The sequence below is a fragment of the Rhipicephalus sanguineus genome, chromosome 8, assembly GCF_013339695.2.
Source record: "Rhipicephalus sanguineus isolate Rsan-2018 chromosome 8, BIME_Rsan_1.4, whole genome shotgun sequence".
NCBI classification, from domain to species: Eukaryota; Metazoa; Arthropoda; class Arachnida; order Ixodida; family Ixodidae; genus Rhipicephalus; species Rhipicephalus sanguineus.
Genome location: NC_051183.1, coordinates 78,443,932 through 78,588,110, shown reverse-complemented (window position 1 = coordinate 78,588,110; position 144,179 = coordinate 78,443,932). Strand labels below are relative to the sequence as shown.

General features: G+C 47.4%; 1 protein-coding gene across 1 annotated transcript; it reads left to right on the top strand.

Annotated features, from left to right (window-relative positions):
* Positions 1–60,734: 60,734 nt before the first annotated feature.
* On the top strand, positions 60,735–105,664 carry LOC119402139 (uncharacterized). The gene is made up of 2 exons (XM_037669261.2): positions 60,735–61,275; positions 102,057–105,664. The coding sequence occupies exons 1-2, from the start codon at positions 60,970–60,972 to the stop codon at positions 102,255–102,257; spliced, it is 507 nt and encodes a 168-aa protein (XP_037525189.1). The 5' UTR covers positions 60,735–60,969; the 3' UTR covers positions 102,258–105,664.
* The last annotated feature ends 38,515 nt before the right edge of the window (positions 105,665–144,179 follow it).

Genomic DNA, 144,179 nt, shown 5'->3' with positions numbered 1-144,179 from the left:
GATGTCAATTTTTGTTCCGGGAAAAAAGGAGCCCTAAATAGACCATTTATTTTTGGAGTGTTGCGTACCGCGCGATAACTCGAATGGTTGCTAGTAAATTAAGGTATCCCAACTAATAATAGCAGTCACAGCGCCAGGGCCGCTTAACCTAAAGCACGAGAAGCGGCCTTACCCATGCATCGAGTAACAAACATAGGGAGTGCGTAGTACACACAGCAAACCAAATAAAACAGGTATATAATTATGAACGTACAGAACATTGTGCTAACTCCACATCGTAAACAGCGTCGTCCTTCACTTCAGAATCATTTTTATTTCAACATCAGATTTTGACAAATACAGATGTTGAGGGCCGTGAGCTAAAAGCCACAAAACGGCTTGACGAGGCCCACTTGCGAAATGCACTTCGCTCTGATGAGGACGGCGTCGTCTGCTATCACTTGCTCCACATCTGCTACATGGCTGAGCAGACGCTGACCTTTTACCAAAGTGCTGCCACGCGGACAGAAGCGTGTACATCCTAACCGCGCGCGACGCGAAATTCTCAAAAACACGTGCAGAACGCGTGCGAGCAAAGCAACGCGTTTTCAAGGCAGCTTGAAGGGGACAGCGGCGGGTCAACACTCGAGTAACCAGTTCTCTCCCCACATTGCCTGACAGCGCCCGGCGCCGCAGCGCCTCCCACGGCGTGGGTCTCCCCAATAGTCCCTAACTCCGCCTCCGGCGCTGATTGCGCTCGCGCCGCAATGCTTACACTACTGCAATGCTGTACACTACTCACCGAGTCGTGCCGACTCACTAAGTCACAAAGTCACCATTTAACAAGTCATGCCTAATCATTATAAGTCGAGCGGTGCGAAACCTATATCCACACGACTCACTAAGACACAAAGACAGCAGTCACTAAGTCGAGCCACTACTCACTAAGGGCCACCGAGGTACGCCGCATGCCGCTTGGGAATCCATCCGCAGCGCTGTCATGGATACGACACAGGCGTACAAGCGCACGTCTTCCTGTACAAACGATTTACGGAGCAATAAGTAGAATGAAATGAAATGCTTTTAGAACACATGGTGCATGCCGCTCATTCACGCGATGTTTACGTCCGGTTCAATTTGTGCTGAACACAAATGCAAATCATTTTTTGGCATGTATAGTTCATTGCAGGGATTGCTGCAAGTGCAGAGATAGTTCCACGCAGTATTATATGTTTGGAGCTGTGGCACGGCAATAGTACCCATAACAAACGCAAAGTCATGCAATAGACCCAACCTCATCCGGCCTCCTATTATGTTAAGAAAGGATCTGTCACGTGGGCATGTGACCTGGTGTGCCTTCACCAGAAGGTAATTGATCATGCAAGTTATCGGCTTCATATTTACCGCACAATGTTGTTTGTGACTGCATGAAAGCTGTATTTAAAGCAGCTCATAACACGGCTCGTTCTACGAGGACAAACTTACATTCCGTGTCAAAGACAAGGCGTCGCCTGACTCAATGTCAGTGGGCAGACGTGTGCCGAGACACCGATGTGGTCTTCAGCGAGAACTTGCACGTAAGATGTACGGTATGACAAATGAACTTTCAACCACCCGAGGTTATTTTCAAATAAGTCCCGCCTGCGGTTTGTACCTCGGGACCTCCTCCTTCATTATGCTGCATACATAAATTGATTGAATTAATGATTGCGCGATGAATTCCATTTATTTATTGATGCATTTTTTTTTCATTCGTTGAATAAATGTCTCAATGATGGGAAATGAATGAATGAAGCTGTTTAGTAACACAATGCAGACTGAGGTCACCACTACACTGACAACTGCTTGGAGACTAGGTATATGGAAGTTATCACCCTGCCATGCTAGCGCCGCCAACTATAGGAACATTACTGACATCGTGCCAGGTACGTGAAAGCTCTGCCTACACTGTACGAAGAACATTACATTTACATGGGCAGTGTGAAAAGACTGAGGACACAGCACACCACTGCACATTGTCCCCCTCGTGTTTTCGCGCTGTCCATTTTGACACGTATAATCACTTCCCAATTGTAGATTCTTCTACAGTACGAAGCACATAACTCTTGCAAGGACAGACGAGCAGACGGGTGCTAAGGGATACGTAACAGTTCAGTCGAGAAATTTCAGGAGATTTATTTTCTGTGTTGATGTGTCGCGACGATGTGCCGCACCGTCGCCTAGTATGGCGCAGTGGGATTTAAGTAATGTGTGGACAGTATGCGTACCATCGTACTTTTTTTTTGTTGGCATATTCCTCAAATACGACGAACGTCACGAAGCCGACCTAGCCGTTCTGCCAGACAGTGCCAGTCACCGAAGAGTCACCACGAAGATAACCATAAACGGCATCCCAGGAAAGACCTGAGCAGCCAGATACGAGCACAAAATGTACATTTGTGCTGTAAGCTGACAGAAAGGTGAGAATACCTCCCGACGAGGTGTCATACCACTTTCTATACACACACAACTCGGAGGCGATTGCAAAAGCTCGATACGGAAAAATACATGCAGAATACAAAACGGCTACACTAACATCGGAATACACTGCGCAGAGTGTACAAGCTAGTACAGATATAGAAGGGCCACCGAAAACGTAGGTTTTCGCAGAAATGGAAAGTGGAACACGGAAAATCGACGCAATGTGGCATATTACAGAAACTGCTCATTGGCATGGCCCTCACTGTTACAGACGCTGCAAGCTCTCGAAAATATAAGCGCCTGAAACCTGTTTAGAAACGAAGAGACACTGGCGTTCTCCGAGTCGCCACCCCTGACGCTTCTGCACGTTTCTTAGCGGTTTAACAAAGCTCCCGCAGAAGGCTTAACACGCAGGATAAGTTACCTGAACGTTCACCAAACAGAATATCTCTCGAAATATCGAAGCTGTATTCACCGTTAGCACCGCGAAGCACATTCAAAAGGGATTTACGTGAAGTGAGCATGCTCGGCTCCGTGACAAGGGGATACGCCGCTGGCGGACTTTATTAGCCGCGGTAATCATCCAGCTGAGCTAAAGGAAGACGTCGCATGTTCTCTTGCAAACGTACCAAACATACCGAACGCCGATCATGTAGATATCAGAAAAAAGGTGCTGACTGCGTCGACACGTCCACTGGATGACTAGGCCAACCACGTTCCGATTCGTACAAAAGCTATGTTGAAGCCGCAATTGTCACTTGACAACCACCTTCGCAATGCTGCCAGGACGCTAGAAATGCGATTTCGTACGGGAGTTGGTTTTCACCACACTCCCCCCCCCCCCCCCCCCCCCCCCCCCCCAATCGGCTGAGGTTTCTCTCTTACAAATATAGTAGTTATCACGAGCGATGGATGGATGGATGGATGGATGCTGTGAGCGTCCCCTTTATAACGGGGCGGTGACAAGTGTGCCACCAGGCTCGACAAAAAAAAAGCTATTTTTTCTTAGCGTTGGCCTAGTGTCTTTACTTCAATTAAAGTTTTCGGTTACGTTCTCTGCCCTTTACGGCAGAATGTCCTTTTTTTCCAATATTTATTTTTGTCCTTTCTCTCTAGCTTTCTGCCAGCAATACTCTAACCGTCTCTTATTTCAATCGCGGGTGTGTTCAGCTTTCCATTGTCTCTAAATCCCAAGGCGTCATGTAGGCTCGTGCCCAAACGTACACCTGGGTGGATGTCTCCACATTCAATCAGAACATGCTCCGCCGTTTCCTAACCTTCGTTTAAGACGACTCAAAGGCGAAGGTCACCACCTTTCTCTCCTCAGTCGATATACTGATCCTCCCGCGCCACCCTCCGAGAATCCTCCGAAAGCTTTGCAACGCATCCTCCCTAACATCACCTAGCTGTTGGCCAAGCACCATGTACAATCCTGAACATGAAAACAAACAACACTTCGCAAGCTAAGCATCAGCTAGAAGAGGCAGGGCAGAGGGCCAGTGGGCTGTAAATAGTGAATTGCGTGCCAAAGCACAAGAGCATTGCGATTTTCTAATATGAACTATCACTGAATGGTATGACATAACAAGCTCGCCCGCGAAGTGCCGTCATCGAAAAGTTCTGCAAAACTTCTAGCAACCTCGACAATACCACCACTTGTAAGCTTTTCAGCCGTCAACTGCCTCCCAAGTACGACAAATGCAAATAGTAATTTCTAGTGCCATCAGCAGATACAGTTCATATCGGGAATTGCGGCTAGTGTAGCTACTGTTGTAACGCCTATCTAGGAAACTCATCCGTTTGTAACTGTGGCATGGGAGACCCCGCCACGGTGGTCTAGTGGTTATGGCGCTCGACTGCTGACCCGAAGGTCGCGGGATCGAATCCCGGCCGCGGCGGCTGCAATTTCGATGGAGGCGAAATTGTTTGAGGTCTGTGTACCTAGATTTAGGTGCACGTTAAAGAACCCCAGGTGGTCGAAATTTCCGGAGCCCTCCACTACGGCGTCTCTCATAATCATATCGTGGTTTTGGGACGTTAAACCCCAGATATTATTATGTGGCATGGGAGTGGTACACGGCACACACTGTCATGAAATAAACAAACCTCATCCGGCCAGCATATAAGTTAAGGAAATGTCATGTGGGCATGTGATGTGTGCCTTCACCGGATGGCATGCGATATTGAGATACCCGCGCTTCATATTTACCGCAGTTTGTTGTGCGTGACTGATCTCACGGCTTGTTTTATGAGGACAGGCTTACACTGCGTGTCAAAGACAAGGCGTCGCCTAACAACGTCAGTGGGCAAACTTGTGCCGAGACTCCGATGTGGCCGTCTGGCTCAACGTCACCACCCAGACTTGTGCCAAGACGACGATGTGGTCCTCAGCGAGAGCCTGCACATAACATGTACGGCGAGACGAGTGAACTTTCAACCACCTGAGGTTATTTGCAAATACGGGTCGATTAGAAATCGCAACGCAACATCGGGGGTTCTCGGCAGTCTTGACCGAGTTGTACGTATGGCGTTGACTTAGATGATTTACTTAAAAGTCAAACCGTATGTATTCAGGTCTTCGAAATTTAACTGTATAGATCATCCATGCATTGTCCGAACATGTCAGCGAAATGTCAAGGCGAAAGATTTACATGTCTCACGAGTCTGACTGGATATTTGGCGACACCCAGCAATACTTTCGCGAGACTTCACAAATGGTAAAAGAAAATCGCAGGCTCCCTTATGTATTCGTCGTAGACGACTCAGGCGAGGTCACATTTTTCTCACTCTGTACAATCGATCCTTCCCCGCCACCCTCAGAGAATCCTTCGAAAGCCTTATGCACCGAGAGAGGCTTTGCACTTCCTCCAAGATCAGAAGCATCACAAGCTTTCAGCGCCTCCCCTGGTTTTGCACTGGCTCCGTGATCGGTCAAACTTTATTAAGCGAATATGTGATGCGATGACGTCATCATGTGACGGCACAGTGGCGTCACGATTGCGTTAGTGACGTCACAGATTTTCGCAATCTGTGATGTCATCCCGTGTTTTTTTTATTACTCATTTTGACGACGCCGCGGCGGGACGCTGACTCAGTTTTCAAGCTTGATGAGACATCTTAAAGTTTTCACCTCGATTTCTTAGAACGCTGATTTCTACAACCACCTATATGTGGCAGTGCCCAATCCTGCACATCTTTAGGCAGCCCAATAAGGATATGTGAAAAAATGATACCCTCGCCAACCCAACATCTTATATAGATTGTATTCTAAGCCGCGCGTTTATTTAATTTTGCACTTACTGCTCTACTTAATTTCAACTTTTTTTACAGGGCCAGTCGCAGCAAGTCCTCTTTCGCTTCTCAGTCTTCGCAGCTCTAGCAAGGCCTTGCAGACGCCTGAACGTCAATAAGCGGGCTCATGCCGGGAACGAACCTGGAATAGTGCAAGAAAAAAAATGGCTTTCACAAGACTTGTCAGTAGAAACTTAAAGGACGAATATGGCACGCACCATACACCGTAAACCACAGGCAACGGCACAATATCAAGCCAGATCTAAACGGACACCACCAGGCTCGAACCTCTACAGGCGCAGCATATTGATTCACGCCAATAAGTTGCGCATTTATTCCACTAAGAAAATTCTTTTACTCAACATGTCACGGTTCTTTTGCTTTCGAGCGAAGTTTGAAAGCACACATTTTCAAGAAAAGCTTGTACTGATTGACCTGTGAAGCCAGGCTCGAAGTTATGTTGGTGATTGACTTGCGCCAATAGGTTGCGCACCATTCACAGTTCTATGGTTTCAAGAAAAGCTTGCAGCGACTGACCTGCGAAGCCAAGTTCGCAGTTATGTTGACGCAGCACAGTGCCACGCCCACTTCCCGTTTTATTTTGAGGTATTCGGGTTTGACCCGCAAGGACTGTTATCAACGCTCGACGCTGACCACGCCGCAGTGTTCGAGAAGCTTCGCGATTGTAGCAGATCATCTTGTAGTAGATCATTCTGGTAGAGGTTCTGTTCGTTCATGTTCCGGACGCCCCCGTCAAGCCGTGAACCCAGCCCAAGTCGCAAAGAAGACATCGACGCCAACACCGAACAGCGAGCAAGCCGCAGGCAACAACGTCTACCGCCAGAGTACGGGCCTCTACCTGAAAAGACCCGGCAAACCAAGACCCTGACCTCGACCACAGCGACGATGACAGCCACTGTGCCGCCTGCACCGATCCTTCTCCGGCAGCCCAAAGAGCCGCCGACCTGCCGCGGATCATCATTCGAAAACCCGGAAAGCTGGCTCGAAGCCTACGACCGAGTCGCCGTTTTCAGTGCCTGGACCCTTTCCTCCAGACACGTGTGGCACATACCCGTTTACCACGGGCCGCGGTGTACGGGTATGCGCCACATGTGATTGACAGTTTACATCTTCCCAGGAACGGCGAGAACAGGCATTGGTAACTTAAATGCGAGAGCGTTAAGAAAAACCGACATCGGCAGCGTTGACCCCACTAATGCAAAAGAAAAATGAAAATCTGGATCCCAGCACGAATCGAACCCAAGCATTCTGCGCGGCAGTCGGGTATTCTACCACAGAGCCACGCTATGTCCAGAAACCCCTTCGGAAAAACACCCTATGCAGGCGTAATATGGGTGCAACGAGAATTGTGGTTGTTGTGCTGGCTATCTAATTTAATAACAAAGCAATAAACAATACATATGTACTCCTACGACACAGGTGTCATGTCGGCTTAACGTCTGTGGTTCCGGTGTTGGCTCCGCTTTTATAGCAGTTTAAGAAACATTACATTTAGCAATATTCAAGCGTTGCGCGACCCCGGAGGAATACGCTAACGAAAGTCACGTATGATATTCACATCGTGGCACCGTAAAGTGCACTTCATTTTGATGAATAATTCGTAAAATGCGCCTCAATTCGATAATACTGACGTGCTCTAACGCGAGGGCTGGTGTTACGTCAGACCATTAGTTACCCTTTAAGCGTCAGTGTTGTCGACGTGCCTGGTGCACAGATCAGCAGAAAAGTTCGAGCTCACTCAGACTCACTCAAAGAATATATTCTGCTCTGAGGGATCACTCGGACTCAGACTCAAAATCTTCCTCAACTGGACTCACTCGGACTAAGACTCACTAAACTTTTTCTCAACCGGACTCACTCGGGCTCAAAATCGCCAACATATTACTCAGCCGGACTCACTCAGACTCACACTCACGGCTTGACATGAGTCTGAGTGAGCCTGAGTGAGTCGACTCACGAGTCCGTGAGCGTAAAACTACATGTTTTCGATCTTGGTGTCCATGATCTTTAATGCCAATGTCTCACATAATCGGTACTCTACGATACGCCTTTTGATCTTATACCTTCAAGCACGAGTTATCAGCAATCCAGCAAGGACATTTTTATTAAATACCCGACTCACACGAGATCTTTATCGAGAACTATCTCTGAGAGTGCGGGAGACGTCATGGCACGCTTCCCAATTCACGTCTCTGACCAAAAAATATTGAGGTCACGCATGAACGTGAGTGCGTTGAGCTACGTGTGAATAGACGACTATAAACGTAAGCCGATAAAAGACTGCCAGTAATGCTGAAGATGAGTAGATAGGACACTAGGTCGGCAATAAAAGATAGAGCTCACTCAGACTCGCTCAAGAAATATATTTCGCGCTTAGGGCTCACTTGGACTCAAACTCACCAATATTTTCTTCAACCGGACCCACAAGGCGTGATATCTGCCGATTTTTTTTTTTCAAAACAAGCTGCTTTCATTAAAATCCTGGAAACAGATTACGAGTCAGTCATTGGTTGTCGCCTTGTTGAATGCGTGACGTGCGTGGCTTTCCTTGGTGTAAATAACTTCTTTCAATAGACTAGGCTTCTTTGTGCTAAGATCGTATCTAGCACGAACGTATACCAACTTGTCCAACTTTCCGCTCTGCACAGCAGGCAATCCTGCGACGAGCAAGGGACCAATGCATTGCGAGCTAAATTCGAAGAATAAAATTTAAGCTGGCACATACTGTAAACGCAAACATGCGCTGAAAATGAATGCCCGCCAAATAATGAAGTGCAGCAACGCCACCTTTCGGTTAGGTCCTGACGAAGCAGAGCGCCACTTCTGGCCCAGGCGCTGTCATGGATACGGCCCAGGTGTAGCCGTCCAGCCGTTTCTGTAAACGACACCTGCGATTAAGTAGCACGCAATGAATAACTGAACAAACAAAGCGCTACGAGTGCCGCAACCAATGGAAATATGTGCAGAGCTGCAGTTACCTTCAAAATCACAACAACTGGGGTACTGAGGCTTACGGGTAACGCCGGCCTGAATCGCATGCAGCAGCTATGAAGGATCGTCAAGAATGCACACTACTACAACCAGTTTTAGGAAGAACGTCAACAAATCTCCAAGTTACATTCACACGCAAACCTAATTGCATGCAACCACACTTATCACCTGCACACCGGAAACAATGTGTGAGGTTATCAGTGTCACCGATTGCTGTGCATTACATTCCGAGACACACCCAGCCAGTACGAAAGGCCTTGGTGATGTTAGAGCACGTATGATTTCGTAGCTTTTTCAGGGGGGAAGACTTGGATGCCTCATCAAACGCGAACCTTCGGCGTATCACCATCATGACGCTACAGGTTATCAGAATTTGTCATAATGAAGTCACTATGACGTCAGTAGTCAAAAGTGGGCCGATCCCGGAGGCACTGCCCAAAAACACGTGAAGTGCAGGAAGTTTCTAGTGCTCCCAATCCAGGAGGCAGTGCAAAACCACTTTAGGCGCGGAAAGCTTTCGGGAGGGGGGATTCAATACAATCGACTTACAACCGACTAAAAAAAGATGGCTTCCGCCTTGGAGTCGTCTTAGGTGAATGCATAAGGGACCGTGAGATTTTCTTTGTTTCTCAAATGATGAGAACAGCATACACATTATGAGACAACCAGAGAAAGCAGCATTTCCTCCACTACTAACCATAAGAATTTTGTTCTAACACACACAAATTAGCAACAGCGTTGCATGCACTAAAGCCTGCAATTGTCTAATTTCATTACCGTCACATAGCATGGAGCTGTGTGCTTGCCTAAGAATAATCGTGCGAAAACTGAACGCATGACAACACCAATGGAACTCGGTTAACGTCCACAGTAAGTGTAGCGAGTCTTCATGCACTGTGCGTATACGGGCTTAAATATGTCTCGGCCGTAGCGTTTGCTATAACATAGAATGACCACCAGAACAACCGCCATGTTATCGTCAACACATGCATCCGCCTTCCCTACGTACATGGGGCAATTGAGCACATTTGACGAATATTCGTATTTCAGCAGCCGCAAGAAATGCTGGAAAGCTAATGCGTCACATTATATGAGAACATCAAAGTGAATAGCTTGTCACTGTGTACTCGTCGTACACTACAGTTCGAATTAAAATGCGGCAGAATACATTAGCGAATGCCATAATGCAATAGCGTCTATAGTTTTCGCAAAGGCAAACCCAACGCATCAAGAAAGTATTGCACACCTTTTGTTTTTTTTAAATAGATGTTGAAGTATGATGGGCATGTGATCGCCTCAGCAACGTCACGGAGCCGGCTAATGCCAAATGGTTTCCAGGGTTCCCCACAGCAACTCGAACGTCGTTGGGCAGAATGAGCCTCAAAGGCTGCTTTGTCGGCTGCCCGCACAGGAACTACAACGTCATCGGACGGACTATTGAAGTCGTTAGCTCTTCCCTCTTTCAATCCTCAACCGTGATACCTGTCGCACATTATGGAGTGGCCAGTCTCAGACCTTGTAAAGAGAAACAAATCACACATTACCATGAGCTCGGCTTTAACGGCCGAGCTGTGAGCTATTCGTTCCGCCGGTTCGCGTTACCAGCAGAGAGCGGGTATGCGCCACAGAAAGCGGGTATGTGCCAAGCAGGCAGCTCCTAGCATAGCATAGTCATGCATAGTATAGTGTAGCGAGGGAATGCGAGAAGGAAATGAGGGTGAGGAGGAAGGAAAGGAGGCTGGGAAAGGGCATGGCACTAAACGAACACGAGACAAGATGCAAGTCTGCATCTTGTCTCGTGTTCTGACGTCAGGGTGAGGAGGAGGTAAAGGAGCAGGCGAGAGGGTAAATCATGGCATAACCATTCAGTATAGCATAGCAAGGGCTGGTAAAGAAAAGTGAGGATGAGGGGGAGGGAATGAGGAGAAGAGTGTAATAGGGAAGAAGACAACGAAAAATGAAAGCAAGTCGAAGATAGAGAAAGAAAGAAATATGGAAGATAGAAGAGAGATGATTAATGAAACAACTTGATCTGCGTTCGCAAAGTGGTGGCACTGGCTTGCCAAGCGCTGCGGTCCAGAGGGTACGTGGATATAATCAAAGCCGCCCTTATTGTAATATTGGGACCGGTGTTTCATGAAGCTTTAATTCCGCTAGCTGCTCTTAAGCGCATTTTTAAAATCCGCTTTCTCGATAACTTGACCCAATTTCAGTATGTGCCTTCAGGCTCGAACATAAAGTACCTTGAACGCCTCCGCCGCAAGCACATTGTCTTCCCGTTTCACAGGCCACCTGGTTTTCGGCTAAAAAAGCTGCATCAGGCTGCAAGGATAGCAACCCGCCGGTGCGCAGTGCGAGCTGAAGTCATGATCGGGACCTCGACCACCAGGTCTGCATGGCAGCAGGACGTGGAGTCTACACGACAGTGACCCCACCTGACGGTCAGCGAGCTGCCGTTCCCATCTTCCACACACGCTCTCGTGCCCCCAAATATGCATGACAATCAGTTTGACACTTGCCAGAGTGATTAAGTAGCAACATCAGGGGCGTCGTCAGTACACTAGATTTAGTTGACAAGCGGCCTAACTGCGAAATCCTCACAGCCACAAACCTGCCATTCCACGATGCCCAGCCCGCCAATCACGTGTCTGTACTGTCGCCAACGCATCTTGCAATCTTTTCCAGGGAACAGATTACAGGTACGCCACCACCGCTAGCAGCAGCTCTTCGCAAGCTGTAGAGCGGTTTAACTATAGCATTTGCACAGCCATGTATCTCCTATTGCCTTTTGTTCATTAAAGGTACGTCGGTGGCTACAAGTTCGGCGTCCTACCGACCACGTGGTCGGTACGATGCCGAAGGTCTACGCGCGTCGAGAAAATACTGACGCAGCATTAATGCATTCAAGGGACGCACGCAGGAAACGTGTCCGTACGAGGCGAACGCCTAGGCGCAATCAGGATATACAGACAGATGGCTAACGCTAACGCCTTTTGTGTGGACGCTGGTAAGACAAGACGTGCTTGGTGCGACGCTAAACGCATAAGCACACACAACATAAGACCGAACCCTTTCTTTGCAAACTCCGGCAAGAGAAATTGTGGCTGGTAAGATGTTGAACTTATACGCGGTAAGCACCGACACAGGTCTAAACGTTTTCTGGAGAGACGCTTATTTGGCAGAACGCGGTAGGTAATAGGGACAGAAAGGATAAAATAAAACTTAAAAACAAGATAGAAGGTTACGCTTTGCCCGCTGCATTCAAGGATCACAGGCTGCCGAATTAAAAATGGATAAGACATCGTTAACGTCAAATTAATTTATATTAAAAGAAGAAAGAAAACAGAGGGACGGGGAGATCTATCGGCCAAGCCACAGCTGAGAGAACGATGACAAATCAGCCAAAATTTATTGAAATATTAAGTCAAATGTGTAATAAACAATATTCTTAGGTAATAGACAAAACTAAGTAAGTCAGTGCCTCACATGGCATCGTAATTTCTTGAGCTACATGCCAGAACGACCGTATGATTGTGAGGCACGCCGTAGTCGAGGGCTCCGAAAATTTCTACCCCATGAGTTTTTTTAGGGGCGAAGCTCCTTAAGGCGGCACCCGTTCGTCTCTCGTAGTTGTAGTAGTAGTAGTCCGTAACAAGTCTTACGCTTTGACCTCCAAGGTGGTGCCGGTGGGAGATTTTTCCTGTGCGTTGTTGAACAATAAAAAATTCGCAGCGTGCGCGTTAACTAAAAGCCGAATTCTTCTGTCTCTCATTCCCCATTAGCAGCCATTGGCATGTTCCAGTAGGAAACGTTAGTAGAAGTAGAAGTGTAAGTGTTAGCTGAAAGCCGACTTCTTCTGTCTCTCATTCCCATTAGCAGCCATTGTTTACCTCCAAGGTAGTGCCTGGTGAGATTTCTCCTGTGCGTGATTAAACAATAAAAATTTTGTTCAAAACGCCGTTGATTGATGAAATAAACCAAGGAAAGACGCCAGATGTTTTGTAAAAGCAAAACGAAAGAACGCCAGATGTTTCTAAAGCAAAACGAAAAGACGCCAGCTGCTTAACGAAAGACGCCAGATTTTTCTAAAGCAATGGTTTTCTAAACAATGAAAATTCACAGCGTACATGTAAAATTAAAGTGAGCTGCAAGTCGTCATAACTCATCGAACCTTTAGTATAAACGCGCCCGATCTCACGTCGGTTGGGCAGAATTCACGGAAGATTCACGGTTTACCGATGAACCTCCGCAGCTTCGCCCACTCATCATCATTCACTCCGTGGATATGCTGTGATTTTTTAATGTGCGTATAGAAACTCGCCGAAGACAAGGAGAAGAAGAAGAAGACAGCGGGCACGGAAGAGCGCGCGCATTAATGAGCAAATAAAGAAAAGGAAGAATCTTGTTTATCGTTCGCATCGAACGCAGTTTGTCTCGATCGTCTCGTCTCGTTTCTGCGACATGGTGCCGTGACCAGGATAGTGGCTGCTCCTCTTCTGACTGGCCACGGGATACCAGGACGAAGGATGGCCACAGAAGACGGAAGAAGAGGAGGCCGCAGTGCGAACCGACGGCTGCGAGGCGGGACATCGACAGCTGAGAGCGGCACATACAAGGAGGACGACACAGACACGGATGAAGACTCGCCGCTGAAATCTGTAAGCGACCAGCAGTTCCTAATTTATCCAGAATGAACCGAGACGTGATTTCAAAGAAAAGAAAAACGCTGAGGACGCAAATAACAAACCTAGCAAGCGAAGCAGAAAAGAAGATTCAGGAGAATCAAGATCCCACAGCGATATCGCTACTAGCCAGCCAGATCAAAGGCATCGCAGAAATATTAAAGAAGGTGGACGAGCAGATGGAAGAGTTTGTAACGCCGGAAACAGCCGAAGCCGAGTTTGCGAAAACAACCGAGTACGAGCTGAAGATAATTAGCGTTCTGCACAACATCAATGCGTACCTTTGCCGACAAGAAACAGCGCGAGACAGGGAGGGCGCAAGGCACCTCTAATGACAGTGCTAGGCAAGTGCCGCAAGCAACGGCCGTAAAGCTACCAAAGGTAGAATTAATGAAGTTTGATGGCGACAAGAGGAAGTGGCAGAGGTTTTGGCATCAGTTTGAGTCAGCTGTTCACGGGAGAACTGATTTAAACGAGAACCAGAAGTTCACCTACCTTCTGTCATCACTAACGGGAGAGCGGCAGCTACCGTGGAGGGATTTCAATTTTCAGACAGCAACTACATGAAAGCTATCGATCTGCTCAAGCAGCGTTACGGAAAGACGAAGCGCTTGTAGAAATGCACATGAAAGAGCTAACTAACCTGAGTACAGTAGCAAGCTGCAGTGACTATGAAGGCTTAAGAAGACTGTCAGATAAGGTACAAGTGCACACACGTGGGCTGGAATCCTTAGGCGTGAAAATCGAGTCATATGCGTCAATGCTCCTGCCGGTATTGAAAAGATCTTTACCTGTGGAGATGCACATGGCGTTCCAGCTGAGACAAAGAGAATTGGCGGCAGATCTTCAATGCAAGACCAGAATGCAGCTAAGCATCATGAAGACACTCTGAGGTGTTTGATGAGATATATCGAAGATCAAGTAGAGTGCAGAGAGGAATTGGGCGAACGGAAGGAAAGCTACGGCAACAAATCTGATGGTAGACAACAGAAAAGAACAGTTAATTTTCAGAGTACAGCCGCAAAGTTTTGCATATTTTGTGAGACCAACACCCACTATACGGATGACTGTAGGAAAACTATGACGCATGAAGAGAAGAAAATGAAGCTAAAAGCGTCAAATAGATGTTTCCGTTGCACGAGACCTCGACATACCGCCAAAATATGCAAGGCAAACATAAGGTGTAAAATATGTGGGAAATGGCATGCAACGTCCATGTGTCGGAGAAAAGAACTTACAGCTCAATGTACAGCGGCCGTGCAAGGCACAGATGAAAATAAGGAAGAGCGAGAGTCTACATGCCAATATATGAACATATCATCAAGCATTTTTCTACAGACTGCAGTGGCACTAGCAGAAGGTAGAAACAAGTCATGCTATTGTCGGGTTCTGTTAGACACCGGAAGCCAAAGAACGTTCATTCTTAAGAGCTTATCGGAGAAACTTGGTTGTCCGGTCAAAGGAAAGAAGGCTGACGATAGGCTCTTCGGAGGCGGACAAGATGAAAAGACTATGAATTCGGTTGAAGTTAAACTTAGAAGTGCATACAATGGCGAAGAAGTTTTGTTGGAAGCACTAGAAGTTGATGTAATATCAAGAGAAAGAATACCATTCCTGCCAGTCTCACTGAAGAAGAAGTACGAGGACGATGGATTAAAGCTGGCTGACGGCCTTTATACAAGCACCGACTGCAGAGAAATCGGAATCCTTGTTGGATCAGACCAGTATTGGCAAATAATGACCGGAGGCATTCGAAAACTGGAAGAGAAGTTGACAGCAGCAGAGACCATATTCGGCTGGACGGTGCAGGGCAAGCCAAGTTAGCTGCAACATTAATGAAAAGGTCAACCGTTATGGTACTTCACGTTGAAGTAGACAAATCTGACATACAGACAGAACTAAGGCATTTCTGGGATATTGAAACAATCGGCATAAAGGGCACCGAGCAAGATGAAAAGACAGAAGAAGATGTGATGGAGTACTTCAACAGGAACTTGAAGTATGAAGAGAAGAGATACTCGGTACGACTTCCATGGAAAGACAACGTGGAGCTCGATGAAAACAAGAGTGTAGCAATGACCAGACTGAAACAGCTCACTCGAAGTTTACGGAAGGACGAAAGTATAATGCGGCGTTACGACAGTGCCATCAGAGAATATTTGAATAGTGGAGTGGCAGAAGTGGCCGAGGACCAAAGTGCAACACTGACACACTGCTACTATATGCCGCACCAAGCCGTAATCAGGGAAGATCGTCAAACTACAAAAATAAGAATAGTATTTGATGCATCCTCATCGTCCAAAAAAGGGTTATCTTTAAACGACAACCTCGAAACTGGACCGAATCTTAATTGCGATCTTGTGCACATGCTGATGAACTTCCGACACCATCGCATTGCAATGACAGCTGATATTGAAAAGGCATTCTTACAAATTTTGGTGCATGAGGAAGACAGAGACGCACTGCGTTTTCTTTGGTGGGACAGACTTCCGAGTGGAAGCGATGCAAGAGTTGTAACTTGGCGAATGTCAAGAGTAACGTTTGGCACTGCGCCGAGTACGTTCCTGCTGGCAGCAACAGTGCAACACCACCTCAGCAAGTTGGAGGATAAGTTTCCGGAGACCATTAAGCAGCTGAGGAGCAACATCTACGTCGACGACGTGATAATGGGAGCCGAATCACCCGAAGAAGCCGAAAAACTTTACCGGGAGTCAAAAGAGATCTTCCAAGAGGCGTCAATGACCCTGAGAAAGTTCAATACGAATGAGCCTCTATTGCAACAAACTATAAAGAAGGAAGAGGAAAATGCAAGCGTCGGAGCTTCCACCCAAATAAAGGTTCTTGGCATCAGATGGGATTTCAAGGAAGACAGACTGTACCTACCATCGTTTGAAATAAAAGACATAGATACAAGCGGTACATTAACGAAGAGGCAAATGTTACAGCTCACAGCAAGGATATACGATCCGCTGGGAGTCTTCACTCCATTCACGGTAACAGCCAAGCGAGAATTGCAAAACATGTGGAGGAAAGGAACGTCTTGGGATGACGTACTACCAGATGACGAAACGGAGTTGTGGAGGACATGGACTCAAGAGCTGGAATCCATTCAAGAGTTCAGGTACCAAGATGGATTGATGTGAAACAGAGGAGGAAACCTATTCACACGGAACTTCATTTGTTTTCCGATGCAAGCCCATATGCATACGGAACAGCAGGCCTACTTAGTAATGACTAACGAGAGTGAAAAAGAGGCTGATATACTCATTGCAAAAGGACGAATAGCGCCAATGAAAGAAATGTCGTTGCCGCGACTCGAGCTGATGGCTGCATTGCTTGTCGGCCACGTCCTCGGAATACATCAGAAGTGGCTTTGTAAGGAAGATTGACGAACAAGATATTGGACGGACTCGACCATTGTTCTCAGTTGGTTTCATGGACAGAAAAAGAGGGACATCTTTGTAGAAAATAGGGTGAAGGAGATAAAGGAGAAAACAAAGCTGTCAGAGTGGAAATACATTGCAAGTGAAGAGAACCCCCGCTGATCTCATGACCAGAGGTGTGAGCGCAAAGAGTTTGATACAGTCGGAACTATGGTGGCATGGTCCGAAGTGGCTTGTTACGGAAAACAGGACTACAGTGAAGACGGAGACGGGAGAAAAACGTCGAAAGTAGCGAATGCTATGCGACTAACTCATGCGTGCCAATCCGGCAGTGATCGACGCGGAGAAGTATGGAACGTACATCCGATTGCTCAGGGTAACAGCTTGGGTTCTGAGATACATACAGATTATAAGAAAGAAGAAACGGATAATTGGAGATCTGAGCTATGAGGAACTGAAGAATGCAGAGTCGACGATAATAAAAATAGAGCAACGACAAATACGGGAACATATCACACTGAACAAGAGCAACAATACTAAGACAACAAGGATGTTTCTTTATGGCAGGGAAGTCTTCGAAGATGATCAAGGGCTGATAAGACACAAGGGTCGCCTGTCTCAGAGCGGATTAACCTACAACGAAAAACATCCAATTGTGCTACCAAAGTGGACGGCCGGTACGAAGCTGCTAGTACGACATGTTCATCAACTCGCGTTGCACGGAGGAGTAAGCGCAACGCTTGTCGCAGCTTAGAAACCAAGTATTGGATAATCCAAGGAAGGCAGCTGGTGAAGATGTAATTCACGGATGTTTAAAGTGCCAACGATTTGACGCCAGACCGATTCAGCAAGAAACAGCACCCCTTCCTGCCGACAGAGTCAACGAGCGACAACCATTGAAGTGACTGGTGTGGGATTTTGCAGGCCCGATGCTTATAAAGGACGCAGTGAAAGGCACGAGAAAACTGTACATCACAGTGTTCGTGTGCGCAACAACGAGAGCTGTACATCTCGAACTTGTGGACAATTGTAAGACAGACGCATTTCTACATGCATTCAGAAGATTTACCGCGAGAAGAGGCCTATGTCGCACAATATACAGTGACAACGCAAGGACGTTCAAGAAGGCCAACAGAGAAATCAATCGCATGCTCAAAGAATTACAAGAAGAAGTCTCTGCAAGAGTTAGGCAAGGAGATCAAATAAAATGGAAGTATATCGCCGAACAAGCACCATGGTGGGGAGGCTTCTATGAAAGGATAATACGAAGCATGAAATCATCAATGAGGAAAGTCATCGGAAAGAGACTGCTAACCAGAGAAGAGATGGAAACAATCACCACTGAAGTTGAAGCTGTGCTTAATAACAGACCGTTGACTTATGTATACAGCGAACCGGATGAGCCGCTACCTATTGTGCCGGCTGACATAATAGGTGGAAAATACAGGCTTCCAGGCAATAACGAAGATCAACACGAAGCCAACATTGAAGAAATCTGGAGAAATCGACAAAAGGTCACGAAAGACTGGTGGAAAAGATGAACAAAGAATATCTGAAAGAACTGAGAGAGCAAGCTAACGCAAGTAAACAAGCAACGAGAGTGAACCGAGGAGATATCGTACTGCTCGGTTCACGCACTCCTAAATCACTCTGGAACCTGGCTAAAGTCATGGAAGTTTATTCGGGAGTCGACGGGAAGACGCGCTCCTGTCTTTTGAAAACCAACGGAAAACTCATTCGGAGACCTATACAACATATCTACCAACTTGAAGGTTGTTTCGAATGACGAGAAGAAAACTTCATGCGGGCCGGAACCTATAGAAACTCGCCGAAGACAAGGAGAAGAAGAAGAAGACAGCGGGCACGGAAGAGCGCGCGCATTAATGAGCAAATAAAGAAAAGGAAGAATCTTGTTTATCGTTCGCATCGAACGCAGTTTGTCTCGATCGTCTCGTCTCGTTTCTGCGACAGTGCGCCTAAATCAAGGCACATGGGGCTCTAGCACTTCGCCTCCAATACGCGGCCCCCGCGACAGGGATATAACCCGCGACTTTTGTCAGTAGCCGAGCACCGCAACCATTGCCCCACCATGGCGGCTTTAAGCGTTATCTCGAAAACACCGAGAAGGCAGTGCTAACTCGAACGCGTTCTGGACAGACGCAGGGAAGGCGAAATGAAAAATCAATGCCTCACATGACATAGGCGTTTAACATAAAACATGATACTGATAGAAGGCAGTGCTAACTCGAAAACGTTCTGGAAACACGCTGGTAAGACAAAACGAAGTACGTGATAGGTTAGTGCCTCCGATGACGTAGGCGTATCACAAAAATACTGCTACAAGGCATGGCTAACTTCAACGCGTTCTGGAAAGCCGGTAGGAAGACAAGAAGCGGTAGGCCAGTGCCTCGATAACACACGTGCAACAATGAAATAGAGACAAAAAGGTAAAATTGAATTCAAATGAAAATGTGGCCGATGTGGTGCCGAACACTTACGCGCATCAGGAAAATACACTAACAATGTTGGGCCCATCTCGAGCGCATTCTGTGAAGACGCCGGTTAAGACCATTTGGTCGGTAGAAGTCGACTATGACTATCGAAATCGAAAGAAAAAGTTTGTGGCACAAGATGGGGCTTAATGGAAGAATCCTAGACAGGCCAGTAAGAAAGAATGGGGCCGGTTTGACGCCAAACGCATGTGCTCGTAGAACTACTGCGGCATGTTCGGGCTAACGAACATGGCCTATTCCTTTTTACCTCTACCGATCCGTCCCTTCGTGTCCCAATTGCCCATGTACGCACGCAAACGTAGAACACGTCCACTGGTGGGTGTGGTTGCCGTCGGCGGGCTTCGCCGACCAGCTGGCCATGATCCTCCTCGCAGAGGAATATCTACAGGTCTTAGTCTGACCTCCATTAAAGTCCTTTCTCTCTCGGTCTAAAGAGATAGACGTGGTCCGTCAGCAAGAAACGGCGAACTCGAACGCCTTCACGACAGACGCTCGAAAGATAATATCTGGGGTTTGACGTCCCAAAACCACGATATGATTATGAGAGTCCGTAGTGGAGGGCTTGGGAAATTTTGACCACCTCGGGTTCTTTAACGAGACGCTCGAAAGAGAAAACGAAGTGAGTCAGCACTTATATCACGAATAAAAAGATACTGTCAGAAAGGAGGGCCAACTCGAACGCCTTCTGGAAAGACGCAGATTAATCCAAACGTGGGAGGTACGATTAGAGTGCGTGCACTTAAAGAAGGCACCCTGCAATGACGAGACGGCGCGGCGTAGCTTTTAACTTGACGGCTCCGCACTGGCGACATGGACTTGCCGGGCCATCCCCGGCCTGCCCCCCATTGACCAAGCGAGTGTAGAGCGAGCGGTGGGAGGAGCTGCTGGCCAGCGATAACCTTGATGATCAGATAAGTTTGATCGACAGGGAACGCAGGGCGGCAACTTCCTGTGGCGTCCTGGACTAAGGGCAGCCAGCACTGCTAGATGGTACCACTGATCTCCACTAGGAGGAGCTGGATGGCGCATCGAGCACGCGGGCGTGAAGCCACCGGAAGCCGCCGTTTTTGTCCCGGAAGAGAGCTTTTCTCTTCTTTTTAAAAAGAAATAACTGCTTGTAGCGCAGTAAACTGTACGAATCGACCGGAAAAGTCGTCAAGGAAGATATTTCACGCGTAAGTACCTCAAAGCTGCATTATTTTTTACACATTTTGTACGTTGCAGCGCTCCGCCGTATTCGGACGGTGTCGGCACGACGTCTGTCATCTTTCGTGTAGCGTTCGTCGGCGTCTAAAGTGAGGCGTAATCGCAGAGTTTGAAAAAATAAAAACTAAAAACGATCATAACAACAGGTGCTACCCGAGAATATTTGAACTGCGTGACTGAGACGCACAGAAGACGCCGGCTTCCGGGACAAACAGGGCACCTTCCGGTGGCTTCACAAGCGCCCGCCTCGCAGAGCGGGGATGCGCCGTCCAGCCTTTTAGGGTCTAAGCTCCTTAAGGCGGCACCCGTTCGTCCCTCGTAGTCGTCGTGGTCGTAGTAGTGAGTAACAAGTCTTACGCTTTGACCTCCAAGGTGGTGCCGGTGGGAGATTTCTCCTGTGCGTTGTTGAACAATAAAAAATTCGCAGCGTGCGCGTTAACTAAAAGCCGAATTCTTCTGTCTCTCATTCCCCATTAGCAGCCATTGGCATGTTCCAGTAGGAAACGTTAGTAGAAGTAGAAGTGTAAGTGTTAGCTAAAAGCAGACTTCTTCTGTCTCTCATTGCCATTAGCAGCCATTGTTTACCTCCAAGGTAGTGCCTGGTGAGATTTCTCCTGTGCGTGATTAAACAATAAAAATTTTGTTCAAAACGCCGTTGATTGATGAAATAAACCAACGAAAGACGCCAGATGTTTTGTAAAAGCAGAACGAAAGAACGCCAGATGTTTTTCTTAAAGTGTAGTAGTAGTAGTTGCATGTAGCCACCTCGCCCGATCGTCAACGGGCGAGGTGGACCGGCAACGGCGCGAGGACCCTGCCGTACGAGAGTTAAATCACACTAAAAGACATACTTTGCGGGCGATACACTCTAGTGAGCTTTCAACTTTTCGTCTTAATGTACATGATAAAGAAATTATTTCTACGAAAAACGCAAGGCACACCTTGAGCAATATGTTTGGTTTTGGGACGCTAAATGGAACCATGAGGCGATGCGAAGCCGGAGCACTTGCACGATCGCGTTCCGTTGGCTTTCGTTGGGCATGCTACCGACCTCGCGTCGTGGAACGCGCGTCCTGTCTTCCCTCTAGCCTTGCCTTTAATTCGCACAGGGCGAGCGGGGAATGCGGTCGCTCTTGGCGCTCTTTCGCTCGGGAGCGGACTTCTTCCTTGCATTTCACCGATCACAAGTGATAATGAAGGGACCACGTAAACCAACAGTACAATAAAAGTTTTATGTTTAATATATACACGATGTTTCACACTCTTTATATTATGTACTGGGCGCATTTCACGGAAGAGTTTCACGGTTTACAGATGATTCCCTCCGTAGCTTCGCCCCACTCATCATCATTCACCCCGTGGATATGCTGTGATTTTTTAATGGAGGTCAGTGGATGGTACTTGCGGGCCAAGCATCACAAACCCCCTTTCTGTTAATAAAGGTTTTTTTTTTCCCTTCCTTCCTTCCTTCGCCCGCTGGGAATACGAAGAAAAAGACGCTCACACGCGTCTCTGTTCTGGTCCGAAGCTGGCCGCTCCGATGCGCGCATCTCCCGTTACCAAACACAGGAAAAACGGTGAGACGCGTGCTCCGTTTTCCCCTGTGACTGCAGCGCCAGAACTCACAGCCGAGTGGAGAAAGAAAAGAAACAATATTGGGACGGGGCCAGACAAAATGGAACGCGATGCGCGCTTCTTTCCTCCTGTATGAATGGGTAGACCGTGGCCCGGCTAGGGGGGGGGGGGGGGTGGGACGCGTGTGCGCGTCTATTTTCTGCGTGCCCCTAGCGGCCAATTTCAGCGAACTTCGGACGGGCCACTGCGAGCAACGCAGCTCCCTCTGGTCAGTGGACGGTGCCTATTATCTACCACTCATGCATGATCTAGACTCGCAGTGGTTCTCAAGTGGGGGTCCGCGGACCCCCGGGGGTTCGCGAAGCCATTTCTGGCGGTCCGCGAAACCCATCCTCGAGCAAAAAAAAAAAAAAACAAGACACAAACGCCTTTTGCGAATGAAGGCACGCTATGTCCAGTGACAGCGGCTCCTGATTTTTGGTATGCTTCACTGCATCACTGTTTTGCATTGCGGCGGAGCTGACATTTTCTGTTCGTGATAGCTGTAAAGCTTTTGTTGCAACTTTCTACGACATATGCTTCTTAGAGGCTTGCGATTTGAAGAGCAAGCATATCTAGAAACAGGTGGAATGTGGCTGCAGACCGCACAACTTATTGACAGGCTGTTAAGATGTAATTGGCGTCAAACTTTTCCATGGCTGAGAACCACCGGTCTAGTGGGATCAGACGCACGGATCGCGTCCGTTTCTAGTCGAGGTCCAGACAATTTTGCAGCTTCTCTTCGCTATGCTGCGATTTCTGGCATTGCTATCGCATTTCCAAAACTGTATTGCATATTGCCTTCAGTAACAAAGCTAAATCGAATTCATGTAGTGATGAGTGATGCCGAGAGCTTAGGCGGGTCGAGAAGATGCTAACACAAAGGTCGGCCTGATTCGAGCACGTTCTGTAATGGCACTAGTGTGATGGTCGGTCCGAGTCTCGCACGACGTGTCGAACAAATTAGCGACACAAGATAATGCTTATTCTAAAGACCTTTCGACAGACGCTGGTAGGTTGACAGCGTCTGTTGGCGCGACACCGACCGCATGAGCACACATTACGGACGCTAGCTAGGCTTAACACCGTCTGGACAGACGCTCATAAGAAACTGGTCGTTCAAATTTAGGTCCAACTCGAACACGTTCCAGACAGAGCTGGTATGAGAAAAAGGTGGGCGAGCTCTTCATGGTAACACACGTATAAAAATACTGACACAGACGCTAGGTCAAAAGCATCTACAAAACAGCAACAAAAGGGGTCATGTCAAACGCTTACGCGCATCACGAAAATAGTAACACCACGTCACGCCTGACCCGAGGGCCATCAGTACAGATGCATGTAAGAAAACTTTAGGAGACTTCTAGACAGACGCTGGTAAGCGGAACGCGGTCGGGATGTCGCCAGACTCATGTGCACATATTACCGACGTAAGTTGGAGGCTTAACTCGTTTTTGACAGGCGCTAAAGAGAATAAGCGCGGTTGGTCAGCAAGAGAAAGCTACTGCGAACACCTTCTGAACACACGCTGATAAAGCAAAACGAAGCGCGTCAGCGTCTCATGACATGCGCGTATCAAAGGTACTGACCGAATGTAGGGCTAACTCGAACGCGTCCTGAAGGCGCTAATAAGAAAATGTGGTTAGCGGCTCGATGCATGCGTGCACTCGGCAACTAGTGATAACAGCAAAAGGCTAAATAGAATTCCAGTCGTAGGGTGACAGGTGTGATGCCGAACGCTTATGCGCATCAAGAAAATACACCAAGTTAGGCCTAACTAGCGCATTGTGCACAGGCGCTGCAAGAACAAAACTTCTTGAGTGTCGAAAAACTAGTGACACAAGACCGCTTTATTGAACTACATTCTAGACAGACACCGGTCAGCTGAAACGGGGTCGGTATGACCCTGTACGCCTACGCACATATTGAAAATAAAAGGTCTTCGGTAACCATGCTCTAATGTAATACCTGGACTGGACACACGTTAAGGGTACGTTACATCGCGACTGCCCAAGACCAGTATAACGAACGTGACCCCATTTCTGTTCTTCTCGCGATAATTTCAAGAAAATCCAAGTTTGGGCTAACTCGAACGCGTCCGAGAGAGAATTCAAAACGTGCTCGAATGATCACCGACACTCAAACGTACGGTATAGAGCAAGCGATGTCCCCGATAGACGCCGCTACCTTAAAACGTTCGAAACAACCCATGAAGTGCATCAATAAGTTAACCTATAGAACGAGCAGTTAGTCCTAGTTCTCGTCGGAGCAGTCCGCGAACAAATGAGAACCAGCGCCGACTCACCCACTGCCGAGCTGTCCAGCCGTCGACTCTCCCAAACGCACGGCCACGAACTTTGAGCGGTGCCAATGGTTGGAACAAGAAGCGGGTGGAGGTCGATGCCGAAGCGCGGATCATCATCGATGCCGACGCCTTCAACCCGATCGTAGAAGGTGCGCCGGTCCCAGTACACCACCACCGCCTTCGAAGCCTGCCCAGCTGGAACTGACCGGACCGGGGTATGCAGAGTTCCACGTAGTTACGCGCGCTGCCTCATGGGAGCTGCGGTCGTGGAAGACGCTGATTCGCCCTTGTTTTGCTTTTGAGTTGTTGATATCGCATCGCCTCAACTTGATTGGCTCACGAAGAACGAGTGGAAAATTTTCCACTGTCCTCGTCGTCGTCTTTCACTAAATACAGTCGCGAGCAGCAACGCTACCTGCGTTTGGATGTTGCATAGGGTTATGCACGTTGAAAGACGCACTTGCTGGGACGCTACTTGTAGCGTTTCAGCCCTACTATCACGGCTATGGTTACAAACAAAATACCACGACCCTGCCTTTGCGCGCAAAACCATGAAAAAAAGAAAATAAAACGCTGAAAACGCTTCCCGGCGCCATATTCTAATGAACGGCCGTGCTGAAGTGGAAAAGTGGCGTTCTAGCATGGCAGTGGTTAATTTTAGTGAATTTCTCTGCATTAACATGCCAGAGGCCGACTTTGAGTTTAGGATCGCCCAGAGGCCGACTTTGCCTTTAGGACGGCCCAAGAACAAAAGCAAACGTGATGCGCGCTTCTCCGCCTCTGCATTCGTGTGCAGACTGTGGCCGGGCCAGAAGTGGGGACGCGTGCGAGCGTCTGTTTTCTGCTTGCCCTTAGTGGCCAATGTCAGCCAACTTGAGACGGCCCACAGCGTAAAGTCCCTGAAAAGGGACTTTACCACAGCGAGCAGAGCAGCTCCCTCTGGTCCGTGGACGGTACTGGGAGTGCTGCCTGCTGTCCGTAACGTAAAGGCAATAAGGTCAATCCTGGAGGTCGTGCAATACTAAAATGACAAAGAAATAGCAACAGAGGCACCACAAAGAAAATTTCATTTATGGACAGGGCAGTTGCTTAACACGTGAATGTATCATTTCAAGACGAGTTGCGAAACCTTGCGAGGTAGCTTTCCTGCAATAATTCATGAACAACGGCGGAGCGTTCCGACATTACTATAATTGTTTAGTGCAGTGCAGCATTTCGAGTGTTTGTCGGCCATGGCTGGACTACAGGGAGAGGCGACGCGCGTTCTCATACGCGCACGTCACCATGATCAAATACGTGAAAGGCTACACCGCACATAACAATTGTAGCTAGGACGGGACGCGCCGTCAAAACGGGTATCTGCCAAGCAGCTCCTAGCATAGCACAACCAAGCGTAATGTAGTGTAGCAAGGGGGTGGGAAAGGGTAGTGAGAGTGAGGATGAGTTATGTGAAAGTGGGGGGGGGGAGGAAAGATGGAGGGGAAAGGGCAAAGCATGGAATACAGACAGCGGGTATCTGCGAAGCAGCTTCTAGCATAGCGTAGCCATGCATAGCATAGTATAGCAAGGGTATGGGAACGGAAAATCCTGCAACCATGGAATAGAGTCTCTATGACCATAGGTCGGCGAACCCTTTCATGAGTCGACTCACACAGACTCAATCGGACCCAGATGAAGGCGTGAGTCTAAGTTTGAGTGAGTTCGGGTGAGTAATATTTGGATGATTCTGAGTCCGAGTGAGTCCGGTTGAGAAATATTTTAGTAAGTCTGAGTGCGTATGAGTCCGGTTGAGGAAAACATTGGTGAGTCTGTGTCCGAGTGAGCGCTAAGCGCGAGATATATTTGTGTAGCGAATCTGAGTGAGCTCCACTTGTTTTGCCGACCTATGTGCAAAGTGGCGGTGCCTCGCGTCCTTGCTACAACTGTTACGTGCAGTGTAGCGTTTTAAGTGTAATGACCAGGCCAGCGCGCCAGCTCGCGTTTTCATTCGCGTGCGTCTACGTGGACGCGCGCATGTGAAACGATGCACTGCACGTAACAACTGCGGCAAGGACGGGACACACTGTCATTTGCCATAGAGTTTCCTACAATATTAACTAGGGGGAACTGTGACGCTGCGATCGTTCAGACACCATGGGAAGAATAGGTAGTACACGGATTTGCCTAAACTTCGTGCTTGCGGCTTCGAACGTACCTGGCTTTGTTTATTGTTGTGTTTTGGCGTTTGTTTCGAATAAAAGAATAAATCATTGTGAAATTTCTGAGCCGGTTTGAATCGGTGAGCCTGAAAAGGTTAAGGCGGTAAAGTGGAACTGCTGAATATTTGCTGAACTTCGTCTCACGACAAAGGAAATGCAGGCCACACGGAGTTAAACGTAGCCGAAAGAACGAAGTTTAGACAAATTCGTGTACTACCCATAATTCCCATGCTGGCTGAAGCGCCATGCGTTGCAGCTCCCATGGACACTAGCGCCATAGTTCCCTCTAGTGTATTATTAGGAAACTTTAGGCACTGTGCATGAGTTATTGAAGTGCAGGAAAGCTGCCTTTCGGTTCTTACAACTCGCCCACAGTTGGTAGAAAGCGAAAACGGCACAGTACACTTCCCAGAACGAGTAGCTAATGTAGAATTTGTTCTTCGTCGAGTCGGTACTTAAGTTTGCTAAACATGTTATTCCAGGCGCGATGCTTGAAACATGAAGAAATGACATAGGAAGAGACAGATGAGCGCCATCTGTCTCTTCTCTGTCCTGCCTTCATGTTTCAAGCATCTCTCCAGAAATAACATGTTTAGCGAACGAGTAACTAATGCTTGTGCGAGAGTACAGCGTCCACTACCCCCCCCCCCCTCCTCCACAGTGACATCCTTGCCTTAGTTATGAGCAGAGAGGTACTGTGACGCATGTCTAGTCTTACGATTTACTTCCATTCTATCAGCACCGGTACTACCGCATTTTCCCGCATATTCCGTGGTTTTGTCTTCTTAGGAGTACCAGAAATCAGTTTTCTATTAGTTAGAAAAATCCATTAACAGTAAGCCAATCGAACAGGCCAAGGTGCAAGAGTGAGTGAGTGAGAACATTATTGTGGTCCAAAACTGGCAGAAACTGAACGCGACTGGAGGTCCCGCTAGCTCAGCCAGCTGGCTCCACCCAGGAAGGTGCCGAAAGCTGGAGCCTCTCGGCGATAAACACTTTCATTTTAAAAGCGTGTGAGCTTGAGCTTGTTGGTACGAAATCATAGTAGAAAAGAGCGCAATACCACAACGGAGACAAGAAAGACCAAACAAGACCAGCGCTGACTACCAACAGGTACCAACAAGACCAGCGCTGACTACCAACGCATTCTGGAAAGGGGGAAAGAGGGATGAGGAGGAGAAGAATGCGTATATATTTGTACAGCAAAAAAGAAACGCACCTGTTGGTAGTCAGCGCTGGTCTTGTTTTGTCTTTCTTGCCTCCGTTGTGGTGTTGCGCTGTTTTCCACTATCACTTTCACTCGCCCGTCTCCAGTCTTTGAGGGCGGTCATCCGCCTGCAACGGCAACCTCGCATTTCCCGACGAACAACGTGTTCGCTCCCTTTCTATAACAGCCTCAAAACCAACTTCGCAGCCCCCATCTCTTGCCTTGCAAATGGACCTTAGGAGCCAGAATTTGGCTTTCTCTCCACCCGTAACGCGCAGGCGCAGATGTTCGCTGACAGTGAACGATTGGCGTGGTAGCTGAGCCCTCGCAGCCGAAAACGCTTTTCGCCGGTTTCTAGAGCCAACGTCCTTCAGCGATGGCTTCAGCGACTACAGCGGTAAGTTCTCCAATCTACGCTACAAGTTCTCTCTGCATTGCCGCAAACTATTTCTTACGTGGGTTAAAAAATTGAATTATGGTATTTGACTTGCAAAAACCACGATATCCTTATGACGCAACCAATGAAACCGACAGACAATTAATCCAAGGAAAGCATAGTCAACAATATTGGTTGATTTTTAACTGTAGTGTAATGATTACGACATAAATTGAAACGAAGTGGTTGAAAAAGTGCCCTTTCCGTCCGTGGGATTCGAACCCCACAACCTTCAAATTACGGGTCCGATGTTCTACCAATTCAGCTATGGTAGAGGGCGCTCCCTCGTCCACTTTGGTAGGCATTTATGTGCGTTTAATCCCTGGGTGTGTTAGCCGGCGCCACTCGTAGCCAAGGCGGTGAGTGTGGAACACTTTGTGCCAGAGGGCGCCAGGGATATCACTGTCAGGGGGTTCGGATTCTACCGATGCTTTTTGGTGCACTTATCTGGTTATTTATTCTGGTTATTTAGCTCTGGTTAGTTAGTGTGGATGTGTGTGAAAGAGAATTTCGCTGGCTGTGCTAGTTGAAAAAGTTTTTTTTTTATTGATTCTTCTCACTTTACGCCACCGGTCAGCACAGACAATGAAGGAAAACAAGCTTCATTTCTTCGTTCCTGGAAATCCTGAAACAATGGTTGGGATTCAGATCGCGACTTTCGCCATACCTTAATTGGAAAACGTTCTATCACAGAGGCACTAGCGCGTCACGCGGTAAAAAACGTGACGCTGACTGGCCATTGTGTCGTAACCAAGCCACACCAAAACCCACCTACCGTCCAGGTATCGCTAAAACTCTCGATAACCAGACAGGCGCTGCCAAGCGACAAGCATATTGGGGCCGAACGATCTCGTTTGAGTCGATAAGGCGACAACTGTCGATACAGCGTCGGATCGAGTTCCCGTTCACATCCTCGTTTGTCGTATCGCTGTCGTAGAACAATGCGGCATTATCTACGCGGGAAAAACTTGTGCGGAAAAAAATATCGATCGCGATAGAAATTTACGCCCTTCCTCTGACGCCCAGCGTCGTGGCAAACAACGCAGCCCTCACATCACATGTGATATAGCTGGGAAACGCCGGCAGCCACGACTGCTCTCAGGTCTTGAGACCGTGACCTTATAGAGGTCATCGTACGGATTGGACGACCGTGACGTCGCATTGACCTCGGTATTCCGCCGGGCCATGACCACTGCCACGGTGAAACGACACTGTGAAACCATAACCACAGTAGTAATGACCAATATGAAGGTGGCGACGACTACACGATGTCGCTTGGCAATGAGGAAGATTAACCAGAATACCAGCAGGATCGTGTCTGACCACCCTCCATGAGACCACCAAGGGCACAAATGTGAATAGAGACGTGTAAACAACAACAACAACAACACATACATACACGAAAATTAGAGTAATTCTGTGGCTTAGAAGATGATTCTCTGAGCAACCCATTGTAGACAATGTGGTATAAATTAACGAATATATCTTCGAGGTGGTCACTTTGTAAACTTATTTGCATTTTGCAGAAGCATCGTCAATTCTGCGCGTAATGGGTTGTAACGTAGTTGCAGAGCAGCGGATTAACAGGTCCTGGAGATTATTTTGTTAAAGCAATACTAATAGGCAGATTGCGTTAGCATAGTTTCGAAGCTATATGAGAAGTAGCATAGGACCTTGAGCACGTAGTGGAAAGCACGAAAAAGATATCACGTTTAACCCTTTATGGGGCATAATGTTATGTATGAACAATGCACGCCACCTATTGCGGACGGCATTGTCATTTCTATCAGCTTCTTATAATATGTACAAAGTTAGGGCTCTCTATTGTTAAGGGTTTTTGAGAAAAAAGTGGGACATACGTGTCCCACTGACCAGTGAGAGAAAATCATTTCAGAAAAAAAAGATACTTTCATTTTTTTTATGCGAACTTGCGGCTGCCTTACAAACCACAAAGGACAGAGCCTACAAATGCATACTCTCTAACACACAAAAAAAAATCACAGCATATCCACGTGGTGAATGATGATGAGTGGGGCGAAGCGAACTCGCGCTGCAGCACGGCGATGGCATTGGCGTGAGCGTGGTCCTTCTTGATGGAAGATATTGTGACTAGATTGTTTGAGAACCACAATCTGTTGCACACACCGCAACTATAGCCGAAACTGTTATCAAGGAAGTCCCGCTGGAAGCGCGCGTCGGCGCCTTCGGGCAGAGCCCGCCTGATGCGTTTTGCAGCCACTTCACGTGCTCGCACAGCCTCGGGCTCTGCCTGCCGGTACGCGCGCTTTCTCGCCGCTTCACGGTCCTTCACATTTTGAAGATCCTATTCGCGCCGCCGCCGTGAAGCTTCGGCCTCGCGGGCTCGAACGGCGGGGTCTTCTCGCCGCAGCCCTGCAGCTTGTCGAGCAGCTTCGGCCTCGCGGGCTCGAACGGCGGGGTCTTCTCGCCGCAGCCCTGCAGCTTGTCGAGCAGCTTCGGCCTTGCGGGCTCAAACGGCGGCGTCTTCTCGCCGCAGCCCTGCAGCTTGTCGAGCAGCTTCGGCCTCGAACGGCGGGGTCTTCTCGCCGCAGCCGTGCAGCTTGTCGAGCAGCTTCGGCTTCGCGGGCTCGAACGGCGGAATCTGCTTCGCGGCGTCGACGTGCAGCTTCGGCCTCGCGGGCTCTCACCTCAGGATTCTGTCTGCGAGCGCGCGCTGCCGCCACCTTCCGTGCCCTCCGTTCCGCATGCTTGTCTTCCATCTGGCGACTCCGAGCTAAAGAGAAAGTGTGTCAAGAGGGAGCCTCATGGCGCGTTACTTCTGAAATGTTGTCTTCGGGTGTTGTTGAAAACACGAGACGTAGTAAAGAAGAAAGAAGGCCACACAGGCGGACACGCACGAGAGTGTCACTCGTCAACGTCGTCTTTTTCTTCTGCTGCATACCAGAACGCGCGCAGTAAAGAAGAAAGAATGCCACACAGGCGAACACGCACGAGAGTCTCACTCGTCAATGTCGTCTTGTTCTTCTACTGCATACCAGAACGCGCGCTTCTCACGAGCTAGAGGTGGCTACTACAACGCTACAAACAAACGGAGGATAGACAGACCCACGGCATAAGGAGCTTCGCCGCTAAAAAAAAAGCTCAGCTAAATACCCCTTGTACTTCCACTTGCTAACGGCACTCGAGCAGCAGATGTGGGTACTGGGTACGCCTGCAACTGTCTAATTTTTGTCCGCGGAGGAAGCTCAACTGCTTCCTCCAGGGGAATAGATTTTCCTGCGTAAAAAGAATGAAAATTGGATACTGCAATCAGTATCCTAAAATTTTTTCTCCTTGAGAGTGCGGTTGTCCAGCTGGCCTAGTGCGGCTGAGAGGGTCGCTCTTTGAAGCGGGTGCACTTACAGAGAAGGAGCGCGACTGTTTCGCTGCACCCACAGACTTCACATGACGGCTCTGAGTCATTCCAATAATAAACGAATAGGCATTTGAGAAGGCCACTCCAAGCCATAGACGGACCAACAGGGTAGAGTCACGTCGCGATAGGTTCGATGGAATGCGTAGTTCAAGATCAGGGTCCAAGGTACGCAGCCGTGCAGTTGTAAATGTCACCGACTTCCACAAGTCCAACGTTAGACGACGGGCTAGCACACGAAGTTATTTTGCGGCGTCCGATCTTGAAAGGGGAATGGCGATACTACTGACACCATCGTGAGCGGATCGGGCAGCTGCGTCCGCTTGGTCATTTCCCCGAATGCCACAGTGACTAGGCAGCCACTGGAATATTACTCGATGCCCTTTTTCTATTGCTTCATGGTGTATTTCCCTGATTTCCGCGACGAGCTGCTCATGTGAGCCATAACGTAAAGCTGAGGGTAGACCTTGGAGGGCTGCTTCGCTGTCGCAGAAGATTGACCATGCATTACTTGTCTGCTTCATGACAAACTGAAGAGCAGCACCGAGGCCTACTAGTTCAGCAGCTGTAGTTGGGGTTGCGTGAAACATTTTGAGCTGTATTGTGATAGACCTTGCTGGAATTATTAGGGCGGCGTTTGAGCTTGTAGTCATAACTGAACCATTAGTGTAAACATGGGTGTGAGCACTGTATACCTCATGTAAATAGAGTAGTGCAGCCTGTTTGAGGGCAGCCGATTACATTTTTATTTTCTTCGTAACTCTAGGTATGTTAAGGCGCACTAGGGCTCGATGTGCATACAGGCACCATAAAGGCGAGGACGGTCTTGCTGCAGGCGTATAGTTCGAACTGACAGGCGTGCGCTAGACGCGAGTTTGCGGAAAACCCAAGTAAATAAGTAAACGGAATTTCCTGCGCGCCGCTGATTGGTCATGCTTATGGGACACGGTTTTGTGCATTGTTTTCATACCTGTACAATCTTGCATACCTGTACACTGTTCGCGTTGCTATGCGACGCTGTCATTTCCGACTATTCTAGGAAAGGCTGTTGGATCTGGCACAGGCACGTTAATTGTGTTTTGAGAGCGCCATTAGGGCACGTACTCGCGTAGCGTTCCGCCTCGTTATTTGCGTTGTTCTTATCAATCGGCATGCCGAGTTCGCCATCTGTAAGTGATAGCGAGTTATGTCGGGCCCAATTATGCCAAGGCATAAATGCGCTCTGTGAAACGCGCTCGCTTTTTCTTTACTTATTTTCTTTCTGCAGGTGGAATACGCTGGGTTGTAATCTTCGTACAAACTAGTTGGTCGAAATCATTGTTGTAAATTTGTGTACCAAAACCAGAATATGTCTACGAGAGACGTCGTAGTTGGGGGCTCGGGAAATTTCGACCACCCGGGCTTCTTTAACGGGCACTCCCATCTAAGCACACGTGCCTCTAGCATTTCGCCTTCATCGAAATACGGCCGCCGCGGGCGGGATGAACCTATAGTTGGTCTTCCAGATGTGATTTTCAAATTGTATGTTTGCATATTGAAGTTTCTTTTTTCCGACATTAATCAGAGCTATGAAGGCCGTTCCCACCAGCCGCAACGTTAGTAAACCAATTGTTTCGCTTTGTTTGTTAAGCGTGTGTATGTTCGTTTCACGCCCACACACGTTTGTACGGTGTGTGTGTGTGTGTGTGTGTGTGTGTGTGTGTGTGTGTGTGTGTGTGTGTGTGTGTGTGTGTGTGTGTGTGTGTGTGTGTGTGTGTGTGTGTGTGTGTGTGTGTGTGTGTGTGTGTGTGTGTGTGTGTGTGTGTGCGCGCGCGCGCCCGGAGAATGGTGGTTTGTTTTTGGCACTTCATGTCATCAGTTGCCATTAAAGGGATACTAAAGGCAAATGACAATTTACGTTCAAGTGAAACGTCAGTGTGTGAGAACGTCTAAAACGTCCATATTATCAACAGCAGCGCTCTACTAATCGAGAAATTAGGTAAATGTAGGACACGATGTGCGCCACGAGTGGGACATTTCGGAAATGATCCCGATGACGTCAAGAGTCCCGAGTACAATTAACCACTACTAATCAAACTAGTTGCGATAAAGAAAAGGACATTCCGTGCATAACAAGACGTTATAAAATGCTGCTTGTTCGTTTCTGTTTGATTCACGGAAAAAAGAACCTTTTGGCGTTACCATGGGGAAGGGCGCGAGTGGCTCAAAAGTTCCGTTTTCGCCGTGCTGCGCGTCTCAGTAGTAGTTTCGGTATGACGTACTGCTGTGTATGCTTGGCTCTCGCTATTTTCGCACTGTTGATGCTCTACTGCTGCTGCTCGCCAAGCTGCAGTATGGCTGCTGTTGCGCAAGAAACCGTAGCGTCGGCGGCCGGGCAGTAAAGGCGGGCAACGTTGGGCACGGCAACTTCTACTTCAGAAGGCCCGTTCAGGCGGGTGACCTTGAAGTGCGCTAACGCCGTGCGGACCACTGAAACATGATTTTCTTTCAAAATAAGCATTTCCTTGGCACAAAACAAGCACTACAAGGTTTCTGGAACGCTATTTCAACAATCAACGTCAACTTAATATATAGGTGTACAGTGCTCACACCCATATTTACACTAATGGTTCAGTTATGACTACAAGCTCGAACGCCGCCCTAATAATTCCAGCAAGGTCTATCACAATACAGCTCAAAATGTTTCACGCAACCCCAACTACAGCTGCTGAACTAGTAGCCCTCGGTGCTGCTCTTCAGTTTGTCATGAAGCAGACAAGTAATGCATGGTCAATCTTCTGCGACAGCGAAGCAGCCCTCCAAGGTCTACCCTCAGCTTTACGTCATGGCTCACATGAGCAGCTCGTCGCGGAAATCAGGGAAATCCACCACGAAGCAATAGAAAAAGGGCACCGAGTAATATTCCAGTGGCTGCCTAGTCACTGTGGCATTCAGGGAAATGACCAAGCGGACGCAGCTTCCCGATCCGCTCACGGCGGTGTCAGCAGTATCGCCATTGCCCTTTCAAGATCGGACGCCGCAAGAGAACTTCGTGTGCTAGCCCGTCGTCAAACGTTGGACTTGTGGAAGTCGGCGACATTTACAAGTGCACGGCTGCATACCTTGGACCCTGCTCGGGAACTAAGCATCCCGTCCAGCTCATTACGACGTGATTGTACCCTGCTTGTCCATGTATGGCTTGGAGTGGCCTTCTCAAATGCATGTTCCTTTATTATTGGAATGGCTGGGAGCCCGTCATGTGAAGTCTGCGGGTGCAGCGAAACAGTAGCGCACCTTCTCTGTGAGTGCACCCGCTTCAACTCCGAAAGAGCGGCCCTCTCAGCCGCACTAGGCCAGCTGGACAATCGCCCTCTCAAGGAGAACAAAATCCTAGCGCCCTGGCCTACCCGGTCTTCAACACGAGCCGCTCTGAAGGCGTTGTTGGGGTTTCTTGAAGAAACCGGATTGAATGACAAACTGTGACTGTGACTGGAGAAAATGTTGCTGTGTAGTACTTGGACTACCGTCATGACCTTTTCTTTCTTCTTTTTTTTTGTCGCGTGCTATCATCACATCTCTTCTTCGTTTTCATTCTTTCACATTCCCTTTCCCCTCCCCACGTACAGGGCAGCAAACCGGAGGCTTCCTCTGGTTAACCTCCCTGTCTTTCCTTTATCTTTCCCTCTCTCTTCAGAAGTAAGTAATACGTCGCCGTGCTAAAAATTTGTTGCACTTTTCGAACGACATCAACGAATCTTGTGCATAACACAGCTGGAATGCGTCGGAATCGGTTTATGGGAAAGTCCCGAAGCGACTAAACACGCCGTAGGGGAGGGCTCCGGATAATCTCGACCAGCTGGGGTTCCGACATCGCACAGTACGCAGGCATTTCGCCTCCATCGAAATGCGACCGCCGAAACTGGGATCGAACCCGCGTCTTTCGGGTAAGCCGCCGTAACGACTGCGTCACACGAGTGGACGAAATCGAGATCTTCGTAGTGTTTATGTCGGCGAGCTTGTTGCGTGGCGTCAGTGTCTCGTACGCGCACTGGGGATAGCGTCAAGGCTAGAGATGCTTGCTGTAGTAGGACGTATAGTAGAAAACCGGTTACTACTACCAGGTGAACCTCCCTGCCTCTTCCTTTTCATCTATTTCTCTCTCTCTTGTGTCTTGCTCTTCAGATGTTGTGAGCTCGATTTCCTTGACTTGTGGGCCCGCATACGTGGTATAACGTGACCGATGTCTCACCGTAGGGCTCAGGGAGCTGTGAAATGACCAATTTACAGCTACCTATAATGGTACACTGCTGTAGCAGCAGGTAAGCAGAAGAATTTGCGGGTACTACAATTCCGCTCACGTATGCGGATCAGCCGACACACACACGCACACACAGACAAATCAGTAAGGCTCTACGCATTGCTCTCTGCATTTTCCTGCCATCATATGTTTTTAAAAGTTAGGGTTCATTGTTTGCCTCCGCCTCCTCTTGTAGCCGCGCCGAATATGCAACACCTTGATATTTCGCTCAGCGTGCAAGGACGCGACGAAGTAATCGGGAGGCTAGGTCGCTGCAAAATTCGTGTCGCCGCGATGCTATGGGTAATCAGCATTTGATAAACGAGGCCCACTGGCAACTGCAAACTGTACTAGCCCGCCTATCTACAAAACACTGTCGAAAAGCTTGTCTTCTTGCTGATTGACACGTTGGATTGACACGGCCTGTGACAGCGCAGCAGCACTTACCTAGCAGTGGTTGTGGACGGCTGGCACGTGTTTGGACTTCGCTAAAGAGCCAACACGGGAGCATGGGTCATCGGAGATCACAGCCTCAGTAAAACCGCTTCGCAGCCTTACTGGGATTCGTTGTGCGTCCGAATCCACGCAGACGCTTACACAGACAGTGCAACTACATCAATTTAATCGTCGACCTTGTCCATCGCGTCACAAAATGATGCACTCAGCAGCAAGGACACTCTCACCTTTCGACAAAACACCGGGTTTTACCACACTGCAATCTAGAAAACGCAGCATTTCCAACAGCAGCAATCCGTACATGGACCTTCTTGTAACCGCCATCTTTGCCAGTGTTGTCTAACTTCTCAGCTCCCACTAAATTTCGTTCTAGGTACGAATACACGGCGACAGACGGCCTTGCTGGGACGGTACTTGTAGCGTTCCAGCCCTTCTAGCACTGCTATGGTTGGAAACAAAAGACCACGACCCTGCCTTTGTGCACAAAACCACGGAGAAAAGAAAATAAAACGCAGAAAACGCTTTCCGGCGCCATATGCAGGGCCGAGCTGTAGTGAAAAACTGGCGTTCCAACAAGGCAGTGGATAATTTTAGTCAATTTCCCTGTATTAGCATGCCAGAGGCCGAGTTCGCCTCTAGGATCACATGTCCATATTGATTTGAATGCGTCCGCATTCTACGACTCCCTTGCAGTGGAAGACCGTGCGTGCCTCCTCTGTCACTATCATCTAGAACTAGGAGTGCTGCCTGCTCTCCGTAACGTAACGCCAATGGGGTCAGTCCTGGAGGTCGTGCAGTGCTAAAATTACAAAGAAATAGCAACAAAAGTACTACAAAGGCCATTTCATTTATGTACAGTGCAGTTGCCTAACACGTAAATGTATCATTTCAAGACGAGTTGCGAAACCTTCCAAGGTGGCTTTCCTGCAATAATTCATGCGCAACGGCGGAGCGTCCCGTCCTGACTACAATTGTAACGTGCAGTGGTGCTATCGCATATCCCCGCATATTCCATGGTTTTGCCTTCCTTAAAGGAACAGAAAGCAGTATTATCTGAGCTAGAGAAAAAAGAAATTGATTATAAGCGCTCCACCATCAGTAGACCAATCGAACTAGCCAAGGTGCAGGAAACACTCGCTAGCGCTTCTACCCTGTTCGAGGGAGGCGTGCCGCCTTCGACGGCAACCTCGCCTTTTCTGACGAACAACGCGTTCGCTCCTTTTCTGTGCAAACCACCGAACCAACTCTGCGGGCCCCATCTTTCTGCCTCGCAAACAGACCTTCGGAGTCCGAATGCGGTTCTTTCTGCACCCTCACCGCGCAGGCGCAGATGTTCGCTGACATTGAACGATTGGCCGTGGGAGCCGCGAAGAGCCCTCGCAGCCGAAAACAGTTTTCGCCGGCTTCTGGAGCCAACGTCCTGAGCGATGCCTTCAGCGACTACAACGGTGAGCTCTCCAATCTACGCTACACATTTTCCCTGCATTGCCGCAAACTATATCTAACGTAGGTTAAAATATTGAATTATGGTATCTGACTGGCAAGAACCACGATATCGTTATGCCGCAACCAATGAAACTAACAGACAATTAAGCCAAGGAAAGCATAGTGGACGGTATTGGTTGCTTTTTTTAAAATTGTAGTGCAATAATTATGACGTAACTCGACTTAAGATGAACGAAAAAGTCCCCTTTCCTTCGGTGTGATCCGAGCTCGATGCTCTACCAATTAAGCTATGATGAAGAGCGCTCCGTCGTCCACTTTGCAGAGGCGTAGGCAGAATTTTTTCTCGTCGGGGCGAGGTGGGGGCATTCCCTTGATCTGAAGTGAGGACCGGGCAGGCAGATGTGGTCGAGTGTCGTTTTGTACTTTGTAAGTTTGTATACCATGGCAAAAAAAAAACTTTCGAGGAGAGAGGGGGGGAGGGAGACGGGCCAGGTGTGCCATTCCCTGGCTACGCTATATACTGCCACTTGGTAGGTATTTATGTGCGTTTAATCCCTGGGCGTGTGAGCCAGCGCCACTCGTAGCCGAGGCGGTGCGTGTGGAACACATTTTGCCAGAGGGTATCAGAGACTCCACCGTCAGTGGGTTCGAATCCCACCGACGGAAAGGGTGCTTTTTCGTCCACTTATCTGGTTATTTAGCCTGGTTATGTAGGAGGAGGAATAAACTTTATTAGGAACCAGCAATTTAAGTGCCTTGGCCTAGGCCTCCCACGTGGGGACGTCGAGGTCTTGCCTCTTCGCCGCCTCGCGGGCTTGCTGGATGGCCCATAGCTGATCGTCGAGGTGGGAGCTGCGCAGGGCAGAGCACCATCTCGACGAGAGGGTCTCGGTAGTAACATTCTGGTACTGGACAGGACATTCCCACAGCATGTGAGGGAGCGATGCTACCTGTGTCTTGCATATCTTACAAATGTTCGTAGTGTATATGTCGGGGTAAATCTTGTGATATCGGGAAAGTGACGGGTAGGAGTTCGTTTGTAGCAGGCGTAAGGTAGTGGCCTGAGCTCGGCATAACTTGTGGTTAGGTGGAGGGAAGATTCTTCGGGAAAGGTAAAATGACTTCGTAAGGTCATTATAACTGGTGAGACGATCGCGGTCAACGCCCTCACCTATGCGGCCTCCGGCACGGTTGACTAGATCTCGTGCAGCGGAGTGTGCTACCTCGTTGAGGTTGGTGAGATGCGGGTGGACGTCGCCTGCGTGCGCTGGGAACCAGACGAGAGTAACTTGGTTTTCGTGTGTACGAGTCGTTTGGTGTAGAATGCGCAGTGCTTGAGGGGAGACTCTTCCTTTGGCATAGTTGCTGATGGCTGTGCGAGAGTCGCTTACAATTGTATGACAGTTCGGATTAAGCATAGCTAATGCTATGGCGACCTCCTCGGCAGTTTCGGCATTTGGAGAGATGACGCTGGCTGCATGACGTAGCGTTCCGCCAGTGGTAGTTATCGCCGCGAAGCGATGTCCGCCCTTGTATTCAGCCGCGTCCACAAAGCTGACGCCGTTTGTTTCTCCATAAGCTTTCATAAGGGACGTTGCCCACGTTGCCCGTGCCTTGCGCCGTTCCTTGTTAAATTCGGGATGCATGTTCTTCGGGATTGGGTCGACGTGTAAACGGGCTCGGAGGCTCCCTGGGATTGAGTGCTTATCCCCGTGCTGTCGATGATAGTTGATGCCGAGTTTATCCAATATGTGCCTGCCAGTTTCAGTAAGTGTGAGCCTCTCTAGGTGTGAACGGCGTTGGGCCTCAATCAGTTCGTCGAGAGTATTGTGCACACCTAATTGAAGTAAAAGGTCTGTGCTTGTGTTGGTCGGCAGTCCTAGGGCAAGTTTGTGGGCACTGCGGATGATGATATTGAGTTTTTCCTTTTCTGCCTTATACCAATTGTGGAAAGCGGCTTCATATGTGATGTGCCAGATGACGAAGGAGTGAACGAGGCGAATGAGACTATCCTCCTTCATGCCCTGTCTCCTGTTTGTCACGCGTTTGAGGAGACGCGATGTGTTTGGCGAAGGATCTTAGTGACTGCCGTGGCGTTCGCACCGTTTGACTCGATATTCATGCCTAGGATCCTGATGTTTGATACCACTGGCCTGGTTATGTAGTTCTGATTATTTATTCTGGTGTATGAAAAAACATGTCGCTGGCTATACTAGTTGCCAATGTTTTCTTTTTAATTACTCTTTCCACTTCGCACTACCGGCCAGCGTAAACAATGAAGAAATACAAGTTTCATTTCTTCGTTCCTGGAAATTCCGAAAAAAAAGATAACGGATGCAATTAAAAGCGCGACTTTGGCCACCTGTCAGCGTCACGCGGTAAAACGTGACGCTGACAGGCCACTGACTCCTAACACCAAGACCCACCTACCATCCACGTATCGCTAAAGCTCTCGATAACAAGACAGCCATGCACCAAGCCACAGACATACCGCGGCTGAACGATCTCGTTTCAGCCGATAAGGCGACAACTGTCGATACAGCGTCGGCTGGAGTTTACGTTCACACCCTTGTTTTTCGCATAGTTGTCCTAGAACAATGCGGCGTTATCAACGCGGGGAAAAAAGAAAACATGTGCGGAAAAAAATATCGATTGCAAAGAAAATATACGCCCTTCATCTGACGTTCAACATCGCGGAAGAGAACGTAGCCCTTGCTTCCCATGTGATACAGCTGGGAACTGCTGGCAGCCACGACCGCTCTGAGGTCCTCACTGTGACCTTATAGCGGTCATAGATGAGTTGCAAAAAAGAATCCGTTGCAGTACCATCTGTACGCATGTACAAGAAGCAGCCAACGGCCACCATTGTGCATGAGTAGTCCCGTGCGTTTTACCGGACATGCATACCACCTGGATCACACAAAACGTTCACATCGAAATGAAACGTCTATCTCCCGACCATACTTCTTTTCACTCGCACGAGCACCGCATTCTTGCGTATTCTTTTTATTTGTTTTCATGCACAATGGCGGCTCAGTCCAATGTTGCTTGAACTTTTCGGGGCTTTTTACAGTGTTGCTGGCATTTACGCAACTCGTCTATTGTACTCAGTGGTCATTGTAGTCCGCCGTTCATGCCATGACCACTGTCGCGGTGAAACGACACTGTGAAACCACGACCACGGTAGTCGTGACCAAAGTGAGGCGGTGACGACTAATCGTCGCTTGGCAACAGCCATCTATCTTCTCCCATTTCTTCCTCCTCAACTGAAGGGTAGCCAACCGGACCCACTGAAACGCTCCTTACGCCATTCCAATATTTCTACATGTTTCCTTATCCGTATATTTTCCATATTTTTGCATAAGTTTTCCATACGTTCACAGCTTTGCCAGCGTTGTCGACAACAGTACGAATGTAGGGAAGTATACAGTATTCGGATTAGCGCGCGCACACGAGAGACAGCTGTCCGTAGGAAATCCTTCTACGCGAATATTTTATTTCCTGCGCAGCGACAGCAATGTGTCTACGTCTCTTTGTCTCTCCTCATCTTGAAAGCCATCCAGAAAGCACTATATCATGCGGAAACAAAAATAAAATTGTCTGAAATGCGGATAGCCGACAGGCCGCATACATCGACACGCGGCCCTAATTCAACCTAAGCCTAACGTTCGGACGAGGCATTTGGTCATTTTTCGTACACGCACTTTCCTCTAATAAACGTTGGATGATTGCGCATCACCCGGTCCTCCCACTCGGCTAGGCATTTAAACAAATAAAACACCCGAGTGACAGGTGTGCTGTTGACGTGAAATTGTAGGAACCCCAAATAAATAAGTAAACGGAATTTCCTGGGCGCTGCTGAATTACCATGCCTATGAGACACGGTCTTTGTGCTTTGTTGCGTAACAGCACATTCTTGCATACCTGCAAACTGTTCGCGTTGCTATGGGACGCTGTCATTTACGGCTGTACTAGGAAAGACTGTTCAATCTGGCGACGGACACGTAAGTGTGCTTTAAGAACGCGATTAGGGCGCGTATTTGCCGTAGCGTTCCGCCCCGTTATTTCAATAAATCGTTCTTATCATTCGACATGTCGAATGCGCAATCTGTAAGTGATAGCGACGGCGCGCCAGCTCGCGAGTTATGTCGGGCCCAATTAGGCCAAGGCAAAAATGTGCTATTTTAATAATAATAATAATATCTGGGGTTTAACGTCCCAAAACCACGATACGATTATGAGAGACGCCGTAGCTGAGGGCTCCGGAAATTTCGACCACCTGGGGTTCTTTAACGTGCACCTAAATCTAAGTACACGGGCCTCAGTCATTTCCGCCTCCATCGAAAATGCAGCCGCCGCGGCCGGGATTTGATCCCGCGACCTTCGGGTCAGCAGTCGAGCACCATAACCACTAGACCACCGTGGCGGGACAAAACGTGCTATTTTGAAACGCGCTGGTTGATCTTTTTTTTTTCGGCAAGTGCGATGCGTGGGGTTATAATCTTCGTAGAACCTACTCAGCCTTCCTGATCTGATTTTCAAATTACAAGTATATTTGCATATAGCAGATTCTGATTTTACTATAGATCAGTTTACTAACGTTGCGGACAGTAGACAGGCCTTCATCCCTCATATATATATATATATATATATATATATATATATATATATATATATATATATATATATATATATATATATATATATATACATCTGCGTGCGAGTGTGTATCTATCTATCTATCTATCAACTGGTTTAGGTGTGATGGCCAACAAAAGTTCATTGTGTTACAGCGCGACAAAACGAGCAAGAAATCTAAGGCACACACACGACAGGGCACAGCGCTCACTATCAATTGAATTTTTTTTCAATAAAAATTAAAAAATAAGAGTAAAAAGATCAGTTCACAGTCAGCGCTGTGACCTGTCGTGTGCGTGCCTTCGATTTTTTTCCTCGTTCTTGTGGCGCTGTAACACAATGAACCAGTACCAACAAGTCCAATTCACTGTACTCCCAAACAAAAGTTTTACAGCGAAAGCTGTTATGAGATCATTTCACCGGCCGTTTTTGGCGCCGTAGTTGTCCGCCGCCGCCGCCGGTGTCCGTAACCAGTATCGCTCGAAATAAGAAAAAAAACGAAATAAGAAAAAAATCCAGGATGGAACGAGGTTCGAACCTGGGCCCTCTGCGTGGGAGCCCAGTATTCAACCTCTGAGCCATTCTGGTGCTTGGAAGTGCTATGCAAAAAGGTCCTATACAGACTTCATGTCGGGAAGGAATCACATTAGCATATGCAATATAGCGTGGTAGAGGAGTAAAATAAGCACCAAGTGTCACACAACGCGAATTCTGTAACCAGGCGTCACACAATGCTAATTGCGCAATGAGTAGGTTGTTGAATGCTTCCAACCCATTACAAAGGACTCTGCCATAATTCTTCATCGTCGTCAGGCACAGCATCAACAAAGTGCGCATAATGCCTTACATGCGTTTAGCAGGTACCGCGGCTTCGTAGAATGACGAAAAATGGCCCAGTGCCTGCTGCCCTACTTCTCAAACATTACAATGATTTGTAGCGTAGTGGGTTCCTCGCAAGTGCACTTGTAGTGGTTGCCAAGGAAGCCCATAAGCGCATGATCCATTTCCTCGGGGTCTCAGATAAATTACAGTGATTTAGAGCGTAGTGGGTTTCTCGCAAGTGCACTTGTATTGGTTGCCATTGAAGCCCATCAGGGCATGATCCATTTCCTCGTGGTCTCAGTAAAATTACAATGATTTAGAGCATAGTGGGTTCCTCGCAAGTGCATTTGTATTGGTTGCCAAAGAATCCCATAAGCGCATGATCCATTTACTTGGGGTCTCAGTAAACTTCTTCACCTCACCCCGTCTCTCTCCCACGGCAACGTATGTTATACAGCATGACGGGAGAGGGAAATAGCAACCGGGCGTCACCCAATGCAAATTACTTAACTGGTGGGCCGTTTAAAGCTTCCAACCCATTACAAAGGGCTGAGCCATAATTCATCATCATCATCAGTAGTCGCGTCAACAAAGTGCACATAATTCCTTACAGACGTGCGGCTGGTGCCTCGCTTCTCCGCAGAATGACGAATAATGGCTTAGTAGGTGCTTCCCAACTTCACAAAAATTGTGATTTATGGCGTAGTGGGTATCTTTCTAGTGTACTTGTATTGTAGCCACAAGAGAGCTGACAACGGGCTCTAGAAACGCCGCTCCTCCAGCTTTCGCTGTGACTGTGCTGCGGTTTCAGCGCAGGCCTGGCGATTTTTTTTAATGTTGGCAGATCTGCCTTGCTTAACTATTCGTAATAATACTGGCCCTCGTGTTATCCGAAGAGGTCTGAGACTGCAAAAGAACAAACTACTTAGCTGTTCCCATAATGCTACCTTTCTGCTTTTAACAAACCAGACCTTATAACGCGTTGTACTGTCGTACCATCGAATGCTGTAAATGCCATTATGTAAACACTGCTCGATAACAGTATCGAGAACGCTGTACATTATTCGCGAATTGCCCACATAAATATTTGGCATTCGATTCTATTCGCATTCGATTCGGTCTTGAAAACCCATACCGTTCGCACAATTCTAGCAAATTCTATCAACGAACAAGGAGAGACCGAAAGCACACGATTTTTGAGGCCTCAGGAAGTTAACTAGCATGCTGCCCCGCGTTGCAGAAATATCAAAGTTAATTTACATCTACGTCACAGCGGTGTAAACGCGCTGAGACATGCATAAGTTTATACAGAAAATACGCCGCTGTATTTCCTGCGGTCCTATTATTATGCGCGGGCATCCTGTTTGAGCGTCACGTTAACTTATGCGCACCGGAAATCTAGGGCTATCTGTAGAGTATTTTATTTTCGCAGTGTGGTTTTCTGGGCAAGTTGGTACACTATGACGAGGTGAAGGGTTCCAGCACGTAACAACGCGAGCACAAGAAGTGGCGCACAGCACAAGGCTGGACCTACAGCTAAATTTTATTAAAGGAAAACTATTAAAAGAAAGTTCTAGGGAATAAGCTTTAGCATGTAAGTCCGGCCTTTTCCGTACGTCTCTTCTTCTTGTGCTCGCGTTGCTACGCTCTGGAACCCTTCACTTTGCTATCAGTAGAGAACGGCAGAAAGTCGAGATAGTTGGCAGGGATTCAGCATGCAAGCAGGTAAGGCGTGTAAACTCTGACACAAGAGAATATAACAAGAACATGTTGATACTGCGCAAAATGGTTACAACCAGAGATGGCAAAACTATTCATAAGACGTAATTATATTACTAATTACTTTTGTAGAATGTTTTGAATTGTAGTTTAATTAGGTTACAAATTACCGCTGGCTAGAAATAATGTCATTACATACAATTACCTTTGAAAAGTAATAAAATCACCTTGAAATTACTTTAACAAAAATTCCTCGTTGATGCAATGACTCATGCACACTTGATTTACAGCACATATAGAGCGAAATCTCAAAGAACTTGGATGCATCGCACAAGCAGCTGTCTCGTTCCCACGCTTGAGGTTCGGAACTGAAATTAAAGTGTCCTTGTTATTTTTCTTTCATTATTTAGTCAATTTTATATGCAACAAGGGAAGCGGACGTGTTATATTTTAGTCAAAAGCGATTGAGAAAGTCATGTGCAATTTTCTTGAACTTACTCGCTTGAAACAATTCATTCAGATTACTAAATTACCAGCCCACAAAAGTAACTCATTAAATGCCCTTTCCGCAATACGTAATTTAATTAATTTATAATCTCATTACTGTAACGTCATACTGTCAAGTCTGTTACAATTTCACACTGCCAAGTATGAGTTACCTTCTGTTTCGTAGCAACCATTTTTCACAGTCCAACATGTCCACCAACTTGCTCCTACAAGATGTTTTGATAACAAGCTGATAGTCGGCGTTTGTGCCGTTTCGTTCTGCCGTGTCCGTGTTCTCACGCCTTAACTTCTTTCTAAGGCGAAAGCCTTAAGGTGTCCCCGTCGGCGGCGTCCACACGAGTGATGCGAAAAATCGTCATCACGTGATGACGTCACCCATATGACGTCACCGTGACGTCACAGATCGCCAAAATTCGGGCCGTCATCCTGGCGTCACAGCAATTTCATTAACGTCACATGATGAAGTCATCACGCGACCTCGCAGCTTGGTCAAAGGTGGGCCGATCACGGAGGCAGTGAAAAACTAGGTGAGGTGCCTCCGATCTTGGAGGCAGTGGCAAAAGACGTTAGATGTGGAAAGCTTTCGGAGGGTGGCGGGGCAGGATCAATACATCGACTGATAAGAAGGTGGATTTTGCCTTCCAGTCGTTTTAGGTGAGTAAATAAGGGACCCTGTGAGTTTTTTTTTTTAATTATGAAGTCATGTGCGCTTCAATCTGTCTACAATAAACGCGGGCATGCAAATGTTACACGCGCCACGTGCGGTCTGTTAGCTTCTCTGCACCAGACGTTCACAAAGTGCGCTGGTAACGAAAATAGCTCGACCTTATCCGCAGCAATTTCCGGCGCTCGTTTAATGACTGCAGTTCGTTGACTGAAGGCCACAAAGACAGCGAATGGAATGCCCGGCAATAAAATATGCCTTGCCACTTTCACTTTTTATTTTCTTATTTTTTCAAGCGCACGAGCGCTCATGATGTTTTTACGTAGAACCCGCACCGTGAGCGTATCCGCTGTTTTAGACAAAGCCTCGAAAACGCACTCAGTTGATTATTCATAGGCAGCCCGTTTCAATTTAGACAAAGGTTTCAAAATATATGGGGCAATAAATTTTTTTACAATGTAGATATTTTTTATTGGATGACCGATGAACTGTGGTCTTCAAAAAGTGCACATTTTGTCTGAAAAAGAAAAATACGTGTATTTATATTTTAGTTCAATGCATTACAGGAATAAAATTGAAATTGATGCTCAGTTAGAGTTAGACCCTGGGATTACCTTCATTAGAAAATGTGAGATGGTATTTCTTGTGATAACATTGTGTGTGCATTATTTATTATTCTTTTGCTGTTTCTCACGCTGAACTATGTGCAGAAGTATCGCAAAAGTGTTCATGTCATTGCACCGCCTTTTACAAAATTTAATAGTGTCCGGTCCCTTAAATGTGCACCGGTATGTCCTTCCGTCGTGTCAGCAAAAAGAAGAAAAAAATAAACAAAGGACGGCAAACACGCTTGCTTCAAGCTCTTAACTGTTGCCGCATTGAAACAATATAGAAAAAACATGGCTGATCCCTCTGTCATAGAAATCGGTATAACACGAAAACGAAACGCGTCTTCACAGACGTAGTTGGGCGTTTGTCGTGCATTCTTTCGCCTGAAGCGCGAAGGAATGAATGCTACAGCAACAAATTGTAATATCACGCGAAGAACGGCAAGCAGCTAGAAACTTGCAACACGCTGCTCAAGCAGAAAGGGCGCACGGAAGGAGCATACCCAGGATGAGCGCGAACTAACTGTCACAGTTGTAACTTATTTCTGTGTGAGCAGCGCGCTCCTTTCGCAAAAGCGGCCGCTGCAGTGAGCGAGGTGACCTTCGTGCTCTGAACGCCAACTTTAGGTGAGAGCACAAGACGTACAAACCACCGCCATCACCAGATAAGCGCGCGTGCGAGCGACCACTCCCTGTAGAGGCGCGCGTTCATCCGCGTGGCGCGACGACCTTTAAAATGCGCTCTTCGAGCCCTTCGCGCCATCTCACTAGTAATAACGAAAACACGCTGATGTACCACCGATCTCTGTGTACCGCCACCGGCAAATGGTGTATATAAATAGCTCGCCGTTAGCATGGCAAAGAACGTGCCGTCATTGGCCGAATCGTGTCGCGCCGCGCGCTGCGGATCGACGGGTAGTAAGTTCGACTCCCGGTGATGGAACTTTTTTCTCTTGGCCATCTGTTAGTCTTTATATTTTACAACGTCATATCCGTGACGGAAATACGTCAGTGGAGCCGTGGCGGACCCCGCCATAAAACACTTTCGTGTAAAAAAAATTACTCTAGAAAATCGCATTGCCAATTGTCACTATCTGTCAATGCTAATAGCTTAACGTCGACTCGAGGGCACTCGGTCAGTGTTGTGAAAACGCGCCAAGCACGTCATCGCGCTTGTTCGCACCAAGTAAATATTTGAGGCAGCGACCAGCGTTGTGCAAACGCGCTCCCTTGCGTGAGGGATATTCTTAACGTCGATCCATCCCGCCTGATCATGCTTGCCCCTATGGCAGTGTGGCTACAACAATAAGCCCGAGAGTCTTAAACCCACTGTCCAAACATTTAAAACATTTTACTCAAGCTAAACTTGTTATAACTCACAGATTTCGGTGGCACCGTATGCGAGAAACCCAGAGCCGGCGAGCTCACACAAATGCGGACCACGAAGGTGCGGTCGGTGACACGCGTATTTTGTGTGCGTTGTTTTCCAACACTTGATGCTCTCTCGGCTTACGGGATCATCGTGTTGCCCTCCGAGTCATGCTTGGCTTACCTCGAGAGGCCCAATCTATTCCATTACTCACTGAAGCACACCAGTTGCCCCTAAGGCTACAAGCTGACCAGAGAGCGTTACATCATATCGAGCGCATGCACCGCGCCCCAGATGGCAAAGCACTCATTAATAGGCTGATTCGGCGCCCGCTCTCTCGCATGGGGAAAATAGCGGCTTTGTTTACTGGCATTACTGGCAATTCGGACAAAACCACCTCTGTGACATCATCGAAAGGGCACAGTCAATGCATATTCCCCATTCACCTGTCAATTCCAGGAATACGCAAAAAGTGTGACCAACCTGTTTCGGCACTATTCCAATTAGCCCAGTCACACTTATTTGAAGAATTTGGAGATTACGTTAAAGTATTTACGGACGCATCTGTACGCAGCGCCGGCCTCGGCGCTTCTGCAGCTTTCTTTTGTCCTTCGACAGACATCAGACGAGTGTTTAAAATACCTCACCCGTCATCATCAGTGACTGCGGAACTCGCAGCGATTGATGTCGCCCTTAAGTACGTGCAAGAAGGACTGCCTACATCGAAAGTCGTCATCCTTACAGACTCTCGTGGTGCCCTTAGCAGACTCACCGGAAAAGAGGCCGACAGCCCTATTCTATGCAGTATCGTAGAATCAGCCCACAAAATTCTCTCAAGCGGGATGGCCCTAGCTGCCCAGTGGATACCTTCACACGTGTGCATTGCTGGAAATGAAGAGCTGATCGCCTCGCTTCATCTTGCAATCATGATGACTGTGACTGCCCGGAAATTTCGTCTATGATGGACAACGCTCGTCTGCTTATACGCCGCCACCTCCTAAAGCAGCACCCAGACCAGCGTGTCGCGAACGGATCGTCTTCCCTCCCGTGTTCGTGGTCGTGGCTTGCCTCGTCGTTCCAGAGCACTGTTATATAACTAAGAGTCGGTTCAGTATTGGTGCGCGAACGCTTATTCCGTCAAGGACGTGTGAACAGTCCGTTGTGTGCAGCTTGTGGCTCATGTGAAACACTTGAGCATCTTATAATACACTGTCCCGCGTTTGCTACGCAGCGGGCTTTGCTGATTAAGAATATAAATTCCTCGGACTTAAATTGCGCGACCATCGACGATTACCTCTTTCCGAGAGGTTGTGTATCTCGACGCGACCAGGCCCATCGAGCTCTGCTGACCTTTATGGACCAAACAGATCTGGCCACCCGTCTATAAGCGTTCCTTTTTTTTGTGTGTGTGTGTTTACCTATTTTTGTCCAAGTCTTCGTCAATTTTTTTTCTTCACTTTCCTATCTCCTTTCCTCTTTTTCTCCTCTAACTTCCTTCCTCTGTCTCTTCCCTCCTCCCGAAGAGCAGGCAGGCGTTGTGCCCCTCTTGGTGGCAGTTGCCAGCTTACTCCTCTCCCTCTTTTCTGTGTGTCCTTGTGCTTGTATGTATACAAATCAAATAATAATAATAATAATCTCGATCGTGGGCTTGTCAGCGATCAGCCGTTTCCGATAGGAAAATGTGATTTTTCGTCGATGTGACTTGTCATCTCACATTGCCTCACTTCATTGTTGCCTGGATAAGAACGCATGAGCGTCGATGTTGTTGCCTGTAGCAACTGATGTGTAGCGCTGCTAAGCGCGTGGATGAAGGTCCGATTCCCGGCATGGGAGGAAGAAACAGTTAGGAGGGATAATTGCGCAATGCGAAAAAAAGAAAAAAAAAGAAAGAAAAAAGGTCAGGCATGCTTACGCGAAGCTTCGCTTGTCCCCGTTATCCCGATCGGGCAAGGCTCCTGGATAAGTATGTTTCTTTATGTCAGTCATGTGCACAGTCATCTGCGATTAAAACCTGATAATCAGCCCGCTTGATCTTAAAGGGGTACTGACACGAAAATTTCCAGTTCTCGTTTCTTTGCGTCACATGAAAGGTCGAGCCTTCAAGAGCCTGGAAAAGGTAGTGCTAAGCGCAAGTGCGCCTTAATTACAGTATGTTTTTAAAAACTAGTTTCGGTTCCTGCTGTACCCTGACGTATGAGTTTCTCGTCACGTGCTCGCACAATATATAATGACGTTTCCACGGCCGCTCTGCACCGTGGCTTCGTTGGTCACGCACAAGCGGCCATCTTGGAAGTTTTGGTACTTAACGTCATTAAAGCTAGCCAGACTGCTACGTGAAGTCACCAGAATTTGCACTGTAGCCTGACGTCAAGCTAGTGTCGATGTCGGTAGGAGCGCCATGGAAAAATTGACTTTAATATCAAAATAAAACATCTTATCAGCATTTGCTGAGCTTCACACTTGCTCAGAACCGTCACTGCATACAGGAGATTTGTATGGCGGAGTAAAGTCGCCTTCGAAAGAAGGCGTCAGTACCCCTTTAAAGCAAGGTCGGCGCTGCCGCTGCGCCACCGGCGAGAGCTGGGTGATTGCCTGGAGGTCTAACGCTGTCACCATATCCTATTCCAAAACAGTCGCGCGCAATAGTTATACACCAGAATGGGGAGAGTCTGTTTGCACCACAGTAGCTCGAGGTCACGTGAACCGAGCAGAAACGCCACGTACAATTCGAATGAAAGGCAAGGTTCAGCGTGGCGTTACACGAGTATCGCTATTTCGCCAGTGCCAGTGATTGATCGGCCCGTGTCACTTGGGGTGCCAGTAACCTACGCCGTGCCGCTTTTCGTTTCTTACTATTTCGCCAGCACCACTATCGCTAGGGCCAGGGTCGACAGCGACATGCCAGTCTATCAGTGACGTGATACGTGACGTTTCTGCTAGGGTCACGTGACCCCGAGCTGTTGAGGTGCAGATAGACTTTACAACCAGAACGAAGCATCTCGGTGTCTCCAGTGGTCAGGTGTGGTGGGAAAAAAAATTACACCATCTCCCACTAAAGGGGACCATGAGGCGATGCGAAGCCGGAGCACTTGTACGATCACGTTCCGTTGGCTTTCGCTGGGCATGCTACCGACCTCGCGTCGTGGAACGTGAAGAGGAACACTACGCGCGTCGTGTCTTCCCTCTAGCATGGCCGTTAATTCTCACAGGGCGTGCGGGGAACGTCAACAGGCGCGCGAGGAAGAGGCAAAGTAGGAGAGGAGAGAGAGGGGGAGGGGACGCGAATGCGCTGGCCCTCATCGCGGCGCTGCGCAGGAGAGAATTTCGGCATGTCGAGCCCGCATTTCAGAGGAGCCAACCGAGGCAAGCGCTGGACTGAGAAGAGGTTCTTGATGGAAAAGGAAAATAGAAAGGTGGGGGAGTACGCGCGCAGCGCCCTGCCATTTGAAGGAGAGGAGACTAGAGGAGGAGAGTAGCGTATGCGCCGTGAGAGCAGAAGCGAGAACGCAGGAGAAGCGCAAGCAGGCGCAGGTAGAGAAGTGGAGAGTAACGCGCAGCTGTTGGAGAGAGGGGAGGAGGAGAGTCGCGCATGCGTAGTGTGAGTGCGGACCACAACGCTGCGTGCGGATGACCACGCCGCCTTACATACCCCCGAGCAAGAGATACTTCGCATCTAAAGGTTACCGTCCCCTATCCTAAGCTCAACGGATCAAAGGCTAACACGCTACGCATGCTTCAGACGGGGTCCTACCCCTCTAGGGGATTTCTGCGCATGCTCCACTCCGACACTGATCCACTCTGCTCAGATTGTGGCGCTCAATTTTGCTGATTAAATCACGTGCTCTGGCAGTGCGCTGCGTTGCAGGAGTTTAACAAAGAAGAAGTCTGGGCGAACGTCATCACAGACCCCAGACAAAACGTCCAGCTCCTGGCTGTCTAGAGGGCCCGTGAACGAGCGTAGAGGCATGATCTCTTCGTTCCGCCATGGGACTAGCCAACGACTGAGTACGGACCTACCTAGTAGGCCCCCTTACCTAGGTTCTCAGGACCTCAGTAAAGTTCTTTACTACTACTACCGGCCACCGTGTAGGTCGGGTATCGCGTTTCAAGCGTTGGGCACAAGTTAGATTCAGTCCCTGAACATAGTATCTGCACGCTGTTTTTGCACGCGTGTGAGTGTGCGTGCACGTGTGTGACGCCAACGACCAGATACGTCGCCTATCGGATGCCCGTCTAACAAGCTAACAAAAATGCCATTCGGATTTCAAGGGCACCTAAACTACCGACAGACGTTCTCGTGCTCCTCTCCGTGCCTTCCCGCTATCCCCAGCGGCCGTCGTGACGTCACCTGTCCGATTAAGTGATGTCACGAGCAACAGATGTCATCGAGTGGACGAACAAGAACCTGTTTTGTGCTAGGAGGTGCGCACGCTTCCTGCTCTTTCTCCTAGCACGGCGAGGAGGAGCACTCGGAAAGGTGGAGAGACGAGCTGACGAACGTAGCGTAGCGAAGGAAAGAGCGAAACGAGCAAGGGGCCGCGTACGATCATCAAACGCATGTAACTCCGATAGCGCTCGCTGTAGACTCGGGCACAACTGGGACGCCGCAACTAAATTTCGAACTCTCGGTCTGTTAGCAAGGGTCATCTAAGATGCGCATTGTAGCCCGTAACTTACGGAAATGACGCCGCTTTGAGTGTGCGCCCTTCGCCGTAAGCACCCTCACTTTGAACTGCCGACGACAATGGGAAACCGCATATCAATCATTTTCCACGAACGGTATTGTCGGCGGTCGGCGCGTTGCACAAAGCGCGCGCATAAAGGTAGACCTCGCGCAAACACTGACAAAAGGAAAGCCTCCTCCCAGGGGCTCTTCACCTCTGCGGCGAAGCGTTTGAACCATGTTTTTCCGTGTAGATATATTGTAAGGTGAACGACCAAGCACGTCAACGCCGCATCTCTTCCTGACGTATACCCGGCGTCGGTATATAGGAGGAAGGCGATTATTTTCGTCGTATCCGGCAATAATGTTTTACACTGACATTCGTTGAGAGCATTTCCATCTGGTTTTCGAGTACTTCGTCCGGGTTCACGCCTCGTGTGTGCTTCGAGGATGTGAACGTGCACGTGTCGCGTTCACTGACTGACACCAAAGTGAAACAATAAATCAATTTAGACAATAAATTAGTCTTTCAGAACTCTATTGTCGTTAATTTCGCCATCGTAGGTTAATATAGCAGTTGAAAATGAAGGTCAAAGTTCTATGTTTGAATTCCGCGCCGAAAATTGAGCACTTGAACGTGATTGTGACGTCACAACATTAATGAGAACCAACAGACAATCAAACCAAGGAAAGTATAGGAGACGTTATTTGTGGTAATTATGATATAAATCACACTTAAATCATAATTCATAATCACATAGCATCACTCACACATCACATGATTCAATCAAATATTGTCATAATCTCATTTATATCGCAGTTTCTACAAATAACGTCCCCTATACTTTCCTTGATTTGATTGTCCGTTGGTTCCCATAATTGTTGTGTCTAACAAAGAAAAACGAGCCCTTAAATCCCCTTCTTTCGTTCATTCTGTGTGACGTCACGAATTTCAAAGTTATTTTGCGTACTTTGGCCACATTGCTTCAGCGAATTTATCTGAAACTTGCTACGCTAAGACCTTGTGTCTTAGGTGCAACCTTGTGTTTTAGGTGCATTTTTAGGTGCAAATGATTACGTAGGCCCCTAGCAGAGACCGCTAAATCTATGGCGTCATGGCGAGCTGGTGCGAGAACTTCGAGGCGGCGTCGCCACATGTATTTTCTTTTTGCCCATTTTTCTAGCTTACCAAGCGCCTTCTCGCGGTGGAGTGGTGCTCTCGGTATTGTGAAATTGCAATTCACCGATACAAGAAAAAAGCGTTTCTTTCATTAGTATCCCTTCGAAAGTGTTATAGACAGATAGGTTGAGAATGGTGATACATACATACATACATACATACATACATACATACATACATACATACATACATACATACATACATACATACATACATACATACATACATACATACATACATACATACATACATACATACATACATACATAGATAGATAGATAGATAGATAGATAGATAGATAGATAGATAGATAGATAGATAGATAGATAGATAGATAGATAGATAGATAGATAGATAGATAGATAGATAGATAGATAGATAGATAGATAGATAGATAGATAGATAGATTTTATACACGTGGATGTACGCAGGAATTGGTCGATCGGTAGACAGATAAACGGGACACTCGTAGACGAAGAACGAAAACAGCGCTAAACACGGGACGAGAAGAGGACACAAACGCGGCGCTGAACATACAACCAATGTTTATTGCAAAAACAGTGCAATCTATAGGACACAGGTATCTGCGCAGAAACACGAAACATAAGCCAAAGTCACATACATGTGATAAAGGCCAAACGGCGAACATTATCAAGAACCTGCCATATCAGTGGACCCCAGATATCTAATTTCACAGCCATGAAGCGAAATTGAGGGTACGCTAACACAAGAGACATCGTGCTGTTTAATGTGAAAGGCTTAGCTTATCTGGATCGGGACACTGGATTGATGGATGAATAGATGGATAACGTTACTGCGCGAAAACACGACATATTGCGACCGAGAGATGCCCTTGAAGCGGGATCTAGATTAATGTAAGCCGTCTGGGTTTTTTTTTTTTTTTCACACATATACTTATTGCTCAGTAAACGAACTGTTTCTTTTTTTTTTTTTTGCCTTCCAATATAATCGAAACATTGTCGCCGCACCTTCGGCATATCACTCACGGCATTTATCATGCTGCTCATCAAAACGCTACCGCCAGACTGATCCAATCACGGCAGATCAAGAATGTGTTGGAGACAGCGTTTGCGCATACTGGCGGGATGGAACCCCCATCTCGAGAGCGCATTCTAAACTTCCAAAGCCCGCATTCAATTACGAAAAGTTGTAATGAACCTCGCTAGATGGAGCGGCCGTCGCAGTTTAGAGATCACCATAGTGATGAAGAACTATCGATGATACTACGATAGTTCAGTCACTATCGTAATATCGATGGTAAAAAGAACTATCGATAGCGCTATCGATAATCTAGTTCGAAGGTACTACCGATAACATAAAATAAACCGCGCGAACTCATTGCAGCATAAACTTGGTCCCCCAAGTGTGTGGAGCAGTAGGAGATGCCTGAAGGGCAAGAAAGTTCACATGGTTGCGCTCATTCACCAGAATTCTTGGCTGACACATGACAATTAAGTTGAATTATTCAGGTGTGCAGGAAACGAGACCGTTACTTTTGACGGCACTGTGCGGCTTCAAATTTATAATGCATTTCTGATTTCAAAATAAAAATATAAAGAACTTAGTGCGTTAATTGTAAGGTGTGAATGGTTACTTTTGCATATCAATTGATTGATGAACATATTCCCACATTTTCACTGCTGAAATCATTTTTATTTCGCCCAAAAATTGCTCATAACTTGAGTAAACTCAGTATTCCTGATAGTGGGCTATCGCAAATGCTTTTTGCCAATATCGCCAGCCAGTAACAGCATAATTATTCACAGCACTGTTGATAGTAATCTCCGTATTAATACTTTACCAACGGTACTATCAATCGCACTATCGATAATATTATCGATAGTTTCTTTGCACAATCGATAGTTAACAAAAAACTATCGATGCTATGGATAGTCGATTTTCCGATAGTTTTGCATCACTAGATCACCAACGTGATCAAGAGAGTCGGCCTAAAGGGGTTGCAATCCCGGGCCCCCGATTTTCAAGGCTCGACCATTCGAAAAATAGCTGTTTCCTTTGCACGTTGGCATATAAAAACAAGGCACGCTACCACATACACACCCACACTTCTATTCATTTACGAAAGCCTGCACGGCATGTCGCTGCGGCACTTAGATTAATCGTTAATTTGTGGCGTATCGATGATTAGTACACATATCAACGTGGAAATCAGTTAATAACTGTTGAATATTATTAATAAACAATTTATAAATTCGATTACTGAACCCTAGAATGCTGTGTCTATTTTAGCGCTGATTAGTAGATGTAAGGCGTGGGCTTCGAAGAATTCACCGTCTTAAACCAGATAGCGCCATCGCCTTAACTTGGATCCCGAAGGCGTAGCTAGCCCGCTGGTCCCGAAATTTCACAATCCAGGTTTTGGGTAATCGCGCTGTAACGTACTTGTACTGACTGGACGCAACACAACACGGAGCGCAAACTAACAACAGTTGTTATAATAACAATAAAGCGCTTGAAGGACGGGGACACAGCAAGAACACAACGCGAGCGCTATGCTGTATCCCTGTCCCTCAAGCGCTTTGTTGTTACTTGTCACACCAACAAGGTGGAACATCAGCATTGAACAGGCGTTAGTTTCCGCTCCGTGTTGTGGTGTGACCGGTCCGTCCAAGTACATTACAGCGCGCTTACCCAAGACCATGTATATTACAATAAACAATTTAATAAAGAATAATAAAGAACTGGCCCCTATGTCTGCTCTTCACAATCCTGCACGCCTGACGACTGTGGAATCCGTGACGCCAATGTTCAAAGAAAAAAAAAAAACATTCCATAGACTAGTTAATAGTCCGTTATAAGGACGTATGTTATGAGAGGCGCTGGTTATGACCATTTGTGCGTTTTGAGGAGGGAGAAATTTTTCCTCGTGCAGAAGTTTCGCTGTCCATAAATGTGAATCTATGTGCGGATTGTCACATTCACTGACACATATCTAGAAAATCGAGCACCTCAAAATAAAACAAGGAAGGTTCTTTAAAGAACACACTTCTTTCAAAAACAGGAGCTGCGCAGATTCAAGACGAAAGAAACTGTCATTTACAGAACGTATAGAAACTTCAACTGAACATGATAATGATTTTCGTGAATAGACAAAGTGTTGAAAGCCGGTGCCGCGTGTCCTTTTGCGTCTTGATTGGCCCAGTTATTTACTCGCGCTGAGAAAACCTACACATCACGCCCACCAGTAATTTCCACAAATAAAAGTTACAATCGTAACTTAGAGTTCAAAACTCGCTGAACCAAGTAGCAAACATTGCTTAGATAAAGTTCACTCGACCTTCGAATGTTGTATAACGAATTTCCATCTTTCTCTCGCTCTTTTTGTGGTAGACACAATATTAATGAGAACTAACAGACAATAATGACAAGTATAGGGGATGCTATTTGTAGTAAATACGATGTATATGTGAAGAAACTAAAGTGGACCAAAATATAACTTTCCGCCGGCAGGGACAGAACCTGCAACCTTCGAATAACGCCTGCGATGCTCTACCACTGAGCTACGGCGGCGGTCATCCTCCCGTCCACTTTATGGGTTATATATGTGCATTTAAACCTAGGAGTGGTAGCGCCGATCGCAGCCATGGCGGCGAGTGTGGAACACTCTTTTTTCTGCTTGTTCGCGTCACGTAACACGTAATCTTTTTACGAGCTGGCAGCTGACCAATAACCCCTCGCATACTACCTGAAGGCATCAAGACTGCCAGAATGAGACCCTCGCTATGAATGAAAGAAAAAGGATGACTTTCGAGGGTTGTTTTTTTTTGTTGTTAGACACAATATTAACGAGAACAGACAATAATGCCAATGGAAATATAGGGGATGTTATTTGTAGTAATTACAATGTAGATCGTCTTTACTTTCTTCACATCTACGTCGTAATTACTACAAATAATATCCCCTCTACTTTCCTTGGCATTATTGTCTGTTAGTTCTCATTAATATTTTGTCTAACAAAGAAAAACGAGCCCTTAAAAGTTATCCTCTTTCCTTCTTTCTGTGCTGTTTGTTTAAGTCGTATACATTCGGGAGTGAAACGATTCCTGGCATGAGTTGGTATGGCTATAGATCCGCTTATACCCAGGACAGTCCTCCCTTCGCTCTACATGCTAGAGATTTTTGTTTAAAGTCCATTCTAACCAATTCCCTAGTGTTTGCTCAAGCCAAATACATCCGGGAGTGCAACAATTCCTGACAGGGCTTAGCATGGTTATAGCTCCACTTATATACAGGACAATTCTTCTCCCCGTGCTAGGGAGTGTTGGTTAGGTAAAGGTCACTCTACCAACGAATTGTCGCCTTATATCCAGGACAATTGTCATCCCTTTGTTCTACAAGCTCAGGATTATAGTCCCCCATTCTTAACGATCTTCAAGCAAACTTCGATGAACTTAACGCTCTTTGCAAACACATCAGCAGAGTTAAAGATTTTACGAAGTTAACTACTAACAAAATAAATAATGAATCTTCTCTTCACCACCTTTACAGGTATAATTAATATTTTGCTGAAACAAGATTTTACGAGGTTACTACTAACTAGATGAATAATGAAGCTTCTCTTCACCAACTTAGATATAATTAATATTTTGCTGAAACACCAACAGAGAATCAACAGAAACCACGCTGTCGACTTAGCGACGGTTCTATTGCGCAGTTTCATATAGTCCTGCGCTTCACATGCAGAACAATTTAATGAGACAGCTGCGCTGCCCGACTCGAGCAGCTGTCATGGCTCCACGACGCACGGAGCGCACCCCAAAAATGCGTTCACATGTTGTAACCAGAGACGAACGCGCGGCAAGCTCTTTCCGGCGTTCTTTCCTGTCCTCCTCGTCTTTATGGATGGATGAAAAAAAACTTTATTCACGTCCTGTACAGGGTGTTGCCACCCGCCTGGCTAGTCACATGTTGAGACCGGGTGCTGTGCGCTAGAGCAGTTGACTGCCACTCGGAATGCGCGGGTTTCATTTCGGCTCGAAGCGTGATTGCTTAACTTTTTAGATGCGAAGCATCTTATAGCGGAGTTCATACCGGTGGTGGTGGCGTGCGGCGTGACCCACCCTTACTGCGCATGCGCGGACCCCCTCCACATTCAGTCTCCCCCTTTCCACTCCCCCTTCCCATTTCCCATCCCCTCTCCACTCCCCCTTTCCCCCACTCCCACTCTTCACTCCCCATATCCCCTCCCCTCTCCTCTTTCCCTCTCCCCTCCCCCCTCTGAAACGCGGGCTCGACATGCCGAAACGCTGCTTCGCATCGCCTCATGGTCCCCTTTAGCAGGAGATGGTGTGATTTTTAACAGCGGGGCTGTGTAAGCTTCGCAAAACTTTATTGTCGTCCCGCATTAACTGGTTGAGTGAGGAGTAGCCACGTTAAGAGAGGGGGAGCCCAGCTTAGCTACGCCAAGGCACACAAAGCTAAGAAAGGAGCATAGCATAGTTAGCGAGGGGTGCGAAGTGGAAGTGAGGGTGAGGAGGAAGGAAAGCCTGAGGGGAGAGGGTAAAACATAGCATAGCCATGTATACATGGCTATGCTATGTTTCTAGCTATAGCTACAGCTATATATGACTATGCTTTACTATGGTAAAGGGTCGGAAAGGGAATTGAGGGTGAGGAGGTGTGATGTGAGGGTCCGAAGGAGGGAAATGAGGAGGGCGTATGGTAAAGCATAGCATACTCTTGCACAGTATATTATATCAAGAGGGGGTAAAGGGAAGTTATAGTGAGGAGGAGGAAAAATAGGGGGAGGGAAGGCCACGAGTTGCGCTGTTTTCTGAATTGTTTTCATTATTGGCGTCTATCGAGATTTTTCGGTCATCGACAATGCCACCGACACCGGTGACGTAGATTCGTGATGCATGCCTCCGACATGCGAAAACGTATACCATGCCATTGCCGCAATGCGCGGAGGAAAAAGAAATTAACGTGAAACATATACGTAAGAAGTTTTCCCTCAATCTAGGCACTGATGACCATTCTTTAGAACTGGTCATTGATACAATAGGGTTGCTTCGTGGCCGCCACGGTGTAAAATACAGTTTTCGACTTGTTCTGCCCATGCCGATTTATTCATGCCGCATGCCAAATCGCGATAATAACTCGACAAACACATGTCCATCCGAAACAAATATCCTCCCCGCACGTGTAGATCTCAGCATCCCGCAAAAGCTATAAAAACATCCCGTCGAGCATTTTTTATTTTATTTTCAAAATTTCCGCTCTCGCTCAGAACCCGAAAGTAGATGGTCGCTGTGCTATTGACGCAGGTTGCTCCGTAGATGTAGCGTAAAAGAAAAGCAGAATCATAAATTGACCCGAACGAACACGCGGTTCACCTTTTAATGGGGCGCCGTTTTTCCAGTACAAAAAGTGCCGCTTAGAAGAGCTCGCAAACATCCGGCGCAGGCGCAGCTGTTGATGTACGTACTACTTCCGATATCATTCACAGTTAGCTCTCAGTCGATAACGTCCTACGCGATTCCCGCACCAGGAAAACACACAAGTCGCACGCGTTCAACCGCCGCCGCACGCAGGCTCGAAAAACACAAAGCGACACGAGACCAACAAGCTCCCCCGATTCGTGTCGCCACCTGGCGGCTAGCCAATCCGATCCGGAGGAGGCGCGCGGTACAAAACGGCACGCGGGCGCTCCGAAACCTCAAACAAGCTTTCAAAAGGGCGCGCGCGACACTAGGAAGCGCACAGCTGACACTAGGCCTAGCGGCCGTAAACAGTAGGACGTGCGCGCTCGCTTGAAGCAGACGACGCTTGGTCATACAGCGATACTTACCTGCGCTGCTCTGTATCGCTTTCCGTTGTTTCGCTCCTCTAGCCTGCCATAATAATCTAGAGGTGTCGTAATCGTAATCACACCCTTATCTTCGCCGTGGGGGAGCGAGATCATGAACAGAGGTCTTATCATCGCGCCCAAGGCGAGGTCGTTGCCGGCGTCTCCCCGGCAATTGACGCGACCGGGAGTACGCGACGAGAAGCGACCGCATCCGGACAGTGAGGACGCCATGCAGGTTCGACAGCGGATCATGAAAGTGGCGCGCCGGCTTGGACTGGTGTTCGGTGTGCGTTCCCGGTCGACGGCAGAGGAGACCCTGGTGATGAGGTCGTCGCTGAGGAAATCGCCGTCAGCGACGGCCGGGACCCGGTCGACGAACAAGACCAAGAAGACAGTGCGCTTCGAAGACACGGTAACGGTGAGTGTCGCTCGTAGCTGCTTATCAAACAGGTTTGACATTGGGCTAGTTGGTAATCCATCTTCAAGAAATCAACGCACGAGCGGACTTTGCCCTTGTCTTAGTTCTTTATTCGTCTGTTGTCCACTCGTGCGCTGTTTTTGGAGGATGGTTATCAAAGTTGACCACGAATGTTGAACACCGGCCCGGGAGACCTCATGCTGAGCTTCAAAGTGGCCTCAAACTAACTCATCAGCGTCAGCTTGTTATAACTCTACTACATGACCCTATGATCTCCTATTTACTCTGTCCTATGCGAGCTGATTCTATTTTGGTCCTCCAACTTGATCACACCACCTACAATCTCTGCCGTCCTTGGCTGCGTTTCTTATCCCTTGGTGTCCGTTCCGTCGCTCTCATTGACCATCGGTTTTCTCTCCTGCGCATTACGGGACGTGCCGAGGCACATTTTCTTTTTTTCTCTAACTGTCAGCTAGTATATCATCTACCGGGTACCTGTTTGTCCTCTCATTTAGATTGATTTGTTTCACTAACGAGGTTGAACTGTAAACACTTATCAGTGTCGTGTTCACTTTCTGACACGGTCCAGGAACATCCCTGCTGAGCATCCTGATGTTCCGTAACAATTGCCAACCAGCCAGAAGGCCAGTTGATTCGCACTTGGCCAAGCAGGTCTGCCGTCTTATATAGGAATTTCTGACAAATCTTGTCATTGGAAATATTCGGGCGTCGCATCGAATCCCTACTCGATTCCTTATTTGCTGATGAGCGCTGATTCGCGGCGTATTCGCGCAGTAAATCTTCAGCTAGGAAGTCGTGTTGACTCAAGATTTTGAAAACCTTCGTTGAATGAGTTGGTGGTAATTCGTATTAGAAGGATCTTTAAGAAGGCAGTCAAAGCGCGACATCTTACTACTTTCATGACACTCTATAGAAAAACAAATGTTACCTGTATTGTCGCCTATGTAACTTCCTTTAAATATATACGTTAACTCTCTTTTGGAGAGTTCGCGCGTCCCACGAAACCCAGAAGGGAGTATTAGGTTTCGAAAGTGAGTTAACGAGTTATCTTTAAAAGGAGTTATTTATGTGACAAGTCAGGACTAACCGAAAAGAGTGATAATGTTTCTTTTCTTGGCGTGCGTGTGTTTTTATGCCGGGTGTGCTCGCGCATATGTCTGCCAGTATGCGATCGTGCGCGCATTCATGCTCATATTTATTTATTTATTGATTGATTTATTTATTTAGTCTATACTGCCGACTTCTATGTTTGATAGCGCGCGCTTCCTCGTGCGCATCTTCGTTGGTTTTTTTTTTTTTTTTTTCGTGAGCCAATGCTGCGCCAACGCAGTTTCGGGGATACCTTGTTCCTGGTATAGCTATCTCTTTTATAGCGTAGCTGTACAGACTATTTTACGTGCGGGCTTCGGTGCCGCCATATTGTTCTGTTAACCTCGCCATTTTTTATCTTTGACAATGAAACGAATAGCGATACGGTAGACGCGTACGCATGAAAGCGGTTGGGTCGGTGCATTCGACGTTTCATGATCGTAGTGATTCACGACGCGATGTACCAGAATAAGAAGACATTCGTCTAATAGCCCAAGGTGGCGGCGCCTATGTGTCTTATGCGTGAAGTCGTCTATATGGATAGGGGATTTTGCCCGTTTGCTCGCGCGCAGAAACTCCCAACGCGGCTACTTGCCACAGAAATTGGGAAAACCCCACTACTCGCCAATAGTCCGCTGAAGTAGGCAACAGACTGGCGGCAAACACCAATTAGGATCGAGCACGAAACGCCAAACGAATGCGGCAAGCCAAACAAGACGACGCATGCCGCTCAAATAGAAAACTTTAAAGGAGCATGCGCTAACTTCAAAAGGGCATTCCAAGGCAGGCATTTCGAATTTAGTTTCGGGGTGTGTGATCAGCTAAGGTTCGAAATTCTGTGTCACCCCCCGTGTCGTGCAAAACATCACGCGCGACTGCGTCTCAATAGCGCATTTCCGTGCGCCGACATTCCGCTGCGCTTGTAAAACAATCCGAACTTGAGAAGATGCGGACGCTGCCCGATGTTTGAGTGAGGGGGACAGAATAATCGAACGGGTAGAAACAGGAGAGATGTGTTCTTCCTTTTTTTTTTTTTTTTTTTGCTGCGACGTCCGCACGATGCGTCAGTTAGGCGGTTCAAAGGCATCGAGTGGCCCCGCGGTATAGAAGCATAAAAACAGCCACGTCACGAAACGAGAGCAACCGGCGTTAGTGCAGTGACGGACGAGAGTTCAGATACCTGCCCGTTCGGACCGTGTCGTGTTTAATGAGAATGTCGCTTCATGATTGCGCGTCACTCTATGAGAACAAAACATGTGTCTCTGGAGCGGTTTTTCAGTCTGTACAGGTTGAAAGGAAAATATAATTTCCGAGCTCGAATCTCTAGGAGAGAAAGCTAGTGCTGTAAAACAACACATCAAAACTATCATGCAAAACTATAATCATGATGACGCATAAACTACAACTCGAAAAAGTATCACCGATCCAGCACTCGGTACAGATGGTCAACCACTCAAACTGAAACTTGCGGCCCCGGTGTCTCTCGCTGTGTTAATCCCGACCGTTCATTACTAGAGACTTTCTAAATTATTGGTTGCGTCTGTCCGGAAACCCTAATTGGTGTTTTTGCCGCCCGTGTACTCCCTTCTCCATTTTCAGTTTGCCACTGGTGAGGAGTGGATTTATTTATCTGATTTTACATTTACCTATCTATATATCTTTACTTATTTACAAATTTATGTATCTACTCTTTCTGCTTATCTTTAGAACGCCAGTGATAAGTAGTTCGGTTTGCCCAACTTCTGTGGCAAATTCCTGTTGATGATGATAGTTTTTTTTTTTTTTCGTACATAGGAATGTCGCAGTTTCCTTTTGCCCAGCCATATAACGCTTCGTTTTATTTAGTTTGAAAGAAAGCTCTCCCGCAAAGCCATCACTTTTTGTGAAGAGGCCCTGGATGCAGAGTGCGATCACTGGCTAATTAATGTTCGTTGACACTCGCTATTCGCTAGCTGTTGTCTGTATATTGGTTAGCGTCGGCTGCTGCAGGCTACTCCCAGCTAATTCTGTTACTCATGCCTAGAGTAGCCGGCGCGTGTCATGAAGCGGCCAGTGCTCCGCACACCAGAGAGCTCCCCTGAGCGACATTCCCCGCAATTTTTAGGAGCGAATCTGCGTACGTCTAGGGTCCCGTGTATTTTGCTACGCGTCAACAAGAACGCATGTTGCACACAAATTGGCCGAAGCCCACCACTCCGCACCGGTCCACTAAGAATGAAGTGAGTGGATGGGTGCCAAACGACAATTACGGTCGTGCACTAAACGCCAAGCGCATGCGGCAAGCTGCGGATAAGAAGACTACGCATGTCGCGAAGCGGAGAATGCGTCAAAAAGACGCAAGTGCTATGCCGCTTAAATGGGAAACATTCACGAAGCATGCGTTAAATTCAAAGGGCACTTTCTGGTGAGACGTTTCGGATCTGGTTGCACGGCGTGTGATCGGCTATGGCTTCGAAATTCTGCGCCACCTCTGTGTCGTGTGCTAGACAGCTTCGCCGGTCATCCTCCTTCACGGAGTGAAATGGTTCAAAATGTTTTTCAGACCCTGCGGTCGGTAAATATTTGGCGCCGACTGTACCAGCGCGCTTGCAGTCGCTTGAGGGACACTGTATATTATGCGCATATTGAGGTTTCTGCCGCAAGACTCCTGAGCCGCCCAGCAACGCACCGTAGTTCTTTCTTTCTCGAAAAAAAAAAAAAACAAAAAACGAGCAGTGGGTCATGTACCGCGTTATTGTTTTCTTTTTTTTTCGCTTTACTCTAAAACTATGCCACGCGACAGCAACAAAACGACACTCCGCCTTGAGCCTTGCGACGCTCTTATCAGTAATCTTGGCACGTATAGCCTCTGCAGAAGTGATCCACACGACAGCCATGACTGCACGCATGCGCAGGTATCTGTGTATCTGTTTGTAAACATGTCACTCGGCTTAAGTTATATCGCTACGCTTTTGTGCTCTTACCAATGGCCATTATTTTTTTTAGCAAACATATCATGTATGCGAATCCCTCTACAGCGAATAACCTAGTATAACGAAGAATTCTTCACGTCCTGACTATATCGCCGGCATTACGGTACGCGTACATTACTACGAGGGGACCTATTCAACGAGGCATCTTCAAGGCCTCGCGCAGTTGCTTATGAAGTCGTTTGACTATATATAGTTGAAGAAGTTCAAGGAACTCCTACGTGTTACCAGAAAAGAATAATCCGCTGCAGTACAGCAGCTTACAAGTTCGACGTTTTTTTCTTCCTTCGTGTTTGTCGAGTGCAAGTTTGATGTCAATTGGGTTGTCGCTGTCGTTTCGAATTTCGATTATCTGTGGGCCACTGCAAAGGTCAGTCCGTGCAAACATGTTTTCGCACGTTCTAACAAGTTCACTGAGAAGGCCGAACGATTTGTAAAACAGCGACAGACGGGGTACAACACACCGCGACACAATGAGAGACAATCTCGATTCGAGCGTAAATAGCTGTTTTTTTTTTTCTTTTTCACAAAGCAGATGAAAGTGTCGCTTATCTATATCGTTTGTTCCTTTATGGCTTCCCTCCTTCTTTGTTTATCTCAGGATGACTGGGTGCTCCATATCTTGTTAATCCCAGAGGTTGCTGGGTCACCTGGCACGTAGCGTAGCCTAATAGCAGAGAGGGAGAGAGAGATAGAGAAAGGAGGAGGAGAATGGAGGAAGGCCAAACGGATGAGTGTCCCTTCGCTGCCCTGCACAGGGGACAAGTGAAAGGAGGATAATACAAAGGGGGGAGAGAGAGAGAAGAACCGCGTGCGCGCGGAGGCCCCTTCTTTCTACTATCTTTCCCTCTCCTTTCCCCTCACCCAATCGACGCTCCACTGTGCTCCCATGGATTGTACAAGTAAGCGTCTCGCCTTATCTGAAACACATAGTACTATACTACAGTTGGACTCCTTTGAAAGAGACACACACGGGGGAGCAGTTGTTGGCCCTTATATGAGGAGTATCTTGTAAGCGGGGCACCAAGTTGTCATTTCCTGATCAACCCCTATTTCGTTGTAGGCCCACTGGTGCCTCTTATACCCAACTGTGTCTTACATAAGTGTGTCTTCTAAATGGGTTCAACTACCCGCGACGGTGGTCTAGTGGTCATGGTGCTCGACTGCTGTCCCGAAGGTCGCGGGACCGAATCGCGGCCATGGCGGCCCCATTTCGATGGAGGCGGACGGCTTGAAGCGCGAGTGCTTAGATTTAGGTGCACTTTAAAGAACACCAGATGGTCGAAATTTCCGGATCCTTCCGCTACGGCGTCCCTCATAATCATATATCGCGGTTTTGGGACATTAAATAATTAAGAGGTTGTCGCTATTTCGGCATTAAAGGTGTTGCACTTCTGCCTCTATGATCGTTTCAAATGGGCAGCATGCGCCTATTGCGTTCGCTATAGTTTCTGTCGCACAGGTGTGTATAAACGCGCGGGAACACAGAACCAATTTCATTCACGTCGAAATCCCCGCACTTTTCAGTTACACCCGCGTGGAGACATCTGACAACGAAACTGTTGGCCTACAGAACTGTGACAGTTCTTTGAAATATTCGTGGACAATTTCATGATTTTATGTTTTCTTTTTTTTTTTCATGCGTTCGAACACTTTCATCTTTTTTAGACTGGAATAAAGAATACCACGACTCTGTTTTCATGTACCGGCTACGTATATTTTGTGGAGTTTCTCTTTCTTAGCGGCAAAGACTATCTCTACACAAACACGTTAACCCCTGCTTAATACATCATATAAATAATTATTTAAACATACTAGGGCATACATAACCATAGTTTATTGCGATTTTTAATCGAAATCTCGGATTTGCAGCCAAGAAAGAAGAGAGTGTGGAAGAGAGGACAAGTTGCCCTGTAGAAGGGAGTCGAACCTGTACCTCCTATTTTACGCCTCCTTTAGGCTGTCACCGAGTTATTTACGCTCAGCGACCGTCAGTCCGCCTACTTTATGCGGCATAGCTTAATAGACAGAGCACTGCACGTGAAGCACGGAAAGGTGTGGGTTCGAGTTCCTCCTGCGGCATTCCTTCAATTCGTTATTCACTTTTATTTATTATTATTATTTCTCCGCGTGAATAGAACAGCCAATTATTTTTATGATTACCTTGGCGTGAATGCTTGTGGTCGGAACTCAAAAAATATCGAGTCGTTTTTGCTTCCGCACCTCTCCCATTTTTGTTCGCTCTAAACAAATGCGTCAAACGTCGCGTCGGTTCAGCGTTCGTTCCCAGCTGTGTCTGGCGATTTCCTTTAGCCCTTTGTTCATTTTTTTTTTTTTGCTCAGAGCGTATCGCGCTTGGACGCGGTTTCCATGACCCGCGGCAGGCGAACATCCGCTCTAGTTGGCGAACGGCCTCATTGAACTGCTGCTGCGTTCCCTGCTCGCACTCCAGTTCCTCGCTTGCCCTCCCGTCGTGCCGTGCACAAAAATGCCAACGCGTCCAACTCCGTTTTCCACAATCGGTAGGCATTAGTGTCGCTCGCCGAGCGAGAGAAACAAAACTTCTGCCTTGCTCAGCGACCTCAGACGCAGCTGCCAATGACACGCGACCTCATTTGTGCGTGTAGGCGTTGGGAGACCTCGCTCGCGCGCCCTGTGGCGGCCATTTTGTTGTCAACAACGCTGCACCTTCTCACCGCCGTCTGATAATGCGAGGGTCACGAGTAAGAGAGAGGGGGACAATCACTGACAAAACACAACCGTATCGATGACTGACAACTTTGGCTCGCACAGCCACTGGGGATGGAAGTATCGATGAACAGGGCAGACGCTGCGAAACACCCAGTCGCGGAGAGATAACTCTTCAATCAGCAGAGGCGCCGACTCCTGATAAGAACCGGCGAATGCCTCTGCGCTGAGCTCTCGAACAGTATCTGATATATATGCGCGTCAAACAAGTTGTCTCAGAAAGTTCGAAGACGCACGGTGAGAGGGGGTCGAGTGTTTTGCTCGGGCACTTTCTACGTCATAAGGCAACACTGTCTGTGGCACGTGACGTCAAACGAGCTGATAGGGATTTTCTTGGCAGACTTGAAACACTTGCGGGGGATATATGAGCATAGGTCGGCGAACTCACTCATGAGTCGACTCACTCTGACTCATATCGAGACGTGAGTCTGAGTCTGAGTGAGTCCGGGTGAGTAAAGTTGTTGTGAGTCTGAGTCCAAGTGAGTTCGGTTGGGAAAAATTTTGGTGAGTCTGAGTCCGGGTGAGTCCGGTTGAGGAAAATTTTGGTGAGTGTGAGTCCGAGTGAGCCCTAAGGGCAAAATATATTTCATGAGTGAGTCTGAGTGAGCTCCACATTTTTTGCCAACCTATGGTCTTATCTACTCAAGTTCAGCATCACTATCAGCCTTATATCGGCTCACATTTATACTCACGTATACTCCCACATATTTCAACGCGCTACCGTTCATACGTTACCTCAATATTTATTGATCAGAGGCATGAGTTGAGGAGGGAGAAAGGGAGGAGGTGCCTTGACCTACCCCCGCAAACTTCTTCACGGGAAGTTACTGATCAAAATATCACATGTGAGTCATCTCTTTCAATAAAAAGATCCTTATTGAACTGCAAACTCAAATAACTCGTCTTTGAAGATACGAGATCAAAATGCGCTAAGTAGCACACGGATTATGCGAGATATTGGCGTTAAAGAACATTGACATTATGGTCGAAAAAGGCTAATTATAGGCTAGCGGACTCATGAGTCGACTCACTCAGACTCAGATCGAGCCGTGAGTCTGAGTCTGAGTGAGTCCGGGTGAAATATACTTTGGTGAATCTGAGTCCGAGTGAGTCCTGTTGAGAAAAATTATAGTGAGTCTGAGTGCGAGTGAGTCCGGATGAGGCAAATTTTGGTGAGTTTTAGTCCGAGTGAGCGCTAATGGTAAGACATGTTTCGTGAGTGAGTCTGAGTGAGCACCACATTTTTTGCCGACCTATGTATATGAGTGACCGTTTGAGAGCGTCGCACGGTCGTGCTCAATGGAGGTCGTTAAGAACGACAGTATTACACGAGATCAACCATGTAAGAAAAGTATATGATGTTCTGCTTTCTTATGAACGAGAAAAATCCAACTTATGCGAAAAGTTACGCTTATAGGTGACGCTTTTGTGGAAACCTTGGAGTGCTGTCGGTGCACGCTCTTAATCGTGTCCTGCGTAAAGTGCCGGATATAGCCAGGACACTATACCACTTGCGTCTAGTTTACTGGCTACATCTAGTACTTTTGCCCAGAAACTGATTAAGAGTGTACTCTGAAACGTCATCCGAGTACACCATTGCTGCAAGCTGACAGAACAGCCAGTTAGAGTGACTAATTGTTCTTTCTGCGTACTGTGTACTCCGATGTATTCTTTTTACATCCAGGCAAGAACTGCTCGGCAGCTCACATGTCTAGTAATCGTACAATAAAGAATTGAAGTAATAGAGACAGTGGTGAACGCTGAGCTGAAACAATTATGCAGGCACAATTGACGTAAAATGACAGTTGCAACTACATAACCGGCATTTTACCAACAATGTATGTAGAAATTGTGAGTGAGCCAATTAAGGGTCGCGTTGGCTTGCATCTTATTGCAATTAAACGCAGAAGCCCAGACTAAGCGATGACAGTGCGGTGACCTAGGGCACGGTAGTTACAATACGAACAAAGCCCCGGAACTTGACGACAAAGTGCGACTGAACGTTATGTAGCTGCAATCGCTGATGTGCACTCTCGCGTTTCATCAACAGAAGGTCACGTTTCTTACACATGGAACTTGTGATTACACATTCCATTAGCGTCTCCAATAAGGAGGGCTTAAGCAATACGTAACGCGCCGCTGTGCCAGGTGTAGGCAGCAACAAATTTCCGTGAATCATCTTCGTGGAACTTTCGATCCATGCAAATATGCAGACAACGCAGAATTTCATGTTTGATAGCATTGTCTTAACACGTCTCCGCCGGCACTCTTTTTTCCCGGGGGATTATGAGGTTTAACGTACCACAGCGACTCAGTGTACCCTATAGGCGCCCTAGCGCACGGATTCGGACAATTTCGACCACCTGGTGTTCTATAAGACAAACGGAAACAAAAAAGGAGAAAAACTTCTGGTTGGCTACCCTACACCGGGGATTACGGAAGGGGAGTAGAAATATGAGAGAAGAGGGAAGAAGAAAAAACAAACAAAGAGAAAGGTAGTCAATCCACTGCAGCGTGTGGGACTGTATGGAGTTCTATAAGGTGTCTCAGCATTGAAGTAAGATGGACGGAAATAATGTACGGTGTTGATCCACGAGCTGTCACATACATTTACAACCGAAGGAAGCAGCTACAGTCATTTGATGTACGAGATAAAGCGATCTGTCCTATTGCTCCATGCCATCTGTGACCCAGCTTGCATTGCAGGGAAGTTTGACTGTGGGCAGAGCGTGTGACGTGTGGCACGCTCTAGAAATTTCATATTCCTTACGTCACGTGGATTCTCAGTAACCGTGAGAAATTGATTGTTCGCCTGTAGAGTAATAGCTGTCGAAACAACGGCACGTGCATTATGAACAGTGCCCTCTACGGACACTCCAAGAGTAGCTGCGCTGCTCTACGCGATCTCCAAGCTTCACCCTGCCACAGAAGCTCGCATGTTCAGGCTGCGCGCCCTGAACAATGCAAATGCACTGTCTTGCATGGAATACGCTGAGTGTCTGGCCTCAATTATCAGCCCAAGGAGCCATGTGAGCTCTTCAGTAATATTTGAAGGCGGCAACCTTAAGTGCTCAACTTTAAGTACGCGGTGAGCCATCGTCGAGAATAAGCTAGAATCGCGCCATCTATATATTACTCTGCAGTCACCCTCCCGACCGGTAGGGCGGTCTAGTTGAATTTTCTGCCTATCCTTTCTCCCTTCTCTCTCTGTCTCTCACTCTCTTTTCATCATCATGATCAGGGTGACTAATCCCACTGGAAGGCCTTTTTCATGTTAAAAGATAGGGAGTGCAATCACGGACACAATAGAGAAAACACCGCAGACGCTGGCGTTTGTGGTGTCTTGACTTCTACCTTGTGTTCGTGTTTGCACGCCCTGTCTTTTGACATGAATGAATACCAACTAGGTCAGCTCTCTGTTATTCTAAGCCTCTTTCATGTTTCGCCAATCTACCCGGTCCTGCGGCCACGTTATGCCTGCAAACTTCTTAATCTCATCTGCCCACCTAACTTTCTGCCTCCTCCACCTCCGCGCGCTTGCCTTCTCTTGGAATCCAGTCTGTTACTCTTAATGACCAGCGGTCATCTTGCCTACGGGCTACACGTCCTGCCCATGCGCATTTCTTCTTGATTTCGACTAAGGTGTCCTTAGCGCACGTTTGTTCTCCGACCTACTGTGCTGTCTTCTTGTCCCTTAAGGTTGTCCGTTAAGTTGTGTACTGCCGGTGATCTATGGATTTGACCTACGCTACAGTCGTAGCAGCATCTTGGCAGTGCAAAACAAAGAAAAAAAGCCGTGGTCTTACAGGGCGTGCCCCAGTTGGCAGGACTTTGGGACCTGCACGGCTCAGCGAAGTTCCCACGTATGTGGCTCCCAACGTGTGAACCCGGCTGACCTATGGAATGATCCAAGGATGTCCCTGGAATAGCCGTGCGGCGCCCTCCGTGGAGTTTGGTGGAAAGGTTCGTCACCTGTCCACTACATCAAGAAACAGGCCACAGCACATGCTGCGTTGAGCCATGCTGAGCCAAGCCGTGCTGAGTCCTGATAGATGGCAGCCCTGCGTGTTCGAGGCCGACAAACAAACGCTGGTCAGCGCCAGCCTTGAACTTTGGAAAACAGCTATCCTTGGCAAGCATCCGTTCTGCACAAACGGCCTGGAACCTTCAAGCATAGCGCGTCGTCTACCTGACCATGATAAGAGTGACGTATCCGTTCCAACAAAACGGGCTTTTCAAACATAGCGGAGGCGCCTAAGAGACGTACGTGCAACTATAGTCCACAACCATGATTTACAGTGTACGTGTCAGACATAGGCGTGCGTAGATTCTCCATTAAAGGGGGCGGGGGGGCGGAGGTCGAGTTCGAAAGCAAACAAGCTTCGACATGGATGTAAAAACAAAACTGAAACGATAACGTTCTCTGGGGCCGAAGGTGGGAAGTAAACAGTTCTTGGAAGGCAACATCAGGGGTCCTCGGCTGCTATCATCATCAACGGCCTACATGGCCAAGATCCTGAACTTTAAACAACGACGTGGTGACATGTCCGACAGAGCACAGGCATGGGGCAGACTCGGCACCCCCCTTGAAAGATTAGCCCCTCCCCCCCCCCTCCTTGTGCGCACGCCTATTCTCTTATGCAGTAGACCCCGAATTCTGGAGAGCCACAGCGGCCCCGAAGCATGTGCAAATACCTCTCCGTGCCCGGCTGCTTTGAATTTATCATATCGCAGGTCCCGAATGGAAACAGTACTAACAGCTCCGGCACCATGGATGGTGGTAAGCCGGAAACAAGCCGATCTAATCGAAATGCAACGTTTTACTCTGTGCCAGGTATAGTCACCCCACCACATGTAGATGGCCCGGTGACGTCACATGTGGACAGTTTCTATTAAAAGAAGGCGAGAATCAAGCGCACAGTACAGAGTACTTGGAGACAAGTCACTATAGCTGCGTTGTCACCTCCATTTGCTCATCTCGTAGGAACCTTCGTCGGAAACACGATGGCTGCGTTTAACGATACTAGATTTCAACACCTGTTCGCTTTGCTTCGGAATGCAAGCGAAGTCTTTCTAATCGTCGGATGTGTTGCGCACTGCTGGTGTGGGAAGTAGAATGCAGGTGTCGTCGCATTGCAAAGTGCATGTACCGCAGTACATTTCGTATTTCGCACCACCTGTCACACTTTCCAGGCAGACTTACGACTTGTCTCTACGCATGCTGCTTCACGTTATGAGGCTCGGTGTAATGATAATAACATCTGGAATTTTACCTGCCAAAGCCACGATATGAGCATGAGGCACGCCGTTGTGGAGAGCTCCGGGAATTTCGACCATCTGGTGTTCATTAATGTGCACTTACATCGCGCAGTAAGTACATGGGCCTCCATCGAAATGCGACCGCCGCGACTAAGGTCGAACCTGCGACTTTCAGGTCTGCAGCCGAGCACCGTTACCACAGTACCACCGAGGCGGACGCGGCTCGGTGTCTTTGTAGAATCGAAGGGAAAATCTAGTCATTCTGTTATCGCACAATATCAGTAAACACAGGCGATGAATTTCGCAAGATAAGAAACTCGACTGGATTGAACTTGGTCGATAGGACATCGCTGCCACATACATGTCAGGACACACTGGAACACACAGAGAGAAAAATGTGAGGTCAAGTTTCACACCTCGTGACGATGCTCCAAACAGATACAGTAGATCCAAATAACAACGCGAAAAACCACAGGACACACAGGAAGGGAACGCGCACAGCGCTGACTCTCAACAATCTTTTCTTGACTCTCAACAAAAAAAAAAAACTGTTGAGAGTCAGCGCTGTGTGTGTTTCCTTCCTGTGTGCCCTGTGGTTTTTCGAGCTGTTATTCGGATCATGTGTAATCAATGAGGCCAGCTTTCCACAGTGTTGAGATACACGAGGTCACTATGCGGTCTGAGTTGAAAGAGGAATAATAATAATAATAATAATAATAATAATAATAATAATAATAATAATAATAATAATAATAATAATAATAATAATTATTATTATTATTATTATTGTTATTATCTTATTTTTATTATTATTATTATTATTATTATTATTATTATTTATTTATTTATTTATTTATTTATTTATTTATTTACAGGATACCTGCGTTGCCTCAAAGGCGTTATCGCAGGGGAGACATCTGTATGATCATATGCTACATGTTTTACAGTGAAAATAAGCAACAAAAATATATGAAACAAGGCTAACATCAAGATAAACAAGTGAAAGGACAATAGGTTAGCATGTTCAAAGGTAACATAAAGTTGGAACAAAAACTAGCACAATTATACATTATTGTAAACACAATCGGGAATAAAAATTATGATTATCAGGTACATTGCTGGGGTATTGCGTGCCAACTCAGAATAGGATTACGAGGCATGCTGTAGTGGAGGATTCCGAATTAATTCCGACCACCTGCATTCTTTAAAGGGACTGTCTACCGTCCTTCATCGCTTTTCTGCTTTGTACCGCAATAGAAAGCGTACCGCCTGAAGTGTCTAACCTTGCAGCGGTTTCTCTGAAAAGTGAGTAGAAAATTTTAAAACAGAATTTTTCGATCTGCGTTCGGTCTTCTTCCATTGGCGTGAAACATGCCCACAACATTGGTTGGTGGACGCGATGACGATTGTTGTGCCGGTAAAAATTAAAACCGGAAGCACATGTGGTTTCTGTAGGATTAAATTATTTTATTGATTTATTGATTTATTAAATTATTTTATTGTAGGATTAAATTATTGTAGGATTAAATTATTAAATTATGCATTAAGGGACAAGGATGGCAAGGTCACAACCAATATGGATAGAATAGTTGAGGTAGCGGAAGAGTTCTACAGAGATCTGTACAGCAGCCGAGACAGTCAGGATGATAATGTAAGAAGCAGCAATATCCCAGAGGAATCTGACATCCCACCAGTATTAACAGGAGAAGTAAAGAAAGCCCTAAAGGGAATGCAAAGAGGCAAAGCCGCTGGTGAGGATCAGATAACATCAGACCTGCTGAAAGACGGTGGAGAGATTATGTTAGAGAAACTGGCCACCCTGTATACGAAGTGTCTCTCGACAGGGAGGATACCAGAATCTTGGAGGAATGCCAACATCATCTTTATCCATAAGAAAGGGGACGTCAAGGACCTGAAAAATTACAGGCCCATCAGCTTACTGTCCGTTGTCTACAAGCTATTCACAAAAGTAATTGCTAACAGAATTAATAGGACATTAGAGTTTAATCAACCAAGGGACCAGGCAGGATTTCGTACAGGCTTCTCAACAATAGACCATATTCATACTATCAATCAGGTGATAGAGAAATGCGCGGAATACAACCAACCCCTATACATAGCCTTCATAGATTACGAGAAGGCATTTGATTCGGTGGAGACATCAGCAGTCATGCAAGCACTGCGGAATCAGGGCATCGACGAAGCCTATATAAACATAATGGAAGACATCTACAGCGCATCCACAGCCACTACAGTCCTTCATAAAGAAAGCGACAGAATCCCAATAAAGAAGGGCGTACGACAGGGAGACACGATCTCTCCAATGCTATTCACCGCGTGTTTACAGGAGGTTTTCAGGGCCCTAGATTGGGAAGAATTAGGGATAAGAGTTAATGGAGAGTATCTCAGTAATCTGCGATTCGCTGATGACATTGCATTGATGAGTAACGCGGGAGACGAATTACAGCTCATGATTACTGAACTGGATACGGAAAGTAGAAGAGTAGGTCTGAAAATTAATATGCATAAAACTAAAGTAATGTGGAACAATCTTGGCAGAGAACAGCGCTTTGCGATAGGTGGCGAGACGCTGGAAGTTGTAAAGGAGTACGTCTACTTAGGACAGGTAGTAACCGCGGAGCCGAACCATGAGAGTGAAATAACTAGGAGAATAAGGATGGGATGGGGCTCATTCGGCAAGCACTATCAAATCATGAATAGTAGTCTACCACTATCTCTCAAGAGGAAGGTATATAACAGCTGCATCTTACCGGTACTTACCTACGGAGCAGAAACCTGGAGACTTACAAAGAGGGTTCAACTTAAATTGAGGACGACGCAGCGAGCGATGGAAAGGAAAATGATAGGTGTAACCTTAAGAGACAGGAAGAGAGCAGAGTGGGTCAGGGAACAAACGGGGGTTAAGGATATCATAGTTGAAATTAAGAAGAAGAAATGGATATGGGCCGGCCACGTAGCACGTCGGCAGGATAACCGGTGGTCATTAAGGGTAACTGACTGGATTCCAAAAGATGGCAAACGCGTGAGGGGGAGACAAAAAATTAGGTGGGTAGATGAGATTAAGAAGTTTGCAGGTATAACGTGGCAGCAGAAAGCACAGGACCGAGTTGATTGGCGGAGCATGGGAGAGGCCTTTGCCCTGCAGTGGGCGTAGACAGGCTGATGATGATGATGATGAAATTATTTTCGATGAACACTAATGTAATAAATGTAACAGTCGTTTCGAGCGCGCTAGCGGTTAAATGAAGCCTTATTATATGATTACAGAACACTTATTTTGCTGTAATCACAGTCTATCCGTTTATTTTAGCACTGCTGCTGCAATCCAAGCCAAGTTGATTCATCAAAAGGAGACTATAAATGCACGCCTTGACAACGCAGCACATGTGAGACATCCTAACAGCAATACAGCGGCACGGTACGACCAGCACGGAGGGCCGCATGGCATATCGCATAAGTTGAAGCAGACTAAATCGAAGGCGGCGCCGCAAGCAGCGCCACCGGGCTCAACGGGCGCCTTTTCAGACGCGTGAGCAAAAAAAGGCAAAAAAACACTCTTTGACGCAACCGAAAGCTGCCTCAAGTGCGTAAAATACAATTTTAAGTTATACATGTTTGTTTTTAAGCAAAATGGGTCTACCTGCGAGGATTTCTTGTCCTACCAGTAGATTGAACAACATCGCCGTTGGGTGATGCTAGCGGTCATTCTTTCACGATTTTCAACATGAACTTAAAAATGTAATTCCTTTTTTATGGGACAAAAGCATGCTCGTTGCTGCTGACGTGACGAACGATATTCTCATTTTCACCACAATCAGAAAAATTTTTCCGAGCGGTAGACACTGCCTTTAACCTGCACCTAAATCTAAGCAAATATATGTGTTCTTTGTATTTCGCCTCCATCGAAATAAAGCCGCCTTGGTTGAGATTCCTCTGAAGTTACACGATCGTGGTGAGCTTTCAATAAAGTCGCTAACTGTGACGTGTACATGTGACGCGGCCGTAAAAAGAACGTACAAGCAACCACTGCATCAGCCGCACGAGATGTGTATGTACGTAATCATATTTTCGTAATGAATAACTAGTGTTGCAGCAGGCTGTTAACGAAAACAGATGTGCTATCAAAACCCCAAAGCGTGGTTTCGATACTTCTTAAAACCAGTTTCCCAATCGCCGCATTTGTGCCCCCCGTTAATAGTTTCCCACCAACCACATGTGCCAATAGGAGATTTTCCTAATTCAGTCTGGCCACACTGATTTTTTTGTCGTCCGCCATTAGTAGGGCGTCATTTCAAGCAGTTGGATGGGCAGTGTCGGAGAGCCCACACTACAGCGTCTCGCTTACTGTTTTGGTGGTGATGTCGTGGTCCAAAAGTCTCGCAGTTATTCCGGAGACTCTTACGGAAGAAAAAGTGGAAGCCTACAGGGCCTCAAAAAGGTTAGCGAAGCACAACGATGAACGAAGTCACAAGTTTGCTGTGGAAAGCTACGTCCAAACCGCCTCGATCGAAACGTCTTCGTACACAGGGCTATCCCGAAAGCACTCAACGGAAAACTTTCGGCTCACGCGCTTCTCCAGCTGGCTACGCTCTTGTGTGCAATGTCGAGCGCTCGCTCTGCTTTGTACAACGAACTTTTAGTGAGCTCCATTTCTTCGGCTTTTTTCTTTACTTCCGACTCTAACGCACGGACACGCGCCGTCATTACGTCGAGTTGTTCGGTGAGGTCGGAAATCTTTAGCGAGCACGCACAACCACACACCACGCCATCGATGCTGCTCGTCACCGATGTAGGAGAGCAGGTGTCTACGTCGCTCACATCCGCGGTAGTCGATCGCCCGCCTTCGGAAGGCACTGTAGCGCTGACGAGGTTAAGTGGTTCTCGATTTCTTGGCTTTTTTCTTGGTGGAGGCCTCGGAGCACTAAACGCGAAGATGCTGGGCACGGCGTCTTGCTTCAAGAAACGACGGTTTCCGGCGACGTTTGGCAAGTAGTTTGCTACAGTAAAATGCCTTGAACAAACTTTTGTGAACTTCGTCACGGTGAAGAAAGGGCCTTCGTCACGCTTAATAGCTATAATCCGCCTTTTCCTCCAGTCCGTATCCTTCGGAAAAGAAAAAACATGGCTGATCCCTCCGTCATAGGAATCGGTATAACACGAAAGTGAAACGTGTCTTCACAGAAGTAGTGCTTATGATATATGAGAGCTTGTACAATGTCTATTCGTGTTTGGCAGCTATAGCACCGTTTGACGTGGATGCACCCATGTTGACAGCATGTCTCTATCGCGACGACTAACGCCCATGATCATGATTAAACCGTTGTGGTAGCTGACGGTGTGAACATATATTTGGACACAGCCAATCGTGAATCGCGCGTAAGGATGATATCAACAAGCTCATAAACAACGCTGGTACCCGGTATGCACTTCTTCAAAGCGTCGTCAATTAAGGAGAGAAACGGCACGGTGTGCGCTTTCTAGTAATGGGTAGCCGACGCCTGTGCTCATGCATACATAACACACACTGCACTTCAGCAACGCGGGAGGTACGTAGAGATTCGTAGCCTGAGCCGCAAACGCGTGCGTCCCGCTGGCCTCTGTCTCGCAGGCGCTGCTCTCGCTCCACCAAGGCACGACATTCGTCCGTCGAAATCGCGTCCTTTCTGCAACGCATATTGCAGCAGTTTTGTTAGTCGGTGCTCTCGCAATTGAAGCAGTCGGCGGCAGAGAAATCCCGTTCGTGCACGTGGAAGCTGCACCACTTCGATGAGCCGACGCATGCTAACACGAATCCAAAGGCGAAGAACGTAACTGCGTCAAGGGTGCCTCGGCGACGCCAGCGCGGCCAGTCTACCTCTCTGGTATCGAGACGCTTTAACCACGACCTCCGATATCACGTGCAATCTCGGAGTAAGCGCTAGGAAGTGTCGATCGTGAAGCATTACTTCTTTCCACCTCTCACAGACGGCGGCACCGCCCCGCTCCGCCCGCCGCGAAAGAGAATCTGTGAAAGATATAAGGCGCGTTCGCGCCGTTCCTAGCATCTCCCGAGTTGGCTTAGTCGGTAGAGCGTCGGGCGCATACCGTCGCGGCCGCAACGTCGTGGGTTCGATTCCCAGCGGGGTATCTTTTTCTTGGTTTTTTTCTTTCTCACCCGTTGGCGTCCATTTTATCAACGTCATATCCGTGACGGATGTACTTGGTGGACCCCGGCATAAAACACTTTCGTGTTAAAAAAAAACGAGACCTGCAAGAAAAGGTAGGCATCAGCCGCGCACCGATTGTAAACAAAGCCGCGGGCAAGCGCGCCTCTGCTTACCTTCGACCCATCCTCGTCTCGAAATCCTCTTTGCGTGCACTGCGGTACACAGCAATGGGCTGGCATTGCTCTGATCCCGTTCTATCGGAAACGGCAACTATTTGCGCAAAGAGGATCGCACGCGAGCGTTCAATCTGAAGCGCGCGCGCGTGTACTCTGACTGCTCTGACGGCGCGCGACCTACTAATGGCGGCTGAGAAATGCTTCTCGTTGCTGCCGACAGGTGGCGCTGAATTAGGAAAATCTCCTATAAGCCGTGACGTAGTACCCCAACTGTCGTTATACTTAATCAGCGATGCAGCGATGGGGGTGCAGCGATGGCGTAGCGGTAGAGCATCAGCTTCGCATGCAAGAGGTCCGTGGTTCGAATCCCGGTGCCGGACAATTCCCAACCGGATTAAAAAAAAAAAAAAATCCGCGTGATGATGGAATTGGGTAAAAAGGCCTGGGGTGCAGCCTCACTGGCGACCACAGCCAGCAATGCACTCCCTCGCCAGAGCAGGATTGGCCACCCTGGTGTAGTACTTGGCCACTACCTCCCACATGAATACACCAATACTTAATCACACATCGTGTATATTGTAGGCGTTTCATTTACGGCGTATTATATGCAGGTTATGCAACACGTCTGAGCAGCCACGAGGTACAGTCCTCCTGTTTGCGCGGGCCTCACGCAGGCGCAATATAAGCTGCCAGGATTATCGTTATCAGGTCTTGTTTGTGCATGTATACCTCATGCGTTCGTTGAATAAGCCGCCAGGATTATTGTCATAGGACCTCCTTTGCGCAAGTGTCGCATGTATCCGTAAAATAACCTGCGAGGATTATCGTTATGAGACCTCGTTTGTGCATGTACCTCATGTATCCGTAGAATAAGCCGCCAGGATTACTGTTGTAAGACCTCCTTTTTGAATGTGTCGCATGTATCCGTAGAATAAGCTGCCAGGGTTATCGTTATCAGACTTCATTTGTGCATAACCAAATCAATCGAACAGACAATTAGACCAGAGAGACACTACACTACAGTTAAACTGCAGTTAAAGACAACAATTACCTTCACTACAGACAATTAGGCCAGGAAAACACTACACTACGGTTAAACTAGAGTTAAGCTACTGTTTTAGACTACAGTTGAAGACAACAATTACCTCATGTACCTCATGCGCCTCAAGTATTCATCTGCCAGGATTATTGCTATCGCAGCTCGTCACACGAATTCAAACAGCAATGCGTGGCTGCGGAAGCGACAGCAGCAAGCACGTGCCACAAGAGCTGCACGTGGACAGGAAAATGAGTGAATTCTGGGGCTCGTGGCCACAAATGGAAAACGCTCTGACCTTTTCAAACAAGGACGAGAGTCTATTATTTTTTTCTGCCTGCACGTGCGAGTTGTATACGACAACGCTCGCACACAACTGTCCACATCCGGGGAGGAGGAGGAGAGGTTGAGGAAAGGAAAAGGCGCAACTTCTGCAACCCTAATTGGGAGCACGGCTCAGCGCCCCACATCCGGAGCGGCGTACGCACATGTGGCCATTATGAAAAGAGGGAAAAGCACGGAGGAAACTTTATGTGTATATATATATATATATATATATATATATATATATATATATATATATATATATATATATATAGAAAGAGATAGAGAGAGAGATCCCGAATGTTATAGGATAGTGTCACTACGATTTGACTGCACGCCTGCATTTTTCGTATGCGTCTGTCGCAGCTCAGCGTTTTTACACACCGAATTCCTACATGTTTGTCTCATAGAATGTACGTTGTGAACGTGTTTTGTCACGCATCTTATAGTTTAGAATGATTTCACATTGATAACACTAAGTGCTACGTTTTCCCAAATGACGTGCTGTTCATATTTTTTTCAATTGCGTGCTATTAGGGGCGAAGCACCTTAGGGTCTTGGCTTGTCGGCGGTGCATCGTCGCCTGCTGTCGCCGCGTTCATCGTCGTGTCCTGTCCATTTGCTTGAGCGCTAGAGAGGGCGCCCTGTATAAGGGTGAATGGACAAATGCGAGTACGCTGAAGGTGGCTGAATATGCGACTAGAGCAGGGGTCTCAAACTCACCTCAGTTAGCGGGCCGCAGTCACGAAATTTAGTCTCCCACAGGGGCCGGGACAGTGAAGAAGGTTGAAGCGAAGGTGGGGGGGGTTACAGAATATCAGTTGACGTTGCCATATGAAAGAAGGCCTTTCCCATATCTCATTTGTGGGTCATTTCTGAAGGGTATTTGACGACTTCGAGAAACATATATCGACACAGACCTCCCGAACGACTGAAATCTGGACACCGATTCTGAACTACAGAATTTTTGTTCTGCGGTTATGTTTCGACTCATGGTGACCGCGTGGGGTGCCTCACGAAAAAAAAAAAAACAATGTCCTTGAGCCGAGTCACGCACGTGTATAGCTGTTGAAAACACTTATTAGGAAACTAAAAATAGAATCTGGAACAAAGACAGTCATCCGCCGGCCGGGCCGCTAGCGAGAGGTCCGCGGGCCGCGTGTTTGAGACCCCTGGACTTGAGGAATGCGTACCCACAATATAACAACTTCCATGTTGCCTGAAGCGACCGAGTAACCGCGTAGCGTGTCTGTTAAGCCTCTTCACTGCGGGGAGTCTTAGCAAGGTGAAGGCTACGTGCGGCGCCCGGGCGATTTAATAAAAGCAGTTGCGCGGTGCGTTGGAGAGGAAGAACGACCTTGACCGCAGCCGTGGGCAGTTGCGCAGCGGGATAGCATCCGACCTCAGCGCCGCCTACGTTGTTTTCCTTTTTCTTTTTGAACGATGCTTTCTTTCACGCGGAAGTTGCGCACTATATCGCCTATAACGAGCGTCATACGCTTCGGCCGCGTTCCGAAAGTTCGGTGCGAAATTTCTTGGCACCGCTGCCGTCCATTGTGACGCATACGCGGGTCACGTGAACGCCGTGCGCCCCGACTGCGCAACCGCGCGCGTCCGCTGATATTTACGACCTTTGCGTGATTTTTCTTTTCGCAACCGTTAAAGGCAGTATACACGTATAGTGGACGGATTATATGCTAGTCACGTGCTGAGGACACGTGTACAAGGAGTGCGCGCTGCTTTTATTTTTTTTTTTATTTACAGAATACTGCCAACGTTCTGTGAGGGTTTTTACAGGAGTGGGAGAAATACAAACAATATACAAGCAAGGCAATGCAATGTCAATACGAAGAAGAGTACACAAGAATAAAGAGCACACAAATGTAATGACATCGTCACTCGCGATTGTCTGGAACAAGGGGAATACTAATGCGTACAACATACAAGCATGGCAATACATTGCTTACAGAACCAAAAAGAATGAAGGAAAACAAAACGTTAGAATGTAAATGCATTCACCCGTACGCAAGTAGTTTACCACTAGGAACTTGGGAGCACCGACACGAGATTTTCAATACTTTCTAAAAACTTTTCTAGTCATGGCTGTGGTACAGCAGTTGGATCAAGCGCATTCCATTCTCTTACTACGTCAGGCAAAAATGAAAAACGGAAGGTATTGTTATTGCAGAAGTATTCTTTAAAGATTAGGTCGTGCTTTTGGCGCACTTTCCCTTTTTCTTTTGGAACAGTGAAGGCTGCGGCATTAGATTTAAAGTGGCCTATAGTGGCTAATGTGGCCGCAGTGGCGGGAACAAATGTTCCGCGAACTCCTGCGGCTATAGTGATCTGTAAAACTGTGTGTGTTTTTTTTTTCTTGCGAGCATTTAAAAAAAAAGAGACAGAGAGAAATCACGACATAGGCAGACTTGTCATTAAGTTTGTTGGTGTTACACGTGAGAGCTCTCAAGTTGAGTTATGCAGAGGCCACGAGATGAAATCGCCCGCATTAATGATGATTATGATCCATGTATAACTGACACCCGTCCACTCAGAGAGGTTGGCCAGGAATTGGGTGGACATATTTATGATTGTAAAGACCTCAGTTGATACCGGAACTGATGAATTAATACCAGAATGCCAGGACTTCGTGGAGTGGTTAATCGCTTTCTAAGTGCGTAGCACTCTAGGGGCCCGGCTTGTCGTTCATCCGCCGTGTCATGTCGCATGGTCACGGAGTGGTCAATGCAGGTCTTATAAGACAAGGCTAACAGGGCTCAAAACAGTGCAAAATAAACAAGGTCTAAAATGATATAAACTACATAAATAACCAAGAATTAATCGCTATAATTTACATGAAGTCGCGAAAAACGCTTCCGAAACATACGGCTGATACCCACGCCGCGCGAGAGAGGGCGCCACCGCCTCGGCAAGCGAGCGACTGCCAAGGTAATCGCTGGGTTGCCCGTGCTAAGCACTTCCTCAGGCTTCACGGCAGTGTAGCTGCACTAGGCGCGGGATTTAGGACTACACAACAAATACATTAGCCCTGTATTAACCGAGCGCTTCATTCAGCGCTGGAGTTTTATTCTCACCCCCTCCACCAACAATGTACTGTATTGGTGGACATAATATGTATTCCAGAGTCTATACTCTGTATCTGCCGACTGTTTCCGTTTGTATGCAGAGACCCGTCCATTTGTCTATTTGTATCAAATGTGTGCCTGCGTCTCCCATCTAAATCGCTTGACAGCTCCTAATGAGCTGCCATTTTTCTGACGCTATCGCTTCCGACGCTATCACAGAACGAACTGCATCCCGCCGACGCGGGACAGATTACGTAAGTCGCTGTGACAGCTTGGTGTGTATTCACCGTGCTCACGGTGCAGGCGGCGGTATGGTACGATTTTATTATCATTATTTTTCGTTTAAAATCAACCGATGTTATTGCAATCGCGAGCATTCTATATATTTTTTTCCAACCACAATTAGAGAGCGGCCGACAGAGAGTGAGATAGACATGAAACACACGATCGTGCGCTCTTTGTCACGGAATGGAATTTCGCGATTGCAGCGCTTGTGTCCTTGGTCATTTCGTCATCTTCCCGTTTGAAGCGCTGCTTTCCGAGCGACGCTTTTATAACGCGCAAAATTTCGCCAACAAATCCGGCACCCGCGAGCGTACAGAAATGCGAACCTCGGAGGTGTGCCTGTCACAATCGTAGTTGTATCCGCCGTTTTCCCGTAATTAGTTGCTCCCTCAATCGTGGGTTTTGTCGACGATCAGCCGTTTTCGATATGGCAATTTTATCTTTCGTCGAGGTCGCTTGTCACGTGACGTTGCCACATTTCATTGTTGCCTGGATGTGAACGCATGGCCGTCGTTGTTGCCCGTAATAATAATAATAATAATAATAATAATAATAATAATAATAATAATAATAATAATAATAATAATAATAATAATAATATCTGGGGTTTAACGTCCCAAAACCACGATATGCGTTGTTGCCTGTAGCAACTCAAGTGTTTCGCTCCTAAGCTCGTCGATGAAGCTCCGATTCCCGGCATGGGGGAAGGAAACACTTGGGAGGAAGCATCGCGCAATGCAAAAAAAAATTAAGGACTAAAGAGAAGTAATACATCATGCAATCTTCGCTTCCCCCATTTTCCCGGTAGAGCAAGGGCTCCTTAATAATTTTTTTTTTCAACCACAATTAGCGACCGACAAAGGAACGGAGAGAGAGAGAGAGAGCAAAAACACGATGTTTTGTAGGGATGTAATTTCGCGACTGCGGTGCTTTGTCCTGGTGATTTCGTCTTCGTCCTGTTTTAAGTGCTTCTTTTTTTTTTCTCGATTCAATAAGTGCCCGCCATACAGCCTTACACCACTTTTTCAGTTCGTATAAGCCCATTACGACGCATACCTGAGCCCACACACACTCCATCTTTACGCAACGTTGTCGTGTATTCAGTATCTCGTCGATCCCACGCTTCGCCGCAGCGACCTTGACGTTGCATACTATGTGACCAGCATGCCAAGACTTTAACGAAAGAGAAAGTTCTTAGCAGGTCCCGAACGGGAACTCTTTAAACTACGGTGGTGGTCGTGCGTGTATCTACTGCTGTAATAATAATAACAATAATATTAATAATCATAGGAATAATAATAAGAAGAACAAGAGCAAGGAGAGCAAGAATTTCTGTTGCCCTAACCACGAATATGTACTTTGGAAGTATAAGAGGCAATACCCATATCTTATAAAGTTATGCGGAACAAAAAAATTGCCAATTTGTGTACGCTCCATAATAAAACTAATAATGCAAATAAACACAGTATCCATACAGTAAAAAAGTCATCTTAAACTAAAACGGAGTGTGAGGAAAGCGGTTTCTTAAAAATGAGCTAATATTCCATCTAAGATGGCAGAGGCCTGGATTCACCTCCCCGACATAAATTTCGCGCCAGAAGGTTACTTTTGTTTCCTCCTTCGGCATAATCTATCTATCTATCTATCTATCTATCTATCTATCTATCTATCTATCTATCTATCTATCTATCTATCTATCTATCTATCTATCTATCTATCTATCTATCTATCTATCTATCTATCTATCTATCTATCTATCTATCTATCTATCTATCTATCTATCTATCTATCTATCTATCTATCTATCTATCTATCTATCTATCACATTCGTTTCGAGCTGCTGCCTGATAGTATCTGTTGAATTCATGGCGAATGCGCCTACAGCCGTTGTCAACAGATTAGAAAGAATCACGACTGAGGAGAAATTTGCCCCGGTTCACAATCACGAAAAACAGAATAAATATTCAGCAATGCTGGTATTCGGCTGCACTGTTTTCTTGAGCTGCTACAGCATTTCTGTAAGTTGCCACGCGATGCATTATTAAGCGCACTGTGTTCGGAGGCCTGCGACAGCGCCCAAGGCCGATACGAAATCCCGAAGAACAGAGTCTGTCCTCAAGGTGCACTGATTTGTTATTTAAACGAGAATTCCCATTACATGAGAACGAATGCTCCAAAGGAACTGCCTGCACTGTGGATTGTCTGTCGTTGCTAGTGCAGTGCTTCGTGCGGGCCATGAATGCAGGCAAATAAGGTTGCACAGATGAGTTGGCACAGCAAGGATAAGAGAATACGGACAAGGAAGGAAGGAAGGAGTATAAGTGAATAAATGAAGCAACGCACACAGTGATGTTAGCTATCCCCTCCCCACCTCCTTCCTCCTTTTTTTTCTGGTACTTCTTTTCGAAGCTTTCGAGACTCTGTTTCGAGGACGCTGATTCGATTTCCGGCCAGTGGGGCCGCATTTTGGGGGGGAGCACGGAATGCGAAAATCCCGAGTGCTTAGATTCAGGTGCACGCTAAAGTACCGTAGGTGGTTAAAGTTAACTAGAAGTCCCCCAGAACAGTTTGCTTTGAAATCATGATATCATGGTTTTGGCACGTAAAACACCAGAATTTCATCTGAATTATCTCCAGATCAGGACTGGAATTGACAAAAACTTTGTGTTTGTCAGTAATATTTACCCTTTCTCAGTCGGTTTTTCTAATTACATGCCCCCTTCCCTCTTTTTAATATTTTTTTGCAGCGTAGCTGTCTTAGCCTACTCTGTGCAGTAGTAGTAGTAGTAGTAGTAGTAGTAGTAGTAGTAGTAGTAGTAGTAGTAGTAGTGTAGTCATAGGCGTGCGCAGGGTTCCCCATCAGGGGGGGGGGGGCGAAGGTTCATCGCGGCGCCCCCTCCCACCCTACTAAGTCGGTGTATGGGGCAGATTTAGCACCCCCCCCCCTTAGGTGACTAGAAGCAGGGGCGTAGCCAGGGGGGAGGGGGGTTGAACCCCCCCCTCCCCAATTTTTCGATTTTGCATGTGCATATATACACGCACACATACAAACGTACGCACGACCATAAAAAAGGACGGTTGAACCCCCCACCCCGAAAAAAATTTCTGGCTACGCTTCTGACTAGAAGGGTCAATGTACGGGGCAGATTTTGCGCCCCCCCCCCCCTCTTAGGTGATAAAGGGGGTGTGGGCCGCCCCCCTCTGCCCCCCCCCCCCGTGCGCACGCCTATGAGTGTAGTAGTAGTAATAGTAGCAGCAGCAGTAGTAGGCGCCACACAGGTCACGTGGCCAGAGGGGCAATGAATAGAAAAATAAATGAAACGAAATAATGATGATGATACTTGAAATGAAAGCAGTTCTAATAAGCTGCCTTAGTTTACCCTCACATCCACTCGCGTCCTTAAAGCTTCGCTGTCCAACGAATTGCAGACGACGGGGAACTGACTGAATTATTTTCTCTTTATTTCTGTAGCGACAGTCAACGTACATAATGACCTTCGACCGCAGCTGCAGCGCTCCGTGCCGACCTGACCCGACCCAACCGCGTGTTCGGCGCGCCTTGTTATTCCCGGGCTATTTATGACTATAGGAGCAGACCGACCGCGGTCGTCACTTCCTCATCTCGTCTCGTGTCGCATATCCGCTACCCTTGGTGGCTCATTCACGGCCACTCTCTGTGTGCCCCCCCCCCCCTCCCCATCTCTCTCTCTTCGACGGCAGCCATCAACACCTTTTCGTCCTGCCTTTCTTCTTACGCTGCTAGCAGTCTCCTTCGTTTTACGGGTGACAGGGCCGCGCTCCTGTCAACCAGATATATGGCACTGCCGTCGAGGGCATCTGTCTGATAGATATATATAGAGAAAGTGAGAGAGAAAACATCGATTTCTTGTGATGGGCGCTTGTAGCTGAGAGGTGACGCTTCGCACACGACGTCGTTATCGTTCTGGGTGATGTCAGCCCTAGATTGCCTAAGTTAGGACAGGACGTTGCGCAGCACGATGGAAGCCAGAAGCCGTGGGCCCGAGCACGTGATAACTACGCGACAGAACGCGCGCCGTGTATTTAGTGCTCGCTTCTACAGTCACGGCTGGACGGCAGCGCCGCCGCGCTAACATTCTCAGCCATCATGTCTTTCGCAAGTCACGTGCCGGAGCGATGCAGCGAGGTCAGAAACCACACGGTTACTTACGCACTCGCTTATGACGACGCAAAGGCGAAAGCCATCTTCTTCGTCTTCTTTTCCTTCTCAATCGATTGTATTGACCATCGTGACTTGTGACGTCACGATGACCTCATGGTGACGTAATGAGTTTTGGCAATCTGTAACGTCATCACGGAGTCACATGATGGTGTCACCACGTGACGAGTCACGCGAGTCGCATGATGTGTCGCCACCGTGGAGTAGGTCATGTGGGTTCATGGACGGCGCTTTGCGAGACGTTCGAGCCCCGCAAGGTCTCGCTCAAGTCTCGCGGACGAATGCGCCAACACAGCCGCTTAAGGCTTTCGGTCATAAGTGCAAAAAGAATGGCTTCGCGCCGACTTTCGCTTGGCTAGCCAAGGTTTGACGCGTGACGTGATCCTCTCTCCCAGTTTACCGCTCCCTCCGCAAAACCGCCTTCATGCAGTCGTTCTCGCTAGCCGAAACACCATTGTGAGTCACGGTAAGGGCTACTTGTGAAAAAGCGGCGCTGGCATCGAGTCACCCCAGCCGGGGTCGCTGAATCGGAGGCTGAATTATATTGCTCGAAGCAGTGGAGCACTTGAGCCCAATTTCTCTCAGCTGTCGCTGTGCGGCGTTAAACGCCGCTGAGTCGCTGATGATTCCTGCTGACACCATGGATATGGATATGTGACCATTAGTCGTCACCATCATCAGCCCATCTTGTCCACAGCAAGATGAAGGCCTCTACCAATGATCCCCGATTTGTCCTGCCCTGCGCGAGCTGGCTCCACGTTATGGCTGTAAATTTCTCAACTTTGTCACTCCAGTGACCATTTGTTGTCCTTGGCCGCGCTTCCCATCCCTGGTATCTATTCCGTCACCCTAAGTGACCATCGGTTACCGGTCCTCCTCACGACGTGACCTGCCTAGGTCCGTTTGTTTATCTGAATGTCAATTAGGACATGTAGGCACGTATGTATTATGTTGGTCCTCACTCGAGCTACAATTTTGTAAATTTTGGCCTGTGGCCCTTTCCTCGTTGTTGTGCGGGAAAAATAAGCACAACGTTATTATTAGGATATGTATGCGAGAAGTGACGTATTGTGGTGTGCCTTCCTCTGCTTTCTCGTATCTGTATCTCTGTATTCTTGTTTTTCATAGTTTATTTCGTATTTTTTTTTACGTCAGGTGGGTGGATGCGGTGTCCCTTTTAGAAGACAATTGCCAACACGCATCTTTTTCTCTGTCATGGTGTTTTATGCAACCACACAAACAACAACACCACCAACAACCATAACAGTGGCGTCTCGCGCTCGTGCTTCACCTGCCATGCACGCATCTCGCACGCGGGGTCTTATCGAAAGGCGACACGCTTGTTTGTGTGATCATCCCTCACCTTGCCCTTCGACGGCGGGGAATGTACCGGTCACAACGCGACGCTCTCTTGTTAGCCGTGCAGGTTGGAAGGCAGCCCCTTTGTTTTCGTAAACACCGGCGTCGTTCGCGGCGCTCGTATATCAGTGGTGATTGCGCCGTGTCGGTGTAAGTGCGCGATCGACGCCGACTCGAATGGCAGCGAGGTGATCGGAACAGGGACGGCGACGCATAAAGTGCTCGAATGCAGCGCGCGTCTTTGGGGCTTTGTGCGTGGATTCTACTCCTTCACGGATGAGTCGCACTCGGGACGATTGACGAAGAATCCTGATGGTTGTCGAGATAACTAGTCAAATCTAAAATAGCAACCGCTAATGAGACATTTTGGTTAGCGCGAAAGAAAGGCAGAATAACGTGAATATTTTAAGCACTTGACTGGTCGGGCGGTCTTTCGAGATCCTTTATTCACGTTCAACGAGGTTTCTAAGCACTACCAGCTGTCTAGGCGAACGTTTCCTCTTCCGCACGAGAAACTCTCCAGGCCTCAGGCTGCCACGCTTCGAATGCTGCAGACCAGGTCTTATCCTAGTCTATCAACCCTAAGTTCTTACACGGACGCTTTTGAACCGGACTGTCCCGATTGTGGCGCGAGAAGCAATTTAGATCGCATGCTCTGGCGGTGTCCCTCCTTACGGGGCCCTCAACGCCTCACTGAAGAAGAGTGGTGCTCCGAGCTAAGGAGCTCGAATCTACTACACCAGTTAAGGGCCGTCCAGAGGGCCCACGACGCGGCGGTGAGGCTTGGCCTCCCCGTCCCCACGTGGGAGCGGCCCGCGGCGCTGCCGCCCTGAACGGCTGCGGTGCTCCTCAGGACTATCTTAATAAAGTTCATTGTCTGTCTGTCTGTCTGTCTGTCTGTCTGTCTGTCTGTCTGTCTGTCTGTCTGTCTGTCTGTCTGTCTGTCTGTCTGTCTGTCTGTCTGTCTGTCTGTCTGTCTGTCTGTCTGTCTGTCTGTCTGTCTGTCTGTCTGTCTGTCTGTCTGTCTGTCTGTCTGTCTGTCTGCCACGTAGTTCGTTCCGGTTCAGTCGTAAACTTCTCAAGAGCTTCGCGAACGTCCTTACAACAATGTTACAAATGACCACGTGTCACGGGCCCGCATCCGAGGCTCTTGCAGGTGTGAAGTTCTGTGCTCTTTGTGATCGTTTTAACGTTGAACGCGATGTTCTTCGGACTAATACCTTAAGAAAATCTAGCTTAATGGTAAATTGAGTCCATCAGAGTGCAATGATGGGCTTGTTGATTGCTGTTCACAATAACTTACTTCAGTGCAGACGAGATTACGCAAAAAAGGGTCTGATATGCGCATGCTTCTTAGGTTTGCTTGAGTTGATTTAGTCCTTAGGCTCCTTGCAATGAACGCCCCGCCGGATGTTATAGCTCTTCAAGAAACCAACGTAAAAAAAGATGAACTCCGACTTCCAGGCTATGTAGGCGTTCACAGCAACGCTCGATGCACGGCGCCGGCATGTGGGTCTTTCCAGTGCACGGACACCACGCATCCGCGAAATGCTTCAAAAGCGTCATTGTACATACGAGCTGACCTACATTTCTCAGTTATTGACGCAAGTGACATATGCGATGCCGATTTTGAGTGTGCAGCTGCTGCTGTGAGTCTCAGGGACACAATTACGACTGTGGCAAGCATATATTTTCGACCGACACGATCTTCGGACATCACGTTACTGGAGTGTCTAGTATCCCGGTGTGGCCCGTCATTTCTGCTATGTGGAGACTTTAATGCTCACCATCCTCGTTGGTGTTCTCGCCCGCAAGACAATCGTGGAGTGGAAATCAATGAGCTTATTGTTAAACATGACCTGCAGACACTTAATGACGGCTCATCCACATTTGTCGGCAGAGGAAAGCAACAATCCACCATTGACCTTGCCATATCAACGAGAGATGTATGTCTTACCTGGTCACGTGAAGCTGACCCATGGGGCTCAGATCATCTGCCGATTTGGTTGGTTCCCGAACATTCTCCTAGCCGCCAGAGTGCTGCCTACAGTGTGACAAATTGGGACAAGTTCCGTCGGCTGATTGCAGGAGCACCGTCACACGACAACTTGTTCCAACTCGTGAGGGAGTGTCTACAACAAGCTACGGTACGACGACTGCGGAGCGTAGATAAACCAAACCCCGATTTGAAGCTCTTGAGGCTACGTGCTTGTCGACGACGCGCTTACAGGAGGGCGCAGCGTTCTAAAAGGAGTTCTGATTGGACGCTATATAACCGTTTAGATGCAGCCATACGGCGGCACACAAAACAACTTCGTCGAAGGAGCTGGGCCGCATTGTGTAGCTCATTGCATACGGCGAACGGTTTTGGAAGTGTATGGCGCATATTGAAGGCCCTCCGAACTCCCGAGGTCTGCAAAAATCCAACGGCAGCCTTGTGCATAACGACTGGACGGTCTCCGCAAATTCTTGCGGAAGAACTTGCCGATCTTTTCGCCTCTCCTATGTCAAGAGACAACGCAAGCGGCGCCCTGAATTCGTTGACAAGTGATAGTTCGATGACAATTTTCTGTGGTCCCCCCTGTGAGATGGATCAAGCAGACTTTACTCTCGACGAGCTGCGCCATGCGCTCAGCCTTTCATATCGTCGCACTGCTCCAGGCGAAGATGGTGTTACGTACCAAGCCTTGCGAAACATCGATGAAGCCTTTCATCAGGGTATCCTAGACGAATACAACAAAGTGTGGAGAACGTCTCTGATTCCTACTGAGTGGAAATCATCTGTGGTGAAGCCAATTTTAAAGCCTGGGCGCCCTGCACAACATCTGAAGTCATACCGGCCAATATCGCTAACTTCTAACGTTATGAAGTTGATGGAACGAATGGTACTGTTTCGTCTGGACGACAGATTACAGGAGCTCTCTTTCTTCCCTGATGTCATGAGTGGATTTCGTCGTCACCGTTCAGCCCTCGACAGCATCGCAGATCTTGTATCATCGCTGGAATCTGCTCGAGCAAGCAGGCACTCTGCGTACGTTCTATTCCTTGACATACAGCAAGCGTTTGACTCGGTACTACATAGGGCGATTATTTGCGCACTTATGACTGCGGGAATTTCAGGTCGTCTGCTATTTTTTGTGCGTGATTTTCTATCGGAGCGAAGGATGAAAGTACGCGTCGGAGAAGCAACGAGTCAATCTCGCACTGTTAATTGTGGCGTCCCGCAAGGCAGCGTCTTGTCGCCGCTTCTCTTTAACAGTGTGCTAGCTGGACTTCCAAGCCGATTACCGCAAGAATGTGACTTTCCACTAGGCATAGCGATTTATGCCGATGATATCGCACTATGGGTAAGCGGTCCGTCACACCATGGTCCCCGTCTTCGTGGAATATTGCAGAGAGCTCTGGATGCAACTTCAGAATACTTGGTGGAAGTTGGCCTGCACATTTCACCTGCGAAATCAGCCGCGATTGCTTACCACCCTAGGCAACGCGCTCGTCGAAGCATGAGCAGGCTACACCTTCAAGACACACCGATACAATGGGTACAGCAACACCGCTACCTGGGCGTAATCATCGATGATCGTCTTTCTTGGCGCCCTGCTGTTGCCTCTGTGCGGCGCAAATCGCTGTCCCTGTTCAAGTATGTGGCCGCCTTGACTGCTAGGGGCGATGGCATTGACCAGACGACAGCGCTACAGGTGTACCAATCATCTGTACTCTCTTGCGTGATGTATGCCTTGCCAGTCTTGAATGTTGCGCCTGGTTTAATGTCTCAACTGGAACGGGATCATCGTGTTGCCCTCCGAGTCATGCTTGGCTTACCTCGAGAGGCCCAATCTATTCCATTACTCACTGAAGCACACCAGTTGCCCCTAAGGCTACAAGCTGACCAGAGAGCGTTACATCATATCGAGCGCATGCACCGCGCCCCAGATGGCAAAGCACTCATTAATAGGCTGATTCGGCGCCCGCTCTCTCGCATGGGGAAAATAGCGGCTTTGTTTACTGGCATTACTGGCAATTCGGACAAAACCACCTCTGTGACATCATCGAAAGGGCACAGTCAATGCATCTTCCCCATTCACCTGTCAATTCCAGGAATACGCAAAAAGTGTGACCAACCTGTTTCGGCACTATTCCAATTAGCCCAGTCACACTTATTTGAAGAATTTGGAGATTACGTTAAAGTATTTACGGACGCATCTGTACGCAGCGACGGCCTCGGCGCTTCTGCAGCTTTCTTTTGTCCTTCGACAGACATCAGACGAGTGTTTAAAATACCTCACCCGTCATCATCAGTGACTGCGGAACTCGCAGCGATTGATGTCGCCCTTAAGTACGTGCAAGAAGGACTGCCTACATCGAAAGTCGTCATCCTTACAGACTCTCGTGGTGCCCTTAGCAGACTCACCGGAAAAGAGGCCGACAGCCCTATTCTATGCAGTATCGTAGAATCAGCCCACAAAATTCTCTCAAGCGGGATGGCCCTAGCTGCCCAGTGGATACCTTCACACGTGGGCATTGCTGGAAATGAAGAGGCTGATCGCCTCGCTTCATCTTGCAATCATGATGACTGTGACTGCCCGGAAATTTCGTCTATGATGGACAACGCTCGTCTGCTTATACGCCGCCACCTCCTAAAGCAGCACCCAGACCAGCGTGTCGCGAACGGATCGTTTCCTCCCCGTGTTCGTGGTCGTGGCTTGCCTCGTCGTTCCAGAGCACTGTTATATAAACTAAGAGTCGGTTCAGTATTGGTGCGCGAACGCTTATTCCGTCAAGGACGTGTGAACAGTCCGTTGTGTGCAGCTTGTGGCTCATGTGAAACACTTGAGCATCTTATAATACACTGTCCCGCGTTTGCTACGCAGCGGGCTTTGCTGATTAAGGAATATAAATTCCTCGGACTTAAATGCGCGACCATCGACGATTACCTCTTTCCGAGAGGTTGTGCATCTCGACGCGACCAGGCCCATCGAGCTCTGCTGACCTTTATGGACCAAACAGATCTGGCCACCCGTCTATAAGCGTTCCTTTTTTTTGTGTGTGTGTGTTTACCTATTTTTGTCCAAGTCTTCGTCAATTTTTTTTCTTCACTTACCTATCTCCTTTCCTCTTTTTCTCCTCCTAACTTCCTTTCCTCTGTCTCTTCCCTCCTCCCGAAAGAGCAGGCAGGCGTTGTGCCCCTCTTGGTGGCAGTTGCCAGCTTGCTCTCTCCCTCTTTTCTGTGTGTCCTTGTGCTTGTATGTATACAAATCAAATAAATAATAAATAAGCAGATGCGCGAAGAGAAACAAATGTCGGCTGAGAGTACAGCCTTGTCATATCTCTCTTTTAAGCTCTAGAGTTCGCGTTAAAGAAAATTTCTATGAATAACCTAAATTGTTGCTGTTGTCTTGGGCATAAGAGTTACTCACAGCCAACAGGTTTCTATTTGCCATATTCGGCAATATATAAAAAATGACCATATATGACCACTACAGCCATAAATAGCCGTTATTCGGGCCAAAATGTCCATATACGGCCATGTTCGGCCATATATCAAAAAGTCGCATTATAAGGCTCCTTACATACAGCAAAGCACTAATTACAGAAAGAAAAAAGCAGAATCAATTTGGCGAGGTTATTCTATTGGATTCCATAAGTTATATAGTCTGGTACCAAGCAAAATTTTTCTTTTCTTGAAATCGAACTGAGGGTTATCCGATGTTAGGGGCTCCATCAAAGCTTATGCGGCTCCTTCCAATGTTCGCTAGTGAGCTTGAGTCAGCAGGCCTTATGAACAGAGCATATGAACAGAGACGTAGCTTCCGCTCAAACGTCCGTTCACTTTCAAACGGAGTGCGCAGTTGGACGGCAATACGTATGTCTAAAACTGGACGCAATTATCTTTCACCGAAACAGCGTTCACGCGTTCCGTGTGTAGCGGTCTTTCTCTTTTCTTTCTCTTTTCTTTTTTGTTTCGCCACAACGCTCGTCATGGCATAAAGAGCGGAGGATGCTTATTCCTTCCGGCGCCGCTGAAAACAAGCCAATTACCCGTACGTAATTCGGGCCTCGGACACGAGCGTGACCTCTGTTAAGCGGTTGCGCGAAGGTGTTCAAGATGCGTAGCCGTTACGAAAGGTGTATACCGTAATTTCGCATCTATACTGCCCACGCGTCCATTTCTGTTTGTCATTTCTTTGCCTCGAAACCGATGCTGGTGCACGAGACGCAGGTGCCGTAGCTGAGTGAGTGAGTGAGTGAGTGAGTGAGTGAGTGAGTGAGTGAGTGAGTGAGTGAGTGAGTGAGTGAGTGAGTGAGTGAGTGAGTGAGTGAGTGAGTGAGTGAGTGAGTGAGTGAGTGAGTGAGTGAGTGAGTGAGTGAGTGAGTGAGTGAGTGAGTGAGTGAGTGAGTGAGCGAGCGAACCGTCCATGTGGGGATGGAAGGTTCGTCAAATCGGAGAATCGCTTGATTAGAGAATACAAACAAATAAATAAAATTCACGCAGTAACTAACGGTCGCAAACTGTATGTAATTGTTCGATGTCTGAGATTTTTCCCTGTCACATTTCGGAATCTTCGGAATTTCTATATTTCCCGTCCTTTGATATTCATTCTCTCACTCCAACGGACCATCGGTGTGACCTACGCATTGCGTGACCCGCCCGAATCACGTGATGCATAGACGTGCTTATACCGTGACCGTAAGACGTGACCGTGCGTAAGACGTGACCTCAAGACGCTTGGGTCACGCTCGGGCTGTTAAGACGCTTGTCTTAACAGAGAGCAGCAGCTCTCATTTGCCGTAGAGCCCACGTCCCGCAAAATTTTTGTCGCCGGCCATTGCTCCGTACAAGTGTGAACGGGCACGCTTTTTTTTGCACTTGAGTACAAACTGGTAGAATCTCGAAAACATTTCTTCAGACGCCACGTACGAGTGTCGTCTGAACGTCGAGACATCGCGAACTGGACACTGCTCACCGGTTAAGGGATTGTAGAGAGAGGGGTGCAGTGGGAAAGGGCATATTGGCAAAGCTGCAGTAGCTGGAGAAAGTGCATGAAACGCTGTTTCGCGCTAATGGTATGCGGGCATTGGAAGGAAATCCCATTCGCCGCAACCCCAGTCAAGGTCACCATCTCTCTCCGATTCCGGCCTCGATCACCGGCCGGGTGCATTCAGTTCACGTCGTCCTCTCAATACAAAACAAAATATACGAGCTAAGCTCCCGCACGACGTATAAATTGGCGCCCGAGGTTGGCTTGCATTTCATTAGACGCCACAGGTGTACAGCAGGACGTGTAAGCGCATCGCCCCATAGTCGATACCGTGGAAGCGGTCATGGACAAGCCACGCGACAGCACTCAGGTAAACACTTGGCTGTATTCAGGAGAAATGAACGTCGGTCGATGCAATGCCATAGTTTTCCAGGCTTGGTTCGCGCATGTATATGCTTGCCACTGAGAGCGCAATGTTGACTTGCAGGAAGTGAAACGAGGGTGGTGTTTGTTGTGCCCAGGTGTGATGTTTGGCAGGAAGCCAGCACTACGTAGTTAAACAATATTGAAAAGTGGCACAGGAACGGCGCTGTCTTTTGCAGTGATCGTGTTTAGCTGCTTTTGTGTACCACCCGTCGATTCGCTCAGCTGTCCCTACGTCATTGTCGCATCACGTGATGTTCGGACGGGCCGAATGTACCATGCGTAAAGGCTCACTGAATCTCTCTGCGGAGCCTTCAGCCCCGACAAATGTTGCCGCATGTTTGTCGTTAAGCTTCATCGAGTCGCTGTGCGGTAACTAAAAGGCTGAACACTGTGGGTACAAGTTTTACCACAGCGCACCCCCCCTGCCCCCATTCGACGAGTCTGTAAGAAAACTGGCTTCGCAATGGATGCAAAAAAGCATGGTTGATCCCTCCGTTATAGGAATCGCTATAACACGAAAGTATAACGCGTGTCCTTACAGAACTAGTTGAATGTTCACTGTACATTGATCTAAGCGAGTTTGCTCAATGTCTGTTGGTGTTTGACAGCTACAACACCGTTTAACGTGGATGCACCCAAGTTGACGCTGGGTGGCATATCTCCATCTCGACGACTAACGTCCACGATGAACGATTAGACAAACCTTTGTGGTAGCTGTAGTACTTAACTGTGAGAGCATAATCAGAGAAAGCGGCGTGACAGCCAGAAGAGCGTCGACTAAGGTCGCCATTCCACGGCATCTTAAAGAGTAAACAGAACATCACGACCGGACTAAAGGGAAACGCAACGCGCGTCGTGTCTCCCCTCTAGACCCAGCCGCGATTTTTCTCGGGGCGAGCGTATGCAGGGAATGCGCTGTTACAGATGCAGGCGCGCGTCGCAGAGCTGTTTTTAATATGGATGGATGGTATGAGCGAGGCCGAGGCTTGGGCTGAGGTCGCCACCTCACGGTGTGTTAAGGCATTCACAAAATTGCACTCCTGCTATTGGAAACGTGCCGAACGCGACAGACGCGTAGCAATGACGCGTTGCAGGAGCTAATCTAAAGGCCGCGGCGACGATGCATTCCTTCCCTCTACGGCTCCCAGACGGCGACACCACCCCATTATGATATAAAACTTTGAACGCAAATAAACGACGCAGGTCGAAGAAGTTTGTTTGCACTAAAAGTTTTATATAATAATGTGTTACCAGCTAGACCAGCTCGCTATCCTGACACCACCCCACCTACCAAGAGCCCCGCGAAAGGAAAGTGTGAGATATAAAAGGCGCGTTGGTAAAGCCTCCGTAGTGTGTGACCATGGCGCAGTGGATAGCGTGCCCGGAATCTGTTGTCGCGGACCGAGAGGTCGTGGGTTCGGCTCCCGTTGATGGAAGCTTTTTTTTCTTTAAAGTTTTTATTTGCCATCTTATCGTGTACATTTTTTCGGCGTCATTTCCGTGACGGAAATACGTCACGGAAGTCTTGGTGGACACCGGCATAAAACACTCTCGTGTTAAAATAAAAATGAAGTAGCATGCTGCTCACAACGGCCTGCTTTTGGTCACCTGCTCTGTCAGGCTAGACGTAGGAAGCAAACCGTTTTTGGAATGCAACACCAAGTGTTCTCGGCCGCAATTATCGCCAAAAAACGTGCATCGCCATAACCTTTCACATTAAGCGATGACATGGCCGGCCCGACGGAGTAGAGATATGGGGCTGACTTTGCGCCGTCATAGATGATTGGAGGGGTGGGTGGGGGCAGCCGCCTCTCTCCCCCTGTGCGCAAGCCTGTGGGCGTGGTTAAAGTGTTGAGTTGGGCTTGTTGATAGATAATTTCTGGCACACTGCAGCGCAAAAAACACACAGCGGGCGTAGCATGAAGCAACAATCGCTTGCGACGGCAAACTGCTTGGCTCCATCAAGTGACGGTGGTAGTAGACCAAGTACATTGAGCCTGGTGCATGCAAAAGTTATAGCGTGGACCTAGACAGAATCTGTATGCTCAGAGGGAAGAGTGGAAGGAGGATTTGTGGCGTTGGCACAGGTCCCAGGCGGTGACATCTCGGCACGCGGAACGGTAAAAGCAGGGACCGAAATAAACGGCGACGGACTCGGTCGTACATGAAGTTAACGCTGAGATAACTAGCGGTACGAGCGTCACGGAGTTGCTGAAAGACGTCGGTAAGAATGCGCGCAATATGAATATAAATGAGATCTATTAAACGCTCATTCTTTAAGCTTTAGGCTCACTAGACCTTTCTCTGCGGCCTGGATGATACCACCTAACCGTGCGATTCGTGCACGGGCGATGCCTTCTTTTCTCGCCGTCACTTTTAAGAGCATTGATTTGCATTCCTATTAAACGGCAACCCGCGCGACGTGACCAAAATAAGAAAGTTTTAGTTTCGGGACATTTCCTTCGAATGAATACTTGGGAATTAATCTTCTTTATTAGCGCGAGATCGCTTCATCTGGCAGGCCTTGGAATTCTTAGAACTCCGCACTAGCTAGTACAGCTGAAAAGAGCCAAGATTTTTTTTTCTTTATATTACGCATGTTTAATCACTCAGCTTGGCCAGCGTGCCTCCGCGACCGTTTGAGACCTTCGAAAGAGTCGATCGTTTCCTTTGCTTTTAAATTGTTCTTTTGTCCGCGAGGCTCCTACAGAAAGTCACCCTGCGGTCTTCTAGCCTAAACTGTCTAGCAGCCCCTATAAATCCTGCCCCTAAAATACCCTAGCAAAATTTAAATCCCGTCAAGTGCAGTACCTTTTCTTCATCCCACGATTTCTTTGTAACACTTCTAATTGTTTAGCGGTTTTCCTAAAACGTACAATCGTTCACTTTGTCCAAGCCACAAGCGTTCTTAAATTACAACCCTTTTTATCTCACAACGCCAACGTTCGCCGTTCCAATTACAGAAACAGCGTTCGCCATTCCGTCCACAGAAATACGCATAAGCCTCTTCCCTGCGTAGTGAATATACTGTGGTCACCTCTTTACTAGCCACATCAACGACTGGGATTCTGCGAGAATAATTGCGACAGAGAAGCGCCTATTGCCGCGGCTACCTTTAGAATCAATACACATTCAAACGACTAAAAACGCGCTTAAGCGGACGCGGAGTAATCTCCCCGAGATACACATGCGCGCTACGCGCCATCGAACACATAAATAAACGCCCCCTCTTGCACCCATCTTTAATGTGAAGGACTCCGTGGCGGCCCCGCAAGGTCACTATATATAGTTTGTATGAAAAGTATCGACAATGTTTCCGGAACAATATATGTATTATAGATATCGCTACAATGCCTCAAAAGTCTTCAAAGTAGGTCCCTTCTTTTCGACGGCTAGAAGGTTTTCCGGTAGGCGGATTCCGGAAGGTCCTTAAGCGCACACGTATACAAGCTTCTTTGCCAGCCCTTAGGGTGCAGTGATGGTGTCATTTAAGGGCGGATTTCACTTTTGACAATAGGAAATAGGCTGCTGGTGCCAAGGCGGGGCCGTAAAAGGGCTGGAATCCGTTGCGATGTCGTTTCTCGTCAGGTATAGTCCGATATCGTCGCGCCAACATAAGATTTGATGTCGTACCGCTGTTGACTAGCAAAATCAAGCTGTCGGACTCACCATTGTGCGTTCAATGTAACGTCCCAGAAGACCTGAAACACGTTCTCTGCGAATGCAGGCGATACGCATCAGAAAGACGATCTCTGAAGGCGGCCTTGCACCTTCAATGGCACTCGTGTTTAGAACTGCGGCACATTCTGGGCCCATGACAAAGCAGCACCTATGCGTTACGCGCAACGAAAGCGCTGCTGACCTCCTTGTGGGCCACAAGCCTGACCGGAACTTTGTAAACAGTGTAGTCTTTGTACGTGCGTGTGGTTATCAGTGTATACATCATAATCATCACCCAGCACCTGGAGTAGCATGTCAAGCGAATAGCCAGGCAAACACCTCCAGCTTTTCATTAAAACATTTCTCTCTCTCTCTCCCGTTCGCTGCATTTTGCGCCTGCACCGAGTCACTCGACAAGGGTTCACTACAAACACGATCTAGCCTGCGAGAACGCTCACAGGCGACTGGCGCGTGGTGCGTCTTGAAGGTCACGTCTACCACAACGCATGCGTGGTAGCGAGCACGCTGCGAAGTAATAATATATGGGGTTTTGCGTCCCGAAATCATGATACGATTATGAGAGACGCCGTAGTGGAGGACTCCGAAAATTTCGACCATCTGGTGTTCTTTAACGTGCACTGACATCGCACAGTACACGGGCCTCTAGCATTTCGCTTCCGTCGAAATGCGACCGCCGCGGCAGGGATCGAAGCCGCGACCATCGGGTCAACAGCCGAGCACCATAACCAGCGCTCCACCGCGGCGGAAAAATGCCTCAAGTACAGTTACGTCAGGAAAAAACTATTCCCTATATATTTCATACGGACCGTGTATGTTTATTTCCTACTCAACAAGGCGATCGCCTGTTCTATGTTGTCACTGTGGTTTGTTCAAGTTCTTCGATTAATTTCTTTGTTTTGTTTTCTCCACCCTGCTTCTATTCCGTGCAGTGATCTAACTTCTATTTCTCTCTCTCTCTCTCTTTTCTTTCGTCCTCGCAGAAGACGTCTCCGAAGAAGATGGTTAAACGCACCGTCATCAAGGCCTGTCGCTACGTCAGCCTGGGGGCCCTGTGCTCTTCGCCCGTCCTGGTGACGTCATTCCCCACCGAGCCCAACTTGGCGACGTCGCACCGGTCTTCCTGGTCGGCGTGGACGGAGCCCGTCACGTGGTCTCACGGCGCCCAGATGTACATGCAATAGCACCCCCCCGCCCTCCACCACTCCACGTGACACCGTGCTTATACAGCGCTTTCCCTCTGAACTGTGCGCCCCAGAACTGTACGACGACATCTCTGTATGACGTCACGTCACGCGACGTCTCCGTTATATGACACCTCATGTTCGGCTGTCAGTGAACCATAACTATACCAGCAACGGTTCATTTATAAGCTTAAAGGGTTGCAGAATAATCGTTAAACATTTGTGTTTAGTCATTGACCACCTGTCGTCCCTCCCTCCCCCCTTGCTATGTGGATCTCAGTGCTAAGAGTTATCGCGTTCTAGTACTGCGAGTTACTTCTCTCAGCGATGCTGTATACTTGTTCTCTTCAAGTCCTGAGTACACTTTCTAGGCAGCGCAGCTTCTTCTCATGCAACTTAACCACATTCACATGTAGAGAAATACGATAGTGACCGAAATTACGACAACGATGTGAGTAGTTCCTTAATTCTTTTCTAATGTTTTACACCTAAGTTATCATGTCTGTACGATATACTTGCTGCCTTCCGGCACACGTTTACTGTGATTCTACGTATTGTATTGTTCATAAAAACGTTTGCCTCGATATTAGACCGAAATGTATCCAAACATAATGCCTGTCGCAATATGTGACTTCGTGGCGTTATGCTGTCCTAATGTTGCGTTGCCCGTATATTGATATCGACAGCCTTTCTATTCACCCGCTTAAACTGCTGTTTTGGGAACCTCCTCAAAGCGCCAACTTTTTCTGTGCCTATCGCTCCTTGCCATTACCTGAGACTTATCTTTATTGCAGTTTTCATTTTTTTCTTCACAGAACTCTACTTCACGCGTCTTATCACTGCGTCATCCAAGACGCTATCTTTTTTCCTCAGTCTATTTGATGCAATGCGCGGGGCTTGGAGCGTCCTTAGGATGTGGTCGTTTCGACTCCTTATCTGTCCTTTGCACATGCGCGCGTACATTTTGCCATACTCGCATATCTACTGCAGCAAACGTTTTAATGTCTACGTGCACAGCCGTGTCATCTGCAGATAAAGCATCGCCCGGTCGTATACCGCTGCTCTCTGGGCTTAGGCTGTCAGCTTGCCTCGAAATATCGTCAACGACACCAGCCCGAAAATACAATCCTGTTGCGAAATTTGACCGAGAATAAGCAAAAGGCAAGTCATAGGTGAGAAACCTACTTATCAAGTGGTCATAAAAACTCAAGTCACTTTCAGTACCCTGAATCTTTATTGGCGAAGAACGGGTCGCGCATTATTTCTCCGAGTTCACGAAATAAGTAACAAAAAAAAAGGTAAGCATGGCAGTGTTGCCCCCAAACGAGAAGCACGGGCAGTGACAGTGATATTATAATACCGTCTATATTGTTGTAAAAGCAGCGCAACTTCGAGCACTATAACCGGCATGAAACTGTCGCACCGGAGAATAAGTAACCTGCGCTTCTTTGTCCTTGTCAAATTGCGTAAAGCTCAAGCGAGAAATCTTTTATGTGGCATAGGCCTGGCATAGAGTTTCATAATTATACGCTCTGGCGCTAATGTCTGTGGGAGCTGCTACGCATGGCGCTTCAGTGTTGCCTGCAGCCGCTTTGTCGTAAGACGAAGTTGACGAAGTTGAGCGAAAGTTCCGCTGCACAACTTCGCCACCTTGACCCTATGAGACTCACCAATTCAAATCAGCTCACAAATTTCGCAAGGAGCCGTTCTTCTATCCGAAGCAAAAGCCGAAACAAAAAAATTAAACAATGCCACAAGTGCGTTCGAAGCCGCAAGCACGAAGAGTTAGCAAATCCATGTGATAACATTGCCATGGTGGTTGATCGATCGCAGCTCCACAATTCAGTGTAGTAAATATTGCAGGAAATTATAAAAGTCCCGGAAGCGACATTGCGATAGCAATCCACAGTATACCTGAAACTACGTGCCGTGGTACCTCAAGGCTGATTTAGTGCGGGTTCACTGATACACTGCAACGGCGCCACACAATGTAAACGAGGAAGAGCAATGTAGACACGTTGGAAACAAGCACTTGCTGCTGCGCCAGAAGCATCGGCCCCTCTGAAACGACCCCTCAACGAGCACGTGATTGATGTTATGCAACTGGTTTTTTTTTTTGTATTGTTTTTCCATCACTAAGCGAACCGTTACGGTTATTTCTTTACTTATCGTATGGCCAGTCAAGTCCGCTTATGACGCATAATGTTCTTAAATGCAACCAGGGAAGGCGTGAATATCAATTCTGCCCATGGTTATCAATGAGTTGACCTATGTCACTGGTGGACATTGCACCTTGTATATGCACCTGTACACTTTCCTGCGTTTTGCCGACTTGCCTTCGCAGGGAACAGGTATGTTATCCACGTCAGAGATAAGGGTAGAACAGGTTAACTTTTGCACGTTGCTCATTTAATGCTGTTACAGTGGCGATACATTTCTCTTTTGCCTACAATAACAGACTTTGAATGGGTATTTTCGAGTAAATTGATAAGGGTTAGTACTCGTATACTAGGGTTGAAAGGTGCGAAGATAATTGCAGCAACTCCTGACGAAATCCGAACGCTGTCTAAGCTGTCCAAAATATGATGTAGTTAATAAAATAACCGCGAAATTCGCATAACTCAAAAGTGTTTTCGAATGTGCACGCCACTGTGAGGTCACCAAAATTCTCACTAGTAGCAGACCTCCCCGCCTTCATTTCCCACACATTGTGTTTAAGACATTCGAAACGAGCGCTGATATTTTAACTGGCTCACCTAATCAAGCGCTTTTGTTGATTGTTACAGCTATTATTACATCCCAATTATTTTCGAAAAATTACAATTGTTTTATTTTTGAAGAAGATGTACTGCGCCAAACATCGCTGTCGCAGCCCCTGGAAAAATTTAGCTATAATCGCCTAATGATATGTACGTAGGACGTAACACAATCTAGCAGAACGTATAACGAGCATACCGAACAAATTATGCAGCTCGTTAGCCCTGGTTTTAAACTTTACCTGATGGAATGTGCGCTATGTAGTTATCATGCAATAGTGATACACTATGTTCCTAATTGTCAAGTCAGCGCGGTCTTGTGCTGTATGGCCGCCAGTCTGTACATTTTTCCTGTTGCGAACTTCAGACGCCGAATATGCCGCGCACAGTTGAGGTCGCTGGCACGGTCTGTATATACCTGTACATAGAATACAAATTTTTCGGTTTGTATAGTGTGAAATGCATGCGTGCCGATTGTTCGGCTGCTTTTTTAAGTTTGTGTCATGGATTTGTTTTATAAGTTCCGAAACGAGCGATTGTCGATTTCTGATTTGAAGCTCGCGGAAATCTTTGAATTGCACGAGAGATTCAACTTGTCAAATTAAACGCGCGTAATTTGTTTGTTTGTTACAATAAAACTGTATTCGTGTTTCCAACATGTTTGCCTGATCTGCCTCGCTCTGCGTAAGCTGAGCACGTAAGACACGAAAACCGCTCGGAAAGAGTGGTCGTTCTAAAGTCAGTTCCTTTTTCCTGTCCGTAAGTAACCTACGCGAAGAATAAGTATTTATTCGTACGCATTGTATGGTAAGTATGAACTGCGCTTTCAAATTCAATTCCTCGGTTCACCGACGATAAACACTATTATGAGGGATAAAATTGAAAGTAAATGGCACTATTGAAGTAAAGTAGTATGTGAGAATTATCATACAAATCTATTATCATATCTAAATATAAAAGAGAAGGTTCATTTCTGATGAAAAGCCCTTTAGCAAAGCGATGCATCTGAGCCGGTTGGTGTACATGTTAACGGTTCGAAATGGCACGGTAAAAAATACATGAATCACAAAACGGAGCACACCAGCTCCTTCGTCATGTGCGCCGTGTTTTACCCGTAAATTTTCAGCATAGGGTCTCCGATCCGGAGAACCCGAATCGGAAACCGCTGACCCCGTATAACGACATCACCACCTACTACGAAACCTCGAGAGAAACAGGACCGCCACCCCAAGCTGACCAAGCGGCAGATCTCCTGGCGCCGACTCCAGACGCATTACTTTCCCTACCCGCGCGTTTACTCACATATCTACCCTGACCTCAATAGAACCCATTGCCCATTATGCGGGAAAATAGCCACCCTCTTCTCTCATATTCTCTGGAACTGCAGGGAAGACCCTACCCCGCCTAACTCTTCTCCCTCACCTGTGGCGTGGAAAAAATACTGCTGTCCAACAACCCGAGGGTCCAACTTCGGGCCATAAATAGATCCGGGGAGGTGGCCGACGGACAAGGCCTAGCAGACTACCTCCCCTTATAGATGACTCTAGGGTCAATAAAAGATTTTCCTCCTCAGCCTTTGTTCACTTGACCGGAAAATTCCACGGGTGTGATGGGAGAAGGAACTCTGGTCCGGTCGACCCCTGGTTTCCTCCGCTGCCAGAGCCCGAACCGACCAGCAGGCCTCCAGGGTCATCGCCGCGGAGGATGGCCTCCCGTTGCTCGAAAGGGGGATTAGGGATAGTGTCTACCATATGGTTAAAAACTAGCAAGCCCATGTTTCACGAAATCGGACCACAAGCTCTCCGCGGAGATGTCGTCGGTTTCTAATTCTAGGTGTAATGTTGCTAGGGATGGCCATGTGTTTGCTTGGGGACTTTAATAATAATAATAATAATAATAATAATAATAATAATAATAATAATAATAATAATAATAATAATAATAATAATAATTTGTGAGGTTTCACGAGCAAAAGCTACGATATGATTATGGGGCACGCCGTAGTGGAGGGCTCCGGTAATTTCAAACATATGGTGTTCTTTAACGTGCACTGACATCGCACAGAACACGGGCCTCTAGCATTTCGCCTCCATTGAAATGCAACAGCCGCGGCCGGTGTCGAACCCACGACCTACGGGCCAGCTAGCAGCCGAACACCGTAACCACTGCTCCACCGCGGTGGGCTGTTTGTAAACCTTCTGAGTGTGTGCTCCTCTAGTCTCCTAAGGTTCACGTGTGCTAGAGGAAAGATTATTCGATCTGTCCAGGGGGGCTTGCAGAATTTCATATTGCGCTGTGGGTCAGTGTCTCTTTCCTGGTTCCTGGTTCACTAAGGCACGCGTCAGGAGAAGCTCGGTGGAAAAGATCTCGAGCAAGCCTGCCGGCGGCTTTGTTTCCCCCACGATGTCCATGTGACCACGCTGAGTTTTGTGAATAGATCATAGGTCATCAATATATATTACCCCATACCAAAGCACATGCACCCCATACACAATGCCGAACGACGGAAAACGTGGGTAAAAGCCCATGGCCCAAACTTAAAGCAAGTGGAAGTGTTAGAATAAATTATAGTGTAATTTACAGCAATTATTTGTAATTCCAACATAAATGATAATCTAATTATTATACACTCATTAGTGCTACATTTCGTCAGAAACCGAATTCAGCGAGCCACTCAAATTGCATGTAATAGTTATCTGCTGGCAGCGAGGATTCCCCAAAATGTAAAAATATATTTGGAAAGTCCTGCCGAAACGCCTCACGTCCGACATCTCGTTAAACGCGGTACTGTCTTCACCAAAGGAATTGTGTGTAGCAAAATATTTTAAACAGAAGTGCTATAACGGAACTTTAGGCAACAAGGATGCTTGAGCCTTGATTTACCATTAGGTAAGTGTTTGTGGTCTCTTCCTTGCCAACAGTGCACAGAAATGGCAGGCAAGAGTTGCCCCTCCATAAGAGAACGCCGTGTCGCAAAGGGTTAAGAAGGATGTCGACCGCCAAAGAAGACGCATCGTAAGTAAATACTACGGGCCCCATCAGGGGGCTCGTGGCAGTGACAGTCAACCATGACGGTAGTTTACGCCACATCCTCTCCGTAACAGGCTGGCCATCGGGTTTGCCACATTGCCAGCACCCGAAGCAAACATCCTCATAGACTAGTCGATGGCCGCTGCTTCACCGCGTGCTTATTAGTTCTGCAGAAACGCCCAACAAGATAAATCTCGGTAATCAAGTCTTCAACCGCTAAAAACTCTATTTCTTATTCATTACATACTGCAGGGAGCCGTTTGGGCTCCTAAAGCATGAAAGGCTCCGGGAAGCATAACGACAGCGCTACCTAACTGTTGCATTTCAGTGGCACGAGCAGAGAGCGACATTCTTGTTTCTCTTACAAGCACTTCCGGTTTTCCGTGTACTCAGAAAATTTGTCTTAAAAAATAAAACTCGATAGTTCTGGCTCAAGTTAAGAGTCATAGACTTATAGTATACATACGATATTGGAGCTTATGCTTACTTAAGATAAGGGCTAAATTATTGTATTGGTAACCACGGAGCAAGAAGTATTTCTTCCTCCGTGAGGGTAACCAATGAAAATTAATTGAATGAGTTCATTCAAAGGGCAGACGCTTCTATTGCGAGCAGCTGGGATCGTTGCGGCACCTGGCGGCGCAGAGCTCAACCACGCGCTTCTTTCTACGTGGCCTCCGAGATTCGCTTCGGCAGCGCAGGAAACACAAAGTTGACCCAAGGAATACACCAGGGCGCACGAACGCCGAGGTGCGAGTGCCACTACACTCTTAATGATGTCCTGCGTATTGTGCCATTTATAGCCAGGACACTAGACCTTTCTCGTGTAGCTGCCTGGCTATAGCTAGCACCTTAAGCGGGATCTGTTTAACAGTGTACTAGACAGCTAAGTCAAGAATAAGGGTCACCTCCAGATTTTTGTTTCTCGCCTTACGTTCCGCAAGCAATAAAAATAATTGGGTAGCTGACGCCAGTCTGGTCCCACACGTGTTGCTTTATCTTCGATTCTCCGCATCTTGATGTACATACGAGCATTTTAGGACTTCACGTTTCTGTGTACCCGCGGTTGCCTCCGCACACGAGGTGAAATCGGCTGAACGCTCATGATAGCCAAGCAAGGCGACAAGGATGAACGGGCGCACGGAGGAATATGGCAAACAGTGGTAGGCAGCGCACGGATCGCAACCAATATCTATCTTAGATGGATCAAACGAGGGCATCCGCAGCAGTGATGTGACGTCAACTGCCCTGCGTTGGCGTCTGACCAACACCCTCTAGACTCTAAGGCCGAAGCGCTCTCCGCATTCGAAGTGCTGACGTCACCAAGTGGAGGCGGCGGCGGCAGCGGGAATCCGGTTTCCCCCGTTCCCGGTGGCCCGCTCAAACGCGGATGGATACAAGTCGAAACACGTGTCACTGGTCGTCATTAAGAAAGTCGCGCCATTTTTCTGAATAAACAAATACAATCGGCAGAAGAAACCTGCAATAACCCTATGAGAGTTATCTTTAAATGAAATATCAGCACCCAGCGAGATAACTTTCAACTCAAAAGCGCGCTATATTTAACGACGGAAGGCGAGTAGTGCGGCGGCACACCGGCACGTCAGTATGTTTCTTGCTGCCACACGTGGTACGTCGGTTCTGTCAGTGCAGTGTGCCGTTTTTTTTTTTCTAAAATGCGAGAACGTCGTGCGTGCTGAAGCGTGTGTGGGGCATTGAATTCGTCAAACCGAACAAGTGCTGTGTCCTTCAGTGCAGTAGCAATTACGACTTGAAGTGCAAGGTGTGCGTTTCTCGATTTTCCAAGATGCGGAGCTGCGCTAAAAATGGCTGCGCGCGATTTCGTGTGACAACTTCACTCCTTCACAGAACCTCAGGGTGAGTTTTCCTGCAGAATATTCTACATATACTTCCAAGCGTGATTAGAAGTACGACGGTCGCCACTTCTAGAAACGCCAGTGACGAGGATGAGGAATGGCATGACCTTCAGAGGGAAGCAAACTGTTCACGGCCTTGCTGCAACGTAGTTGCCACCGAGGAAACGCTGTAAAACATGACGGACATTATCCCGGTATTGGTGTATATGGCAGGGCATGCTGTCTACGCCGCCTTAAAGAAACTCGAGTGAGAAATGTAGAGAAGCAACGACAGTGAATAAAGAAATTTCAGTTTGTGTTGCAGAGAAGCACTGACCTCGTCAGAGCAATGGACCGTGGAAGTATCCTGCTTTTAGCGCTGTTTGTCGCAAATGTTGTCGCATATATATAATCATGCAGTCCTGGAGCAATCGTCGAAACAAGAAGTGCTTTAAAGTTCTCGAAACAGCACCAAGTGGTTACAGACCTCACCGTGGAGCTCCTAACCAACTCGTCATATTTTAATACCTGCGACGATGGACATGCTTGACAGCTGGTTCTGAAGCAAGAGTTGCAGTGCAGCACGAATCCTCTCATACAAGTCTTTAGCCGCAAGAAATGGTTTTAGAAGCTGAATCGAAATCAAAGAAGGGAAAGCTGGAAACGCTCAGCTAGAAATAGCTCTCGAAGTGCCTTTGGCCCCGCTGTAAATAAAGTTGTTCAGACAAAATGCCATTAGTCTCCCGTTCTCGCTTATAAAGCACGCTTGCGACCTGGTGTAAGATTTCTTCTGTTTCATTTTTTACCTGCCCATAAGTTTCCCTATCACTGGCAAGCGCAACTTGAGAAGGCAAATGTATGGAGCCTACGTATTTTCGCACGAGCAGTTAACCTTGCAGTTTTACTTAAGGTCGAAGAGTAGATTGTTCCTACGAATCTTTTTTTTTTATTCGAACTTCCCTGAATGCATTACGCGAAGATGATTTTCTTCGAGGTGTGACTACGTGTTCGGGCTCTTTTGTGGCCGATGTATCAATCAGTCGCAAGTTTGTGCTACCAGCCGGATGTATAACCAAGAACCGATGAAAAAAATTATGCGAAGTTCCTGGACATTTGATATATCTATTTCTGTTTACTACCGAGGTGAAATACAGGGCATAAGCTCAGCAAAACTCGGTTTAAGTGCTTGATACTCCTCAGAGCAAACACACGTCTTTTACTTATTCACAAAAGAAAGAAATATGTCAAAATTTGTGAGGCTCATTTGATTGTAAATATTTGCACGCAATTCCTTTACTCCTGGGGAGGGAATTCCTAAGCACCAAACAGGAACACTGACGAAAGAAAAGGCCAAGACAAGCGCACAGCAGACGTCCCTACGCAAGCCTTCGCTGTGTGGCGAGCAACCGCCGCCGCCGCTTCGTGACGTCACGGTGGCAGCCTTCAGGCCTTAAAGTCTAGAGGGTGTTGGTCTGACACGAAGTCCGTCGAAAAGACATGAAACGCCGAGAGAGAAGAGCGTGATAGTACATGTTAAAGAGACAGGGTGTTCAAACATGGACACAAGAGAAAAGTCAAGAGAGAGAGAGATAATAAAACGAGAGAAAGGCAGGGAGGTTAACCAGAATTGTAGCATCCGGTTTGCTACCCTACACTAAGGGGAGGGGGAAAGGGAAAGAAAGATGGAAAGGACAGCGGAGAGAAGAGCAGGCGCGCGATAAAAAAAAAGATATAAACAAAAGGAAGCTGTAGATCGGCAGTACTAAAGCCTATTCAATAGGCCACTGGCACGCAAAAAGTTCAGTAAGGCCTTAAACGATTTTCGCTGTGCAGACAGTTCAGGTCGGCATTCCAGCACTGACTGTTCCGACAGGGGTCTGTCGTCAAGGCTGGCCAACACAGCAGCTAGCGACAGTCTGTGCGAGCTGTAGCGAGGGCAGCGACAAAGAACGTGGTCTATCGTTTCTTCGCTGTCACACTGGCTGCAAGTAGCACTCTCTGCCATGCCGATTCGGAAGGCAAAAGATTTGGTGAAAGCAACACCAAGCCACAGTCGACAAAGCACCGTTGCCTCGAGTCGAGAGAGTCCGGACGGAGGCCGAAGTCGACGACACGGGTCCAGTCTATGCAGTCGTGTGTGCTGTAAACTTGGTGTGTTCCACAAGGATTTTATGTCTTCATTGGCAATCTCTCGAATTTTCATCGCAGCATCCGTTCTTGATAACAGGATGGATTCTTGTACGCCGTCTTCGTGTGCAGTTCGAGCAGCAGCGTCGGCATGTTCGTTGCCCAATATGCCGCAGTGAGAAAAGTCAAGGCACCACAAACGGCGATTGTGCTGTCTTGACTTCTCTCTTGTGTCTGCGTTTGCACGCCCCGTCTCTTTAACATGAATACTTACCAACTAGCTCAGCTCTCTGTTATTTTAGGCGTGTTTTCAGAATTTTATTTGGGGTCAAAAGTGACTATATAATGTTAGTTTCTGAATACGAAAGAGGAAATCTGCCACTGCGGGTAGCAAGGAACCAAAGCTGGAGGTGGTTGTCGATTCTAAATAGTGCTGGAACAGCACGTACCAAAATATAAACAAAGGCAGGAGGAGGTGCGTGGTGATTCTACATGTTGTAGAAACTGCTGCCACAGCAGGGACCACAAAACGAAGGATGGTTACTGTCAGTGCTGCATGCAGTGAGAACTACTACAGCAGCGGGTTCCAAAAGTAACTTGTAAATCGTTGTACAGGGTCTAAAACCCGCGCCTGGAGTAAACGTCATCAAACTCGTGCATTGCGACCAGGGCCTCGGGTTCGTTCTTATCCGGACACACCCATAATGTATTATTTAAATAGTGGCACTCCAAGTAGCGATTGCGAACTCTCTGACAATTGCACAGTAGGGAGTTATTCATTCCTTGTTCTTGGCAGTAATTTCGAGCTTACAGGCACACCGTCTTATTTAATAGAGGCCGCAGCGGTCGCATTTCCACGGAGGGGAACGTCTAGTGTGCGATGTCAGTGCACGTTAAAGAACCCCAAGCGGCCGATGTTATCCGGAACCCTCATGTACTGCGCGCCTCACAATGACATGGTGGTTCTGACACGTGAAAACCTCAGAAATGCCACTTTATTTGGGTATTCGTGTGAGCAGCTAGTCGTAGTCCGTAATAAGTCTTACGTTTTGACCTCCAAGGTGGTGCCGGTGGGAGATTTTTCCTGTGCGTTGTTGAACAATAAAAAATTCGCAGCGTGCGCGTTAACTAAAAGCCGAATTCTTCTGTCTCTCATTCCCCATTAGCAGCCATTGGCATGTTCCAGTAGGAAACGTTAGTAGAAGTAGAAGTGTAAGTGTTAGCTAAAAGCCGACTTCTTCTGTCTCTCATTCCCATTAGCAGCCATTGTTTACCTCCAAGGTAGTGCCTGGTGAGATTTCTCCTGTGCGTGATTAAACAATAAAAATTTTGTTCAAAACGCCGTTGATTGATGAAATAAACCAACGAAAGACGCCAGATGTTTTGTAAAAGCAGAACGAAAGAACGCCAGATGTTTCTAAAGCAAAACGAAAAGACGCCAGCTGCTTAACGAAAGACGCCAAATTTTTCTAAAGCAATGGTTTTCTAAACAATGAAAATTCACAGCGTACATGTAAAATTAAAGTGAGCTGCAAGTCGTCATAACTCATCGAACCTTTAGTATAAACGCGCCCGATCTCATGTCGGTGATGATGTACTGGGCAGAATTCACGGAAGATTCACGGTTTACCGATGAACCTCCGCAGCTTCGCCCACTCATCATCATTCACTCCGTGGATATGCTGTGATTTTTTAAAATGTAGATAGTTTCTGAGTATCTGCCTTTCCTTATGAGATGTTAGGTTAAGCGATGTGAAGTAATAAAAGAAGTACTTCGATCGTTAGCTTTTAGTCGGTAGTTGCGCGTAATGCTAGCTAGACACACAGATAGAATCTAAACATCGCACCAGAGCTTGCACAGTGGCTTTTGTAGGTAGGGTACGTCAGCAGTAAATGTTCACATTCGTCTTGAATGGCACTTTCCATTCTCCTACAACACCAACGTAACGGGCAGCTTTGAGCTATCCCTGAGCACAGTACTGAAAGTACTTTGTACTCTTCATTGTCCTTCATTACTCTAATAACCACATATTTGAAGCTGTTGACTTTAATTAATAGTCTGACGTATGTTCTAAATCATTCCCGCGTTCTCCTAATAAAAAAAGCCCCATGACTTGGTCATGTGTGTCATGGCGCACATGACGTACATTACATGATTTTCGTGTTATGAGCAGACAGTTATAGTAGTTAGTGCCTTCCTCTCATGTCTTGTCAGGTTTCGTAGACACCAAATTAATAAAGTGGCTGTTAGAGCTCCATGACCGGGTAATGTATGTCACGGCCTACATGACATGCATGACAAGGTTTTCGTGCTAGGATCACTTATTTATTTTATTCATAATCTCTTATCATGCCATGTAACTTTTGGTACTCAACAAGTTAATAAAGCCGCCATTAGAGCTCCATGACAGGGTCTATATGTCATGGCGCACATGACATGCATGACATCTTTTTTGTGTTATTACCAGTATTTTTTTTTTCATCTTACGCTGTTTTCATGTTCAAACGTTCGCGTTCGGTGTAGTGATGCAGAACTATCGGTAAATTGACTATTGATAGTATCGATAGTTTTTTTGAAACTATCGATAGTGTAAACAAACTATCGATAGTGCTACTATCGACAAACTATCGATAGTGCAATCGGTAGTGCAATCGTTAATATTACTAGCGATATTACTGCCACGCGTGATTATTGCTTTGTTTTGACGTATTCGTGTTCAGCCATCCACAAAGACTGTTAGCAACGTTTGACGCAGACCGTGCCGTAATGTTTGAGAAGCTTCACAATTGTTTGAGATCAGTCTGTTAAGACTACGCGCCCAATGCGAATAGTCAAGTTTATTCGAGAGCTTACGCAAGCACCAGCGATAACGGTGGAAGGTTTGATGACTGATGTATAAAGGATGACGCGTTCCACCGATGATCAGATTGCTTAACGGCTGACGACTGCTCCCGCCACTATCAGTGCGCAGCATGTAGCGCTTGTATTTGGAGTTTTGATTGTCTGGACACAAGTTCGCCCAAATAAAGAGCTCCGTATTTCACACTCTTGCTGCACCATTCTCCACCGTCACAACCACTTGACAATACTATCGATAGTGGTGTGAATAATGATGATGTTGCTGGCCGGCCATATTGCCAAAATATTTCCGATAGCCTACTACCAGCTTCGCTTAATTTGTGAGCAATTTTTGGCAGAGAAATTAATTATTTCCGCCGTAAAAATGGCGGAATATATCCATCAATAAATTCGTATCCAAAAGCAACTAGTTACATCTTACAATTAACTTACTTATATTTTTTTATTTTGAAATCATAAAATGCAATCTCAATTTGAAGCCGCGCAGTCCCACCACACGTAAAGGATTCCTTTCCGTTACAGCTGAACAGTTTGACTTTATGATCATGTGTCAGCAAAGCACTCTGGTGAAGAACACAATCATGTCATCTTTCTGGCCTTCAGCCTGCTCCTACGGCTACACTATGTACCACGCGCGCGGGGAACCAAGTTTATTCTGCAATGAGTACGCGCTGTTGATTTTATGCTATCGATAGTACCATCGAATTTCTTACTATCGATAGCGCTATCGATAGTATTTTTCACCATCGATAGTTCGATAGTGACTCCGCTATCGATAGTATCGATAGTACCATCGATAGTTCTGCATCACTAGTTCGGTGGCAATGTCTGACATGCGAAAATGGAACGCTTTCAGCGAAATGCGCGGTAATTTGGCTCAGTTTATCCCTTCTGGCGGTAGGGCTTGCACATATAATGTTTGTAACAGAAATTGGCCGCGTATCTGCGTGCTTCGCTACAAATGTCGTCGAAAGACGATAGTCGTCTCCCGGCCACTACATGAGCCCTCCTCCTCTATGTTGAATCGCCGCATCTGGCTCATAGCGTCGCATTTGCAGTGCAGCTCAAAAAAACACTATCATTTTCCACGCAGCCTAAGAAACACGAGGGTCTTTAGAATTATGTATCTATGTATTTTCTAGTAAAGGAACATATTACCTAATACTTATGTATTGATGTTGCGCCTCAGATATGCGTAACATTTTGATCGACAATGTTCACAAGTATGAACGGCGGTACCAGTTCAAGATGGCTGGGCGTTCCGCAAGTGGTTAAAATTTGGCCGTGTGGCTGAATCGGGTGACATACAGACAAACAGAAAGACAGACAGACAGACCAAAATTTCTGCGTTTAAGTTCCCCAAGAAAGACTATCGTCATTAAAAAATTACACCATCTCCCACTCAAGGGAAACATGAGGGGCTAGCTGCGAAGCAGCATTGGGGGCGCACACCAAGTTTCCGTTACGTTCACTCGGCGTTTCCATTAGTGTGTGAGGTTTGTATTTAGTGTTTGTGTTTCATTACGTAGCGTTAGCGCCGAATGAACGAGTGGCGCCGACGTTGTCGTTACAACTAATCTGAACGGGAGCGAAGCGAGAATGACGGAAGCCGACCAAGCGCATGTGCTTATATACACATGATATGGGGGAGGGAGAGGAGAGAGTGGGTTACAGGCTGTATTTGGCTGCAGCGCTGCTGCATCACGTGGGAGAAGAGGCTGCGCCGCGGCTGCAGCGCGGGGGAGGAGAGGAGAGAAGGCGACCGATCACCTGCATAAAGGATAAGAGTGGGAGAGAGAGTAGGCGCATGCGCAGAGGAGCGCGGTCGCCACCACTGCCACCGGACACAGCCCCGAGCAAAAGCTGCTTCGCATCTAAAAATGTCGTTCTTGCGTAGGCCCTGGTGCAGCTCTAAATAACGCGGTAATGATGTTCTTGTGTAGGTCTTGGTGTAATTCTCAATCCTGTGCTTAATGCAGCTCCACTGCCATGAAACCTGAGAAACTGCGTAGCACGGCATAACTAGGGACGTTCAGCGCAATAACACGGAGCCACAAGAAAGAGACGCAGACAACACATGCGCTAACTTCAAACCACGTTTATTTGGGAACGCACATGAATATAAATACAAACTCTAATCGCAGCAAGCTCACGCCTCGCTCTCTTACAAATATAGGTCTACAAGAAACATGATGTTTTATCAAGAACACGCCTACAGTCATCAACTAAGCAGGGAATCTCGCACGTGTCATCCAGCAATGCCAAATCATACAGAAAACCCAGTAAATCAAATATACAAACGAAATTACAACACATCACGCACGCCCATCTGACGAATATATGGAACGCACGCGAAATGACGCACCCATGCCGGCTGCGCAAAAAATAATAACCTTAATCTGTCGAGTGCGGCCTACGAAGGCCTGCTAAGAAACGAAAATTCTTTTTGATGAAGGAGCAGTGATGGTTGGCTCACGCACTTCGAGCCTTGTCTTTCGATAACGTAAGCCTCAGTTATTTCGCGGGTTACTCTCTCCCTGTGACGAAAAAGCACAGAGGTTTCTTTCCACATCGGACTGCAGCCACACTGACGGCTATGCAAGGCCAAATGGGTCGACGGCGCACCTTTCAACGAGCTGTGGTGCTCCCGCAAACGAATGTTGAGACAACGGCCAGTTTGGCCTACGTAAACGTGACCGCACGAGAAGGGGATCTCGTACACCACCCCTTTTACACATGACACGAACTGCATGCCATGTTTCATGGTGCACTCGCCTTTTGCATCCGCTTCCTTTCTCTCACGATGTTGCAGCCTCGGGCAAATCCCCTTCAGCTTATTTTTGGCTGAGAACACCACGTTGACATTAAAGCGCGCCGCCACTCTCTTGAAGCGGTGGGACACTCCGTGAATGTAGGGGACTACTGAGAATGGCCGGCTTTCTTCACTTCTTCCCGCCTGCGCTAGCAAACCACCTGCTCTTACGCTCTTTAGCACCCTTTCACCAGTAGCTGCTATAACCGCGTCAGGGTATCCTGCCTGTCGCAGCTTTCCTGCTTGTTCACTCACGCTTTTGCTCATCAGGTGCGGACAAGACTTCGAAATGGCAGACCGGATACATGAGCAGGCTATTCCGTTTTTTACAAGCCTAGAATGACCAGACTGGTAGTCGAGCAAACCCTTTTGTGATCTTGGTTTGTATTGCCAGCATATCTTCTCAATGCAAAAGACCAAATGGAGGTCAAGATACTGTAAAGTATCATTCCGGGGTGCTTCGCACGTGAAGGTCAAACCTTGCCCTTGCTCCCTGAAAACCTTCATTATGTCAACCATTTTTCTGCTGAAATCGGTCTTGTCGACAAAAACCAAGTAGTCGTCAACATACCGAAAGACTTTGACCGCCAGATCAAGAAGGTTACTTTGGATAGCCCTGTCTATCTTTGCCAGAAATATGGTACTCAGAATGGGCGCTACACAAGACCCAATACATACGCCAGATCTCTGAGCGAAAACTTTTCCCTTCCACGTAACGAACGTCGCATCCAGGTAGCTTCTCAGCACCTCGAGGAAACCCTCAACCGACACGCCTGAACGAGTGGTGAACGCATGTTCATCCTCTTGATCGCTGATACACTCCTTTACACTCTGTAGTAGAGGGGCCTGCGGTAGGGAGTAGTAAAGATCCTCGATGTCGAGGCTAAATGCCCTTGAGCCTCCCGAGTAGTTTTGCCTAAGAAATTCCACGACCAAGTCGGAATTGGACACCAGAAAAGGATCGTCCACAACCAGCGATTCCCCGCCCAACCCGCCCAACTCGCCGCACTTGTCTGCGTAGCACGGGCAAACCAGCAATTCACTCAGCAATCGCGCGCTTGCCGAGCAGGGGCGTAGCCAGAAATTTTTTTCGGGGGGGGGGAGGGGGGGGGGGAGGGCACCTCCTTGATCTGAAGTGGGAGTCGTGCAGGCAAATGTGATCGAGTGTCATTTTGAGCTCTGTATGCCATGGCGCAAAAAATAGCGGGGGGGGGGGGGCACGGGCCCGGTGAGCCCCCCCCCCCCCTGGCTACGCCACTGTTGCCGAGGTGGCGGCGCCCTCTCCTGCGCGGCGCGGGTAAAAGCCGGATGTTTCAGAAGCGTTTCTCGTGATCTTAGGTAAATTATGGCGATTAATTCTTGGTTATTTCTGTAGTTTATACTATTTTACACCTTGTTAGTTTATTTTGCACTGGTTTTGAGCATTGTTGCCCCTCTTTTAGGCCTGTATTGAACACTGCGTGGATGGACGACAAGCCGTGCCCTTAAAGTGCTACGCACACAGTGATACGAAGGCTGGGGGCGACTGTAGATTCTACACGTTGTGTGAACTTCTACCACAGTGGGTACCAACAAACGAAGGCTGGTGACTGTCAATTCTGCATGTAGTGAGAACTGCTGCCAAATGGGTTCCCAAAATGAAACTAAGGCTAGAGGTGGCTAGATTCTACATGTGGAAACTGCTACCACAGTGGGTACCAACAAACGAAGTCTGGCGAGTGCCAATTCTGCATGTAGTGAGAACTGCTGCCAAGTGGGTTCCCAAAATAAAACGAAGGCTAGAGGTTACTGTAGATTCTATATGCTGTGGAAACTGCCGCCACAGCAAGCGAAGGCTGGTGACTGTCAATTCTACATGTAGTAGGAACAGCTAACGCAGCGGGTGCTGAGAAAATAGCGAAGACTGGTGAGGCGAGCGTCGGTTCTCCATGTTGAGGGGAACAGCCAAAAAAACCGAGCGCTGGTGAATGGCGATTATATACGCGATGTAAGAAAACAGGCCCCGTGATGACCTCCGTGATGTACATCATCGAGAATAGTGCTAAAGCTCAAAGAGGATGAGCTAAAGCGCGTCCAGTTTGTTCGCGCCTTGGCCTGGGCGTGGCAGGACGCTGCCGCTGGCACAGCTGCCAGGGACTCCTGCGGTCTCGGGGCCCAGCCATCTCCGACAACGCGTATATCGCATTAAAATATGGCTCTTACAAATAATGCGAACACATGTGTGCCCGTACACACTGCCGACGAAACTACGCCGCGCATGTCGAGCAAAGCGGTCTGTTTACAGCCTTGAAAACGGGATATGCCCTAGATAAAAATGGAGCGAATGAAGTGTATGTTTAATATGGGACGAGGCTGCGTATATGCATTCTACAACATGCGCTCAAGCGCTGGAGTACCTCGACGGGACGTGGCCTTTCGCAGCGGGGACACAGTGCGTATGTTGGGCGCGCATGCTGCGTAGTAGAACCGCGCAGCTGTGCGATAAGCTTTGTGAATAAATAAGTCAACAGAGGGTTGGAACGACAGCTCTCTGAATTCGTTATCGGAAACGCGGAATTCGCTGATAAAAAGATGTAGATGTACAGTCTATATAGTTTAGTGGCATGCACACCAACTCTGCAAGAGTGGCCAAGGCCCGGGTACACAAAAAAAAATTCAAAAGAAATGTAAATTAAGAAGCGAGAAATGCCAGAAAAATCAACGAATGTTTGAGAAGAGGACGAAGAAATGTAGAGATATGTAAAGATAGAGTTACATTATGGAACAAGTAATAAATGAAAGACGCACTCTGTGGGATGTGCCAGGAATCGGGTACGTATCGTAATAAATATAAACTATAGAAATGGAGTAACCGAGGCAATATAAACCTGAACCTCTCCGCAGCAAGCCCGTTATAACAGAACAGAATAGAAATATAAACTAACCATGTAAGAACGAAGAAATGTGACAGAAACCAACCGATGTTTGAACACAAGAACACATACACAAATATGTCATAGATAATGACGTTATGAAAGCGAGTTATTGGACTGCATGCAGCAAAGATACAGCTTAGCGAAATCATGTTCGCACAAATTGAACTAGAACTTAGCCTCGACTATAGAGTCTTTTTGATCCTGTGCGAGACCCCTGGTTGTGATAGCCCATGGCAGTGCCTAGGGTTGAGGTCTCAAAAGAAGGTCCGTAAGCTCGAAACATTTAAATTTAATCTAAGCGGAGAGAATGGTGTTTCTTGATATCTTTCGCGAAACCGGAAAAAATTTTACGCAAGAAATGAAAAAGAAATGGGGGCTATATTGCCTTGTGTTTTTATAAAATAAATAGTTAGGTGGACGTGCCGCACCGCTTATGCGGAGGTAATAATTACAGGGCTAGAAAATAAAAAAGAGGAGAAAAAGGCAAGGAAACAGACTGCGTTTAATTTGTCATCAAACCATACCAACTTGCCCAAATATGAACCTTGCTGAGGCGGCGTTGTCAAAGAGCCCGTGTCGCAGAAATACCGGTGTCGGCGTCGGTGTCGGCGTCGTTGGTTGTGAGCAAGAAATTGTCGTTGATCGTCAGCGAAAAATCGCAGTTGATGCAAATAATAAAAATCAGAAATAACAATAAAGGGCCGTTCGAGCTGTAATCGAATCAACGCATGGCCTTTTGCGTGGCATTCAAGTGTTTTGTCAGAAAGCCACGCCTATGCTTCAAACTGCTTCGAAAAAAAGAAAAACCTATTTAAGCGTCATGTGGTGCGAGGAGACGCCTTAAAATTTGTATTATTTATGAAAACGGAAATTTGGGAAGTTGGTTTTGCATTCATTATAAAAATATTAATTATCGATTTTTTGTTAATTAGTCACGCCAATGTCATTTTATCTGCGGCAAAGTATTTGCGCCTGAGCCCGGGCCATTAATCTGCAGGACAAACAATAAAGTTCTTGCATCCATTGACACAGAGTTCGTGTGCGAAAACGATATGAGCCTGACTCAGAATTTTTATTAAAAATCTACATTGTCAAAAAAATTGGACCATCTCCCCGAAGGGAACCCTGATGGGATGCGAAGCAGCAGCGTTGCGCACGGGTGGCGTCACGGGTTGAACGGCGCTAACGCGGGTGCTGCGGTGAGCGCTGGAAGATTCGTTTGAAGCGAAACTCTGTGTAGCGTTTACTGGTGTAAACGTTTGTTTGAAACGCAGACACGGGAGGCGAGCGGGCGTTGGAGCCGGCAGCTGCGGGCGCTCCGGTGGGTGAGGGAGAGAGTGACGTACGCGCGCACCTGCGAGGGAAGCGTGCGAGGGGAGCGTGACGTCAACGCCCAGCTGCGGCGTGACCTACTTGGCACCGCTCCAACACCTGCGCCGAGGCAAGCGCGTTGCCTCGCGTTTGTGCGGACGGACGGACAGCGTTACACAGGCTAGTCAAAGAGCTGCTTCGCATCTAAAACAGCGCAGCAACACGAGGACAGAATGAAAGAAACAACAGAACGGGCGCTGTGCCATTGTTTGTTTCATTCTGTCTTCGTGTTGTTGCGCTGTTTTATAATGAATTGCATTATTGCGTGGCAGATGCTCAGAACCGCACCAGGTATCAACAAAGTGTGCAGCTGCGCAGGTGCGCACTGCGCACATTACCTTGCAGACGCGTAGTGCGTACTTCGCTAATTCGCAAAATGATGGAATATGGCATATACGCGCTTGGAAAGCGTACTTTCAGTTCACAATCTATAAAGCAGTTTAAAACGGTCAGTGTTACACGCACAGACTTTCTGTTCCTCGCGGCGCGGTTGAATTGTTCACAGAGAAGCGAAGCATAGCAGGCGAATAAGAAGACAATGCGGACGGGGTCTGATTGCGCTGTCGCGTTCCATGCCGGTCGAGGTACCTCATTTATAATCAGTGAAAATAAGAGACGGAATAGCGACGTGTGCGTAAGGGATGTGAGAAGTGTTCCGGTCATTTGTTTTCATTGCAGTTAATTACGCTTGCGACTGATATGGAGTGTTATACCTGTCTTCTACGAAAGGCGCTGGATTTAAGACCGCCGAACTTAATTAATTGCACGGAAATTAGAGGCTGACTTATTAATTTTATTTAAAGTACTGGCTTTAAGCCGTGTAAAGTAAATGGCTGATGGCGTTGCGGAGAGGAATAGTTTGCACGCATATTATATAATGTTTGATACGCAGCCTTACAAAATCAGGATTGCTGACGACCTAGATGGGTAGGTATACCACCATGAAGATGTTGCCTTAAAATCAAATGTATGTGCATGCTGCATTTATATCATAGCATACGCGAGAAAACAGTCACAGTTCTGCCTGAAGTGCGAAGAAATTAATGCGGTAGCAAGAAATTGGAATGTCAGAGGAAGAACGGCAAGCCGCTAGAAACTTGCTGCGCGCTGATCAAGCACAAATGACGCAGGAAAAGAAAACACACAAGGCGAGTGCGAACTAACAACTGTCACAGGTCGACACTTGCTGCGCGCTGCTCAAACACAAAGAAGGACGCTCGAAAAGAACACACAGGTAGACACAGGACGAGCGCGACCTACCACAGTTGTTACTTCAACGGAGAGAAGGCTCCCCTCCTTTCTGGGCTGTTGCACGGGAGTACAAAAGCTGACGTCACATCCTGGGCAGTGCATTTTTGGGGGGGGTCACGCATGTTAACAACAGCCCAGAGAGGCTTATGGCGGCTCCCAGGGAGCCTTCGTTGTCACGTTGACAAGGTCTATGAGACCTTGTCAACGAAGGCTCCCGTGACCCCCCAAAAATGCACTGCCGAGGCTGTGACGTCAGCTTTTGTACTCCCGTGCAACAGCACAGAAAGGAGGGGAGCCTTCTCTCCGTTAAAAATTTGTATACTTTGGCTCTTCTAGCTAGCCGCTCACTCCTTTCACAAACGTGGCCGCTGCAGCGAGCAAAGTGACCTTCGTGTGGTCTATAGCTTCAACGCAAACTTTGCGGTGAAAGCACAAGACGTACAAACCTCAACCCTAAAGAGATAAGCGCGTGAGCACGAGCGACCACGCCCTGTATGTCAAAGTGCAAGTCGGAGGCGCACATCCCAACTCCGGCGAAACATTAGGGAGTTTGAGAATTGGGGACCCAAGACACTGGGTCACCAAGCTGCGTTGTGTAGGGTGCTCTTGCGTTCGGAGGAGCGGCGGAGTTTGAAAACTGGGTCAAACGCAGGCGGCGTTGGGTCAAACGCACGGGGCGCCACTTGTAGCGAAATTAAAATCATGCGAGCCGCGGTCCATACTGCGTCGTTGCCCGCGCTGCGTTTGTGTCGTCCCGCTAGCGACCCAAGACGCCTTGAGGACTCACGCTAGTTTTCGATTTCTGGGTCTTGGGTCAACGCGAGCGCAAGAGCCGAAGAGTGGCTTTGGGTTCTGCGCATGCGCCCCGGCGGCTCACAAACTTCTTGGGTACCCAAGTTCCTTGGGGCCCCAATTCTCAAACTCTCTATTAAAGAGTTTGATAAGTGCGGCCCCAAGGAGCTTGGGGACCCAAGAAGTGTGCGAGCCGCCAGGGTGCATGCGCAGAACCCAAGCCACTCTTCGGCTCTGGCGCTCGCGTCGACCCAAGACCCAGAAATCGAAAACTAGCGAGGGTCCCCAAGGCGACTTGGGTCGCTAGCGGGACGACGCAAACGCAGCGCGGGAAACGACGCAGCATGGACCGCATCTCGCATAATTTTAATTTCGTCACAAGTGGCGTCCCATGCGTTTGACCCAACGCCGCCTGCGTTTGATTTAACTCATAAACGTTGCTACTCCTCCGAACACAAGAGCAACCTACCCAACGCTGCTACTAGCGGGGCGACGGCCTTTGAAGCTAAGGTCCCTTTATTTGAAGCGCGCCCTTCGCGCCCCCTCGCGGGCGATAATGAACACGATGAAGCACCTTCGATCTCTGGGTATCGCCAGCAGTAACTGGTGCATATAAATAGCTCACCGTAAGTATCGTGGAGGATGTATACTGCGTAGCGGTATTGTCTAAAGCAGCGCACTGCGGAGCAGGGTGTCGGAAAGAAATGTTTTTCCCCGCTTCCCCGCAATATGACTAGGGAGGCGCACGTGGGTAGAAGGCAAGCGCGCGCCGAGGCGCTCGAAAAACGGCTTGGCTCCCGTAATGGGGTCTATTACGTCGACGTCGCTGGACCATCACCCAGGGGATACTACACGGCGGCGGTCGTACATCAAGGAACGCAGGTGGACGGCCTCACTTTCAAAGCCACAAACTCAAATCAGGCGGAGGAGGTAGCCATCGCATTGGCAGCATCCCATCCTACATCACAACAAATAGTTACAGACTCTCGAAGAGCCTGTGAGAGCTATCTGGCAGGGGAAATCTCTCCGCTGGCCAATAAAATATTGAAATTCAGCATCAGGGACCGCGATCCCACCCCAAAACGAATAATATGGACTCCAGGCCATCAGGGTCTCCGGGGGAACGAGGCTGCAGATGCAGCGGCCCGCGCGCTTACTTCCCGGGAGACTCCCCGTTGATGGACATGAACGTCCCACACCCTTAACACGGTTCCGCGAAATTAGAGATTACTATATCGAAAAACGCCGTTTGTATCCTGCACCAGCGAAGGGACTCTCGAAAACGGAGGAGCGCGTCCTGCGGCGCCTACAGACAAACACGCTGCTTTGTCCAGCGGTACTAAAACATTACGACCCAAAAATAAGTGGGCAGTGCCAGTACTGTGGTGCAGTGGCCGACACTTACCATATGGTCTGGGCCTGCCAACTCAACCCAAACTTAACCCCAATCCCCAACCCCACCAAACAGGACTGGGAGGCGACCCTGCTCAATTGCTCAGGACTAGAGGAACAGCGAACTCTGGTCCAGCGGGCTCGGGCGGCGGCTTCGACTAATGACGTCCCGGACTAGGGATGTCGACCAGCCCGGTGGGGATAAGGGGCATCACCTGCTTCAATAAAGGTTCCTCTCTCTCTCTCGTTTCGGTTTTAGTTTCGTTCCACCGCAAAAAGTTCCGTTCCATTTCTGTTGCGGAACAAAAAAAATGTTACGTAATGGTTCGTAACGTTTTTTGTTAATGCAAGAATTTGAAGTTAAAGTAATCATAAAAAATACTGGATTTGTGATGTAGTTACTTGCTCTCCTCTTAAGAAAGTGGGACAAGGGTAAAACACGTTCTTCAGAGGAGCGGGCGTACCTGTACCACGAAATCCTACCAACTAGCACAAACCGGTATTAATTTCAGTCATAGTATTTATTTTCTCAAAAGACAAATACGAATTTTTTTAGTGGGCTCAGTGCTTTGTGTCAGGGGAGTGAGCACGATCTCAGAAGCAGCACGTCATTGAGAGTACTCTCTGATGTGTGAGACCGCTGTTTTGATAAAAAGATCACCAGGCCTGCGCGCTCACAACACCCTCTTTGCGCTTTAGCATTGTGTGATGACTGGTTGTTATTTTACTCTTCTGCCACGCCACATTACATATGTTAACACGATTTCTTGCCCGGCATGACGCCTGTATAGAGCATTTTTGCAAAGGAGTTACAAGCACAAGCGTGGCACTGTGGTGGAAGACCCGATTGCCACGTAGAGGGCGCGGGTTAAAATCCCATCCGATCAAAGAAGTTTGTTTCTCATTTATTTTTTTAGCACGAAAGTGTTTTATGCCGGAGTCCACCACGACTCCACTGACGCATTTCCGTCACGGATATGACGTTGCAAAATGTAAAGACTAACATATGGCAAAGAAAAAACTAGAAGAAAAAGTTCCGTCACCGGGAGTCAAACTTACGACCTATCGATCCCCAGAGCGCAGCGCGAAACGACTCCACCACAGACGGCACGTTATTCGACGTAGTAAAGGCGTGCTAATTATATAGACGTCAGACTCTGCCCAGGCGGCGCTGCGAAAAACACCGCCACCGGCGCCCTCATCGTTGCCCTGGCACTAACTGGGTAGTGCAAAGAGAGCCGCCCGCAAGCGAATGTTCATAGGCCGCAATATAACCCTCCTCTTTCGTTGGTGTCGAGGCGCGGTTTCCTGAAAATCAAGGACCTGGAAAGCTTCTTCCGCCAATCCACGCTTCAAAAACAAAGGAAGCTGATCAAAGCGAACTGCGACTACAATGCAAATAAGTTTTAGTTATTCCCGCGCGCTGCAACTTGCAAGTACAAGCGAGCATCACACGACACCGAGTTGGAGGCAAGCCCTCCGACACCCGTTCTCTAGAGCCTAAATGCGTTAAAATCGGGTATATACGTATGCCACAGCGATAAAGTGCCTACATACACGATCAATTTACTTAGCTATGCATCTTACGATCAGTGGTACAAAACTCGGTTCATCAGGGGCGAATGGCTCCGGCGATTTTCGCCTTTTCAGTTGCATTCTCCCTTAATTCATCTCTCGCTTCCTGTGCATTGGAGTGTTTTATTACGCATCCTCAAATGGTCACTTGATGGTCGTCTTCCGTTTGTATGCGTGTCCACTTTCGCGGGGTACAACCAAAGGCAAAACCGTGGCCTCCGAGATAGCTACGGCAACCGCGGAGGACACGGGCGAAACAAACCTGAAGGCGGTCACGACCAACATTCTGCGATTTACTTGTATGACGCACGTGGTGTCAGCTAGTTAAAACCAGAACTCTGAGCCTTCAAAACGTACATACGTCCGCGACGACCAACTCGTCGCGGTGTGCGTATCACGCGTCTCCAGTCTGCCTCTAGCTGCTCAGTTCGTGTTACACGACAAGCACGGCGGTGAGAGCCTCTGCTGAGCTTCATAGTCAAGGTTACCACGGTTTTGCATCGGGGCTACGCAAAACAACAGCAGAGCCACACATTCATGCCACCGGCTGTGGAGAACGCGGGTACTTCGCTTACCCAACACGCTCGCAACGGCCCGTATCGCCTTTCTTCTTCGTACGACAACTATGGAAATCGGTAAAACTGAACGTTGTTATTCAGTCTTTTACGTCCGTGGCAATTCACAACGCAGCAGTGCGTCTTTTGCGGAGTTTCTTCGTAGCGTGCGGAGGGCTCTCGTCTGCTGCTGTTTTCGCCGTCGTTCAGGCGAGTGATCCAGCAAGCATTTCACGACGGCTCGGTGGCGCGTCCGACTAGCGGAGAGCAATTTACAGCTCTCGTTCTGAGTGCTAAATGCGCAAACACACGCGATATTAAGCTCAATCGTTGTTTCGCACTCGCTAGTTGCACCTGGTCCCATAGGGAACCAGCGCTCGAGTTTCCGCGGTGCGGGCAGCGCCGCCCTGGTGGTCAAAGCGCGCATATGCCAGCCGCTCCCGCGGACGAGAGCGGCGGCTGGTAGAGGCGATGCGGGCGCGGATCGCCGAAAGAGAACAAAATGACGCTGCCGCTACTCTTGCGTATTCAAGTGCCACAATACGTGACAATGAGGGAGGACGTATCCTTCTACGTTTTCACTTCTAAGACGCATGAATAAGAACGGAGGCAGCGTTGCATCGAGGCAGTCAGGCGAGCAGCGTATGTTCTGCTTTTGCTCTCTTCTCAAGTGGCGTCGGACGGGCTTCTAAACCGAATTGCGCGTGTCTGCTGGATTTATTCGATAGTGAATACGGCTACCAGAGGAAACCAGGGCCAAAGAACAGAATTTAGCCGGTGTTTTGCCGCAAATAAAGCGAGCACATTATGCAGCATACGGCATGTGTAACAATTGTTTCATCTGACCAGCACCGCCAAGCTCATTCTGATGCCACCACGTGAAGTGAATGGTACGATAGGCAAGTAGTCTGCATTATTTGCAAACAGGTACTTAGAAGAAAATCTGCCTTGGATGTGTGCGGGTGCACGTTCGCCGAGGCCGCTGAACTGTTATTAAAAAATACGCACACAATGGATACTCGATGCTGAGATGCCTCCGTTTAACTTAATTTGTGCTACACACATAGCTAGTGTAATGTAACTGTCGGGGTGTTACGTCCTAAAACCGCGATATGATTATGAGAGACGCCCTAGTGGAGGGCTTCGGAAATTTCGACCACCTGGGGTTCTTTAACATGCACCTAAATCTAAGCATTTTTGTCTCCATCACAAATGCGGCCGCCGCGGCCGGGATTCGATCCCGCGAACTTCGGGTCAACAGTCGAGCACCATAACCACTAGACCGTCGGGGCGGGTTGTGCTACAGACAGGGTTCTTGTTAGGAATAAAGCAGCTTAGATTTCTGCATTCAACCGATGCGGTAAAGCTTGCTGCATTGAATGCCGTGGCGAAGTGACATCGGAATTTACGCCTCGCTAGAGAAGTTTCAAATGTCTTGGCTTTCTTCTCGTTGCTTGATTCGCTTAACGTACTCTTTTTCTTTTTTTTTTTCGCTTGCCTGTGTCTGCTTACAATAAATGTGTTTGATCAACATCGATAATGGCGAGAGTTTTACGTGCCAAACATGGTGAGATTACGAGGCACGCCGTAGTGTGGGAATCAGGATTAATTTTGACCGCTTGGGGTTCTTTAGTGTAGACATAAATTTAAGTACATGGGTGTTCTTTGTATTTCGTCCCCATCGAAATGCGGCAACCGTGGCCGGGAATCTATCCCGCGCCCTCGAGCGTAGCAGCACGACACCATACGTGCTGTGCTACCACGGTGGTTTGCTTGATCAACGTCCGCATGCGTACATACCGCGGACTGGGTATACATACCATGGCAGAAAAAAAAACGACGCAACTACCCCTTGCCTCTATTTTTTTTTTTCATTTTTACTGCAGAATTGGGCAGCGTGGTATCGACGCAGGACGGACTTAACATTGGAGGCGTGTCAGCCAGCACAAACTTGACGCAAATCCCAGCACGCAGCCAGAAAATGATGACGAGGGAGTCGCCATCGCGGCACAGCACTGTCGCTTCCACGCCGTGTCCATAGTAGTCCGCTTTGTAGAGCGTCTCTCTGTTTTCCAGTGCTTTTGCTGTGAAAGTCGCCTTCAGACAAACTTCTTCTTTCCTAAGCCATAGTGCAGCGTTACTGACGCAATGGCTGTTCGAACTGTTCGCGCCAATATCGCGGGAAGGGCGCACGCGCGTGCGCTCACCGCGATACACTGCAGCCCGCCGTCTGGGCGCGAGCGGCTGTGTTATATCGCGACTCCCCGCCAGGGGCCCTTTTTCGGCGCGCCACCTATCCAGCGCTGGTCTCCCATAGCAAACTGTGCGAGAGAGTCGGTCTAGGCACTACTCAATACTTCTCCGACAGGTGGCGCCACACATCTTGGAAACTCCAGAGTCTGACGTCTATACACCATTTGCCGGCGGCGGTACTCGGAGATCGGTACGTCACGGCCACCTGGATCGGGGCGCGCGGCGGTGTTGCTCCGGCCGTCCCATTCGGACGGAGGAGGCGTAATTGCAGAAAGGGGCGTGACCGCTCCTTTCGCCGCACCGCGGCGCGCGCCTACTACCCCTCCATTCCTTTGCGCTCTATGCGGGAAGGTTTGCGGCGCCTTCAAGATATCGCTGTAGAGTAACCGTGAGTTAGCATAGCACTTCCCCCACCCTCACAAAAAGCACAAAAAAGGATGAATGGCGGCTATCGCTATATTCTTTATTTTTTTTTGTGTGTGTGCGCCAGTCCTTGTCGTGATGATGGTGACCGAAGCGAAAACACCCGCGAGTCACATTTCAAGAAAATTGTTTTGGTGTTCTTAAGTGCAGCATATCAGTAAAAAGTATACATGCGAAGGAAAGCACGAGATTTATTAAAAACCCCTTTTTTTCTGAGTGCTTCCAGAATAGGGGAAACGATCCGAAGGTTGGTTCCGCTGCTTAAAGGAGGTTGGCGGATTTCCCTTGGGATGCTGCGGCCTTGAGTGCGCGAGCTTTACCTGCTGGAAGGAATGCCACTTTGGCGTCGAGGCAACGTAATCTTTCTTGGTGTTGACTTACAGTAAGGCACGCAGCCGTACGGCACGTTTCTGAAAAACACGGTAAATGAGGCAAGCGAGTGAAAAACTCGCAGCTACAGCTAACAGGCGTAACCTCGTGGTACGCAGACTAAAAACAAATTACTTGCCTGAAGTCAATGTGGTATGACAATGTGAAACATCTAAAGAGAGAAAACGTATATTGACGTCTTTTTTTATTGTGAAAAAGTCGCAGCTACAGCTAACAGGCGTAACCTCGTGGAACGCAGACTAAAAACAAATTACTTGCCTGAAGTCAATGTGGTATGACAATGTGAAACATCTAAAGAGAGAAAACTTATATTCACGTCTTTCTTTTATTGTGTGTTACGTATTAACACGTTAATTAGTGCAGACCGTTAGAGGCGTTTATTTCCGTCTTACATGTGCACTCTGCCTGTAATTAATTCAGATAGAGTTAAACACCCCTATAAACTGCCCGTTCACATTAAATACGACACGCACCAACACACCAGAAAAACAATTGATGCGTTTTGTTAGAACACGCACAAAAAATAAGAAAAAAAAAAGCAGAGCAATACTAGCGAGAAACGTCCGCAACCGACCTACGGCCGTCGGTAAATCGACGCTTATGTAATGTCGGGCCTTGGTCAACCCGCGAGCGGCATGCACTCGGCATCGTCGGCCACGGTGGACGGGCCTACATCGGGTGCCGACGCAGGCCCACATGAGGGCAATGTCAATCCCCAAGACCGGCCCTACATTGGTTGCCAAGGTTGAGCCAACGACAGTGCAGTTGGCCAGCGACATCAGGCCGACATTTTGCCAAGGATAAAGTGTTGCTTGGGAAACGGGCTCTTTCATGCTGTCGCGTTAAAACGACAATTCGATACCAAAACGAGAGAAAGTGGCCATTGCGCGACCGACCCTTAGCTAATTCGCAGGCGACAAGCGTCACTCATCGCTTTCGCGTTCAAATTCGCCTACATGCGGCCTGCCCTTAAATAAGAACGTCGCATTCACATCACTGTCGTATCGTGGGAACTTCAGAATGCAAAGAGACGTGCCCATATCAAAATGTTGCCTATCATCGGCAAGGAGGAAAACGACTACAGCATTATCATTACCGCAATTGTTTTCCAGCAACGTGATGCTCGACCGCAGAAGATAGCTATGCAGTGCCGACGACGACAAAATGTATTTCCTTTAGAAAGAAGCATGGCGCGCGCCGGTCCAGGCGGCCGTGGGAGAAACGATTGCCAAAACAAAGAATGAGAAGCACGGAAAATCACGTACTCGGCACAATATATGTGTCATGGCACTTATGTAGCGGCCGTGGTCATGGCACATGAACGCGCCGCGCCACACGAAGTCTCTTAAGTACGCTGCTTGGCTCTATCTCGATTGTAACATGCTACAGAGAACAACACTCACTGTGTAAAGCCCGATTAACATTACATAATAGCGTACCTTGATTCCAGTCACCACGTGCACGATGTCCAGTGTGCATTTTTCCAAACACATCTGCGGCTGTCTACGGCGCGGTCAGCGCGGCATCATTCGCAAGGGGGTAGGAGGAGAGCGCCGCGTCGCGGCGCGCGTCTGAACTACCTCAATTACAACTTTTCAAAGGGGCGCGCGCCGAATGGGACGGCCGGAGCAACACCGCCGCGCGCCCCGATCCAGGTGGCCGTGGGTACGTCAGCTTGTTTTCGTTATCATTAGCAAGATGGCGCGAAGGGTTCGAAGGGCGCGCTTCATCGCCCCGCGCGTTGAGATGAGCGTGCGCCTCTCTACAGGGCGTGGTCGCTCGTGCGCGCGCGCTTATCTTGTACGTCTTGCGCTCTCACCGCAAGTTTGCTTTGAAGTTATAGAGAGCACGAAGGTCACTTCGCTCACTTCAGCGGCCGCTTTTGCGAAAGGAGCGCGCTGCTCACAAACAAATAGGTTACAACTGTGACAGTTCGCGCTCATTCTGTGTATACTTGGGCGTTCGTTTCGTGCGTTCTCCTTTGTATTTGACCAGCGCGCTTTAACTATCGAGCTGTGACAGTTGTTAGTTCGCAATCATACTGTGTGTATTCGTTACGTGCGTCCTTTCTGCTTGAGCAGCGCGTTACATGTTTCAAGCTGCTTCCCGTTCTTTGCGGGACATTACAACTTGTTGCTACAGCAATCATTCCTTCACCCTCGGGGCGAAACAATGCACAACAAACGCTCAACTACGTCTGTGAAGACACGTTTTACTTTCGTGTTATACCGATTCCTATGACAGAGGCATCAACCATGTTTTTTTGTATCACGCGATAGCGGTCACGGACACCGGCAGCGGCGGACAACTATGGCGCCAAAATCAGCTGTTGTGATCTCATGACAGCTTTCGCTGTAACAAACTTAAGCGCCGACAATGCCCTCTCCGCTTTGGCCTACGTGACAGGCCCTAAAAAGTCCACTTGCGTTAAAATAAACATATCTGGTTGCCACGGTTTCGTTTTGTTGCGTTAGCTACACTGGCCTAGCCGAGCCAGTTTCGCGTGGATCCTCAAGAGCCGTGCTGCGCATGCGCGAGGATCAGTGATGTCACGCACCGGAGCCGGCAGCTCTCGCCGCGACTCACCGCCGTCGGTCTGCGCTTTCCAGAGGAGTGACCTCGTAGCCATGGCAGACGTATTGCCGCCGGCGCGCGCGCAGCTATTCGCCTTCTCTGTGCAGTCGCCGTCTGACGCTGCGCTAGAGCCGCTTGATAGCGCCTCTGACTGGCGTTTGCCAGTGTGGTATAGCCATGGAGAAGGAGAGCGCAAATGCTGCTCAATGGCGCAGAAGAGCGGATAAGCTTACCTTGAATCCCGAAGTAGTTGCCTGGCAAAATAAATATACATGTGCCACATAATACGTATACCGTGTGTGTGACATTGGAGCAGCAGTAAGCATGATAATCAAGCGAATCCTAGACAATCAGGAAAGCTAAGAATAATTAGCTGAACTTTTGCTAACGCTACGTTATCCTGGCATAGCCGTGCTAAGCCACAGCAACATTTTTTCGCACAATTTCAACATATATCTTTGCTTTGGAAATCCTGCCTGAGGTACGCGCTAATACTTTACACTGAGATATGCTCACAGTGCATGAGCTCAGTTGTTCTGGATTGCGAAGCTTTCTCGTGAACTGAAAAACGATTGAAAAAATTTCGCTTTCCCTCCGGAACGAAATAATAGATAAAGTTTCCGTAACGTTTTCGTTCCGGTCAAAAATATCGTTTTTTTTTTCGTTTTCGGTTTTCGTTCCGTTCCGACACACTGCTGCGCAGTGCTGAGCAGTATCGAAGATACATGTATCTTCGATACTATCTTAGATACTCTTTGGTTATCTTGTATCTGTATCGTGATACGTCTCGCAAAACAAGTATCTGTATCTGTATTTACGATACATTGAAGAATGTATTGTGTATCTTAAGATACAAGCAGTGCTGGGCAGTATCGAAGATACATGTATCTCCGATACTATCTTAGATACTCTTTGGGTATCTTGTATCTGTATCGCGATACGTCTCGCAAGACGTGTATCAGTATCTGTATTTCCGATACACTGAACAATGTATCGTGTATCTTAAGATACAAGATACTGCGATCGCAACACCGCGGTGGGAAATAATAAACCTTGTTTGAACTCCGCTTCTCAAGGTGATACTGCTCCCACTAAGCCACCAGATTAAAACTAAAGACAATGACATTGTTTATCTATCCGCCAGAATTTTCCAGCGAGGGCAAGTGAGCTCTGAGCGTCCCTATTGAGATAGCAGAGTCACGTGGTGGCGCTAGCGTCGTCTCGAGAAACGCGCGAAGTCTACGCCCAGACGAGATTTTGTTTTTACGGCTTCTTTTTTTTTTTTTTAGTTCTGTCGGTGCTGTGGCACTTGGCTCTTAGCTACTACACTGTGTCGCGTACTCCAATGCGTGCGGTGTCTTTTGCACAAATTATGATGCTGCTGTAGTGTCGTTATCAAAGTTTCTCTTGCGTTGTGCATCGTTACGAAGTCGAAAGAATGCAAGAAACGAGGTTGCTCTGCGTCTCGCGGCTTTCACACATCGGTGAATTGAAGGACTTCGTCGATGCAAGCTTGACTTACATGCAATGAGATTGACTTATATGCAAATAAGATTCTAACAGCTACACCGCCACCGGTACCGATGCTGGATTTAACATAACAAGCATTCACTTAATAGAAGCTGTCTTGGCGTACGTCTCTTTTTCTTTTATTCAATGAGTTTTCAAAATCATAATTGGATTGTTAGCGCAAGTTATTTCTAAGCTGTCCTTTTCCATCCCATACATTGCCTATGTCTCTGTATTGCTTTTTTCGGCCCTGCTTACGTCAATATGTCTTTAACGTGCTGGCAACGTAAACTCTCTGCTTTATTCTTGCTTTTGGCTGTCTGAATTATTTCTCGTACTGTTAACAGACTTATATTCTACTTAAGTTTACTGTTATGTCAAGGCAACGTTGAGATCAAATGTATAATAATCTGCGCATTCTTGGAGTATATAGTAACAAAAGTTCTGCTTATTGCTTAGTAAAATAGCGAAACTGAGTTTTGATAATAACGTAAATTATTAGGAGCCATCTCACAGATGTTAGCAAAGGCATTGGAGAAACATTGTTATACGAAATGCTCCGTTTTCTAATGAACGTCTCAACGAGTCTGTTGCTATTTTACATAGTCACTGAATTTTCTGTGGTGTTGCCTTAGTTGCCTAATTGTCAGGGCTATTAGGGGTTGCCCGCCGCGGTGGTCGAGTGGTTATGGTGCTTGACTGCTGACCCGTAGGTCGCGGTGGCCGCAGTTCAATGCCCGTGTGCTTATATTTCAGTTTTATAACACCACGTGGTCGAAATTTCCGGAGCCCTCCACTATGGCGTCTATCATAATACGGTGGTTCTGTGGGACGTTAAACTCAATAATTATTATTAGCTCTTAGGGAGTGCCGCCTGTATCGTGTTCCTGTACTAATTCGCTGTGTTTTATACAGAACCGCTTTTCTATTTTACTTAGTTATATTTGTTTTTCTTTCTTAGTCTACTCTAAATATTTTTACTTTTACTAATCACGAGGTAATCGGAGCTTAAGCGGCAATATAGTGTAAATAGCGGTGGTGTCCTGCGACACTTCATGCAACTATAGAACACGTCTGACACGTTTTCTGGGCTGCAGATGTTTCCTCAAAAAGAAAAATTGTTAGAACATCGCGCATTACTGAGTACGTCGCTAAAGAACGCTTTACGCCAGCAGATAAGTAGAAGTAATTGCAGTTTTATGTCCTCTACGTAAACAAGATGCGTCGCAAGGAATGTCGCTACCAGCGTTCTCGCTGATGTACGCCTTTCCGGTGATCGGGTATTGCGAAAACCGTGATACGTTTACGGGGAAGATGGAAGTAAACAACGGTGTTTGCACCTATTGTGCGGAGGCATCTTATTGAAGATGGCAGCCCGCTAGCTGGTCGGCAAGCAGAGCATCGACTCTACTCAATTACAAAAGCGGCAAGCAAAAACCGTTATCAGCGAAGTTGATGAAGAGCTGTCATCGTAAACAGCTAAAGCAACCCCAGTAAGTTGTTTCGGAACAAAAGTAATATACCTTCAGCAAGAAATACAAAACTTTGGATATACTAACAGACATTTCATACAATGAAAGTAAATTGCTCGCAGTTAATAAACTTTCAAGCGAACATTTTTGTGCATCGGCGTTTAGTGCTACATTACCGTATATACAGACACATAATAACAAATTTGCGAATGTATCGAAGTATCTTAAGATACAACTGGAATGTATCGTATCGGATACAATCGGCGTTGTGGTATCTTGTATCTGTATCTCAAATACTTCTTGCTTGAGTATCTTGTATCGTATCGCGATACAATTTCAAAGTATCTTTGCCCAGCCCTGGATACAAGATACTGCGATCATACCACCACCGTGCGAAGCAGTAAACGTTAGCTGAGCTCCGCTTCTCAAGCTGATACTGCTGTCACTAAGTCACCAGAATAAAGCTAAAGGCAATGACATTATTTTATCTTTCTGCAAGAATTTTCCAGCGAGGTAGGCGATAAGCTCTGAGCGTCCATATATTGGTTGAGCAGAGTTACGAGGTGGCACTCGCGTCGTCTCGACAGACAAGCGCGCGAACGTCTGCGCCCAGCCGAGTTTTTGTTTAATCGTTTTTTTTTTTTTAGTTTTTTCAGTGCCATGACACTTGGCACTTAGCCACTCTCCTGTGCCGCGTGCGGCGTCTTTCGCACACATGCTGATGCCGCTGTAAAGTCATTGTCGAAGTTCCTCTCGTGTGGTGCTTCGTTACGCAGTCTGAAGAATTGCAAGAATGGCGGGTTGCTTTGCCTGTCGCGGCTTTCACACATCAGCGATTTGAAGGATCTCGTGGATGTAAGTTTGCATTTTATGCAAGGCTTTAACAGAACAAGCATTCACCTAACAGACGCTATCTTGGCGTACGTCTGTTTTTTTTTTCTTTTATTCAAAGAGTTTTTACAATCATAAGTTGATTGTCAGCAGTTCTTTCTTTGCTGTCCTTCGTTTCCATCACCATACGTTGCCTATGCCTTTACATTCTTTTTGTGTGCTTACTTTAACGTGCTGCTAAGGTAAGCTCTCTGCTTTATTCTTACTTCTAACTGTCTGCGTCATTTCTGCTACTGTTCTTCTTCAAGGGGAATATAAGTTTACATATTGATATTCCACTTGAATTTACTGTAATGCAAAGGTGATGTTGAGCACAAATATATAATAATCCGGGCGCGCCTTGAGTGTACAGTAATGATAATTCTGATTACCGCTGAGTAAAATAGCAAAATTGAGTTTGCATTATAATAACGTGAATTATTAGGCACCATCTTAAATATGTTCGCAAAGATATTCGAGAAACACTGTTATACCAAATGCTCCGTTTTTATCATGAGCGTCCCAAACAGTCGTTTTGCGCCATTTTCCATGGGCACTGAACTTGATTGTCGTAGCTATTAGTGGTTACCCGCCGCGGTGGTCCAGTGCTTATGGCGCTTGACTGCTGGCCCGAAGGTCGCGGCAGCCGGTTTTCGATGGAGGCAAAATGGTAGAGGCCCGTGTGCTTATATGTAGGTTTTAGAACCCCAGGTGCTCAAAATTTCCGGAGCCCTCCATACAGCGTCTTCCATAATGATATCGTGGTTTTTCGACGAAAAACGCAAAAATTATTATTAGCTCTTGGGGGTGCCTCCTGTATCGTGCTTCTATACTAATTCGCTATGTTTGATACGGAACCGCTTTTCTATTTTACTAGCATATATTCGCTTTCGTTGTTGAGGCTTCCCTGAATTTTTTTACTGTTGCTACTCACCAGGTAATCGGATCTGCAACAGTGTGAATAGCGGCTGTGTCCTGCAGCGCTTTGCACAACTGTACAATACGTCTGAAACGTTTCTGGGCTGCACATGTTCTTGGTGACGTACACCTGTCCGGTGATCCGTTATTGCGAAAACCATAATATGTTTACCGGCGAGGTAGAACTCGACAGCGGTATTTGCACCATCCTGCGGAGGCTTCTTATTGAAGTTCATATGATTAGCTGACAACCCGCTTGCTGGTCAGCAATCAGAGCAGCGACTAGCTCCCATCAATTACAAAAGCTACAAGCAAGAACCGCTATCAGCGAAATGTGCAAAGGGCTGTTATGTTAAGTAGCTAAAACAACGCCAGTAAGTTGTTTCGGAATGAAACAGATATACCATGAACAAGAAGTACAAAACTTTTGAGATACTAACGGAGTTTTCATTCGAATGAAACACAATTGGTCGCAGTTAATAAATTTTCAAGTGAAAATTTATGTGCTTAGGCGTTTAATGCTGCATTATATAGATATATATTAACAAATTTGAGAATGTATCAAAGTATTCTAAGATACAATTGGAATGTATCGAATCGGATACAATCAGTGTTGCAGTATCTTGTATCTGTATCTCAAATGCTTCTTGCCTGAGTATTTTGTATCGTATCGCGATACAGTTTCAAAGTATCTTTGCCCAGCCCTGCTGCTGCGGAGCGAGGAATTGCAAATTCGAATTCCCCATCGCGCGCTTTAGCAACTTTTTTTGTTGAACTATCTTTATGGCTTTATGTATTTATATATAAATATATATATATATATATATATATATATATATATATAATATATATATATATAATATATATATATATATATATATATATATATATATATATATATATATATATATATATACATATATATATGGGACATGACGGCGGCGGCAAAAACCCGCCAAAAGTGTCCATACAATTGCCATCGCAATAAAAAATGCTTAAACCAACTACGGGGATGATATTCACACAAACTTTACGTAACACCGGCCTTTCACATTTGCGCGTTACGTGCGGCAGTACTTCAAAAGGACATTGCTGTGAAACACTTAATCAGCTTGGACTGACAAATTATTCTCTGAGAAATCAGTTGTCATTAATCTCGCCATTTTAGGTTCCTTCTTAGAAGAAAAAATGAAGGTGAAATTTTCACATTTGAATTTTTCGCGGTAACTTCAGCACCTTAATGTCGCTGTAACTTCACAGACTTCAGTCTGTTGTTTTGTTGTTGTTGTTGTTTTTTACATTTTGCACGCATTGGCTCAATAACGTTTCCTGAAACCTGCCGTGTTATCTGCGTGCCTCCTTGGAATACAACGTAATTCAATTTTACAGATCAATTTCTCTGTATACGCCCGGCATATGCCGTCGAAATCTACGACGTCACTACGAGTTGGTGCAGCAACATGAAGGGGCGTCGCTACTTGTATTAATTTCCGCGCGTACTCCTGATTACCAAGCGCCCCGCTGCCGCAAGGGTGGTTCTGCTAGCATTCAAAACGGGCAAGTTGAAAACACGAAAAAAAATCGGTTTGCTATTTAGTGTATCGCTAACATTTCTGCTTATTGTAAAACAGTCACCAAAGTCTCCATTTCGCCATATTTTTTAATGAGCTGTTCGAGGCGCGGTGTAATCAACGAACTAAACGAATAATTTGGCATTGTGTCACGTGGAAATAAAGGCAGATGATGGGTGACGTGTACGGACAGGACGAAGTTTCAAGCCTGTGCGCTTTCATTACAAAGATTTCGACGAATTGCGCACGCAAGTGTTCGCGAGCGTTGAACTTAGATATACCACTGACTTGTCATCGAATTCAAGCGTGATGATTCACCCATTGTTCGCTCATTGCCTGTCGATAGTGCCAAGCTCAGTGCCCGTGGATAAATTATTACGGCCCTTGGTGAAAAAATTCCGCAAGTAATCGCTCTAGTTTTCACGCGATCGTTCTAAAAAATATTTTCATACGTCCTTTGAGATAATCCACTGCTCGCGTGACACCGATTATCAAGGTTTGCATACTCCGTGGAACGAGGGGAAATGTGTGTCAGGGGCACGGTGTAAGAATAAGTGGTCAGGGGCGACGTGACTAAAAAATATGAAGTTCTGGCTTAATTATGATTGCTGTGAATAATAAGCGAACTCTCCGTTTCTACCCACGATCTTCATGCGTTAGCGTGGAACAAGCTATAATTAATGTGCGATGTGTCATAAAAGGTCGAAGTGTGTTGTTCTAATCAAAGTCGTTGCAATGGCATAAGTGTGATTTAGGAACAGATGTGGTAAAGTTACTTCTAAGAAGTGATTAGATTACATTACTAATTTCCTCGAATTTTTTCAAACGTAATTACATTGCATTACCAATTACAGCTGTGCGAAAGTAATGACATGTAATGGCTGGGAATTTTTTTATTATTATTGCGATGAGGTATGCTTTTAAGGCGTTGTACTTTGTATATACGTATATTAGGTGTGTGAGCTGTAAGGCTGTGTGCTATGTCGGGTATGAATTTAGGCAGTGTCTATGTAATCTCTGATCATGCGTCCAGCGCTCACAGCTGGTCGTGACATCGTAGCGAAGGCCGGCGTGCAGTAGGAGACGGGAACGTTTCGATTGTAAGCCTTGACATCTTTATATTAGACGGTAATAATAATTGTTAGCGTTTAACGCCCCAAAACCACGATATGATTAGGACGGACGCTGTAGTGGAGGGCTCCGGAAATTTCGACCACCTGGGATTCTTTACCGTTCACCTAAATCTAAGCGCACGGTCCTCAAGCATTTTCGCCTCCATCGAAAATGCGGCCGCCGCGGCCGGGATTCGATCCCGCGACCTTCGGGTCAGCAGTCGAGCGTGCACCATAACCACCAGACCACCGTGACGTGTATATTAAGACTGTGTGCATCTGCGTCCGTCAATGGCTGTGTTGGACATCACGAACAGTATCTTCATTTCGCGGACTTCTTGCTTCATTTCTGGGACACGGTTACGCATTTCAAGCCACTGCATCATGTTGCTCAGTTTCCGACAGTCAGCATAGCAGGAAGCCGTCGTTTTGGTGTGCACGAAAATACGGCATATACCCAAACAAGGAGGTGGTCATGTTTTTTGACAACGGAGGACCACAAAAGCTAATTTTCGTTGAAGCTCTTAAAAACACGTCTCTGTGCAATTTGGAAGTCACGAGCGGCAGACCACAGTCTTGCCCAAAATATGCGCAGTCGATGTGGACTCATTTATGCGATGCTTTTGCCTATAAACTGCGGTCGCCGAGTTCAGCAAGGGATGACAGCTATAGAAAATGGGCTTGCCGCCGAGAAATCAGTCAGTCAGTTTGTTTTCGTTAAAAACCTTCGGGGGGGGGGGGGGGGGTACTACATAAAGGGTGGGATGAACAATGTAACCTTAAAGTAAAGTAACAAATACATATGTTACAATTATATATACATATCTACATAATATTACACATAATTGTAATCACTTATATACACAGAAATGTGATCCTTCTGCCTTTGGGTGCAGGAAACCCTGAAGATGCATCAGTGCATGGTGCTCATTAATCGCCATTGCGGGAAGAGCGCATTACTGATGTGACCTTGCTGGGTTGTTGTCGCTAACACCACGTTCAAATCAAGTCAAAAGATTTTGTAGGTGACGGTTAAAATTAAGTACGCCGGTTAATAACAGCTATTCACTTATGTTTAAAGAAGTATATGTACCTAAAAGGAACAGCTCTCGATTAGAAATTGGACAAGCTGTGATTCATCAGTCACGCAAGTCTGCTGTCGCCATTTTTATGTAGTGTTTCGAAATCCAGCGATTGATGTTGGCGCAAAGAGGGATGCGCTGACATATTGTCACGTAGTCGTGACGTTGACGAAGGCATTAGTCGGAGTGTCCAAGATGAAACTCTTTATTTGGCCGAACTTGTGGCCGGGAAACGGAAAGTCAAACTACAGCAATATACACACTGTACACTGATAGCGGCGAACAGAGCGTCGGCCGTCGATAAACTGATCCGCGGCAAGGCGCATCGGCATTTATGCATGCGGCATCGAACATTTGAGCCTTATCGCTGGTGGCCGCGTTAGTTCGAGAATAAGCTCACCTGTTCGCGTTTGCGCGCTCCAGCCTAACGGATGATCCTAAAATAATGTGGAATGTTCCCAGACATTCTGGCGCGGTTTGCGCAACGCAGTAGCTACACGTGCAATGGGCCGGTAACATAAAACATACAAAGAAAATAGCATGTGCGGCAATATACTAGCTGGCACACTTCCGCAAATCTTCCGAAAGTTAAAAGACTTCCGAAAGTTAAAAAGACGCCAGGCGTGCGCGGAACACGCCGCACAGTAACAGCGAAAGCTAGAAGAGCGGCCTTTCTAGAGCCCGTTGTAAACTCTCTTGACAACTAATACAAATACATTTGCAGAGTATCCACTACGCCATACATAATCATATATTTTTGTGAAGTATGGAAGCACCCATTACGCCATCATTCGTCCTTCTGCGGAGAAGCGAGGTACCCGCTACATATCTGTAAGCACTAGGTTCACTTTGTTGATGCTTTGGCTGATGCTGATGAGGAATAATGGCTGAACCCTTTGTAGCGGGCGGGAAGATATAAGCCACACACTCGTTGCACAGTTCGCATTGTGTGACGCCTGGTTGCTATTTCCTTGCCAGAAATGACGCCTGTATAGGGCATTTTCGCAAAATAATTTCAAGCAAGACTGATTGACAGAAATGCCGGAACTCCGTGATCAACAAGAAAACATCTTCCAGGAACAAGTAATCCAAATACACGGGATATATGAATGATCTAGACTGGTTTCCTGTGTTTGATTTGTGTTTAAGTACGCCTGATTATTAATTTTTGAAATGTCAATTCAAGTGCAACGATTTCCTTCCCTGTAATAAAGAAAAAAAAAGCACCGGTGTGGCTTCGTGGTGGAATGCTGGACTGCCCCTGCGTCTTCTCCGCAGCTGAATGAAGCTCACTCACCTCACCTCACCTGCCACGCATAGGGCCCGGGTTCAAATCCCATCCAATGCTGGATTTTTTCCCATTTTATTTTCTTCTGATTTCACGCGACACCATTTATGGACAACGGTGGCGGCAGCGGACAACTACGGCACTACGGCACCAAAAACGGCTGTTGTTATGAGCTCGTAACGGCTTTCGCTGTGAAACGTAGTCGGTGCAGCCGGCACTCACTTTACCACTGCTGTGGCCTTTCCTTTCGGCTCTCTTCTGTCTTTCACTCCCTTATCGTCATGTGATGGCATGATATAAGCGTATGACGAACATAAATGACTGACTGTAGCATGAATATCATGACGTGCGTATGTCATGCGTCATGATTTACATGACGCGGTCTTAATTGGTGCTCTCGCGGCCGTTTCTATAATTTGATGTACACCAAAAATCGCATGCTAAGGCATGAGTGCATAAGGAACATAAATGACTGGTCATAACATGAAACTCATGTCGTACAGGTCATATACGTCATGATTTACATGACAAGGTGCTGGTGCTCTCGCGGCCGTTTCATTAATTTGGTATAAATGAAAGCTGGCTTGGCAAGACATGAGTTTACGACGAACATGAATGACGGGTCAAAACATGAAAATCAGGCTATGAATGGATGCCATGCACTCATTTACATATATGAGATGGTCGCAGTGCTCTCGCGGCTGTTTCAATAACTTGATGTATAGTAAAATTTTCATGGCCTGACATGAGTATATGACGAGCAGAAATGACGGGTCGTACTCGTAACACGAAAATAATGAAATGCTTGTCATGTACGTACGTCATGATTTACATGACACGATCTTGGTGCTTTCGTGGCCCTTTCGTAAACTTGGTATATACCAAAATTGGTATGGCATGACATGAGTGTATCATTAAATAAATGACAGGTCGTAACATGAAAATAATCCCACACTTGCCGCGTACGTACGTCATGATTTACATGACAAGGTCATGGTGCTCTCGCGGCCGTTATATATACCAATATCGGCATGGCATGAGATATGACAAACGTGACAGGTAACGCACAGTATATACAAGAATATACGCTTCATTAGCAAGGCATATACTAGAATTTACATATATACATGCGTGAGATACATATGACAGTGTATGGTGTGTCATGACAT

Coding starts and splice junctions, on each gene's coding strand:
- LOC119402139 (XM_037669261.2), top strand. CDS start 60,970: ATGAACAGAGGTCTTATCATCGCGCCCAAGGCGAGGTCGTTGCCGGCG. Junction 61,276..102,056: donor GCTTCGAAGACACGGTAACG/GTGAGTGTCGCT, acceptor TCGTCCTCGCAG/AAGACGTCTCCGAAGAAGAT.